The following is a 141,393-nucleotide window of genomic DNA, read 5'->3' on the forward strand; positions in this document are numbered from 1 at the left end:
TAGATGAAATTGCTGATTATTACAATATAACAAAGTTTCATCCACCAGATTGCCAACAGAAATTTGATAGCTATATGTCAGAAAAATACATTATTATAATACCAAGTCCAAACTGGACAACATTTTATACCTTTCAAAGCACTTGTTCACAAATAATCTCTTTGAAACTTTAAAGAAATCCTTTTGTCAGGTGATAAAAAATAAAAAACTCCATACAATAGAAGAAGAAACAGAGACTTCTGTCAAATGACTTACCCAAATTCATTCAATTAGGATCAGAGCCTGTAAGGCTCCCAGATTCCTCAAATCTAAGGACATGCCCAAGTTCTAAGGACCTTTGGCTTCTTAGATGACAAGAGACAGCTAAAACAAAACAAAACAAAACAAAATGATAACCAGCATAAACCTAACCATGATTCTGGAAAACACATGACCAAACAGGAAGACATGTGATGAAGAAAGAAAACGTGAGAAACTTCTATCCCGGACGGCCAAGGGGCCATGTCAGTTTTCAGACTGAGCCCTCAGCTACTTCTGGTGGCATAAATATCGGCAACCAATTCCCAGGCCCACAGGGAGGCAGCTGTCAAAGGCACAGAAGAATGAGGCCGCCTTACGGATGTGCAGCCCTGCACACAGTTACACAGAAGGGATGAGACATTTTCCCTGCCAGGTAAACGCTGGCTGAGGAGTACTGAGACACAGGAACACTTTGGGAAAGAACACGCGAAGTGCAGCTGAAAGGGCTCTTTGAACTTCAGCCATGACCATGCTTTCAACCGTCAGATGGAAAGTGCTAGACATACTCAAATTTGGTGAACAAATAACTTTGAAAACATGGTAAATGATGCATTGTTTTATTCCACCATATTTGGTTCAGCCTGCAAAGTTAAGTCATGGTAAAATGAGGAAGAATGTCTCTTAAATACCAAGATCTGAATGCCCTAAATGATTAAGCCCCTGGATCGTGAGTCTAAGATAAGAAGAAATTGACAGTGAAAACAGCAGCATCCTCTGTTTAAATGTGAAAATGAAATTAGATGTGGCATGAATCCCTCTTCCTCCATATCCCTTGCTGTTTAGGACATTTTATTAGAACTCTGCTATGAAATTGTTAGCAGATTGTAAATCTCTTACAGGTATGAACCACATAGTTTCATTTTATTTTACTCTCCAAATTTTATTAATTTTCACTGTTGATTTTTGGGATGGGGGAACATTCAAAAATGTTATGTATCCCTATAGTAATATTTCTTAATGGGATATATGTATCTATACACACACACCTGTTCTAGGAAAAGCCAGTTTAATTTTATTCATACATAGTCTAGCTTAAGAAAAAGCCAATGTAATAAAATTTAAAATAATAAAATGGACAATTAGGAGTGATTATTTGCCTTCATTAATTCAACAAATATTTACTAAGTTCCCATCTTGTAAGACACTATGTGAGATACAGGATACAAAGATAATACAGAGCTCTGCCCTCAGGAGGTTCACTAGAAAAGGAGAAGCAATTTAGTGCTATGAGGGGGAAAAAATGGTATTCAGGGTGTCATGGAAACACAAATCAATAATCAAAACTCAGACAAGAAATAGCCTTATATTCTGTGCTAAGGAGTCTAGACTTTTTATTACAGGGCAGGAGAGCCATGAAAAGTTTCAAACAGCCAGTAATTGTCAAAATTATATTTTATAAATAGTGACACTCCAGCAACAGGGAACAGAATAGTTTGGAAGGATCAAGACCAGAGATGGGGAAACCAAATAGAAAATTATTGCAAGAGTTTACATGAAAAATGATCAGGGCTTGAACTAGAATCAAAGCAGAGAAGATGGAATTTAAGTGGAGGTAGAGTGGAGAGCAAGAAATGAATGTTGTTAAAGAAGCTTATTGAGTGGATTCATATGTTGCTTTGGGAAAATCTCCCTCCACAATAAATCCTAAAGTGAGGAATTCATCACTTGTTTAGTCAATAGGAAGACAATGGTCTAAAACAAGTTATTTTGATTTGCAATATTCAGGCTTTACTTGTGAAGCTGAACTTTATTTCTCAAGAACCAGGTATAGAATAGTGGAGCATAGGATTTTACAAAAACCATGGAGTAGGGGAGATAAGACTATTAGCTATAGGAATTTCCTGACCCAAGAAAAGAAGTTTTCTTCTACAAAGTAGAAGGAGTTATCAGAAAAAAGAGAGAGAGAGAAGGAAAATGGGCACAGGACTTGGAGACTTTTCTCCAAAGAAGATATACAAATGGCCAACATGCATATGAAAAGATAAGCAACATCATTAATCATCAGAGAAATGCAAATCAAAACCACAATGAGATAGCACCTCATGCCCATGAGGATGGCTACTATCAAAAAAACAAAACCAAAAACAAAACCAAAAACAAAACATGAAGTAAAAATGTTGACAAGAATAGAGAGAAATTGGAATGCTTGTGCACTGTCGGTGGGACTGTAAAACAGTGCAGATGTCAATGGAAGACAGTATAGAGGTTGCTTACAAAATTAAAAATAGAACTACCACATGGTCCAGCAATTCCACTTCTAGATATATATTCAAAAGAATTGAAAGTAGGGTCTCAGAGAGACATTTGAACATCCATTTTCATGGCAGCACTACTCACAATAGCCAAGAAGTGAAAACAACCCAAATGTCCAACAACAGATGAATGGATAGACAAAATGTGGTCTATATATACAATGGAATATTATCCAGTCTTAAAAAGAACGGAAATCCTGTCACATTACAGCATGGATGAACCTCAAAGACATCATGCTAATTGAAATAAGCCAGTCACAGAAAGATGAATACTGTACACTTACACAAAGTGCCTATAGTAGTCAAATTCGTAGAGACAGAAAGTAGAATATTTGCTAGAGGCTTGGGGCACGGGGAAAGGGGAGTTGTTGTTTATGGGTATACAGTTTCAGATTTGCAAGATGAGAAAGTTCTGGATATCTGTTAACACTATGGAACTGTACACTTAAAAATGGCTAAGGTTGTTTAAAAAAAAAAAAAAAGAGGAGGAAGAGGAGACAAGAGATCAGATCAAATGCGCTCACCCCCGCATCAGGATACCTTCAGGGTAGACTTCAGATGGACTGAGTGACAGAAACACTCAGAGTGGTTGAGGAGAGCAGGTTCCCAGAGAAGGAGCATTTCTCCTGGACCAGCTACGAGCCTCTCAGAGGAGCCCCACCGTCACATGGACCCTGAGCAATAGAAGAGGAGTAACTAAACAAGGTGCCTGAGCAGAAGGGCCTAGAAAAGCACCTTGTCCCTGGAGGCCAGCATGTGGCTGGGGTGGTCACAGAAGACTGCTGAAAATGTTGGCCGTCAAGCTTATGGGCGGCTCACTAAGATTACAGGCGAACCATTGCTAAGCCCGGGATGGCAGCCAGACCCCAGGAGGTTTAACTCACTACAGCTGAAGGGAGGGTCAAGTCAGCACAGAATGGTGCTGCTGGGGCACTTCAGACCTCATGCAGCAAAAACCCAGAGTGCAGCAGGAGCAGACATCACTCACCCATTGCCAAAAGGATAATAGCATCTCCTCTCACCTAGATGCCACCTTGAGAAGAGAGAAGGGAAGACTCTGGTGAAGGGGGAGGGAAAAACAAATCCAGATTTTGCAGTGCCTGAAGCTTTTACAATGTAAAGACTCATCTTTCAGGAAAAAAAATAATACAAGATTATAAACAGAAAATTGCTAGGGTACCTCCCAGGGACTTGAAAGTTCCCAGGCAAGCGAGTCCCTGAAGCATAAGCTTCCCTTAAATTCACCTCTGGGAAGAGACCCTGAAAACCTGACTAGTTACAGAAAAGAGACTGTTTTGAGCCTACAGAGACGAAGGTATGTGCTCTTGGCATAGCCATGCGCTCTGCCACCAGTGGGAATAAGGTCTCCTGAGTACAGTGAAATCAGCGGTAGAAAATAAAGTGAAAATATGAGTCTTGGTGTGTAAATTTCTACCACCTGCTACATTTTCTATGTTCAGAAATTTAAAAGTCACTTTGTAAATCACTCAAAAAGGAATAAGCTACTAAAAGTCGGATTTTAGTTTTATTGCTGTCTGAGTTTAACCCAACACATGCCCATAACAAGGAGGGATGTAAAACACTTAAAAGTCATAAATGTGAGGATGATTGAGATCACCAGACATCTTCCTTCCCATGAATATTTTTCACTTTTCCTGAAGTTGAGCTAAAAGCTACTCTATGACGGTAGGTTCTCAGAGGATACATGAGGTCCCCCCTTTTCCAACTACAAAACTGTGTAAGACTGGATTTTTTAAAAATATACACTTCAACCAAAACAACATTTCACAACAGATTGAAGGCAGGAGCAGACATGCAAATCCAGCTGTCTTCTATTAAGCCAAAATAAGATGAAGATTTTCAAAAATGTAAAACAAAGTGAACCACTCTCCTACTTTTTTGTTTTAAAAATAATTCTATTTATAGATGGATGTATGAGATATAAATATATGTTACTTATGTTAACAATAATAAACCCATTGCATATTATTTTTAAATAATTTAATTAATATGTTTAAATTTCTCTAATTATTAAAATGGTAAATATTAATACAACCCACATAAACCCAAGATCTTTGGGGTCCTCAACTGTTGTTAAGGGTGTTAAGGGATGCTGAAAACCATGGGTCAGTGAGAACCAAGGTGAGTGTTGTGTAGCAAGCTTTACTGCAAAGGAATCAATAATGAAATATTGTTCTACTTTTACAGCACTAGGGATCCAGTAGGGAGGAAGGAACACATAAATAGCACAAATATCAGATTAATAATGGCTCTAAGCTTCAGCTTCAAAGTCACTTTCTTGGAAAATCTTCCCTGACCACCCTGTTCAAAGGGGCCTCCCCTGGTATATCTCCCCACCTGTCTCTTACTCTCTCGCTCTCTTTCTGAGTGTGTGTGTGTGTCTTAACCCTATTTCCTTCAGAGCACTTTAAAAAAAAAAATCTCTAATTAGCTTATTTCTCTGTTTTGTTTCCAATGGCTTTATTTTCTATAGTCCCCACTCTTTCCTTGCTTACTACCTCTCCCCTCAAATACCAGTTCCATGTAGACAGGGACCTTGGATTGTCTTGTTCAAGGCTCTGTCCCCAGCACCCACATAAAGGTCTGACACATAGCAGGAGCTTAGTTAATATTTTTGATTGACTGAATGCTGACTAAATCTATTAAATCCTTGCTTCCAGAGCTATAAAATAAGAACTGAGAAATCTAGATGCCATTTTAAAAAATGTGATGCTTGCCCTTCTTTTCTGAAATACTAAACGTTTCTTAAATATTAAAGGAGCTGCTGTTCCCCCTATGTATAGTTTTTTCTTGTGAAGCACTGTGGTCTTGCCCACAGCCAAGTAGACTTTGGCCTCCAACTAGGAATATTTTCCGATGGTGGAAGATGACTACATACGCCGAGGCAACCTGCTGGAGTGCATGTAAGACTGACAGAACTTTGTAACATTTTTATCTCTGACAGGACTTATTGCTGCTTTTTGTCTAAATGTGAACTAAATGTGAACTAATAACAGGAGTTCAGATTTGACTAGCATATCAAAAAGTTCCACACCTAAACACACACACACACACACAAGAACTGAACTCAGGCTGTGATAAACAAGTATTTCCATGAAAACAATAAATTTGTGCTGGAGAAAGGCCATTAAGAGAAAGTCCTTTAAGTGTTTTCACCCGGGCATTGGACATGTATTATGCATTTAATGAACACATATTATTATGTATGCAACCAGGATTCCCTTAAGCAGGGGAGCTGATCTTTGCCCACAATTAGTTTATGGACAGTCCTGTTCAGGTCATTACATTACATCTGGATCTGGGTCTGCATAGATCTAAACAACGTAGCTGCTGCAAAGGTGTACCATAGTCACAGCCCATGGCACACGTCCTCTACCTGCCCTGACGAATGGTATGACCCTGCTTAAACCACTAACCTCTGCCACAGTGGGTTTCAATTTGTAAGACATAGACAATAATTCCTGTCCCAGGTGCTTCTAGAAGGATATTGTAAAAGATGAGATTAGCGACAGCCAAGCTCTTTGAAAGGTGCTATTTCAATCACAAGTACTATTATTAGGGCTCTCTGCAATTTCTCGGCTAATGGCAACAGATGGAACCTAGAAGATGTTTGATATTATTGATATTTCCCTTGGATTTTTTTTTCTTCTTCCCACCTCTCTTATTTATTATTTATTAAAATTCTAGCTCTGATCTACATAACAAGAGAGAAACAGAAGGCTTGTGTGTTCGGGCTGAATTTGTGAAGATCGTCTTATCCAGACAGTTTAAAATATGTTAGTCCCGTGCACGTGTAACTGAATTGAGGTCTTACAAGCAGGAACAACTGACACAACTTATTAAGGAGTTACTGATGCAACAAGGTTTCTTTCTTTTCTTTTAGAAAATTCTTTTTAGGTGTTTGATGTTTATAAAATTAAAACTGAAAAAAATTAAAAACCCTACCTATACCAAAAATGCTGATCCGGGAGGTCTAACATCACCACTTTAGGCTAAACTAATAGAGTAGCATTAACTACTAACCAGAGATACACTGAGCATTTATAGTTCCATGAAGGAGGGGAATCAGGAGAACACAGTAATGAGGGCACTGGCCACCAGGAGACAGGAGGAGAGGGGTGGAGGGTTAGATCTGGCAGGTGGAGGTGTGATAGCCAAGATATGAAAGGTTAAAAAGAGCAGCTTGATCCATAGACCTAACATCCCAGTCTCATGCCGGGCAGCCTCCACCATCTGCTTGCTTCCTGCTTAAAGTCACCTCTGGCCAAACCAATTCCACTTTGAGTGTGACTTAATCTTTCTTTTCATACAAGTTATTTCAATGGTTAACTCACTACCAAGATGCACTTTAAACTGTAAAACACACCCAAGATTAGACAGAGAGAGAGATGCCTAGCAAGACACTTTATTTGGCCCCGATTTGGTTTAACCCAGTCACCCAAAGGATGCTGCTGCTGCTGCTGCTGAAGCGAGTCTCCAACGACAGGCTGCTGCTGGGCAGAATAGGGGAGAAAGGAACAGGTTGTGCCTGTTTATTGCTGCGTGGTGTTGATCCCAAATAAATGGATGCTAATTGAGAGGGAGTGTGGCTTCATATTTTATGACACCCTGAGTGTATGCTAGGAAGTCTCAGGAGGGCCGCTTTAAATTAAAGCTAACATTAAACTCTGCTTAGTTAGCACTGCTGTAGCGGATTCCACTTTTCCCTGTTAGGAGAAGAATGTGGTAGGTTACAGTTTTCCTGCTGCAAAATATTAAATTATGTGATGGAGGGTGAAGAAGTGATTCGGAAACTGAATGACTTGCTGGCAAGGGAGAGCCGGACAGGACGGCATTTTACTAATTAAGAGGAGTGGTGTACTAACCAGATGGGAGGGATACAGAGTGGAACAATGGGAAGAAATCCTCAGAATGACACCATTATTTAAGAAATGGTTATAAATCAGATGGGGGTTGGGGACCTATAAGCAATTCCCAATAAAAAATGAGTCAGTCACTCTTGAACATTCGGAGATAAAAAGCATTAAGGATACTGAGGACTAAAACTCCTGACTCCAAATAATTCATCTGTACCTGATGGGAGTATAATAGGAATAGCAGAGGTGGGAATAGCCCCTACTATTGCCAAATATCACCACCAGTCAGCACACTGATTGCTCTGCCTCTGACCTCCTTTAATCTTATCTCCGACACTCACTTTTGCTTTGTTCCCATTTACACATAAGCTGTGCAGGCTTTATGCGTTAGTTCGAGTTCCTTCCTTGAGAGTCAGCACAAGACAAGCCACTTTGGCTGCCAGTCACCTCACCTGTCGGCGACTTCATCTGCAGCGGACACGGAAGTACAGGATTGGTTGTTTCTGGACTGACCCCCAGACACGAAGCTCTGGGCATTGCAGAAAGTACAGCTGGGCCAGAGGGGCTTTCACAGGTGGATAGAGCAACAAGTTAACCAGAGGAAGAAATTCAAGCTTGTCACCATACCTAAAATAGTTTACTAAGTGAACTGTCCTCCTCAAAGTCTCCAGAGGAAAACTCTGAGGTCAGTCATCAGTCTGCTGCCTGCATCTGCCAAAGACGACTATTGTCATCTCAGAATAAAGAGATGATTATTAGGCTCTCTGATGCAAGTCAAAACACTCACATCTCCTGCTCACAAGGAGCCAGCATAAAATGGGTACTGAGCTGGGAGAACAGGTGTGTTTGTGCTTGGAGGAAGCAGCTAGGGATATGGAAATGACTTAGCAGCTGGTGAAAAAGAAGATTGAAGTCGTGCCAGGCAAAGGGTGTTTTTTTTTCCCCCTAATTATGCAAAAGCCTTAATTTCATTGATCATGTTGTTCTCTTCTTTCTCCATCTAAATAATATAAAATCTATGTAACAACTCTTTGGGGAAGTCAAAAACATTGCCAGGGATGCTTATTAAGGGAATGAGGGTCAAAAAAACACTCTTTAGTGGATAACCTTGCTATTTTCTCAGGGTTTGTGGACCATGGTAAGCTTAATTAGAAAAAAATTAAAGATGTAATAAAATGAGATGTAGTCATTAGAGCTGAAAAAATGGCCCAGAAAGAGTAACCTCTGAAAACAAGACCCAGGAAACCTGAAAAGCTCTTTTTTTTTTTTTTAATTTGCACTGTTATTTAATTGTTGGCATTCATTCCTTTACTCATTTGACAAAAATCTATCAAATATGTATTTCATGCCAAGCAGTTTTAGAGTACGAGGACGAAAAATGCATTTTCTGCCTTCCACAATGGCAGATAATCTAGGGGTGAAAAAACATTTCACCCTAATTCGGTTGAGATGGTGTCTGGGGCAGCTGCTCAGACAGGACTTCATTCTAATTGAGGTTAGTCTGACCTTTCATTCCAGATGCAAATTTCATTATTAAAGTTGAAGCTTAGTTGAATTCTTGGGATGATTTGTGAGAAACTTAGCAAATGATTTAAATTGAGGGCAAGGACCTTGCTCACCCACGTATGATCCTTATATGATCGTGCAACCCAGATATGCTCCTCTTTTCCAAACCAAATAAAGCAAAAGACCAAAATCAACAAATAAGTGTCCCCCACACACATTCACATAAAAAAGAACAACCGTTTGAAAATGTGTTAGCAGCGTCACTGCCCTTTGCCTCGGTTCTTTCCCCCTCAAGGAAGCCACGTGAGCCAAGCCACCGAGGAGTGGAAGCTGCCTTCTGATTCTACAGCTTGTGGTTGCAAACCAGCATGACACATCTCTCCACATTGGCAGAAACTGCATCAGCCGTGCTCAGAGCTGGAAACAGCAGTCAGAGGATGAGGTTCCATGTCTCTCTGTTTGACATAGAAAGTGTCAATCACTGTGTGGTCTCAGATACATTGACTTGCTCACTGTTTGGTAACACTGCAATGACAATGTGTTTTAAATATATGCTGGAAGGACAATTTAAACACTTGACAGCAGTGAGAGTCAAGACAGACCATATTTTCCTTTCTGAATGTAGTATGCAAGGGAATCTGCACATACTGCCAGTGTTTTATTGTCATTTACATAGTCTTCAAATGTAAAAGTGTTGTTTAAGCAGGCATTTTGCTGGTTGGTTTTACCTTGAGACCCGATAGAGAGAGGAAAGGTCACTAGTTAAAGAGAACAAAGGACTAGAGCCAAAGGCATCAACCTACAGGTTTCCAATTTGTTTTCTTTGCTCTCTGTATGTGTCTCCTTTTTCCTTAAACCCCACTTCTACCCCCAGGCTACTGTCCTGGAACTTACATCCTTAATATGGTCCATGCAACACTTTTAAAATGATCATTCCCTTTTATTAAAGGAAAGGATCCAAGAGAATGTAAAGGAAGAAAAGATATAAAACACAGTGTGGCAGGATAATTTACTGAGATATTAAATCATGCTTTATTCTTAAATTACACTTCCCTCTTCAGTCCCTTTCAAGAAAAAGAACCATGCACTTTGAATCCCTTTGCCCCAGGAGCCCAATGTTTCCTTTCTGATTTTGTTTTCCAAAAATTGCAATCTCCTTGAAGGTATTACAGTATTGTTACAAGGATGATAAGAAAGAAGTTGGCCTGAAAGAGAAACGAGATTTCCCCTCATCTGGAAGGAGAAGGAGGAGCCTGCAACTTGCACCTCCTTCCCGAGGTGGAGCCTCAGCAGAGATGATGTCCAAGGTCAGGTGTCACAGAAGCTGCAGGGTTGGCTGCTTCAAGGGGAACCTCACTGGCTTAGATAAAGTGCTTATCAGTGGTGACCATACTGAACCATACTGGCTCTGCCCCCATTTTCTGGGCAAAATTTAAACTTCTGGGAGGAAGGAAAAGGAGCACGATGATGACAAAGATTGGATTTTTTAATCTGTTCAGTAAGTAAAGTGCACAGAAGTAAAGTAATATGACATTTCTTGGTCACACACATTTATGATTCCAAATTCAATAGTTTCAAATACAAACAAAATAGATTGAGCACATTTGTTAGCAGCGCCTGCTGCCTGGGTGTCTTTTTCTCCCAGGGGATGTGTGGCTGCTGTTAGTCCTTCTTTGGCTATACTTTGTAGGGCACAGCTGACTTATCCAAGCACCATGAATTTATGGTCAGAAGACCCAGAGTCTATTACTTGGGTCATGATTCTATTCCACTGTCTTTAATTGAATGCCATTTTGTGGTTGTCAAGAACTGTGAAGGCTGGAGACTTTATCCTATTGATTAGATATCGAATTCGCCTGCCATGGATTCATGATTGTTGACTGATGACATGAGACTCTTGGGTCAAAGATGAAGAACTTTATTACTCACAGCACAGCAAGCAGCATGGATAGGATATTTTTGTCAGTTCTTCCTATCTTCAAATCCCACGGAGGCAACATAGATGGATCCAGATGCATGCCTGTGCATGCGGTGGGTTGCATTTCAGGAAAGGAACTTTGAACTTAGAGAGCTTAGATCTTTTATACTGGACAGCAAGCGTGCCTGCCTTTTGCTCTGGTGGGAAACACTATTTTGTCTTCAAAGGCTATTCGTTATACAAACCTTCTTGAAAGGACATTCCATAGCAATGGGCAATCTGTGTCTCTGCTCCTAAGACATGCAGAAATGGGAAGGATACATGAAAAACAGTGCTAAGCCTGCTAAAGCATTTCGAAAGGCTAAGAAAACAACATGACCTCAACCCTCAAATAATCCAGTAAATAAGATCTATTAGCTGGTAGGAAACTGCAAGCAAAAAAGTTCATTTTTCAGTGCTTCTCCTCCTGTGGTTATAAAACAGAAATCATATCAGCCCACTCACTGCTTATTTTGAGAAGTAAAGGAAAAAGAACAGTCTGACAAATGCTTTGAGTTTCATGATGGGCACACTAAATTAGAAGAACATAATATAAAAACACACTAGGTCCTAATCACACTTTTATACTCTGATGACTTTGAAGGAAGTATGATAAACATAAAGATACCTTATTCTGATAAGGTGAAAGTATTCATTTTTTAACGCTGAACATGAATTTAAGCCATTAGATTTATCAAACTATAAAGCTGACTAGATGTGTTTAAATACTGTGTTTTTATTGAAATCACTACTGAGGTCTCTTAAGAGATCCAATAGATTTGCTGTCTCTTTATCACATTGTTTTGTAGCTCAGGGATCCCTGAGTCCCCCTTACAACATCTTCCCGACACCGCACATCATGTCACACACACGGTGGGCAGGACTGCCTCCCTGTCTGTCTCCCAGCTCGGGCGTAGCTGATCTTCTCTTCATTCCTCCAGGCTCACCTCCTCTCTGCTGCTTAGTGAGTGATGGCATAAGTCAAAACTAGATTTTATGCTTACAGAGGGAAGAATCATTAGGTTTTACAGCCTATCTTTAAAAGTTTACTTAAACTAAAATATAGAAACTAAGCATTCTATGGTTAATTCTAGTAGCAATTGTGTTAAAAGATGTCCTAGATTCTCCTGAAGACAGCGTTCATCACATGTGCTCTAAGACCCCTACACAAGAAAGTCTAGGCCCACACTCCAGATCTAGTTAATCAAAACATCTAAGGATAGAGCCAGAAATATGTTTTTTAATAAGCCCCACAGGTGATTCTGATAGTCACTAAAGTTTGAGATCTTGTCTTTTAAAATAATCACCAATAGAATTTCAATAATTATGTTTATCTTCTAAATTAGAGAATATAAGACAAAGCATAGGCCATTCATTGAAGGCAAAAAAAAAAAAAGAGCAAGAGACAAGAAATGTTTTTTAAACAAATAAAATAATTTCTAAAGACCAAGTGCATCTAAATAATATACGTATAGTATATTATCTTTATATAATTATAAAGCCTGATTATCTTTATTAAAAAGCAGAGTCTATACTATATATAAAATAGATAAACAACAAGGACCTACTGTATAGCACAGGGAACTATATTCAATTTCTTGTAATGAGCCATAATGAAAAAGAAACTAAAAATATGTATATATATACATGCATATGTGTAACTGAATCGTTTTGCTGTACAGCTGAAACTAACATTGTAAATCCACTACACTTCAATAAAAAATTTTTTTAAAAAGCAGAGTCTAAATGTATTGAATACCCAACAATAGGAAAAGAGTTAACTATATAGTACATCCTCTCAATGGAATATTTTGCAGTTGTTACAAGTGATCATTATGAAAACTGTTAAGCAATATAAAAACACCTATGAGAAAATACACAAAAATGTAGGGCACAAACCTGCATGCACATAATTGCTACAACTAAATATATGTAAGTGTTTGGAAAAAAAAAGAGAAAAGTTATAAGATTATGGATGAATATCTCGCTCCATTTTTTTTTCAAAAATATATTTAGTGTATATTTTCTACGATTTAAGCTAAAGAAATAGATTGTGAGAGAGCTTGGGAATACAAATTGTAGCCTCAGACTATTCTATCAAGTAGATTAACAACACCATCTTGCAAGTATTATGAAACAAGAGAATAAGTGAAAGCGACTAATTCTGTTTACCTAGATTTCTGATGGGACTTAGATTTCACTTTACCATAGTAAGGTCTTTTCATTTCCATCATCTTCCCCCTAATATCCAAACACTTATCATTAAGACTTTAACTCACTCCTCAAACTAGAAATCAAATCCTCTCCTTCTTCTCCTCCCTCCCCTACTGGCCTCAAGTTCCTGCTTCTGTTTACGGTCTCCCTAAGGGTAGCACCAAGATCTACCCTCCAGAAAGTACCTACATTTCCCCTCTCTGGAAACCCACAGTAGAATCCACAATAAATTTTGCTCTGAAGTGCAAAAGCCACTGGTTGACCTATGAAAATTGGACATACTTGGTTTTTGTTGTAGTTTTTGTTCTTAGAGTTTCAATTTGGGAGGAGAGAATTTTTTTCCCTCTACTTATAAGTTGAAAACATAAGTTATTGAGAATCTGAAAATGAAATACTCTTCTTAAACTATCCCCTTATTTTACAAGCAATAAACTATCATAAATAAAATAAAATCTTATGTCAGGGATGCCATGAAAGGTTGTTCAGGAGGTGTACTACCCAAGAGCTCAGGCAAGAGGTTGAATGGCAGTCAACATCCAGTCAGAACTCTGTTCACCAGATCTGTTCATTTGCTGATATAACACCTAGAAGGGAGTGTACATTCTCCCTGGGGAGAAGAAATCTGCTATATAAATTTGTCTATTTTTAAAGCCCCTTGATTGCATGATTTTCACCCCATCAAAAATGCCTATCTAGGAAAGGCTTCCATATAACAGACAACCTGTGAATACAGAATTGTTCCCTTCCTTAGTACTTTTTTCCTCTGTCCTTTTAACTGTACTAGGAAACAAAGGAATTGGATCAGACCCTGCCAAGAGTACCCCCAGTGTTCAATTTCTTCAGGGCACAAAGACTCCTGAACAGAGTATGACTTGTGTTTCCCTGACTTAACTCTAGTATCTGTCCCACTCAAGCACAATTCCACGAGAACTCAATAATAATGATGCTGGTGTCCCTGAAAATACCATAGCTTCTTCAGGATAAGGAATAAAAGATACAAGCTGGCACAATGTATCTATAATAAGTCCTCTCAATCAAAAGGTACAAATTTCCAGTTATAAATCAGTACTAGGGATATAAGGTACCACATGGTAAATGTAATCAACACAGCTTTATGTTATATATGAAAGTTTGTTAAGAGCATAAATCCTAAGAGTTCTCATCACAAGAAAAAAAATTATTTTTTCTATTTCTTTAATTTTGTCCCTATATGAGATAATGGATGTTCACCAAACTTATTGTGGTCATCACTTCATGATGTATGTAAATTAAATCATTATGTATACCTTAACCTGTATACCTTAAACTCATACAGTGCTGCATGTGGATTATACCTCAGTAAAACTGGAAGAAAAAAATTTGAAATTAAAAAAATGCCTTCTCTATTTGTGAGATTTAACTTCAGGGCTAATGGATGCACACAAGTGCCTAACACAAAACCTGGAACAACTGTGTACCTAGTGAATCATAAATATTAATCTCATCATTGTTGTTTCTCTTATCTAAACTTTGAGTAAAGAGGAAATCAGTCAAACATTAAATTGGAGGTGGGGAGATCCCAAAGTAATGCACTGGGTAAGTTTCAGGCTAGTTACAAAACAGTATTTTCCGCTTAGCTAACCCTTACCCAGATTAAGGCATGTTCACACCACACTTAGTATCGAAACCGTAACTCGTGACAGTCATGTGCCCATACAGTTGTCCCACACCACTACCAGATTACTTCTATCGCCAAGCCCATCTCACAACTCTTAGCAATTCTTTAACCACCAGTATTTTTTAAAATAGATTTGCTTACTTTTAGCACTTCCTCTAATTCAAATCCAACAAGAATTACAGTTTTAATTTGAGTTACTTAATATTGAGTGTTCACTTTGTGGAATTGCTATCAAAAAAATTTTCCCATGAGCTCACCCTACTGATTCAAGCAGTCTTAAATACATCAAATTCTACAGAAAAGGCAGCCCCAAAATTAACCTTTGAAAACAGTTTTACTCCGTTCCATCAATAATTCGGAAATAGAAGAGTCTCAGAAACCCCTAATGTTAACTATTGAGGGTTAAGCCTGAACTAATCTCTGAAGTAGAGTGTTTGCTGTTACAATTCTATCCCAATTCCACCAGGATTTTTTTTTTTTGAAGTACAGTCAATTTACGATGTGTCAGTTTCTGGTGTACAGCACAGTGTCCCAGTCGTACATATACAGGCATATATTTGTGTTCATATTCTTTTTCATTACAGGTTACTACAAGATATTGAATATAGTTCCCTGTGCTATACAGAAGAAGTTGTTGTTTATCTAATTCCACCAGGATTTAACTCAAATCAAGGCTCTAGCACCATACAGCTCAGTGAATTCTCCCGGCTTGGTCCAATCTGACCCTTCCCCTAAAATGGCAAAGATTGTCAGGCCAGAATCAGCGGACATGGGATTTATGGAGACTCTGGGATTTAGGCCGGCATTTGGCTCTTCAGCTCCACTGGGAGAGAAGGAGCACATCATAGGATGGGGACAGCTGAAGGTTTAGCAGAAAGAGAATGATGGGGGTGATGGGGAGTGAGAGGAGTCAGACCACAGCCCACTGCCGCCATGTAACACACAGCCGGACACAGCTGCCTAATACCTGTTTCACATGCAGCTTCGTTGTGAATCCTTAAAGACATACTTGTCAGCCATCTATCATGTGTGGGAAATATCTTTGCAGACTTAGGGTAAAAAACGCCAACAGGCCCTTCTGCCCTCTGGGGAACACAGCATGTGTGTCACGCAAAGACCGCAGGCCTTGGAGACAGACATACCTGAATTCAGATCCTGATCTGCCCTTTACTCTCTGGGTCCGAGTTACTTGGTCTCCGGACCCTGCTTTATCCTCTGAAAAACATCTAAGTCCCCAAGTAGTTGTGAAAATGAAAAGAGAAAGCCCAGCCCAGCAGAGAACAGGCCTCCCAATAAAAGTTCGCTTCCTGCTTCTTTCCTTTATAGGAATTTGCAAACTAGGTGGTAAGGTGATAAGAAGCATCTCTGCATTTCCCAGATTAGCCTTTTGTGGAGCTGCTCGACTTCCAGGCAGTCTAATTAACACCCACTCCTCGCCTTCACCCGCGCCTCCGCCAGTCTCAACATGGTTAGTCACCAGCAGGAGGTCACAGAGCTGATCCAGGCCTCCCGGTTCTTAATACCAACTTAAATTTCTGAGTATCTGTTTGTGACAGGAAATCTAAAGAAAGGGCAGATACTTTATTTGTAGTTTTAGAAAAACATATAGATCTTCAAATTCATGCTCCCCTCATCCTCCTCGGTTCTAACACAATGAAAAGGATTATTTCTAATTAAATGTTTACTCTCATGTTTATATTGATTTATGTGGCATATGTGTAATGACTTTGCAATGCTCTTTGCACAGAACAATCAACTGGAGAAATTTTAAAAATACTGACACTTGGGACAGACCTCCAGCCAATTAAATCAGAATCTCTTGGGGTGGTACCCAGGCACTGGAGAGTTTCTAAGGTTACCCAGACTATGTTAATGAGCGGCCGGGGGGGGGGGGGGGGGGGGGAGTCGGGTGGAAGAGACATGACTACTTCTCTCCCCTTTTGTTGATTATACCTCAGAGCCCTGCTGCCCACTGATTAATCTCTGAGCCTCAACTCCAACCAGGGCATTGGTTGGGGTTTTAGAAGAGCCACATCACCTCTTCCCAGGAGGCCGCCCGGTGAGTTCGCACAGACTTTCCAGGCACAGCCCAGCAGCACTTCCCATGACACAGCTGTTCCTCTCAGGCATCCTGATGACCCGACCTGGTCCTGTGTCCTCGCTGCTCTGAGCTCCTCTTTTAAACTTATGCCCAGGATGCCCCCATCTTGTGGTCATAATAGACTTCGTTCTGTGTTCTAGTGCTCCAGGTCCTGGTTCCCTTGACAGCAAGAATCACCTGGGGTCTAGTCAAAACACTGATCTGGGTTGAGAAATGCAGAAGCAGGGCCCTAAGAGTCTGCATTTCTAGTAGTCTCACAGTGTTGATGCTGCGGATCTGTCCACCACCCAGACATAGCAAGGACATGGATGGTCTTTTTCATCTCTAAATTCTGGGGAAGGAAGCAATTCTGTTATTTCGAGCCCTTTTTTCTTTTGTAGGTCATTTTTTGCTTGTTATTTCTGGCATATTCGATGTTGAGTCTGTGGGTGGAAATGTATCCCACAATTAAAGCATTGCTCCCATGGAAAAGCGTCATCCATTTTATGAAAATCCACTTTTATACTCAGTTCACAGGAAGTACCATGGTGGAAAAAAGGAGTTTTCCTGTATGAATTCACCAATAGCTACAGTTTGCAGTAGTGTATGCTAAGTACCAAATGAGGGTGTCTTACTGAGTGGATAAGCACACAGCCAGCACACACGTGTCCCCTGCCTCCCCTCTGGAGTCCTTGGCAGAAATCAGTGGCTTTTCATAGCATCCTTCCTCTCTGAGCACACATTTAGCCTTAGAATCCTTCCCAACACAGCAACTTAACTCAATATCCAATATTTGCATCCCTGACATGAAGATGATACGAGTTTAGAAGAGGAAACAATCAACTCCATGAGGAGCATGTTCTGAAGGGAGGGGATTGTGATTCGGCCTGGCCGGACAAGTCAGCAACAGCATCTCTCTGTGACACCAACCTGACAGTGATAATAAGTAGTATGTTTGAAGTTCACACACCTAAGATAACATGAAATCTTCATTTTACCTGTACTCTGTAATTATAGTTTGTGCTTATCAACAGTTCTCATGAAATCCTTAATTTTCATCTTCCTTATTTACTATCAGTAACAACAAAACAACAACAATAATTTCAAATGGTATGCAAAAATAGCTTTGCTGGGACACCCATGGATGACATTTATGATGGTCGGCAGCCCCTACTGCTGACTTAGAGAACTGGGTCTGGAATTTGATGCCAGTTCTGCCCCACACCCTGTCCGCTACCATCCAGAGAACATGGTCTCTCCCTAATTAGGTTTCCTGTTTCTTTCTCAGTTGCCACATCACTGGACAGTGTGTGGCTTAAATCAGAACTTCCAAAATGTTTGGATTTTATGAACTAGTAATATTTTCAAAAAAACATTTTGGAGAACAGTATAAGGTTGTTAATCTTTAATTTGCTAAGCAAAGGTATAAAAACAAATAACTAACATCCACTAAGGCTGTTGTTTTACTTTTACAGAGCACCTATTAATACCAAAAAGTCAAGTAGGAGGGAACAACTCTCAGAATAAAAAGCAGTTTTTTGAAGTGAATGAATTTAGCTTTAGAGGAAAAAATCACTACATTATCCTTCTCATTTCACACAGTCTGATAAAAACTTTCTCGATGACAAAAGTTCATATACTGCCCTCTGGGTACCACAGGCTTAAGTAACTGGAACTTTTGGCAGCAGGTAATGTTTCCCTCATGAACAAGGACTAGGGTCTTTGCTCAGGGAACAAATTGGCTCTTTTAGAACCAGGCTTGAAAATCAGCGCCTGCCTAATCCAGGCCTGTGCCTGTCATGCTTGCTGTGGTCTGTGTGGAGGACCCCAGCTGTCCCTGGAAGGCCAGTTTCTGTCCATCTGTCCCATCTTAGCTCCTTTCCCTCACCTGCTCTTCCACACTGATAGGTTCTATCGCATCCAAGTATGGCAATCCTCTCTACTATCTATTGAGGAAATACCCGGTTATGGACAAAAGCGAGTTTTTCCTTTTCTCATTTATTCCGGAATGTGAATCTCTGATTTCAATCAGGTTGACACAGACTGTCCCACCCTGTGTGGGCTGAGTTTCTGAGCCTGTTCATGAGGCAGCCCACACAGTGTAAATATTTAGAAGAGGAACAAGTTTCTGAGTCTCTGTCAGGTTTTAATCTTGCCATCCCTTTTAAGAAGTTGTGTTGGCTTTGAAGAGAAGACAAAACAGCTCTGTTTTCTCCCGTGTTTTAAACTGACCTCAATGACAGCAAAGATGAAGTCAAAGAAAAGATTTTGGGGATTAGAGATATATTAACTTTTGAAATCCTTTCTCGTAGGCAAGCTGTGAAAGCATTGGCAGGAGCCTTCCTGGTGAGTCACAACAATGGAGTGAATCACAGGCAAGCACATTTAAGGCCGCAGACACCAGAATGCAAGCAAGGGAGAAGCAGGAATCAGGCCAAGATTGTAAAGTGAAGATTGGAACTATGATCATTGAAACCAGGAGTAAAGTAGAAACTGCACCAGCCACAGGCTATGTGAGCCCAGTGATTAAGCCAAAATTAGGAACACAATAGATCAGAATTAGATCATTATTTGAGGATCGGGAACAGAAAAGACCAGAGATAGATGGATGCTAGGTGACGCCCCTTGATTTGGGCTTTCTGGGAAAAAAGGTCTAAGAAACCTTAAATAGTCCTCTTGGAAACCTGTTCCTCTGCTGGCTCTAACCTAACAAAATCACTCTCATTTGCTCGGTCTGTTCATTGCCTGTCTGTGGGAGCCACCCTGAAAGAATGATGAAAGTCTCTGAGGCTAATTCTACACACCAAACTGGTTCAACCATATTGACTGAAGCAATTCTTTGAGAAAACAAGTCTGTAAGTTAAGCCACCGTGTTCTGTTGATAGATATAGCCTGAATCTACATTTTGTGCCTAAATTGTCTCAATAATAAAATTACTGATGTGGGTAGCAGAATGAGTCAACTTGTTCCTGTTGCCTCTGATTTTCTGAAGCCCCAGAGTAGAAAATCAGGTTAAGAGCCCACATTATCTATAAATTTGCTCAGGGATCACCCAAAAAGCTAATCCAGAAACTCAACCCCCAAAATAATTGGAGGCAAGGTGATGACTCTTGACAAGAGTATAGTTGGCATGGGGGTTGGGGGTGGAGCAGGAATTGTTCAGAGAGAGTAATCATTTGTCAAAAACTTTCAAAAGGGAATGATGACAAAAAGATAAAAGATAAATGCTGGTGTGGATGTAGAGAAAAGGGAACCCTTGTGCACTGCTGGTGGGATTGTAAAGCGGTACAGCCACCATGGAAAACCGTATGGAGGTTACTCAAAAAATTAAAAATTGAACTACCATGTGATCCAGCAACTCCACTTCTGGGAATATATCCAAAGGAAATGAAAACACTAACTTGAAAAAATATCTGCATCCCCATGTTCATTACAGCATTATTTACAACAGTCAAGACAGGGGAGCAACCTAAGTGTTCATCAATGGATGAGTGGATAAAAAGGTTGTTTATGTATATATAAATGTATATATACATACATATATATACAATGGAATATTATTCACTCATTCGAAAATGAGGAAATCCTATCATTTGTGACAGCACGGATGGACCTTGAAGGCATTATGCTAAGTGCAATAAGTAAAACAAAGAAGGAATAAGATCTCACTTATATATGGAATCTAACTGAAAAAAAAAAACCACACTAAACTCATAGAAAAAGAGATCAGATTTGTGGTTACCAGAGGCATAGGGCAGGGAGAGGGGAAACTGGAGGAAAGTGGTTAACAGATACAAACTTCTAGCTATAAACAAGTACCAGGGATGTAATGTACAACGTGATGACTATAGTTAACACTGCTGTATGATATATAGGAAAGTTGTTAACAGAGTGGATCCTCAGAGTTCTCATCACAAGGGTTTTTTTTGTTCCCTTTTATTTTTATTGTATCTATAAAACATGATGGATGTTAACTGAACCTGTTGTGGTAATTGTTTCACAATATTTGTAAATCAAACTATCATTACATACACCTTAAACTTACACAGTGACGTATGTCAATTATTTCTCAGTAAAACTGTGGGGGAATATGGAATAATGATGAAGATACAGAACTTCAGTTAAAGCCTGCTCAGACTCTTAGTAAGATTTACCACCTTAAGACTTTAATGGGTGAATTGAAACCCTTGCTATAAGATACTTGCACGCGGCAGCTAGAACCGCATCTGACACAGCAGTTACTCTCAGTCCGTGGGAGCACCAGCTTTCCAGTCATCCACTTAGAAACCCAGTAGCGTCATCAATAACTCCTTTTCCTTGATTTCCCACACTTAACCAGTCCCCATATTTCCGCCAATTTTACAATCAAATAATCATTCCTAACTGATCTCCCTGCCTCTAATCTCTCGCCTTTTCATTAGATTATAATGTTTTATATTTCTCCATACCCCACATACTAGTGCAAAGTAATTTCTTCTACTCAGAGTTTTCAGCAATTAAATAACCATTTCCTCTAAAGCCTCAGAAAAAGAGTGTGTATATGCAAAAAGGTGTCTCCTCTAGTTGACAGAAATTTTAAAAATGTAATGGGAAATCCCAGTGAATAAATATTTCAGGTACTTTTAGCTTCAGAAATTTACCAAGCTCCAAAGCTATCCCAGCTGTGGTACCACCTGTTTCCACAGCATGTCCCCTCACTTTGGCAAGGAGCACCCAACTGGAACAGAAACATTCCCCAGGACATCCCCTCCCTGCCGGGCCACCAGATGAATTAAAACTGTGGTTCTGGTCTAGGCAGTTTCTCTGACAAGCCCCCACTTCATTCTAGCCAATTTCATTCAAAGCTACCAATCCAATCCCTATAGAAGATGTTCTCTGCTCTTAGAGGAGGCCCAGGTCATCCACCTAAACTAAGACTTTCTTGTTTAGAGTGACTGTGTCACATGGTAGAAAGGGCCTGGGCTCCAGAGTTAGAAAGGCCTCAATTCAAAACCTGGTTCCACAGTAGTAACTGTGTGACTCTGCCATCCCTGTTTTCTCATCTGCAGGATGAGAACAAAATCAGCTTAATAGTGTCGTTGAGGTGAGTCATTAAGATAACGTATTTGTAGATGTAAAACAAGGTCCTACTGTATAGTCCAGGGACCTATATTCAATATCTTGTGGTAACGTATAATGAAAAAGGATATGAAAACCAACATACGTATGTGTATGTGTGACTGAAACATTTTGCTGTATACCAGAAATTGATGCATTGTAAAGTGACTATACTTTAATAAAAATTTTTTTTCAAGATAATGTATTTGAACATAGCAGCTAGTATGGCACCGGGCACAATGAAGTTACTTAATAAATACGTTTCTCTGTCTTCTTTATTAATATTTTTTTTTTTGGCTCTCTCTTCTTGCACTGTGAATTATTTTGAGGATCTCGGGGAAAAGCCTGGAGTCCTGCCAGTAATGACTTTAGCTCGTACTGGGTATTGTTGTAAAGTTTCTTTGTTTAATACCTTGAACCATAATTCTTATAAATGGATAGGACCAAGGTATTCAATTGGGTAGTTTCCTCAAGTTTTTGGGTGGGACTCAATACAAAAAAAAGAGTGAATGCCCAGATCCTTTAGACTCTTGTTTTCATGAATAAGAGTCTTGTCACTATAGGAAGTTTTTCTTAACATGCAATGCCAAGTAGGAAATTCTTCCCTCTGATGTGTTATTAAGTGCCTAGCACAGGCATAGCATTTCTAGGTGCTGTGAGAGTACAAATTATGTGCAAGCCATGGCCTCTACTCTCAAAATATGTGGAATAATTCCAGAGGATGAGGGAATATATGAGATATAGCTAATGTGTGTGTTTCAGAGTCTCCGTGCTAGAAAAGTTTAGAAGAGACAGGGAAGTTACCCTAATGGTAGGGGAAAGTTTCAGGTTGGGGCAACAAATGACTTCTAATTTAAGAACAGAATGTTCACAATGAATATGCCATCAAATACTAAATTCACTGTATTTGTTTCAAGTTGGGTAGTTTCATTTTTCTTCTCAAGAACCCCAACCTCAGCCTTGAACACTGGGCAAGAACCCATCTCTGCAGCCCACCATTCTTGTACACATTTTTGTTCTGCACTTTTACCCCCACTCCACCTTCTTTTCTTCTCAATTTTCTTCTTGGTCCTATCCCCTCATAAACAAGCTCTGTTTGAGAAATTCAATCATGCCAAAGAATAAAATGATAAGTTACTGGTATGTTAGAGCTGGATGGCATCTTAGATATCACAGATTACCCTTCTCTTCATCCACTGTAGGCAGTCGAAGACTTTCCATCTCCTACTATCCTTCAGTCATTCATTATTTCACTTCAAAAACATCTAAGCCACCCTATTATATACAGAGTTCCCAGTAACTGTATTTACTGCTAACTTTCCCTTGTCCTTAAGAATTTTATGCCCTGCTTCTTTTGTATGTAATCAGTTTAGACAAAACTGAGAAATAGACACACTGTTTTTTTGTGCTCTTAGCCTCTTCATTCTGAGCCCATGTTCCTCTTCAGTGACCACCTCCATCCCAGTTCCTCAAAAACTTCTCATTTCCCTTATCAAAAGTTATCATTAGAGTCTTCAGCCACCTAAAAGTTTAATGGCCCATAACAGTATAACAGCAGGTTCTCCTGCATGGGGTAGCTACATTTTATTTGGGGTCAAGGTCTTATATTACAAACAAAAGTCTAACTTATTTTGGACATCAGTCAAGGAGGATTTGAGGAGCCCCAAGACCTTGGTGGGGACCATACCTGAAGAGACATTTTAGAGTTAACACCTGTTTTACCTACATTCAAGTAATATAGACAATCTACTTAAACAAAAGCTACTGTTGAATATTGACATAGCAGGGTAAATTTAAGACAAATTCCTTACATTCAGAAGTGTGCCAGCCTCCCAGTCCAAAGCCACCCTTTGTTGTCTGCCCTGAAAAAAATGGAGCTGGAATGTTAGAATATTTCTTTGCAATGATCATGAGCTGCATCAGTATAGGGAACTGGAGAAACTCTACAAGAGGAACAGGGCTTCTCCTGCTGGTTCTGGTGTTTTCCATTTGTTTCTTCTTTTTCGTAACCCATGACTGCCAGCTTCACGCTTGGGGTTCATCCAGTGGCACTCACCCCATCAAGTTTCTGTGGCACATGTATGGACAGCTTCTCATCAAGTTTCAGCAGCATCCCTAATGACAGCTTCCCAGTGAGTCTCACAGGTATCCCAGAAGCGAATTCCCCAACCTTGGCCCACCTGTACCTTGGAGGAGTGTTTCCTGCTTGCCCAGTATCTGTGACTCAGTTCTGGCCTGGGCAACTGGATTGAAAAATTCTCTGCAATCCAGTGGTCCCCACCTTCTCCAACATGGCCTGAATCTCAGCCTTGGGGAAAGGGAATCTTTTCCACATTTGTTCCTTCCTTGGGTACCCTCCCTGAGCCCTAAGCTATTCTTTTAAGCTTTCTTTATGCTTTATAAGACCACTACCAGTTACAGTTAATAATTCTTTGTATTAAGCTTTCCCTGTTTAAATTACTCTATGGTGTCTGTTTCTTCATTGACCTCTCACTGATATGAGAGTTTATATCCTGAGGAATAAACCTTCAAAGCATTTGTTTAAAAACCCCAAAGAATGCAAAGCACCAGAGAGAGAGTTTGACCTTCTGTCAGAGTAATCTATTGCAAATGAGTCTAACATCTCGGTTACAATAAATGATATAGGAAAAAAAGGGCACTGAAAAATTTTAGAAAAAAGGATTCTCATATTAAACCTGCAGTAAAATAAAACAAAATAAACAAGCAAATTAAAAATTCAAACCTAAAGACACAAGGGTCTTAATCAGTTGTCAAGTTTCAGTATTGTTGCGCTCAAGTGAGTATCTTCTGTATTTAGTTTAAAATTTTTTCTGGGAGATCAAGGAAGAGAAAGCCTGACTAATTAGGCTTTTACATTTGTTTTCCCCCAAAAAATGTAAGCATGAACTAGGCCACAAATAGGCCTACTGGGAATATAAGGTCTGCAGTCATGAAACATTGCACATGGTGTTTAAAGTTTCACTCTTTGAATAGGAGAGAAAGAGAATCATACTACCCAGCCCATGGGGTTATTGTAAAGATCAGAACCTAGGACAGGGCTTGCCATGTAGCAACGTCTCTAAAAGGCTATTTTTTTGTAGTTTTTTCTGTTATTTATGACTATTTTTTTTTTTTACTATATTGAGTATTATAGCAAAAAGATTTCAGTCTCTAGTAACAGAAAATCTAAGTCCAACTAGATTAAACAATAAAAAGGGGCTTTGGGAACTACATAATAGGAAAGTCAAGAGGTAAAGGGGAAGTGAGCTCTGTATTCCAAACCAGAGTCCTTGGATTCATCCAGATTAGATTGGCTTGGGTCACAGGCTCACCCCAGTAGCAAAGCTCAGGGAAATGTAATGTGCTGGCTGGCTTAAGCCAGTCTTCGCTTTCTCATGGAATCGGGGGTGGACTTTTCCCATACGGCACATAGGCTATAAGGGGGAAGAGGGAGAGGCAACATGGATGTTGCCTAGACAAACAAAAGGATCTTGCTTAATTAATTTAATTACTCTCTGTCTAGTTTTCCTGTAATGCTTGTATAAACTCACATTATGATTTTATAGAGAAAATGAACATAAATACAACAAACAATAAACAAGAATCTCTTATATAGTCTCATCATGTGCTCAGTGGTTTAAATGCTTTAGATATACTCATTCATTTAATCCTCAAGACCACCGTAAGATTTAGGCAAGGAGCTACTAAGAATGGAGCCAGAATTTCGGAACCTAGACAATAAGGCTCCAGCAACTGAGTGCCTAACCCTTCTGCTAGACTGTCTCTCAACAAAGAGGCGATTTTTAATTCCTCTGATGTGCTACAGAAAGGTTGTGGAGTATGGTTCTATGATGCCCTTTCCCCAGAGGTGATCAGCATAGAGCAATTGATGAATGAAGGACAAATGAGTAAATGAATGACATGGGAAGGAGGTGTTCCTAGAGAGCTTTTTTCCATTCTAACAGTATTTTAAAACCTGAAACCCAATGACAAGAGACAAAGCACATAGACCTTTCACCAACAGAGTAATCTGAAGTTCTCCAGTCCCATTCCACTCAGCTTCCAAACCTTACCAGCATCCTCAAATTATAAAGTCAGAGGTGATAAGGTACTTTGGATCGGGGATCTCTGATTCCAGTGCAAAGCTGTCAACACCATCAATCAGCCACTTGGTACTGAGAAAATCAATCTGAGTCTCAATTTCTTCCTCTTTGAAGTAAAGGAGTATAACAAGGTTATCTGAAAAACAGCACATGCACACCTACACACACACACACACGCACAATTACTCGTACACTCCTAGCACTACCTCATTTTCCCCACTCCCCCAGATAATAGCTTGTGATTTTACTTGGAACCCATGTTTATTGGATCTTTCATCATGGCTCTGGCATCCCTCCAAATATGATCAAATTAAAAAGGAACTTAACTGGTAAACCAAAGAATAAATAACACACAAGGAACCTTGAAATCTCTCTGCAAGCTTCAGCCAGTTAATCCTCCCAACATCCCCCTGGAGTCAAGCTAAATAGTTTTCAAAGGTCAGATCTTTGAAAGCCTGACTTATTTTATTAAAGCTATAGAAAAACCCAGAGTTTATGGATTATCCTTTCTGTCTCTCCCTCTTTTCTGTAATTTCTCTCTCACTGCCATTGTGTCTTAGAGGTTATAGATAGGCTATAGATTTTTTTATCTCCTCATGTATATAGAATTGCAGGTATGAACTCTTAATCCTGATAATATTAGAAACTATATCAGGAATAAATTACTATACTGTATGCTCACATAGAAACTTATTGATGACCTTAAGCATCTTATAGCAATTTCATAAATTTATATATCCAAACTAAATATGTTTCAGGTAATGCAAAGTTTGTTTCCTACAATTTAGAAATTCTGGACCTCTGTGAAAGATCCAAGTAATTTCCATTTTCTTTATTCTGATATCTAAACCACTTTCTGAGTTTCTCAGTTTAGAAAGAAAGTGCCTGTAAGAATCATTCCTTTTGGTTCATGATTCTCATTAACTTTAGACAGTAGAAAGCCTAGTATATAGATCAAAATAAAAGGGCTGTTTGGCAATGAACTAAATGTATTCTACCTTGGCCACTAAAAGAGAAAGTGGAATGTGTAATACCTGAAACAAACTTTTCCATGGTGAGATCCCTTCATTTCCTGATGAAATTCTGTCAACTTACAGAGATTTTTTTATGGAGAGTTAGATAGTTTACCTTGTACCCTGTGGAAAGTATCATGGATTTTTTTTATGAGACTTACTAAGCTATCCATAACAGATTAGAAAGGAAAAAAAAAAGTGAAGGATAAGTAATTCTGCAGAAGCAAAATGTGCACTGTCATCTTCCTTAACTAATGTCACTGAATCTGCTCCAAGGCTGCCCTTTTTTCATAAATTGGCATTTGAGAAAAGGCAGCGAGTCTAGTACGCCCTCCACTTCTCTAACTGAGCCCCAGTCCTGCCCCACCCTCCTTTTCCTCGCCCATCCTCTTGCTGTCTCCCATTGTACAATTCTTATATTCCCCTCCTAAGACCAAACTGGTAGATGTTGAGCAGGGATTGGAGGTGACATATTCTCAGTTCATTAATTTCTTGCAGGCTGGAAGCTTTCAAAATTGGGCATAAGAAGGAATAAAAAATGATAGGGAAAACATCTGAATTTCTTTTCACCTCCTCCAAACTTCCACACTCTCAGTGAATGAGGGAATCTGTATTTGATGAAGTGTACTATAATGGACATCCTGGCTTCACTATAGTAAAGTTGTTAAAAGCATGGACTTTGGAGACAGATGCCTGAGTTTCTACTTACTAGCTACATGTACTTGGATAAATTAGTTAACTTCTTTATGCCTCAATTTTTGTGTCTATAGAAGAGTACCTTCTTCATAAGGTACGTATAAGGGTTAAATGAGATGATACACATAGAGCACTTAGAATTGTGCCAGCACTGCCCTAAATTCTATATAGGTACTCATCTCATCTGAGATTTTAATAAACTTTCAACATTCCCAAGCACTGGTCATTTATCTTATGCTTGATTTTCCTCTGGAGCATGGAACTCATTGTCTACCAAGATGCCTTACTGTTATTCTTACTACTGGAAAGTTGATCTTTCCACAGTGAACTAAAATTTGTTTTCCTCTTAGCTCCTCTTTACTGGTTTGAGATCTATCTTGGAGCTGTATAGAAAAACTTAGTTGATGTTTAAATATTGTTATTTCTGTCTCATTTTCTTTACACTAAACATCCTCCATTTCTGTAATTATACACATGTAATAGGGATAAGTATTTAATAACTAGTTTGTCTCTGGTCTTTTAAAGAGTGGTACCTGGAAAGATGGATCTGAAAGCAGAACTAGTGCTTCCCTCATTCTAGAGGGAATTCAAAGGTCCTGTTCATTTTAGAATTTTTTTAGCATCCCCATGTTAACACCTCAAGTAAAACTCTTAAGTCACTTTTGTATGGCTGCTACAAATTGCATCTCATCATCCTTCTCTGCAAATTTTTTTCTTGTTTTTTGTTTCTTTGTAGGGTAATGCAGGATGTAAGTGGGAGTAGGAACTAGACAGCTTTATGATAACTCCTGTTACATTTCATGTCGACATCAGCCTATAATATGTGTTTGTCAAGATATTTTTGGACTTTAATTCTATCAACCTTTATTTCATTATATGTCATGAAGTGTCCTCTTTCTTTTAAGAGCCAAGAAGATGTAGTTATACAATGAGGAAGACAGAGTGCTGGGGAAGCCAGAGTCCCACTTTTATTCCTAGTCTCAAAAATAATAGGCCTAACATGCTTCTTAACTGTTCAGGTTATCTGTGCACCTCACAGCTTTGTTTTTTCTTAAGGATAGATGCCAAAAACACTAAAAAAAAATAAAATCTAATTATCATCAAGACTATAAATAATCCTCTATAATGTTAAAAAGCAAATTCAGATTTTAGAAATTTTTTACTTTAAAAAGCTATGAAAATGAGCAGAAAGCCACAAGTTTAGCCTAAAACAAATCAGAATAAATTTACTGAGAATATCCAAAAAGGTATAAAATTGATTTTTAACCCTTGATCCTTTTCCTTGTTCAGTTCCTGGATGTCTAGGCATCTCTTCATGAGGCTCCAGCTCTGAGAACTTCTCTGCTCACAGAGCACTTTGTACATTTCTCTGCTCTCATCTTTGGCAATGGGAGGACGAAAGTGTTGTTTGCCTGTCTGTCTCTTCCTCAAGATCACGAGGTCCTCAAGGGCAAGGGAAAGCATTTTAATAACTCTTACACCCAGCACAGGACCTAATAGATAATATGAGTTTATTGAATAACTAATTAAGCAAGCATGTTAACCACATGTCTCTACTCATGCAAGGCCCACAATTAACTTAGGTTACGGCTTAAGTAGAAGAATTGTAAGGAGTAAGGACATTTCCCCTCCCCCACTTCCTCCGACTTCCATCAAACCCCCTTCCCCTGCTCACTATGGCCAGAAATTCAATTAGATAAAGACACTGTAATTCTACTACTCTGTACAACATAAAATGCATGTATCCTCACCAGAGTGATACTTTGGCATAAGTTTGTTAAGTTGCAAAGTAGTGATACCAACTACTGTCCCCCTACTCCCCGCTGTGAAGTCTATAGAGATAGGGGTGGTGGTGAAAAAGAGTATCCATCATCCCTGCAGGTCCCAGCCCCACTGTGGCCATTGGCCAATGAAGGCCTGGAGCATCAGCCCACCAGCAAGTAGAGGCTAGAAAACTCTGCTCCTCCCACAAATACCATGCCTGGAACATGGATTTATACTGCAGGTGTCCTTGTGATTGTCTGAACCAAGTTTCTCAATTAAACACCTACCCCACGCAGCCTGGCTGCCTAATTCACTCCCTGGCCAGAGTTATAAGCACCTGGGTCCCCTCCTGAAGGAGGAAGCCCATCTCTGCATCCCAGTCAGCAATGTAGAACACTGGCTTTTGTGCCCTCCATCGTCCCCAGGGAAGATTCTGCTTTCCAGGAATTCTTAGGGAGGGGCCTTTTACTCAGACCTGCCTTGAGAACCTTGTTCCTCATGTTGGTGATCTCTTCATTCTTTTCTTTGCTTACCAAACCCTTGGCCATTCACCTCTGCCTAAATGGGAATTTTGCCTGCCTTCTTCTCATTTGGGCTTGGAGCTCCCGCACCCCCTGAATCCCCTCCTGTCCTCATCATTGTACCCTAACCCTTGCCACTCCTGACTTGGTACCAATCTGCTCCTTCCTCCCCTGCAGAATCTCTGCATTTCTATCTGCCTGCCCAGGTCACATGGCTTATGGCTGAGAAGAAAAAAGGAGGAGGAGGGAATAGGAAAAGAAACCGCGAGAGACAACAAAGACAAAACTTCCATCTGCCTCACATGTTTTGCCTAGAGCCAGAACCAGTCCGTGGCGTAGGTTTTAAATTCCACAAACACAGCCAGAATTTCCTCAAAAAGCGTCTCTAACCATAGCTTCCCTGTCCTGGCCCCACGACCTTCTTACAAGCAGTGTCCCACCAGATTGAGACCAAATACCCAGGGTTAACCAGTTCTGCTGGAGCTTGGGCTCAGGCCAAGTTCACGTGCCAAAGTAAATAGAAAAGGGAAGGGGCACAGAATGGAGAGACCAAAGGGGCATTTCCCAGTTAAAACATCAGCACTGCTTTAAAGAAAAAAAAGAAAGTAGGAAGAAAAAAAAAGTGTGGGGGGGGAAGCTGTTTTTAAAATCGTGCTCCTCCCAAACTGTTAAGTCTTGAGAAGAAACTTTTCCTTCCACCAGTGAATATGTCACTTTTTTGCTTTGTTTTCCTATATTTATGGTATTAGATAGATTTTATTTTTCCATTACACACAAGGAAGTTTAATGTCTGATATCAGTAAGATAATTATAAAATACAGGGTGCTGAAGGAACTTAATACTTCATTATGTGTTAAATCAGTAAAGCGATGTGTTTAATCATAAGCTTATTGATCATTTTAGGTTAATTCAGAATTATTTCCTTTTTATAGGATAATTTCTTCATGAGTAGAAGTATCTCAGGTTTATTTAACATCTAATTTAAAAGAAGGTTGTGTTTTAAAGGGGAAAAGAAACTAGACTGAGCATCAGAAGTTCTAAATTCTAGCTCTTTTACTAACTCTGGACCTTTGGGTAAGGTCTCAGACTCCTCGTCTGCAAAATGCAGGAGCTGAACAAAGCGACGGTTCAACTGCTACCATCCTTTTCCTGCTCAATAACTCAAGACAATGAAACACACTCCAATTCAGAAGACAGATTTTACTCTGAGTGCTGCCTCTAACTTTCTTTGTGACTTTGAGCATTTACCCTCTCCTGTTTCCTCATCTGTAATAAAAAGGAAATGGAACAGATGGTGTGTAAGAACATTTCCAGCTCTAAAATTTTAAAACAAAGGAAAATGTCTGGGATGCATATGCCGCCTTCCATTTGCATGTAGAACTTGATGTTTTGCTCCAAGTAGCCTGAGAAGGGTACATGCATTTGGAAAGCGTTTCCCCGGTGTGCTGAAACATACACTCATCCACACGAACAGCGCATCTTAGTTCCCGGGGAGAAAATCTCTTAAGAGCCGTCTTTGCTTCCCCTCTCTTCTCCGTACCTGAGGTCAGGCTCTGGAATCCAGCATAAAGTCTATCATTACTAGGCTTCATCCATGACCTCTGTAGGCCGTGAAGCGAAGACGGCTATACTCAAATCTAGTCTTCACCTGCTGTTTATAAATACCCTCCTGAGGTCAAAAAGTGACTTCTTAAACCTAAAAAAGCCACTTATCCAATAAGCTAACTTTTCAATTTTCTTACATGACAATGTGCTTAATCCAAATATATTCTGGGGTTTACAGTTTCTGGATTTTTGTTAAAATGTCCTAACTATTCAAGTAGCATGTCTTTGCTTCAAAAGGAAGTCAAAGCTACAGTTACGGTGGTTTACAGAACATTTTCTGGTAGTCTTTGCTTCATTTCAATATCTTGCCATGATTGGCTGTTGATAGTTACAAAAAAGGAAGTCTTCAAGTCAGGGGATTTCTCAGTGGAAGTTCCCAGTTTAACACAAGGGAGATCTCAGGACGGTTTGGGCGGCACTGCTAGAGCCTGCAAATAAAGCTTCCAGACTCTGTAACTGCCGAATTCTCTAAAGAGCAAGAGTCTATGAAGGAAGACTTGTAACCTGGAGAAGAGGTAAGCAAAACTTCAGCAGCTCCTACTGATTCTCAGACTAGCAGTGTGGCCTGGATGTCTTAAACTGAAGTGTTGCAGATTTGTTCTACAATTGCTTCTATTAAGTGAGTAATTTATGACTTGATTCATTAATGCCTTTTATTCATTGCCATAGTGGGAAATTTGGCCTTTAAAAAATGGGGTACCTAGCCAAGACTAAGGGAAAATTTAAAATACAATGATCTCTTTGCGTTCTTCTCAACTTTTAAGATAGAATTTATGTCTCTGCTTGAAATGACTTTTCAAAGTTTCTATCTGGAATATAGCTTTCTCCAATGAGTGGTTATTATAACATAATGTGAGACTTTAAAGATATGTATTTGGCATAAGTAAGTTGTATATAGCTTACTAGGTTGAAAAGTAAGCTAATACTGTATATATTTATACTTTTTTGGTTAAATTTTTAAAGATCAATTCTGGCCTGATCCAGTGTGTTCATTCAAACATTAACTCACATTTAGTATTTTTCCATCCTCTAAGGAACACATTAATGAATATTTCTTTACAGTAAAGTATTAACCTTATAGAAAACTTTGCATTTCCTACCTTGGAACATTTATATTTACATAATAATAGTAATCTAGTCTTATTCTATTACCAATTGGCTTTTATTTTTACAAAAAGTGAATATTAAAGATGGTGTAGTTTTTTAAAGGATAATCCTAGGACAAGTTGATTGTTCAAAAGGATTAAACTTTAAGAATCATCACTATTGTTATATTAATAGCCTCCATTTATTGAATGTCTGCTGGAGGGAAATGGTCACAGGATCTTCCAGCTAGTACGTGGTAGAGACAAGGCTTAACCATAAATCCACATCACTTCTTTTTCTGTAGCTCTCTGTTACCACTGCCCTGCCTTCTTACAATATTGAAAAAGTATTTTGAGATCTCTTATCCAAACTGCAAAATTATGGGGTCGGGGAGGGGAGAAAGGACAACACTTGGTTAAAGTCACTGAGAAGCCGTCATTCATAGAAGCTTAAAACTCATTCCTGGGTCTCCCTTGTCCTCACGTGCTCACCCCACCCCCTCAGTCCCTCCAGGGCACACTTCCACCTGTGCACACGTGCACCATTTGTTTGCTTCCATGCAAGAGGGGAGACCTGGGGCTATATACACCAGGTCCAACCTGACTGAAGTTTCCTGCTAGCAGTCAACTAGGGCCCTAAAGCAATGTCCAATTCTTTCTCTTAAACACTTGTGACAGTGAAAGAGATGACCAAATGGAAGATTTAAAATAAATCTGTTCGTTTCCTCCAAAAATTTCATGAAATTTATGTACTAATTTGGTGAAAATAATCATCCTGACAGTAGAGAACCCTCCTGTCTAAGAAATATCTTTCTCCTCATGTATTAAGGCCTCAGGAAACATAGGTTCTTTACTATAAAATGTATTCCAATATATTTCATCTTCTTCATGTCTGTAATAGGATGCTACCTTGATAGGGACATTCTTTTCATTGTATTTTCTACCTAATTACGGCTGACATTTAGGACAGTTCTAGATATCATAATTTTGTCTTGTGTCCAGTCATTGTATTGATATTTTATTTATTCTGAATTATCTTAGGTAATTCACATGTGATGCCTAGATAGGAAAAATTTAATTTTTTCTTCTCTCTTTTTTCCTTCTCACCACATTGGCCAGAACGTCTAGAACAGTGTTTAATAACAGAGGAGATAGCAGCCAACCTCGTCTTGTTCTCATCTCAGTGGGAATTTCCCTAGTGGTTAACATTGAGAATGACGTTGGCTGTTGGTTTGAGACAAACACATTAATCATAAAAACCAAATAACTACCAAGTATATTTCTAACCATAGTTTGCTAAAAGTGTATCAAGACTTCATGTTAAACTGTATTCACTGTCTTTTTGGTACCATTAGAGACAACTGTATGGTTTTTCTTCTTTAAACTATACAATGCTCTGCTGTTACACAATACAGTAACTGCATTTTTAAAAACTTAAATGATGTTAAAAACCATGCCTCAGTAATAAAAGTAGGTGTATAGTTATAAAGTATATTCTGTTATTGCTCTAGTTAAGATAATAAATTGTTTGATCAAACAAAACAAACCAAGCCTACACATTTCCTCATTTTCTCTTCAATCCACATGCTTAAACGCCTCTCCTCTATTATTTTGGCTTCACAATTCGGTTCACAACTCAAATTAACAGAAAAGAATGAAAACAATGTGGCATAGCCAAGGAACCCTATCAAGGCAGAGCAACCAGATACTCAAACAAAGCAACTGTTCCTACACGTGTGCAAAAAGCTTTCTCCCAATTTTAACAGTGCAAACTGCAAACAATGATTCAGTTACAACCAACAGTGGTATGCAAAATGTGTGTCCAAACTGATTAATCTTACACCAATTCATATTAAGAAAATATATACTGAAAAAGAAATGTCTGTAATTTATTGAGAACTCTTGCATTCATATTCATAAGTGAAATTAATCTGAATTTTTATTTTCTGATAAAAATACCAAACTTTTCCATGATCTAAAGAAGTTTAATGGAAGCTATTGGCTCCTTGAAATGTTTAAAGAGCAAATCTTAACACTGTCCTGGGCACCTACTTTTATTTCCTTTTTTTCTTGGCACTCACTTTTAGAAGTAATTCTTTCAAAGCTTTTCAGTGTTTTCTATTGTTATTGATCTATTCAGGTTTTATGCTATTTTTTTCACACAAGTTAGGTTATTTGTGTTGCTTATAAATAATCCTTTTTATCAAATTTTTCAAATGTATTAGTATACACAGTATTGTGCTTTTTTGTCATCTCTATAACCATATGGATAACCCTTTCATTACTAATTTTGTCCATTTATGTTTTCTTTCTCTTTTTTCCCCGATTGAATGTGTCAAAGGGTTACTTTCTTGGATTTGTCACTTTTATGATTAGATCGTTTTAAAATAATTTGTTTTTTGCTTTTATCTTTACTACTATTTTCTTACTGCCTGTCCCTCTTTTTAGACTATTTTGCTTTTCCTTTTCTTGGTTTTAGCAATGAATGCTTAGTTCATTTATTTTTATTTTTTCTTATTTTGTAATGAAAGTATTTAAGGCTAGGAATTTTCCCTAAGTACCAGGTTAACTACTCATACTTTTGATATGTCACTTTCACATTATTTTATGTTTTTTAATTGCAATTTTATTTCCTTTTTGGTCCAAAAGTTATTTGGGAGAATAAATTTTTTTAGTTAATATATTTTATTTTTTTAGGAAAGTTTTCGATTTAGGGGAAAAAGGAGTAAATACTACAGAGAGTTCCTATCTACCACCCCACCTCCTCCCCATTGCCTGCCCCAACCCAAACATATGAAGTTTTCCCTACTACTAGCATCATAATGTATGGTACGCTTGTGACAGAGGAATGATATTAATACATTTTTATTAACTCAGTTTATAGTTTATTCAGATTTCCTTATTTTTCCTTCTTAAAAAATTGAGGTAAAATTCACATAAAACTAAGCATTATAAAGTGAATGATCCAGTGCAATCATGATGTTGTGCAACTACCACTTCTATCTAGTTTCAAAGCATTTTTATCACCCTAAAAGGAAACCCTGTACCCATTAAGTAGTTGCTCTGCATTTCCTGCTCTCCTCAATCCCTGGCAACCACCAATCTGTCCTGTCTATATAAATCTACCAATTCAGGATCTTTCATATAAATCATATAATATGCGACTTTTTCTGTCTGGCTTTTTCATTTAGCATAGTGTTTTTGAGATTCATCCATGTCATAGCATATATCAGTACTTCATTCCTTTTATGGCCAAACAATATTCTGTTGTATGTATGTGATGTATGTGTGTGTGTGTGTGTGTATATATATATATATATATATATAATTTGTTTATCCATTCCTCTATTGATGAACAGGCTAGTTGGGCTATTTTCACTTTCTGGCTTTGTAAATAGTGCTGCTATCACTGTGCATTTACATTGTTTGACTACCTGTTGTCAGTTCTTTTGAGTATATACCTAGCAGTGGGATTGTGGGGTCATATGGTAATTCTATGTTTAACTTTTTAAGAAACTACCCAATTGCTTTCCACAATGGCTGAACTATTTTATATTCCCACCAGCAATATAGGAGAGTCTCAGTTTCTCCACATTCTTGCCAATACGTGTAATTTTCTGGTTTATTATTGTTATGATTATAGCCATCCTAATGGATATGACATGGTACCTCACTATGGTTTTGATTTGCATTTCCCTAATAACTAATGATGTCAAGCATCTTTTCATGTGCTTGTTGGCCACTTGTACAGTCTCCTTGGAAAAATGTCTCCGAGTCTTTTACCCATTTTTTTAATTGGGTTGTCTTTCTGTTGTCATGCTACTATACAAAGAGTTCTTTGTATATTCTGGATATAAGACTCATGAAATACATGATTTGCAAACATTTTCTCTCATTCTGTAGATTGCCTTTTGATAATGTCTTTCAATGCACAAAAGTTTATTTCTTTAATTTTTAGGAAGTTCTATTTTTTTTTTTCTTTTCATGATTTTGGTATCGTACATAGGAATCCATTGCCAAATTCAAGGTTATGATGATTTACCTTTTATCTAAGACTTGCATAGTTTTAGCTCTTACATTTAGATTATTTTTCCATTTCAAGTTGATTTTTGTATATAGTGTGAGATAGGGGTCCAGTTTCATTATTTTGATTATGGATATCAGTTGTTCCAATATCATTTGTTGAAAAGACTATACTTTCTCCATTGAATGGTCTTTGTACCCTGGTCAGAATCAATTGGCCTAGATGTAAGTATTTATTTCTGAACTCTCAATTCTATTCCTGTGGTTTATATGTCTGTCTTTATGCTGGTATCACACTATTTTGATTACAGTAGCTTTGTAGTGAGTTTCAAAATTGGAAAGTGTGGGTCCTCCAACTCTGTTTTTGTTTTTCAATATTCTTTAGCCACTCAGGTCTCCTTGCAATTCCATATGAAATTGAGGATTGGCTTTTCCATTTCTGAAAAAAAACTCATTGGAATTTTGACACAGGTTGCATTAAATCTGTAGATCATTTCGGGGAGTATTGCCATCATAACACTAATAATTCTTCCAATCCATGAATACAGAATGTCTTTCCACTTACTTGAGTCTTCTTTAATTTCTTTCAGCAATGTTTTGTAGTTTTCAGTGTACAAGTCTTTTGCCTCTTTGGTTAAATTTATTCCTAGATATTTCATTCTTTTGGGTGCTATTATAAGTAAAATTGCTTTCTTAATTTTCTTTTTGAATTGTTCATTGGTGATGGATAGAAACACAACTGATTTTTGAGTGCTGATCTTGTATCCTGCAACTTTCCTAAATTCATTTATTAGCTCAAATAGTTTTCTTGTGGATTCTTTGGGACTTTCTACATGTAAGATATCATCAGCAAATAGAGATAGTTCTACTTCTTTCTTTTAAATTTGGATGCCTTTTATTTCTTTTTCTTGTTTAATTGCTCTGGCTAGATCTACTGTGACAATGTTGAATAGCAGTAGTGAAAGAAAGCACCCTTGTCTTATTTCTGATCTTAGGGGGATATCTTTCAGTCTTTCATCATTGACTATGATGTTAGCTGTGGGCTTTCCAAAAATTCTCTTTATCATATTAAGGAAGTTCCCTTATATTCCTAGTTTTCTATCTTTTTTTAAAAAATTATGACAGGGTGTTGGATTTTGTCAAATACCTTTTCTGCATTAATGGAGATGATCGTGTGGCCATGTTTTTCCTTTATTGTATAATGTGGTATATTGCACTGAATGATTTTCTTATGTCTAACCGCCCCTTTACATTCCAGGGATAAATCAAACTTGGTCATGCTACATAATCCACTTAATATGCTATTGGATTCACTTTGCAAGTATTTCATGGAAAATTGTTGCCTCTTCATCCATAAAGAATATTGGTTTTTAGTTTTCTTTTCTTGTGGTGTCTTTGTTTGGCTTTGGTATCATGGTAATTCTGGCCTCACAGAATGAGTTAGAGAGTGTTCTCTCCTCCTCTATTTTTTAAGAGTTTGAGAAGGATTGATGTTCATTCTTCTTTAAGTATTTGGTAGAATTCACCAATGAAGCCATCTGGTCCTGGGCTTTTCTTTGTTGGGAGGGTTTTGATTACTGATTTAATCTCTTTATTTGTTATAGGTCTGTTCAGATTTTTTATTTCCTCTAGATTCAATTTTGGTAGTTTGTGTTTCTAGGAACTTGTACATTTCATCTAGATTAACTAATTTGTTGGTGTACAATTGTTCACAATGTTCTCTTATAATCCTTGTTATTTCTATTTGGTGTGGTAATGTCCTTTTTTGTGGACTAACATTTGATCTATCCTGGAGAAGGTTCTACATCCACTTGAGAAGAATGTGTATTGTCCAAGATTCCCTTTAGCTCTCTGGGCATATGTTAGACAATTGATTTAGTAGAAGATTTTTGTAATAAGTACAATCTCTAGGTTTCCTTAGTGTGAACTTTTAAAGACGTTTTAAATAATAATTCTGACTATTTAAATTAAAAATCAACTGTATGTAGAACCACTTACTTAACTTACGGATGTTATCTATGCAGTTGATCCTTGAACAACATGGGTTTGAACTGTGCAGGTCTACATATACATGGATTTTTTTCAATAAATATGTACTATAGTACTACACAATCTGCAGTTGGTTAAATCTGCAAATAATGAACCATGGATATGGAGGGATCACTGTAAAGTTATATGTAGATTTTTCAACTGGGGGGGGGGGGGGGTTGGTGCCCCAACCCTCACATTGTTCAAATGTCAGCAATATTAGCTAATATCTATTCAGTTCCTCCTATAATCCAGTCGCTGTTCATATATTATCTCATTGTACACACACACATACACACACAACCTTTGAGGCAAGTATTATTACAATCTACATTTGATAGAAGAAGAAACTGAAGCTCATGGTTAGCAAAGTCATATGGTTAGTAAATGGCAATACCAACATTTGAATGAGGCAATATTATTGAGAACTCTCATTTAAGACCTACATACATTAACCTACCTCAGCTTGAGTTTGCCTTTCTGAAGGCAATGACCATCTAGGCCTCAGACTAATGGTTGCAAGTTTAATTAATGTCAGTTATAATAGCCATTCTAACTTCAAAAACATCCAAATGTATATATTGGGATTTCAAGTGTGTTGTATGTCATAAAAGGGAAAGGACAGGGTGAAATAGGAGGCCGTAATTCTCCAGCAGATATCTTGAGCTGGAGATACGTAGACATACATAGCTCACAGCTAACTTTTGGACCTAAAGCTAACATTTATCAACTTTGTCACTATTAGTATTGGCCTGAGGGGAGATCCCTCAGCCTTATTGCCTAGTTATTTTACTACGAAGAGAAGAATTCCTGGTTAATCAGAAAAAAAAAAATGTTGGTCTTTTCTTTGACAGGAGCCATGTATGAAAAATTAAACTCCCAGAGAGTCAGGCACACAGATCTGTCTGTCCAGGCCCTTCCATTATTTGCTTCACATACCCTTAGATACAGAATATCACATCTGTCCTCGCCCATGGGGATCATGTTGGTGTACTCCAAACCATGGCTCCAAAATGGATAATCAAAAGAAATTCTAATGGGGGACAATGGGGCAACAAGGTGTAAAATATTACTTGTAAGTAACACGTAGTAGTAGGGTTACCGTCCAGTTCACTGGTAGGTGCCACGAGGCAGACAGCTTTCTTACTATCCTTCAGGGCTGCAGATTTGCTCACCTTCCAACAGTAAAAGTTCATGTTCACTTCAGCCCTATAGTTCTTGCAAATGGTGGAAAATCCTGTCAAAGCCTGTCAGTGGGATGCTTTTCAGCAGGTTTACAGCTACTCTGGAAGACTCAAACCCAGGGTGGCAAGGCTTGGCAAGAGAGCACTTATGTCAGCTGGGTACCCTATACAGGGCACAGCCTCTCAGCCATACACGTGGCCCTGGTCATCAGTCCCGCCTTTTGATGCTATTATGAGTCCTGATACTTTTCTGATTTTTCATTAGGTGTGTAATTCAGAGAATCTGAGACACAAACAGCTAGTCCAGATGTCATCCTAAATCAGAAGACTACCAGATTCTATTAATAGTGATATTTCACATCAAAGATTTGACTGAGATCATTGATGTACACCTGACATTCCAAGTTGTAGTAAGTGTTTATACTGGCAGCTTTCCTTGTTTCTAGATTGATATTCAGGATTCTCAGTAAAATATTAATCAGTTTTGGAAATAGGTCCTGAAATAGTTTAATAAGCCTGCAGTTCTCATTTTCATTTCACTCTACCCCCAGCACTGCTTGCTAACCTGAGGTATACAATAATATGAGGAAAACTGGAGTGAAATTATGTCATTTTTAAAAAAGAATTATTCCTCAAATAAGTGTCTCTACTCAATTCCTAACCTTAATTAAACATACTGTATGTCAATTCTAAAAAATTCATCATCATTATAAAAAAGGAAAATGTTTGACATCACTTTAGCACAAAATTCATCCATCTACCCCAGCACTGATGCATGTTTCACACACTGAAGAAGTATGCAGTCACTTCTTTTCATGACGACAAATCACAGGAGTCGAAAGAGATAAAAATGTACATTTCATTTTTCTTTCCTTATTCAAAGTATTTAGCACTTCCATTTTTCAAAATGCTCATGAATTCAGTTTTAGATTCTGAGTGTATTATTAAATTCTACTATTTCAATTAGAAATAGTCAAAGCAGCTCCTTCAATTTGCTCAAAAGCAATGCTGGGTAAGTTAGACTTCATTAAAATTAAATTTTTCTGCTCTGCAAAAGGAATGAAAAGACAAACCACAGACAGGGAGAAACTACTTTCAAAAGATACATTGGATAAAGGACTGTTATCCAAATATACAAAGAACACTTAAAATTCAACAATAAGAAAACAAACAACCCAATTTTGGGCCAAAATCCTTAACAGATATTTCACAAAAGAAGATATACAAATTGCAAATAACCATGTGAAAAGATGCTCCACATCATATGTCATCAGGGAGATGAACATTAAAACACAACAAGATATCACTACACTTCTATTAAAATGGCCAAAATCCAGAACATTGAAAACACCAAATGCTGATGAGGATGTGGAGCAACAGGAACTCTCATTCACTGCTGGTAGGAATGCAAAATGGTACGGCCACTTTGGAAGACAGTGTGGTATCTTGTTACAAAACTAAACACACTTGTGCCATATAACCCAACAATCATGCTCTTTGGTATTTATTCAAGGTAGCTGAAAACTTATGTGCACACAAAAACCTGCACACTAATATTTATAGCAGCTTTATTCATAATTGCCAAAAGTTGGAAGCAGTCAAGATGTCCTTCAGTAGGTGAAGGGATAAACTGAGGTACATGAAGACAATGGAATATTATTCAGCACTGAAAGGAAATGAGCTATCAAGCCACAGAAAGACAAACTCAAATGCATATTACTAAACCAATCTAAAAGTTCTACATTCTGTATGACTCCAACTATATGACATTCTAGAAAAGGCAAAACTATGGAGATGGTAAAAAGATCAGTGGTTGTCAGAGATGGGGGGAGACAGGTGGAGCACAGAGGACTTTAAGGGCAATGAAACTGCTCTAGTATAGTATGATACTATAATGATGGAAGTGTGTCATTATGCCTCTGCTCACACCCAGAGAATGTACGACATCAAGAGTGAACCCTAATGTAAACTATGGACTTTGGGTGATAATGATGTGCCAGTGTAAGTTCAGTTGTGACAAATGTACCACTCTGGTGGGACGTGTTGATGACAAAAGAGTCTTATGCATGTTTCAGGGTAGGGAGCATATGGTAAATCTCTGTATCTTCCTCTCAAATTTACTGTGAACTTAAAATTACTCTTAAAAATTCTTTTTTAAAAAAAGTGCTATATTGTCATCTTTAACTCAATTACTTATTACAAGAAAATAGTTCAATTGGTCACAATGCTATATACAAGAAGTTTCTGTTTGTTAAAAAGAAAACATCTTTAAAATTATGTTTTGGTTTTGCCTTTTTAAAGTAAGCCCAATACTCAAAATAATCAAGTAGAACACACTGCAACTTGGCAAGTTTTTAAATCCTCAAACTTACTGGCCTAAGGAAAGAAGTATAAACGTCCATGATTCAGAAGTGTAGGGAGAAACTGAGGCAGTCAGAATCTGCTCCTCCTGATCTAACAGAGAAAAGATACTATCCCAGGAGGAGCAAACTCCTGGGCTCCTTTAGGGAGATAGCCGCTTCTAAGTTACATGGGACAATATGACTAGAAAAAAAGAAGCTCAAGACACCAGAGCTTGGCTTGAATCTTTCAAGATGAAGAAAGAATCATGGATGGACTGAAGACCTGTCCAAGCAAGTCTTGGCCAAAATCATTAGGGCAAAAGTGTTCCCAGCTTTGGAAATTTTGTCAAGTCTATGGATGTAGAGCTGTGTTCTAGAGAAGACTCTGCTTGACAACAATACACAGCACTCATGGTCATTTTAATCTTGGTTATCAAATTGCTATTTCAACATTGCTAGTATGCTTGTGTTTAGTGATAGAGTCTTTTTCAAACACCATTAACCTTTGTCAGATATATGCAAAAATAATGAGAGTTTTAAAAATATTGTTTAAATAAACAGTAGGCCAACACCATGGAAGTTTCTGGAAGTACTACATGTATTCAGCCAGATACAGTCATGCTCCAGTCAAGGTAGAGAGTCTCAGCCTTCAGTGCTCTCAAGAAGCTTCCACATGGGCTGTAGATTTGACTGCTCTCTTCTTAAAAGGAGTCCTAGGGATGACCCTGGTGGTGGAAAGGAGTTAGCATGACACCCATGACACCACGACACCAGACAACACCTTTCATTTGCAAAGCATTCTAAACTTTACCATGAGCTTTTGCTTACATTATTGATTGATCCTGTAACCATCTATCCAGTGGAGTAGGTTATTATTGTTCTCATTTGTAAGAGTTTAAAAACTCAAGGTTCATTATGTTAAGCAACTTGCCTGAAGTACTAGATATCAGAGCTAAAATTTTCTTGAAGTATCTGTCTAAATTATCTATCTTGGACAATATTCAAGCACGGCTAGGAAGTGGAATAACGGGGAAGTTGTTAAGTCATGGAAATTTTTCTAATAAAGGTCTACTCACTTGTAGCAACCAACTTTGGCAAGTACATCAATGAAACGTGTTACTAGTTGGGGGGAAAAACAAACTCTGTGTGTGTGTGTGTGTGTGTGTGTGTGTGTGTGTGTGTGTGTAGTTTTTCTCAGAGTGTAGACCTTAATCACCTTAATCACATTCACATAAGAATCTGTTGAAAATGTGGGTTCCTGGGCTTCATCCCAGTTGCTCTGAAATCTGGGAATCTCTAGGGATGAATCTACAACTTTAGGATCTACAACCGTCAGGTGATTCTCAGCTACACACTGGATAATGTTAGACTTTGTTATCTATTGTTTGGCAAAAAGCAAGCCAAGACCCTCAGGTGACCTTTAAACTTGACAGTGGATGCCTTTCCGCGGCTGTTATTTTCCCTGCGAGGCGGGGCGGGGTGAGAGAGGGGGAGGCAGGAATGGGCGGGGCGGGAAGAGCCCAGCCGGGCCCGGCGGGGTGGCGGGTGAAGGGTTAATGGCTCCGCGCGCAGGCGCTGCCCTCTGAACTGGAACGGAAAACAACTTCCGGTTGGAGTCTCCGCCGGGCGCCGGCGACCGGAGGCGTGAGAGACCGGCGCAGAATCCCGGAACTGTGAGTAAGAAACTTTGTGAGCGAGTTGATGTGTCCGAATCCGTTGGGCACGGTGACACAGAACTTGTGTGTGTGTGTGTGCGCGAGAGGGCTCTGCTGCCCCTGTGGGCGCCGCGGGGAGAGAAGCCGAGGAACTGCAGAGAGAACTAGTTCTCGGCGTGGGGAGGGACTTTGTGTGAGAGAAGCGACCTGGGTCGGCGTGCGGGAGCGGCCCGGGGAGGGGCTTTCCGGGCCCGCGACGTCAGCGCAGCAACGACGTCCCCCGCTGCGACGGCCCCCGGGGCGGGATCCTGCCTGACTGCGCGTCAGCCGCTGTCGGTGACGTGACTTCTTGGCCGGCCAGCCCGGGGAGGCAGGGCTTGCCGTGTCAGGGCGAGCTGTGGACCCCGCCGGGAGTGTCCCAGCTTCCCTTCCGGACAGAGGCTGCCTTCCAGAAGCTAGTACTACCGTTGTTACTCTTTCGAAAACTTCCTAGGATCTTTCTGTTGTTTTTCTCAAGGTTCTTGCACAATTCCGCTCTCAGCTTTCCTGTGGGGTGTCATCATAGCCTTGTCAATGAGAAGTTGGGTAACTTCCCCGAGGGTCATGGAGAGAATGGGTGGCTGAGGCGGAAGTAACGGAAGCAAACTCTGCCCCCAGTGGGAACCGGGCGTTCGGTGGTGGAATCCCCATTGCGGTGTAAACTGATGAGCGATGAGTTAAGGGTGTAACAAGCTGTGTTTGTCACGAAGTGAAGAAAGAAGCGGGAAGATACTCAAACCAAAGTCTTTGTGTCTCTTGTTGGTATACTGCAACAAGCAAAAAAGTAAAGCAGCCTTGCTACCTAGAGTGTCACTTATCTCACAGGTTCTTTTGACAGGTTATGTCATAAGGGAGAAATGGTAGTAAAGGAAGTGAAGTAAATGCAAGTGAAAGAAGATAAAATGATCTGCCTTCCTATCAAGATTGGAATACATATGTCAAACGAGAGGTTGCGGAGAAGCAAGCTCTGTATTCTGCTGAAAAATTATTTTGTCCCTCTCATAGGGGAGGGGAGGAAAATCCTAAAGTGATACAGTCGTGTATAAAGCAGAAAATGAAACTTGTTCTCAGCCCTCTCCCCAACCACAGGTACTCCAGCGCCTTCCAGGTTGCTCTTGTGTGTACATAAACGTGTCATTTTGCTTTCTTATGAAAATGAGACTTTACATGCATACAATTCTATTATCTGCTTTTTCAGATTAAAAAAAAAAAATGATGAAAATCTTACCATATGTAGCCCAGCTTTATCTTAATGTCAGCATGGTATTCCTTTGCCTGGATGTACCATAATGTAGTTAACCATCACATATATATTCACATATTTCGCCCTTTTTCTTCAAAATTAGTTGTCTGTATTTCATTAGGTTACAGATATATTAATCCTTTGTGAATTATATGGCAAATGTTTTCAAGAATTATCAGTCTTTCTTTTAAAATACTCAGGTTTTGTATTGCTTAAGAAGGTAGTCCCCACTCAAAAATTATTAAAGTGTTTTCCTATATTGTCTATTAGTTCTTTTTATAGTTTTCTATGCTTTACTTATTAAAATATATGAAAATTATTTTTGTACATTTTATAAGATAGGGACTTAGCCATTTTTCCTGAGATCATTTGTTGAAATCAGTTTCTTGACAACTAACTAGAAATACTACCTAATATAGTAAATTTCCATATGTACATGGGTCTTTTTTTAATTCTTCTGTTGCTTTGTTCTCTTTGTTTCTTTACAAATAACAGTCTTTTTGATTGAACACTTTTTAGTCATTTACAAAGCAAGTCCCTCTTTTCTTTGCCTTTTTCAAAATGCCCTTGATTATTGCATTCTCTCTCAAGTAAAATTTAAAGTAAACTGTTTATGTTTCATTAGCATAATCCTTTTGCGGTTTTAGTTATTCACTAATATTTTGTGCCTGGTATGTAGATGATTTATGTATCTGGCCAACTTTATAAACTTACTAATTTTAATAAATTGTTTCTCTTGAATTTTCTAGAAAAAATGATCATCTAAATATAATCTTACCTATTTCTTTATACTTCTTTGTTTCTTTGATTTAATGATTTCAAGCTTCTCCAGAACAGTGATATATAATAATAGTGATTCTGGCCATCTCTTTCTTATTTCCTAGTCTTAGATGTTTTTACTGTGTCATCATTGAATATGAATTTTATAATTAATTTCAAGTAAATTTTGTTTATCAAGGAAGTGACCAATATTTCTAGCTTACTGAGATTTTTGCAGAGAATGGATTTTGGATTGTGTCTAAAGTTTTTGTTTTGTTGTTTTTTTTTCATTTGTTTGATTGTCTAGCATGTTGAGAGCAATTTTAAATAATAGATGTTGAATGTTCATTTGGTCTGTATATTTTTTGTTGTTAAAATAATGTCTTTTCATTACTACTTAACTAAATTTTTATCAGGAATGGAGGTTGAGTTTTGTCATACGGCAGTTTGGCATCTGTCATGTCCTATCATGTGCTTCTCTTCTTTGACCTAATGGCAAGTTATTTTAGTAGATTTCCAGTTTTTGAACCAGCCTTACCCTTGGTCATTGTGTCATATTTAAGCAGATAGTTTCCTCTTTGGTAACATTTTTATTTAAAATCAATAGTTGAGTTTCATCTGTAGTCATCTTTTTTCTGTGTTTTCTTTGCCGGAGTTTGTTACCAAGGTTATACTGGTTTCCTGAAAAAACTGAGAAGAGTTCCTTCTTTCTCTGCTTTGAGGTAGTTTAATTAGCTTAAGGGCTATCTGTTCTTTGAACATCTGAAAGAATTCATGAAATCGTCTAAACGTACGATGGACCCTTGAACAACAGTTGGGTGTTAGGGGTGCTGAGCCTCCAAGCAGTGAAATTCTACTTGTAATTTATGGTCAGCCCTCGATACCTGAGGTTCTGCATCCTCAGATTTAACCAACTGCAAATAGTGTAGTACTAAAGTATGTATTTAGTGGGAAAAAAAAAATTTTGCCTGTAAGTGTATCCATGCAGTTAAGACCCATGTTGTTCAAGGGTCAACTGTATGTTGTTTTTAAAAGGTAGAGAACTTTAAAAAGCAAACAAATAAAAACTCCTTAGAGTTTTCCTTATAAATGAAAGGGTGTGAAACACCAATAATATCAAGAACAAAGAACTGCTGTACTGATGCTGGTCATTTTTATCCCGCGCCCTTTTTTTTTTTTTCTCACGTTCAGGGAAAATGCTGTAGGTAGGCTGAGGCTGATAATGAAGTGTTTTACTGTTTTTTTTTTCTCTCCTCTACTCCAGTTTATAAAAGAGGGTATTGCTTCTACATGGGCAAGCTCTTCTATGCCCTGAAAGAAACCAAGAGTGAAACTCAGCTGAGAAAGCATCAGTTTCACTTTGTTGTCATCAGCTTCCCAATTTTGCCGGGAAATTTCTTGCTTTAGAGGTATAGTCAAGCTGACATTCTACTCTAGACAAATCCTATAGGGGTATTTCAGAATGAGTGGGTAAGAAAATATGCAAGCTCAGCAGCATGTTTTTACTTAACATGAAGTGAAAATCATTAGTAGGCTGGCTTCTAAGAAATGCAAACCATCTAACCACCGTTTTACTCAACTCTTTACTGTTAATGTGTGTACAGTAGTGTATTATGTAATCTTTGGTAGAGTTATTAACTTTTATAAATGGCTATTTGAAATACTTTTTGATTACTTTCAAGACTATGACTTTAGATAATGCAATTTAACAATGTACATCTGTGAACTGTGGAGGATTCTTCAAGACGCTCATAAATGTTGTATCAACGCTTGGATATTTGAATATTTTAGTTTAGAACAATTTAATAATCTAGAACAAATAATTATTGACATAATTTGGGGATGTGCCCTGTAACAGACAAAGACATTGCATGTTTTTTAAAAACATAGCTGTTATCCATAAGGAAATGGTAAATAAAAATAGATAGCCTATTAACGTAAAACTTCACTACTCAAACTGTAGTTGGCCCTTCAACAGCACAGGGGTTAGGGATGCTTACCCTCTGCACAGTTGAAAATCTGCATATAATTTACAGTCAGCCTACTGTATCCAAGATTCCTCTGCATCTGTGGTTTCACCATTTCTGCAGGTCCACATCCAGGGATTCAGCCAACCACAAATCATACAGTACCATAATATTTACTCTTGAAAAAAAATCCCACGGATAGATGGACCTGTACAGTTCAAACCTGTGTTGTTCAAGAGCCAACTGTATTCTCGTGCTTTAGCTGATATAGCTGTTCCTACTGTTTATCCTTTTGTTTTATAACACCTTTCTAAGCATGTGTATTACTGGTCAATTTCAACTCATTTGTGTTTAATTATGTCAAGCCAAGTTTTAGGTTCTATTTTCTGTAGGATTTATGTTGTGACTGCCATTCCTCCCATGCTGTCTTCTATGCTTGCTGCTGTGGTTTGCAGTCATGGATGGAGGGAAAGAGGAGGCTGTTATCTAGAATAGGTAACAAAATCTCTTTATAGTCCAGGACCAAGATTCTGAGTTATCTTCAAAAAAGGATAACAGAGAATATGAAATGAACTGCCGTGCTGGTGGGTAGCTAATTAATGTACAGAGTCTTTTGAACTATGTGCAGTGTTTGACAACTGTTCCCAAAAGTTGAAGAGACTTAGAACAGGCAGTGGTACCAGTTCCTTTGCAACTGAAAACAAGCCTTTGGGACCTGTGTAATGCATATGTCATAGTTTTTCAATCCATAGTGTATAAAAACATTTTTTAAATTGTGGTAAAACACACATAATGTGAAATTTACCACCTTAGCCATTTTTAATTACATAGTTCAGTAGTGTTGAATGTATTCACATTGTTGTACAAGCAAGAAAAAATTTCCTAAGAGATTTACTTTTTTTAAGAAAAATGTTTGGAAAGTAAATAATAATTCTTTGTCTCACGGAGGAAATACCCTGGATAGCAACCTGAGCTTTCTTCCTTTTATCTTCAGAGATATACTCTCATGATGGTAATTATTATTACTAAATTATGAGAGTAAACAATTTGAGCACCTGTAATCTGTAATACCTTTCACTTACCACCAGTACTTTTTCTTTGCAAAAAAGAAGGATCTGTTGAAAATAGGTTGTTAGCAGTGAAAACAATGTCTGTCTTTCACGTCATTGCAGTAAGGAATTATTGGAAATTAAGTGCACTGAGAAAAATAACATGAGTTCCATTTTGATGGTTACTTAGTAAGTTGAAATTGTAATAATCTTTGAGATATTTGCAGTAGAATGAGATATAGAGAATTGTTCTCTTGAGCAGCAGAATAAACATAATCAGGTAATTTTGCTGTGGAGAATAATTTTCTATTAAGGACAGAAATCAGGGACACAGGTCCCTTCAAGATAATATATTATTTTCAAGATAATATATTATTTTAAATTGCTTGAAGAAAATCAGCTGATCTTATGGGATATTTAAATTGTTTTACTTTTACAGCCATTTATTATGTGATTTTTACTATAATGTAATTTTATGACTTTATATATTTGCTGTCCCTAAATTAGAAATGCCTTTCTTTCCCTTAATAATGATGCTTTCAACCTTTTAAAATCCATATTTCCTTTTTGATAAACACAAAATATCACAAATTCTTCCTCAAAGTCCTCTCTTACACCTCCTCATACTGAATATAAACTTTCTCTTGTAGTTCTCCCATCCAAGAATATTCTGTACAGCTCTACTTTATATAACTTATGAAAACAGATTTTTTAACATTAAATAGCCATTTTAAACTGATAATCCCCCCCATCCTGTCTTCAGATTCTAACATGCTCTCCTGCTCAACGGAGAGGATACCCCTTACGTGGCTGAGCAAGCTGAGCAGTGCAGTGTTTGTGTTTACCTTGATGGGTACATCACATGCCTAATTTCTGTTTTGGTGTTTACTTCTGCACTTCAACCCATAGAATTTGATAAATAGTCTGAGGGAAAGAAGTACTACTGGAGGAAAAAAAAAAAGAAGGAAGTGAGGCAAAGCTGAGACTTATGGATATGGTCTTTGGCTATAAAATCTTCTTTTAATTCTTAGAAGATAGCACAAAAACTCTCATCTGAATTCTGACATCCAGCAAAATCGAAAACCTGGTCTGGGGAGTTTTGGGTTTGATCAGTGCAGTTGACTTACCTTGTTTATCCTGATGCATCCTGCCAACCAGCCTATGGGAAAAAATACAAAATCCAAATTCTGACCCTGCTGGATCTATGATATTTAAGTTTCTATTATTTTCAGCTACTGATTGGAATGTAGTAACAGGGTAGTGCAGTGTGCTATGGGTATATCCATAACCAAAGTTTACAATCTGGAAAGTGAGAATAGAAATGCAAGCTGTCATTTTGGGGAATTGGCTGCTTGTGTTATGGAACTCACTTGGGCTCGCTCTCTCAATCTCTCTCCCTCTCTCTCTCTCTCTTTCTCTCTCTCCCTCTCTCTCTCTCTCTCTCTCTCTCTCTCTCTCTCTTTCTCTTTTTTAATTAAAGTATAGTCAGTTTACAATATTGTATCACTTTCTGGTGTCAATTTCTGCATAATGTTTCAGTCATACATATATATACATATATTCCTTTTCATACTCTTTCATTATATGTTACTATGAGATATTAGATGTAGTTACCTGTGCTATACAGTAGAAACTTGTTGTTTATCTATTTTATATATAGCAGTTAGTATCTGCAAATCTCGAACTCTCTTAAAAGTGGGAAATGATCATAAGTAAATGTTAGGAGTGACAGTTCTCTTCCATTTCCTTTCTTCAAATAAGAAAAACACATACTTTTGAGTGTCTTTTAGAGGTTTACCTTAACCATCTAAGACAGAGGATGTTCTTTTTATGAGTATGTACTTCATTATTGACTTATTTTCTGCTTTTTGCTTCTGTTGCTTTTTGTTGGTGAGCAGGCAGACATAGAGCTAAGATACAGAAAAGACAGGATGTATCTCTCACTCACTTATTCACCTCTTCATTTGCTAAGATGGCAACTTTTCTGAAATAGAATGTGAACTCTTATTATTATTCATACCCCAAGGGGTTAGGAAAAGCAGCTGATTTTCTTTTCTAGGGCAGAGTAGAAGAGGTAACAGTTACTCTACGTGATTTCCTTCCCCCCATCCTGAAATTGCTTTAACTGGCCTCTTACCACAAGTATGAACCTGGCAGAACACTTACCCCAGAAGCAGAATAGTTTCAATAGTGGTGGAAACCCAGCAGAGGACCCTTTCCCACCTCCCAAATCACCCATACTTGTCTCTACCACCCCACAAAAAAGTAGACCTTGTTAAAAATTTATAAATCATTGTGGCAGTAGAAGTGGTGGTAATATATCTTGCGTAAGCCTGTGATTCTTTTCAAACTTGAAATCCCAATATATATAACTAATCAAAGTGGAGCTGCTCTGGTTGAACTGGGCAATTGATGGTCAAACATTGTTTTCCTCACACACCCACAGCCTCAGTGAAGTTTTAGAAGCACCATTACTTTCCTTGATTATTACTTTATTTATTCAGGAATGGTTAACTATCATTTGGCAGCATAATACTGGTTGCAAAAGACAACAGACTTAAGGTATTTTTAATATAAAATAAGAAAAATGTTTTAAAAAGAGAAAGAGGGTAGGAGGAGTTAGAGTACCGCTTCAGAAAATTTAACATCCAGAGAGTAGGTGTCCCAGAAAGGGACACAGAAGGAATGAAATTGCCCGAAAGTAATTCAAGAAAATTTGCAAGAACTGAAGAACAAACTCACAGTTTGGTTAAGTACAAGATCAGGGATCAGAATGGCTCTGGACTTAACAAAAACAAGATGGAAGCTAGAAGGGAGCAGAGCAAAACTTACAAAATTCTGAGGAAAAATTATTTCCAGTCTAAAAATCTTAACCTGGCAAACTGTCAGTTAAATTTGAGAGTTAAGATATTTTCAGTTATGCAAGGTCTCAAAAAATTTACTTTGAGGACATTTTATCAGGAAGCTACTGGAGGGTTTACTCCACTAAATTGGAGAATAAAACAAGAAGGATGAAGATTTGGGATACTGAAAATGAGGGATTCGGCTAGAGAGAGAAATGAACAAAAGAAATTACCAAATTCGAATTGAAAGAAGGTCTCAAGATGAAAGTGTTTCTCTAGACATAGAGATCAACAAGTCTAGACTAGAGCAAGTCAGAAAACTCAAGGAGAGATTCTTACTCTTCTAAGAAGATGAAATTGATAGGATGATTGAAGCATCTGAGTGGATTGAGGAGTTGTATTAGTGTAAGAAATAAAGCAAACAAGTTTTTTCAAAGAAAATGTTTTTCAGGAAAGGAAAAGGAGCCATAGTATTTTATACGGCTCAACAGTGAATAGCATTACATAGTCATAAGAAAGTAAAAATGGAATGCAAATCTAACTAAAAATAGGATGTAAATTATATTGGGAGAATGGGGAAGATAAAAAGAGAGGGGAGGTTTTAAAGAGAGCTGAATCCTTACTTTGCTTAGCGGGAGACAAGTAAAACTAAAAAATCAGTAGTAGCGGTATTAGCATGTTATTTTAGAGATACAGAGTTAAATACCAAAAGGAATCAACCAAAATGCTGAAGATTATTGCAAAGGTGAAGCAGGAGATGGGGAGTAGGAAGAGGAGAGCAAGACTACTGTTTTTCTTAAGCTTTGTAAAGCTATTTGACTCATTAAAATAGAGATATGTTACGCTTTGATTAAAAATAAAAACTAAATTAGGGTGAAAAGATCTAGATACTGTACTCTCACATCAGAGAAACCTGTATTTATCTGGGTCTTCCATTTTCTAATTCTGTGACTGTAGAATTTATTAACCATTTGAAACTCAGTTTCCTTATCTGAAAAAGGAAGATAATATATGCTCCTACAAAGGGAAGATTAAAGTAAGGTAGTTTAGGTGAAGCAGCTGGCAAGTGATTTTACTTCAGTAGGTGTCAGTCCCTACCACTGTCCCTAATGTTTCCCATGGGAAAATAGGGAACCAGCACCCTTGTTGGGATGCTTGCTATTCAAATACAGACTAAGATTGCCCTTCTGGTCCATAGCTCTGTGCCTGTTCAGATGGAAGGCATGTCATTGGGATCTATGTCCATTCTCAGCTATCTATACAGATAGTTAAAGAATTTAAATAGAGTTGAAATGATTTAGAGTATTGATAGGGGGAACATTAAGTTAAAAGGACCATTGCTGCTTGGTAGGAGAAGAGCTGTGGTCATACTCAGATTTCTTTCTCAACATGAACTTCAGTGAAAATGCCATTAATGGTGTCTCTTCGTTAATACAGATAACGCTTGTCATATAGACTGAGTTATGGAAATTTCATGGAACCAAGATCAACAGAGTGCTGTTGCTCCAGGCCTTCTGCCAAAGTATCAGAATACCTTTTTTTTTCCTTAAGAACATCTACCTTAGCAACTGCTATTTTTGTTTCCAAATTCTATGCACTTCTGGAACAATTCAAAAATCAGATGATCACTGTGGAACAGAAGGACACTTTATGAAAGCCTGTTTCTCTGCCTTGGTGCATATTTGTGTAATGTTTTACAGAGTACAGTGCTTTCCCAGTTATGTCTTTACCCCCATGTCAGTGATTCTAAATCTCTCACATTTGCTTCTTCCTCGTCCTCCCCTCACCTGAGGTCCACAGAAAGGTTACAGCTTGTTCACTCTTACCCATCAACAAACATATCTAGACTGGACATGTATTCTGCACTCCAAATCTGATTTTATCTTTGGTTGAGTAGGCTTTTTCATTTTGATTCTCTGATTTGAATTTAGAAATTAATACATTTTACACAAGATGTGGTCTTGTTGAAAATTAGGTTTGAAATCTTTATGTTATAATGTCTTTTAATTTTTTCCAGATACAAAAGGACGTGAAACAGCAAACCAAAATTTTTAATAAACTCTTGCTTTTCCACGGTAGGATAGCATAGCAAGTTTTAGGATTCACTAGATCTGAATATTCACATTTGAGAAAAACTGGTGTGACCCTGAAAGAGTGGAAACTTGGGTAATTTTGGCACAGAGGCAGGTTTGAGAAGTTGATTTGCCAGACTACCCAAGAATTTTTGGTCCTGCCTTCAGGAGTATTCAAGAATTGGAGTAAAAGAGTATGTTGCATGGTATAAAAATACTGTATCTGGTTTTAAATTTTTATCATATTATACATTTAAAGTCACACCCTAAACATCTTGGGATCACACCCTAAACATCTTGGGAATGACTGGAAATAGAGACCTGAAAATCTCTGAAACCTTATTTATTTTCTCACTGGAGTTCTCTCAGTTACTTCTGATAAAACAAGTTGTGACTTGCAAACATTTGCCCAACAGCCTCTAAGTGTCCTCAGGGAAATTAAAAGCAGGGGTATGAAGAGCTGTAGAGTTCTGTGCCAGTGGTTAAGAGCACAGAGTACAACTTACAATTATGTGGGCTTTTGCCTGTTCCCATTTATCATTGGTCATATTCTCAAGGCTAAATGACTGCTCAGCAATTTAAACTGCTATTTAAGAGGAAACAGGTCTTTTTGTGAGAAAGTCTTCTGTCTACTGAAGTTTCTTTCTCTTTTCATAAAAGAGCTCTCTCCTTTCATAGTAGTTCTGATACAGTAAATGACTCAGAGATGCTGGAGGGGCCCCTAATCTGTTAACTCATGAGATTTTAACTACTCCTTTTTCAAAAACAAATTTGCCCTTTATGAATCTGGCATAGCCTGTGACATTTCTTACATTATTGTCTTCTGTTCGGGGAGACCTTTTTTAAGATTACCGAAAACATTTTTTTCAAACTCCTCTGTTTAAAACCAGAAGATAGGTACAACCTGTTCTACTCTTGTGAAAGATCATTAATAATACTATTTTCATTGTCATAAATCCAGTAGAGTAGAAGAGACTTAAGAAAAATCACGGATTCAAACTTTCAAAACTTTCTCTACTAGAAATTTATTTTTCCTGTTATTTAACAGTGTATAAGGTTAACAGAACAGCATTAGATAACATTCCTACTTATTTGGCTAATAGTCTCTTCACATAAGATAATAAACTTATGCCAAAATGCCTGAATATTTTAAGCATTTCCTAATTTTCCTTCTGACATCATCCAGATAATAAGTGGGCCTGTCCTGGTTTTGATCTATATTTGGGAGGGAAAAAAAGTGTACATCTTGTGACACAAAGTGGTACAATAATGCATATTGCTTCTTTCTCTCTCCACTGTCTTTTCAAAAATGTAGGGGTTCTTTTGTTGGTTTTGGTTTTTGTTTTTTGGTAAAAAGATTTTGGCCTGGTTGACTGTCAAGTAGTGTTAGAGGACATTCAGATAGAACTTTAAGACTATAAGCAGGAGGGAAGGCTTACTTAGCCATCAATTCTTCCTCTAGATTTCATTATCACTCAATTGGTACATTTTTCTTGCCTATTGTTAATTATGTCTCTGTTAGCACTTAAAATTGAATTCAGTATCCTCTCCCCACCCCCTCAGTTTTTCTTCCTGTTTCTCTGTGGCAGGCTGTCATCACTGTTTGCCTAGTATTTTGAAAACTGTGGCTGATGAATCATCTTTAACAAAATAACCTCGTTACTTTGCTTATTAAAATGCAGATTCCATGGCTGCATCCCAGGCCAACTGATTTTAGAATTGCTGGGACCTGAATGTTTCCTTCTTGTCTCTTGTGCAGATCCAGTTGGCCAATGAATCCTGTTGATTCTGCCTTTTAAATATCTCTTGAATCCATTCATGTTGCATTTCCCCTACTCTAGTACAAGTCTTCATCTTTCACCCAGAATACAGCAGTAGTTTCCTATGAATATCCTCACTTTGTCTCCCTCACTGGTTTATATTCCATGCTTATATCCAGCTTATCTTTCTAAAACATAGCCATCTCCTGCTTGAAAATCCTCCGTTATTCCTTAATGTCAGCAAGTTAAAGTCTAAATTTCTTAGAGTGACATTCAAGGTCTGCTCCAGTCTGACCATAGCTAAGTCTGCTGCATATAGTTTATGTATGTAGTTACACACTCTGTAATTCTAGGGGGCTTCATTTCAATTATGGTCTACATGAATGGTGCCCCTAGGGTTTTTCGAGTACAACACAGTCATACATGGTGGCCCTGACCATACTGTCTTAGCACCCTGACCCCTCATCCTCTCTGCACACACACTAGGCTTGCATAAATAGAATACTCACCACCAGTCCCTAAATGCACTATACTAGTGACTTCCCAGGGCATTTGCTCTTTCAGAGCCAATGTTCTTTCCCCTCTCATTCTCTATTTGTTGAAATCCTTCTCATATTTCAGGTCCCAGTTCATGTGTCACATCTTTGAAGCCTTCCATATTTCCTCTTATTTTAATTGTTCCTTCCTTTGAGCCTTTTTCCTGCTTATACTTCTTATTTAAGTTCTTTCTTCTTCTTTCTATGTAAAACTTAAATACAAAGAAACAAATCTTTTTTTTTTTTTAATTGAAGTGTAGTTGATTCATGATGTTGTATTAGTTTCTGGGGTACAACATAGTGATTCAGTTATACATAAATATATTCTTTTCTCAAATTCTTTTTCATTTTAGTTTATTGCAAGATATTGAATATAGGTCTCTATGCTGTACAGTAGGACCTTGTTGTTTATCTATTTTATATGTAGTAATTAGTATCTGCAAATCCCAAGCTCCTAATTTATCCCTCCCCCTTTCCGCTTTGCTAACCAGGAGTTTATTTTCTATGTCTGTGAGTTTATGTCTGTTTTGTAAATAAGTTCATTTGTGTCGTTGTTTAATAGATTCGACATACAAGTGATATTGTATGATAATTTGTTTTCTCTGTCTGACTTACTTCACTTAGTATGATCTCTCGATCCATCCATGTTGCTGCAAATGGCATTATTTCATTCTTTTTATGGCTGAGTAGTGTTCCATTGTGTGTGAGTGTGTGTGTGTGTGAATATACACATACACATACCACACCTTCTTTATCCAGTCATCTATTGATGGACATTTAGGTTGCTTCCATGTTTTGGCTATTGTCAGTGGTGCTGCTATGAACTTTGGAGTGCATGTATCTTTTCAAATTAAGAGTTTGCTCCTGATATAGAAAAAGCATAAATCTTGAGTGAACCACTGAGTGAGTTCCTACAATGCTTTTACTTGTGTTTCCCAGACTCCTATCAAGGTATGCTCATACCTTTTCACACATTTATAATTGACCTAATATCATTAATCATTTTCATGTGTTTCCTCCTTACTAAATTATAAGTTCTAATTAGAGGAAAAGGCAAGGACTGTGACTTTGTCTCTTTCCCATGGATAAAAGGAGTGCCTACTATGTGTTCAGCACTGAGTCAGTCTAGAATATTTTATCAGTTAGGATACAGCTCAGCTCTTCTCTTAAAGGACCCACAAAGACAGTGGCTTAAATGAGGCAGATATTTTATTTCTCTCACATATTACAGTTCAAACTATAAGATGTCCAGGGCTGATCTGGCAGCTCCACGGTATCAAGGACCAAGGCATCTTCATTCTTGTTGTTCCACATCCATCAGTTTAAAACAAACAGATGTAGTAATGGGTTAATATACGTACTAAACAGGGTAACCACAAGCCAAAAGCTTACAATAGAATCACAAAAACTAAAAAGAAGCCAAGATAATACAAAGGAAAATTATCAAACCACATCCACTTGTTGTTCCAGCATCCTGGAAGTCTTACCCTCACCACAGTGTTTTGGTTGACTCACCACAGCATTCCATCCAGCTGGGAAAGGGAAAAAGGTGAAGAGAAGAGCTGTCTTGGAAGTTACACTTACTTGCCGATGACCAGAACATAGTCACATGACTACATCAGCTAAAAATCAGGAATACTAGAGGAGGAGAAAATGGATATTGAGGAACAGTTAACATATATGCTTCGTGTATGATCTCATTTAATCTTCACAATAACCCTACAAACTGCTTATAGAAAAACTAATAATCAGAGAAGCTAAGTAAATGGCTAGAAAATTGAAGACCTGAGATCTGAATTCAAAGCCTGTATCTTTCATTCTACCTAGTAAAATGTTAGGAGGGAATATATGACTGTTATTAAATAAAGTCATTTTCACAGTGTTATAACACATATTTTCATGTTATGTATTTTCACAGTATCATATCATCACTTTACTGCTAGGACACCCTGTATAACTTTACTCCGTACTTCTCACTGCCTTTAAATGAAGTGCTATATCAACTGGTTTGTAACTTTTAAATCTATGATGTCAGTAAATCACATATTTGCCCAGCAAAAGCTTCTGTATTCTGTAATTGTTTAGAAGTGCTATCTAATCATAAAGTTGGAGATTATACCATGTAATGCCTTCATTTTAAAAGCAAGGAAGATCGAGGTCCAGAAGTGATAACAGAACTTGTCCTTTATTTCATTACCACCCCTGCTTCTTCTCAAGCATCATGGGAAAAGCACTAGCTAGTTAATCATTTCTGTAAGTAACCGTCATTGTTGTATTTAAGAATTGTCTCAGGTTTGCGGAGTTGTCCTGATCTGGAAATTCAAGCTGAACAATGCGTAAGAAATGTATATAATCCTGGCCTATTTTAGTGAATAATGGATATTATTTAGCATTAAAAACATCTTTATAGCTATCAGGAACCTGTTTTAGAAAGGGTAACTGCTATTTGACAGTTAAATAAAAGGAATGCGTGAGGTCATTCCTACCCATAATTCAAAACCCAAGTCAAATGCCACCTACCTCTCAAAGCCTCTCCTAAACCTCGTAAATAGATGTGACCACTTTCTTTTCCAAACTCTAGTCTTTGGATATCTCCAGGTACTCAAATACAGTAAGTTATAGAGAATGATGCCTTCTTGAGAGTAGGTTTCATGTCTGTCTTGTTCTCACTGCATCAGTGGTGCCCATCCCAGGCTTTGTTTTTAGTTAACACTCAGTAAATGTTTATTGAATGAAATATCCACATGCACCATAGGAGAATACTTTGTAGCTGGCTTTAATAAACAGTCCTTGAACTAAGAATTTCAGAGATTTAGTCCCAGTCACTTGCTTATAGCTTTGTAGCTGTGTGCAGGTCATTCGACTCCTCTGAGCCTTATCAGTCAAATGGGAACATGAATAATAGGAAATGAAGACCTGATTGGGAAAAAAAAAAAAAAAAAAAACCTTTGTGGAAAGAACACAAGTCTAAGGTGGTACTATCCCTCAGGCCCCTTGCTGCTTCCCACACAGTACTCTACATGTATTAGGCAAACAAATACTTCATTTTTTCTAATTTAATTGAATAGTAATGGTATGTATTTTATTCAAGTCAAAGTTTGGCCCTAGCAGTTGACAGATCATTGTTGAAGCCTGGAAATTTTACCAAGGGAAAATAAAATGATCTCCCTTGTGGAGGCTGACTCTACTACCCTAGGACAGTTTCATTATTGAACCAAGGATCAATGGAAGAGGAAGCAGCCTGATGCCCAGGGATTTTCTTGGTGCTTCCTCCTGGGCAGGCACATGCTGGACCTGGGAGGCAGAACAGGAACTTGCTACCCTCCATCTTCCCTCTCACAGGAACCACTCAAAGGAAAAAAGGAACTACTGCCAGAGGAACAGAGGTGGCTGAGTCAGGACCATCCTGGCTGCTGGAGGATTGCCCCGGGACTGGGATGCTTTGTATTCTCACCCAGCTACCTTCTGTGGCGTCAGTGACTTAATCTTTTCCTTGTGTGGTATGAGGAAACCAGCAAATGAAACCCAGAATTAAGACATTACCGTGAAGGCTTTCCTTAAAATACATTTGAAAGAGTGAAACTGTAACTAGAAGAGTATTTCCAAGGCAAAGGTTATTCTAGCTTAGACCTCCTGGGTTTAGGGGATAAGAGTGGCCCTTAGATAAGAGTTTGAGCATGTTTGTTATAAATAAAGCCATTTCCCTAGAGCCTGGCAAGTTTTGCAGAAGGCATACCAAAATGTAATTGAAATGTGACTGCCTCTTAAATTGTGAGATTAATTTTACACTTAACAAATGCTTTAAAAAAAAATAAATGAACAAGTGGTCTTAAAGTTCAGGGTGTTAATATTTGAAATCTGCCCAATTTAATTAGCAGGGTCTTAGAGACTGTTTCCTTTTTCTCTGGTCAGTGTCACTGATCTAACACCCAATTTTCTTCTTGGTTGTGAGATAGAAATTAAATGTATTATTTATTTAGCTGTATTGTCCTGAATCATATCTTCCCAGCATACATTTTTATTTCAGGAAATAGGATGCATCCATGTGGAATTTACTCAGTAACTCTTCCTAGTGACATTTGTGTGATCTAATTAAAGGACCTGACGTGGTCTCCACATGATTTACTTGCATATGATGCAGTTATTTTTAGTACTGTATTTACATTTTTAAAAACAAGAATGCACCTTCTTGATGGAACAGACATGCATTTTTAGATTCACAGACTCAAAACCTATGGAACGAAACAGTTTCTTACAAATTGAGTCCAAATATCTTTTTTTGTATCAAAGAGATAGAAACTTGAGTCCAAAAAGAGTTAGTGGCCCTGAACTAAGGTCACAGGGTCAGTCAGTAATAGAACAAAATAAGAAACTAGATGGGCTCCCAATTCAAGGTTCTTCTTTGTCCCAGATTTTAAAATATGGGTGTGGTTTACATTAACAGTTTGTTATGACATCTGCAGCTTGTTAAAACAGTGATAGACTACCTAGCCACATAGCTACTTAGATTATCTAATTTCTGCATGAACATATTACAGTATATCATAGTCCCTGTAGCTACCTGCCCTGGTTTTTCTTTCCCTGCTTATATACTTATTTTTAACCTCGTGTGTTTTTTTAAGCCACCCTGAATCCTTCTTTGAATGATACAGTGTCTAAATAAATACTCAAAGTGATGCTTTGTATTAATGCTAATTACCTGTGTTTCCATAGTGTCTTTGACATATCAGAGATCTTAGCAATGTTAATTATCCTAACAGTATTTTGTCTTTTCCACCTATCAGAGGTAGCAGTAAAAGCAAACTTCCTAAATGGAATGCCTAAAAAAATTATCATTCTTTCATTGCTTCAGAAGGTAAAGACACTGTGCTCCCCATAATAAAAACCTTGAAATTGTTTCTGTTCAGCCTAAAAAATGACTTAGGAGTGTATTTAGTATCTTAAAATGGAAGACTGGCCGATAGGATTGAAATATTACCTAGGTATTTAAAAGAGCATTGTGATTTATGGTCAACTGGTTTTCAACAAGGGTACCAAGGGCATTCAGTGGAAAAAGAATAGCCTTTTCAACAAATGATGCCAGGACAGCTGGATAGTCACATGCAGAATGAATCTGGAACCCTACCTCATACCATATACATGTTAACTCAGTATCAATCAAAGATCTAAATGTAAAAGCTAAAATTATAAAATTTCTAAAAGGAAATATAGATGAAAATTTGTGTGATCTTAGATTAGGTATTGGTTTCTTAGATATGACATGAAAAGCATAACCAACAAAGAAAAAACAAATAAATTAGACTATCAAAATTAAAAACTTTGTGTGTCAAAGGACACTGTCAAAGAAATGAAAAGATAATCTACAAAAAAAAAAGATAAGATAATTTACAGAATGGGAGAAAATATTTATAAATTTTGTGAATATATCTGGTAAGGGTCTAGTTTCCAGACTGTATAAAGAGCCCTTACAACTCAACAATAGGCACAAATAACCCAATTAAAAAATGGCTAAAGGATTTGGTCAGACATTGCTCTAAAGAAGATAAACAGATGACCAATACGCATTGTAAAGATGCTCAGCATCGAAAGTATGATGAGGTATTACTTCACACCCACAAGGATCCTAGCATATAATTTTAAAATGGACAATAATTGTTGGTAAAGACATGGACATTGCTGGTTGAAATGTAAAATGATACAGCTTCTGTGGAAACTTCTGGTACTTCTGTGGCAGTTCCTCAAGAAGTTAAACATAATTATCATCTGTCCCAGCAATTCTACTCCTAGATATATATCTAAGATTATTGAAAGCATATGTTCACACAAATATCTATGCACAAATAATAGCTTTATTCAAAATAACCAAAAAGTCGAAACAACCCACATGTCCATTGACTAGGGAGTGGACAAACAAAATGTGGTATAGCCATAAAATGGAATATTGTTCACACATAAAAAGCAATGAAGTAGTATTACATGTTGCTAAATGGATAAAATATGGAAATTTTATGCTACGTGAAAAAAGCCAGACATGAAAGCCATGTATTATAATGACTCCAAATATCCAAAGTAGGCAAATCCATAGAGTTAGAAAGCAGATTAGTGATTGTCTGGGGATAGAGGGAAGAGAGGAATTGGGACTAATTGCTAATGGGTGCAGAGTGTCTTTCTGTGATGATAATGTTTTGGAATTAGATAATGGTGATGGTTGCACAACATAGCGACTATACTAAAAACAACAGAAGTGTATACTTTAAAGTGGTGAATTTTATGTTATATGAATTAAATCTTAATGTAAAATACTAAAAAATTTTAAAGCATGTGTACCCAAAGATAAAGATGTTATGAAAGATTAGAGACAGATTATGAAGGATTTCCAGTGCTAAAGAAGTGAAATAATTTGGTACCCTCCCAAAACCCCTATGACTGAAAGAGAACTTTGTCTATTCTGTGGCTTTCAGAGGATTAAGAAAAAGGCTCTGGTTTGGTTTTTACAGCTTGACAGGAAGAATCATAGTCATTAGATGGCCTTCTGCTCAGAGCCGAGGGATGTCATTAGAGATGTTACGCAAATTGAGATGATGAAACTAAATTACGTCCACTGAGTAGATCACCTGTAGTTCAGAAATAGCATAGGAGTTGGAAAACTAACAGAGGGTTGGGGTAGACTAATGGGATGTGATTTTTCTTTTTTAATGTAGTACAATCCAACAGCAGCTTTCCCTAGATTTTGTGCTAAAATAAGAGCATTTTCACACATTTTAATTGCTCTGTGATAACAACAGTGTGAGCTCCATCCACAAACATTTATTATCTACTTAATTTTGCTTTAATTTCAGTGTAGCAAGCATTCACCTTGTAAGTGGGAGTAACTGTCCATTTAGTAAAAAGAAATCCCTTCTCACATTGCTAATCCTGTTGTGCATTTCAAGATTAATAACAAATGACCTTTTATATTTTTCCATTTTTAGGTTGCATTTATAGAGTACTATTTCCAAAGTAGCATCTTTATGAACTGGAACCCCAATTGCTCCTTAAACAATAGTAAAGAGTATTTTTTTTTAATTGTAGAAGTTAAGGTTTCACAACATTTATAATCAGGATTTTAGATGAGACTTTTTTGCATTTATAAATCTTTAAGTACTTGGTGCTATAATGTTCATGATAAACCATATAGAACTGTCCTTGAGGTACATTTTAAAAATGAGATTTATATAACTTAATAGCTATCTGAATTGTTCATTTATTTTCCAGACCTGTCATTTACTCCATCCTTTATAGTGATGCTACAGGACAGAGAGGAATGGATAAAAACATTGGTGAGCAACTCAATAAAGCTTACGAAGCCTATCGACAGGCATGCATGGATAGAGATTCTGCAATAAAAGAACTACAGCAGAAGGTATATAGTTTTGGTTTTGAAAGTTGTTATTTATCTTAGTAAATGGAATTTGAAAGTCTTATGCAATGGAAGAATATTATATTGTTAGTAAGTACCTTGAAGAACTAAAACACAGGGATATATTAATGAATGAAAGTTGAGATTTTTATTTGCTATTTTTTTTAAAAACATTGTGAACTGTGGGAAGAATTCATTTAAGATGATTACGCTGAGGAAATGTGAAGAAAGTTATCTTGCATAAATGTTTTTTAAATAAAATGACAAACTGAAAATCAGAAATATCAGCTAGTTTTATTTTTTGTTTTTTTACATTGTTACTTGGCTGGCAGGAATGCTGTACAAATCTTAAAATATCCTGGAACTAAATTTGTTATTAACTTATAGTGGTCTTCCACTCTTTAACTGTAACAGTTTAAAGTAAACTGTTTCAGTGAAATCTTTAATGACTTATCAGAAGTTTCAGCTTTCTAAAACTACTCTTGGACACACAAAATTTCTGTTTAGTACTTTCAGTTTCAAAAGAAAGTAAATTGGAGGAAAGATATATCCAGACAAAAATTACTTGGTCTGTAGTTCCCAGGTACATGTCTGTTGTTGGTCAATGATAAGGTTTTCACCAATCTACAGCAAGATGAGAAAAATGAGAACAATGTAATGAACTTTCTATAAATACTAAATTTATTCAGTTTAAAATTTTGTCCTTTATTCTGATGCTGTTTCCATGTTTCCATACTATCAGAATAAAGGGCAAAATTTTATTAGCATACACATTTGTCAAACAATGATCATAGTTTTTTGTTTGTTTTTCATTACTTAGTGCTTTAGAGGTTCACAGTACTACCCACACATTCTGTTATTCTCCACAAGGATTCACAGGAGTGAGTACCCAGTCATATTCAGAGCTAACATTTATTATTACAGTGACATGGTAAAGATAAGCAGCCAGGCATTAATGGGAAAAGACATCAGGTGGAATCTAGAGGAGTTCATATACAGGCTTCTCCTGCTCTTTCATTCATTTGAAGGGTCACACAGAACGCATCCTCTCTCCAGCTTAAAAAATTCACTCAACACATGTGCAGTGCTTCTGTACAGGGAATTCCATTTGAGACTCAAGAGTTTGGGGCTTTACTAAGGAATGGTTACACAGGCACCCTCTGTCAACCAAAGTTTTAGATTCTTGAAGGGAAAGTACTTATTCACCTTAAATTTCATTGTACAGTCTAATTAGGAGGCTGGCATAGCACTTAGAACCTTATCACTTAGGAAGTGTTTTCAAATGTCAAGTTTCTAGATGCCAATCAAGGTCTAGCCTCGCAAATAGGCCTTTCTGAAGATAAACAGCCTAAGGCCTGCTATGTTATATTATTCCTGTATAGTCAGTTTAAAGTGGAGGATCTTTCGTTGGTTCCCTCAACTGAAAAAAATTTTACTAGCCTATGAAATTCTGAAGTCTAAGAAATACCCTAGCCACACAGTTCTTAGTTTCTTCCATAAATATAGGAACTACACAATTCCCTTCCTCCTTTCTATTTAATATACCTACTGTAAAACTAGCTATAGTACTTAATTTCCTGCATTCCATAGAAATTATCATTATTCTTTGTGATTCTCCTGTTGGTTTACAAAAGAATTCTTCCAGTTATATAGGTAAATTTATGGACTAGAGGTCTTCATTAGGGGTGCATAAGAAAAATAGAGAATGATAATGACAGGGCACTTTCTCAGTTATTGAAATGAAGTTTAGAATTTAGATTTCTTTTCCTATCCAGTTTAGATATAAGGCATAATCACTTTTTAAAAAAACAAAATAAAACCTTCCAACTTTTATTATTCTTACTTTACTATTAGGTTCACTAAGAAACTTCAACAATGCTATACTTGTTCTCAGAAAGTTAGGAAACACAGAATTAAGGAAAAGGAGTATTGAGATATTTTGGGTAAAGGCAGAAGGAGGAATTTCTCTATCTCCTCCTCTTCCTACACTGGTCAGTGGTAAGCAACTGAAAATTTTTGTAATTTAATCTCTTATCTGCCGTGGAAGAAGACTTCACTCACAGCAGCAATTATCCTAAAGAGGGTAAAGAGAAATGTTTTTTGTATTTCTCAAGAATAGGAGAAGAAAAAATATATACTGTATGTTCATATATGTTAAACTCTAAATATCCTGATTTTAGAAACATAAAATGTCTGCTCTATATTGGGCCATTAATGAGGTTCTGAGAATACTGAAATAAAACATGGTTTGTGCCCTTAAGGAACTTTTCAATAAGTAAAAAAGAAAATCAGTAATTATTACCACAGCATACAAAGTGCTACAGTAGAGCTCTGTGCAGGATAATATGAGCCCAGAGAAGAGGCACTTAACTCATTCTGGGAGGATCAGGTCATAAGCCCACTACCAAGCCCAACACGAGGTAAGATAAGGAAGAGTTGGGTAAATTAGACAAGAAGGGTCCTGCAAGCAGGAGGAGCATTATATATAAAATAAAAACTCAGAAGTGAAGGAAGGTTTGGTATATTCTGTGTACTGTAAGGTGATCCTGTGGCTCCAGGGAGAACAATAGGACAATATAAGAAAAGAAGCTGTGAAGGTAGATTAGGGCCTTAACATGATGACTATGACTAAGTAGTCTGTACTATATTCTTATTCATTCAGAATTTACTGAAGGGTTTAATATATGCTTTAGAAAAGTCTTCCTGACAGTGGGATAGATGATACATAGGATAGAGAATAATGTGGATTTCACTCAACAAACATATATTGAGGCTAGGCAATGTTCTGAGACCCAGGAGTATAAAAATAAGTGGCAACCATCAAGTTGCACTAAATATATATATAGTGCAATATATATACACACACATACATATAATTATATATAGTATCTATTAATATACATATATTAAATATATATGTATGGTATATTATACTTCAACTTTCAAAAGAAATGAATGGAAGTCATTTCAAGCAATCAAAATAAGGACTTAAATTAAGCATTGGGGATGAATTGGGAGATTTAAGATTTATTTAGGCAATAGAATGGAAAGCAGGTGGCACCTGAATATAAGTCAATTCTGAGGGTTATGGCATAGATTCTAGGATAATACTCAGGTATCTGGAAGAGAAGATGGATTATTGGTGGTGCTGATGACTGAAACCAAGAATGGAGAAGGTTCAGATTCAATAAATGGGGAAATAAGATGTATAATTAGTTTTTAGTTATTAGATTTGGTTACCTATGGGACATGCAGGTGAAAATGTCCAGTGAATGATTGCAAATACAGAGCTAGGAGCCTAGGTAGAGTTCTGAATTGGAGATTAGAGATACAGATTATAGAACAGCAGATTTCATTATAGTCTTGAATGTGTGTAACATTTTCAAGTTAGAGTATTTAGGGGGAAGTACTATTTGAAGGACAGGAGGGCAAGAGGAAGGAAATAAGGCCCCAACCAGTTGGTCGCTGGAATTTCAGAAGTATGTTAAGGAATTGATTATGAACAAGAGGAGAAATACAGGTTTCTCTGAGAACTGGAGGGAACAAGAGAGGAAAAGTAGCTGCAGATGAAAATAAATTTGCAGATAGGAGGTGGAGGTGGCAAGATGTTAACAGGATTATCATGTATGACTTGCAGCTGGAATCCAAAAAAGTCAAACCTATTTTAAAAAAATGCAAAACCAGAGAGTAAAATGGTGGTTACCCGGGAATTGGAGGGAGCAGATAAAATTGACGGTGTTGAAATTTGTAACAAGTGGTAAATAAACCATAGAGATCTAATTACAGTATAATGAATATAGACAATAATATGTACTATAATAATTTAATGTGATAAATATACAACAGCAATCATATTAGAATATATAAATGTATCAGTAACACACTGTACACCTTAAACTTGCACAATGTGACATGTCAAATTTATTCAATTAAAAAAAATCAACAAAAAAATAGAAGGTTTATCATATAAGAGTCTTTTTTCCTGTGAAATACAAGATGAGGTCATCTACTGAGTGAAGTAATTTTAGGATATTCTGTAAGTGGTAGTAAATAACTTCAGTTAAAAAATGAAAGAAGACAACAAGTTTCTACTGTATAGCACAGGTAACTATATTCAATATCTTGTAGTAACCTATAATGAAAAAGAATATGAAAATGAATGTATGTGTTTATGTATGATTGAAATATTATGCTGCACACCAGAAATTGACAGAACATTGTAAACTAATTGTACTTCAATTTAAAAAGAAAAAAGAAAGGAAATGAAAGAAGAAAAATGTTACATCCAGCCTTTACGATGAATTTTTGTCAGTCCATGTTTGTTGGTTATTTTTTCAGCAATGTTCTTAATATACAAGTGGAACAGCTAGGTGGCCAAATCCAGGATTAAGAGATTGTAGAGTTTAGAGTAGAAGAATTTCTGATTAGGTGACCAGAAAGTGCATACAAAAGCAATTGAAATTATATGCTTTGCAATATAAGCTAAAATCAGAAAGAAGCTACTCTAGAAGGAGTCCAATAGACTAAGAACAAAAAGGGGGTTTATGGCTGAAGTATTCATGAAGTAAGAGAACAGATACAGAAAGAGTAGAAGAATGTGAGTGTTCAAAGGATGGGTTATTGTCAATGAGTAAATATTGATGTTTAGGATTTTCTGTCTTCATAATGAGTATGCTTAAAGAGCTAAAGAAAAACAGAATCAAAGAACTAAAAGAAATCAGGAAAGCATAATATGAAGAAAATGAGAAAATCAACAGGATTAAAAATATTAAAAAAAGAATGAACAGAAAATCTAGCTGAAATATGTAATAAGTGAATTGAAAATTTCACTAGAGGGGTTCAAGGATACACTTGAACTGGCAGAAGGAAGAGTCAGCAAACTTAAAGACAGGTCATTTGAAAGAATGGAGTCTGAGGAACAAAAAGAAAAGAGAAAGAAAAAAGTTAGCAGAGCCTAAGGGACTGAGAGGACACTATCAAGTGGAGGAATATATTCATTGTGGGAGGAGAAGAGAGAGATTATTTTGAAAAAATTGATTATTTGAATAATAATAAAAAATTCTCAAATTTGAGGAAGGACATGGATATACAAATCCAAGAAACTCAACAAACTTCATGTAGGATAAATCCAGAAAGTCTTACATTAAGATATATCATAATCAAACCATTAAAAGACAAAGATAGAACCTAGAAAAAAGCAAGAGAATAGTGACTCATTATGTACAAGGGAGCCCCAATAAGACAGTCAGTGGATTTCTCAGCAGAACCCTGGCAGGCCAGAAAGCAATGGGATGATATTTAAAGTACTGAAGAAAAATACCTGTTAACCAAGAATTTCATATCTGGCAAAACTGTTCTTCAAAAATGAGGAGAAATTAAAATATTAACAGATAAACAAGTAGAAGGAGTTCATTATCACTAGACCTGAGCTACAAGAAATGCTGAGGAATGTCCTTTAAGTTGAAATGAAAGGATACTAGAGAGTAACTTGAAGCCAAGTGAAAATATAAAATTCTCTGGGAAAGGCAAATATATACACAAATATAAAAACCAGTATTATTGTAATTTTGGTTTGTAACTCTGCTTTTTATTTTCTATAGGACTTAAATGAAAATGTATAAAAATAATTGTATGTCTTTATTAATGGGTACACAATATATAAAGATGTAATTTGTGACATCAATAGCAAAGTGGGGGTGGAGCTATAAAGGCATAAGATTTTTGTATACAACTGAAGTTGGTGTCGATTTAAGATAGATTGTCATAAATTTAGGATGTTATATGTAATCTCAATGATAACCACAAAGAAAATACAGATTATGCACAAGGAAATCAAAATGTATCTCTACAAAAAAATCAACTATATATAGAGAAAGACAGTAGTGGAAGAAATGAGAAACAAAAAGCTATAAGGCATACATACAATAAGGAATAAAATGATAAACGTTATTACTTTTCTACCAGTAATTATTTTAAGTGTAGATGGGTCACGCCCTAATCAAAAGACATGGGTTAGCAGAATGGATAAAAACAACAGGATCCCACTATATACTGTCATTAAGACTCACTTTAGATTTAAGAACATGCATACATTGAAAATGAAAGGATGGGAAAAGATGTCATGCAAAAAGTAACCAAAATAGAACAAGTATGACTATACAAATATCAGATGAAACTGATACTGTGTCAAAAACTGTCACAAAAATAAGGAAGGACATTATAGATGATAAAAGGATCAAGTCATCAAGAAGATATAGCAGTTATAAACATATATGCACTGAACATCAAAACTCCAAAATATATGATGCAAACATTTATAGTATTAAAGGAAGAAATAGATAGTTCTACAATAGTAGTAGACTTCAGTTTCTTACTTTCAACACTTCCAGTAATAGACAGAACAACCAGACAGAAGATCAATAAGGAAATAGAAGACTTGAACAACATTATGGACCAATTGGAACTAATAAACATATATAGACTATTCCACCCAGCAATAGCAGAATTCACATGTTTTTCAAATTAACATGGAGCATTCTCTAGGATAGACCATATTTTAGACCATTAAAAATGACTTAATAAATTTAAAAAGATTAAAATCATACAAAGTGGAATGAAACTAGAAATCAGTAGCAGAAAGAAAACTGGGAAATTCACAAATATGCAGAAATTAGATAATACACTCTTACATAACCAGTAGATCAAAGAAAAACTCAGTAGGGAAATTAGAAAATGTCTTGGAGACAAATGAAAATGAAAGCACAACATATCAAAACTTATGGGATGCAATGAAAGCAGTGCTGAAAGGGAGAAGAAATATCTAAAATCAGTAACCTAACTTTACACCTTAAGAAACAAAAAAGAACAAAGTAAACCCAAAGCTAGCAGAAAGGAGATAGTAAAGATTAGAGCAATGATAAACAAAATAGAGAATAGGAAACTAATAAAGCCAATGAAACAAGAATTGGTTCTTCTGAAAGATCAACAAAATTGACAAATATTTAGCCAGATTGATTAAGAAAAAGAATACTCAGATAACTAAAATCAGAGATGAAAGGGGACAATACTACCAATTTTATAGAAATAAAAAATTATAAAAGCACTATTAACAATTATATATCAACAAATTGGGTAACCTAGTAAAATCGAAAATTCCTAGAAACACACAACCTACCAAGACTGAAACATGAAGAAATAGAAAATCTGAATAGACCTAGAATGGGACACTTCCTAACTCATTCAGTGAGGCCATTATTACCCTAATTCCAAAGCCAGACAAAGGTGCCATGAGAAAACTATAGACTGATAACCCCTAAGAATATATGCAGAAAATCCTCAACAAAATACTAGCAAGCCAAATTCAGCAGCGTGTTAAAAGGCTTATACACCTTGACCAAGTGGGATTTATTCCTGCAATGCAAGGATGGTCAAATCAGTCAGTGTAATATACCACTTAAACAGAATAGTGGAGGATAAAGACCACATGATCATCTCAATTGATGTAGAAGATTGATAAAATTCAATACCTTTTTATGATAAAAATGCTCAACAAACTAGAAATAAAAAGAAACTTTCAATATAATAAAGGCCATATATGAGAAGCCCATAGCTAACATAATACTTCATGATGAAAGACTGAAAGCTTTTTCTCTTGAGATCAGGAACAAGACAAGGATGTCCACTTTCACTACTTCTGTTCAACATAATAGGACTTCAGTGAGTCCTACCCAAAGCATTTAGGCAAGAAAAACATTATTTAAATTGGAAAGGGAGAAGAAAAACTCTCTGTTTGCAGATTACTTGATCTTCTGTATAGAAAACCCTAAAGATTCCATCAAATAGAATGTTAGAAGTAATAAACAAATTAAGCAAAGTTCTAAGATACTAAAGCAACTTTACATTATATACATTATTGTATACATTAGCATTAAACAAACTGAAAAGGAAATTAAGAAAATTCAATTTACAGTAGTATCAAAATGAATAATATACTTAAGAATAAACTTAAGTAGGTGACAGACTTACACACTGAAAACTACAAAGTGTTTCTGAAAGAAATTAAAAGAGGAAACCAACATATGGGGGAAATCTGTGTTCATGGGTTGGACCCTTAATCTTTCACCATATACAGATTAACTTAAACCAGATCAAAGACCTAAATGCAAGAGCTAATACTATAAAATTCTTAGAAGAAATCATAGGACTTGATATATACAACACCAAAAACATAGACAACAAAAGAAAAATTAGATAAGTTGGGCTTCATCAAAATTAAACTTTTGTGCATCAAAGGACACTATCAACAAAGTGAAAAGGCAACCCAAGGAATGAGGGAGATCCTTGCAAATCATAAATCTGATAAAGGATTGATATCTAGAATATATAAAGAACTCCTATGCTTAACAACAACAAAAGAACAACCTGATGAAAAAGTAGTCAAAAGACTTGAAATAGACACTCCCCAAAGGAGTTATACAAATGATGAATATGTAAATGAAAAGATGCTTGACATCATTAGGGAAATGCAAGCCAAAACCACAATGAGATACTGCTTTGTACCCATTGGGATGGCTATTATAAAAAAGAATTTTTTTTAGGTAAGTATTGGTGAGGATATGGAGAAATTAGAACTCTTGTACATTGCTTATGGGAATGTAAAACGGTATAGCCACTGTGGAAAATAAATGATGTTTCCTCAAAACAAAACATAGAATTTCCATGTAACCCAGCAATTCCACTTCTGGGTATATACCCAAATGAATTGAAAGCAGGGATTCAAAGAGATATCCTGTACACCCACGTTTGTAGCAATATTATTTACAGTAGCCAAAAGGTAGAAGCAAACCAAGTGCCCCTCAGTGGATGAATGGATAAACAAAATGCTGTGTATACATACAATGGGTAGAACAGTTGGTTCATAGAGACGGAAAGTAGTAGAGTGGTTCCTAGAGGCTGAGGGAAGGGAGTGGGGAGTTAGTGTTTAATAAGTACAGAGTTTCAGTTGGGGAAGATGAAAAAGTTCTGGAGATTGATGGTAGTAATGGTTGTACAGCAACATGAGTGCACTTAATGCCACAGAACTGTACATTTAAAAATGGTTAAAATGGTAAATTTTATCTTGTATATATTTCACAAAAACTTTTTTAAAATATTACCAAAAACCAAAAGTTAATATAGCCTAGATTCTCCTAGCTATGTTTTATTACCATTCATCTGTCATTCATCAGTTTGTATAGACTCACCAGCCTTTTACCACTTAGCTGTCCATACTCCAAGCCAGTTCTTCTCACAGTGTTTCTTCTAGTTCACTGCAGTTTAAGGCTCAGAAGCTCCTCTTTGAGAAATCAGTGTGCTACATCCATTTAAGAACATTTTGTCAAGCAAAGGCATCTGAGTATTCTAAATCAATAAAGGAGACAAAGACAAATAAGGCTGGTAAGTGATTTTTTAAAATATTATTGACCAAAATTACAAAAGCAGCACATACTTAATGAAAAAAATGGAAGTAATTCAAGACATACAGAATTTTAAGTAATGGTCCTGTCCCTCATTCCCCAGAGGTAACCATTGTTAGTAATTTGATATATATACTAACATATATATATATATACTTCCAGAATGTGTGAATTATATTTTTTCAAAAATGGAATTGTGCTAATTTGAACAAGGTTTTAAATGTTTTTAAAATGTCTTTATCTTCACTACCATCATCACTAAGATTTATTGAGGCTTATGTTAGTCAAAGTGCTTTACAGTCATCTGATTTAATCATTATACAGATCTTATGAAGAAGTCTTATTTAATTTTTCAGTTGAGGAAATTAAGTGCAGAGAGATGAAATGACTTGCCCACAACCACACCACTAACAAGTAGTTAAGCGAGTAGAACTATGATTTGAAAAAAATTGCTTGATCATAAATTTCATGTCTATAACTTCTTTGCCTAAAATCATTGATAGATAGTCTTTCAAGTTCACACATATAGAACTACCTCATTCCATTTAATAACTGATCATACCACTACGTCTTCCTTAAAACATTATTTTTCTTTAACATTCCAGACACCATGTTTGATTTTTCTCATTCCCTCTTGGGCTGCAGTTCCTCAAATCTTTTTTTTTTTTTAAGCTGAATTGTTTAATGAATGTATTCATATAAGTGCATTTTTTTTTACAATTTTTTTGATGGGGAGGTAATTAGGTTTTTATTTATAACCTCCTCCCTCCTCATTCTTTTTTGTAGATTTATTCTCTACTACCAGGCTACTGCTTATTAGAGGTTTTCAAAGCCTTCATTGCTCTTACTTTATATTCTTGCATGAGCTGTTTCATCTTCTCCTGTGGCTTCAGATACTACCTATGACAGTGACTCCTAAATTTATCTCCCACTCCAGACTTAACTCTCTGAGCTCTAGACCCATATATCTCAGTGCCACTTGGACAGCACATTAAACTGAATGTCAGACCTGAACTTATATATCCACTATTTTTTCTTACCTGCACCGTATCAAAGGAGTAATGAGTTTATAAGCTGCTGTGTGAAATAATACTGCCTTTTATGTATCCTAAATTACCTCATTTAAATTTCAAAGGATGATCCCTCATACTTGATCATCAAGTATATTTACTTTCCCTGGTCCCTAATAGTGTTTCTCTCTACCAAATTTTCCATTATACCTGCCACCAGCATGACATTAAATTGTCTTAGAACCTTTAGTCTTTAGGAAAACATGACTATTTTTAGCTTTTCCTTGCAGTAGAATCTTTTCTAGACCATAGTAAAATGTCAGGTAATCTGTGTATTAAATGCTAGGGATTCAAAGATAGATAAAACATAGAATGCGCACTTAAAGTATTCATGGTCTAATATTGGTTATTTTGTTTCTTGCTTTGTATAAGCATTCATGTATACTCAGACTAAAAGGTCTTCTGACTGTTCCAAAGTAGAGAAAATTTTCAATCATAGTAGCCCCTGGCACAGACAACTTTTAATGTGCATATAGTATAAGGGAAGAGATTATTATATAGGGCAATGGTAGAGTTGGCTTGGCCCCAGAATTTGGTATAGGTAGGATAAGCTGTTGTTACAAAGAGACCAAGAAATATCATACTTAAATAAGATAGAAGTTTATTTCTCATGTAACAGCAGTCCAGAAGTGAGTACCAGGGCTAGTAAGGCAGCTTGTATCATCCTTAAAATGTGGTTTGCCTCTCTGGAATCATAGTGGCTGCTCTACTTGTTATCATCTCCCTGCTAGTGAGAAGAGAGAAAGAAGTGGGGCAGAGCAGACAACTTCCCTTTAATGATGTGGTCCAGGATTTGTGCAGGTCACTTCTGTTCATGCCCCATTAGGCGGAACTTAGTTACATGGTCACATCTCATAGTGAGGAAGGCCAATAAATACATTCTCTAGCTGGATGATGTGTCCCCAGTTAAAAATCTGTATTACTAAAAGAAAGAATGAGAATGTATGTGGTAATAATTAGCGGTCTTTGCCATATCTTGTGACTGACTAGTAAAAGTTGCCTGGAGAGTTTCAAATATCACAAGACTCCATAATGTGGAATTAAATGTTTAATCAGTTTTATCAGTTATACGAAGTTGCTTGTCATTCATTTCTGCCATTGTTCTGTGGGAGATACCAAATATATTTAATAAAGATTTAATTAAGTACCCTCTATTGCTTCTTTGAACATCTTTCCAAGAGAAGAATCAGTAATAAAATTATCAAACATCTGAAAATTTTAAAACTAATTGCCAATTTAAAGTCAGATTATCATAGTCATAAATGATTAAGTTACAGAAAACTTCCTACAACTGATCTGCTTGTCCCAAGATCCTTTGTATTATGTAATCAGAAAATATCTCCTTGTTGAGAAGAGAAATATGGAATAAAATGTATTTGTCTCTTCTTGCCCAGTTCTTGATTAAAAGAAAAAAATCAACAATAACTTGTATAGAAAGGAAGAAATAATTCTAAAATAGTTCAGATGTTGTGCTATAAATTGCTTTTCTTTAATACTGATAAGAAAGGTGAAGGACATAGAATGTTTAAAATCATCTCACTTGCTAAGCAAAGAGGCTTATTGACTGACCAATGAGTCTAAGGTGAAGACCTCAAATAAAACTATTTATGCTGCCTTTTTATCATAAATTACAGATCTAAACATTTTTCCGGCAATAAATGTAAAGCCATAGGACTGTGTTGTCAGATTGCTTTATTCTTGACCTAGTCTTGACCCATCTGAAATGCAAACTCTCAAGGCTTATGGTTACCTCTAAAAGCTTGTAAAACATGTTTTAGAGGATTGCATGAAGGCATAAAATTTATTTTAGGTACTACTTTATTTGGAAATGCCTTTAGCTTCACACTATTGTTTGCTACCCTTCCTTTTTTCCTTTCTTTGTTCCTCAAAACTTTTATCTCAGTGTGAAGTGTGAGTCTGGGTGGTAGGGGAATAAAGTAGTTCACTCTGGTTTTTCTCTACTGAAGCTTCTAGTATTAGAATAAAGGTGCTTCTGGTTGTTTCTGATCAAAGCCTTATTTCTTCTATTATACATTGTCAGTACTTTGCCATAAACTAATTTTCCACCTATCAGAATTTAAAATGTTTGTATCCTTTGTTCCAAGTCTTTATTTCCAGAAATATGTTCTGTCAAAATATTTAGATAGGTATGCTAGAATATATGTTCAAGTAAGGGAAGAGAGTGTCACTTTTTACTTTGTACATATATGGGTTTTTGTTATGGTGATGATGGTGGACATTTTGTTGTTTTTTGTTGTCTTTAACAAATGTGCTACTTTTGGGATTTTTAACAACCATTTTGTTTCTTAATCATCTTTGAGCCTATTTTGTCTCTTTGTAAACTTAGAACAACCAGAGTTTTTGTTTTGTTTTGTTCTTTTTTTTGCTTGACAGAATGTTTTTGATTCAATGGAGATACCACACTGATTTCTCAAAAAGAAACTTCTGAGTCCTAGATTACAATGAGCTAGAAGAAAGACTGAGAAAACTGGCTTAGAGCCCGGCGTGGTTGTGTGGTAAGTCTGGTGACAAAATTGGCTATATTTGATGGTAATCAGAGCCTTAGTTAATGGACATATGCATTACATGGTAAGAGATATTATGCAGAAACTTTGTTCATTCTTAAAGGAAAGGAACTAGAATTTGCAGATAGCTTATTATGTGCCATATATTTTATACATGCCATCTCCTTCAATCTTTCAAGTAAATAATTATTTTCATTTCAAAGAGAAAGAAACCAAGGCTCAAAGAAGCTGAGTAAATTAATCAAGACCAAAACACAAGATCGTAAAATAAAAACTTAAAATAGTTTGTCGTAGTTTACTATTTGGCATGCAGAGAAATTGCTGACAGCACTGTCACCTAATAGTAGATAATCAGATGGATAATCTGATCTGCCAAATTGCTGATCTCCTAGTTTAGTCTTGGTATCAGGAGGGTAGGGGAGAGCAGGGTTTATAACCTAGTTATAGGAGACTCAACAGAGGATGGCTGAGGAATGAACTGTGTAAACCAGGATCTCTGAATTGTTAATCCTATACAGTCTCATTTTTTTTAACCTGAAATTGAAGTTGATGTTTTTATTTTATCAAAGTTTTACATTAAACAGTTAGTTTGTGTCTGAAGTGTTATGTATTAGGATAATATTTAATTATCATCCTTCATAAACTGTGGAGCTCCCTTGTTGAGAGCTTTTGTGGTAGCCAGGCAATCCTTCAATAAAGCTTTTGTTCTCTTTGTTAATCTTGAAACAGTTGGAAAGGTTTTTAAACCAAGGTTATTTCTTTTAATCCATGCAACATTTACTCCATTTCTGTTCTTTTTAATAGAATTGGAGGAAAAGAATGGTATTTTTTCAGAATATTGGGATTCATTCTTGAGGAAGAGAAGAGAGAGTGTTTGACCTATTCAGAGTATTATGGATGACTTAAGGACACTGGAACTTTTTTTTCCCCTGTCTAGGAAATAAGTGCTTTGGAAAATATGAAAAATGAGAATTTTTAATGTCAGCAATAGGGAAAAAATTCAATTTATAGAACTCTTATTTTAATATTTATGAAACCCATGAAAACTTGAGCAGCTGTATGTCCAAAATTACAGAGAATGTGCTGCCTTAGTTTTGAAGATGAATTGAAATTTTGCCTAGATAAAGGGACGTTTCTTAAGCTTTTTGCTTTATTTATGATAGTCAAGAGTGTGTATGGACAACCATTTTTAGTAAATTCAAGATGTGTACTATATTTGATCACCATTGTTTTAAGTTTTGCTCTTGAACACTGAGAAAGAATACAAAGAATATTATGGCACAAGTACCTAAGTACCTGTTTACCTCTTTAGATGCTGGTAGACCACTTGTTCTGATAGTCTTTAGAATTGGAAAGAGTGTCAAATACACAGAAGCCAGAGTCATCTTGGCCAGATGGTGTTTGATACAGATGGATGGTTAGTTGTCATGCAGATCTCCTAGTTGGTAACTTGTTGCTGCCATCTGACTCAAAGAATCATTCACACACACTGGCTGTCAAAAGCATCTTCTCTTCTGTCTGTTTTAGCTGTCATGTCTGTGCTCTGTACAGAAGTGTTGACAAGACATTGCTGTTGTACATTTTCAATGTGGTTGTTAGTGATTTTTCTGTTTTGTGGGTTCTTTGATAGTGCTGGAATGTACTTTGTAATTGTATTATTTTTAAAAAACTACTGTAATAGTGCAACAATTATCTGACCTTTTAAAAGGACTTTTCAAATTTTAAGTTTATTAACATCTTGCTCAATGAACAAAAGCATTTAATAAAAAGGAAAAAAGCTTCTTATTTCTGTTAGTTTCCAAACATAGCAAATGAACTGAATTCTGCTGGTTATTTCCCAATTTGATAGACTATCCTCTTCTGGACTTTCCCTCTCATAACCTGGTGGCCAAAATCTTTAAACTATTTTCTGAATATGTATTTTCTCTTCTTGGTTTAGTACCTTTGTTTCTGATGGTATAAGCTTCCCTTTTTTTCCGATGATATAAGCTCCCCCAAAAAAGGAGGAAAAAATCTTCACACATTGCCTTTTTATTTATTTTTTTTTTTTGCATCTGTTTTCTGAAACTTAATTTCCTTTTGTCTTATTTACCTACTGACCTACTCTCTCTGTTTTGTTTTCCTTATAGAAATATGAACAAAACCTTTTCTCCATTCTTCAGGTCACTTCTGAAGGCATACCTATTTGTCTGATATTTCCTTAACAACTTAATTCATTTATTTATTTGACTAGTATTTATTGAGCATCTCATTATGTGCCAGGTAGTGTCCTATACTCTGGAGATATCAGGAGAAAATAGTCTCTGCCTTTGAGTTTAAGGAGGTCATATTCTAAAGGGAAATCACACATGTAAACAACTAGACTAGAATACTGTAATTGGTATAATGTAAGTATAGGGAAAGAGCAGTAAAAGAACATGGATCATTGTTACTCTGTTTCCCCTGATATCTTCCAGAGTATTCGTTTTCAAATTATTACAGAATTTGCTTGAGTTTATAAAGTACTTTATTAAGTGGTTTAAGAAATAGTTTAAAACTTCAACTTGAAATTGTTGATCTATTGATTTTTTCCAGCTAATGAATATATTTTCAGTATTACTCACTTATTATATGTTATATGCAGATGTGCTTAAGTATGTTTTTTAAGCCAGAAACTAGAAGATGAAAATTACCTGGCAGAGGTTTTCTGAGTTGGTTCCAAAAGAAAATACATGTCGTTTGGTTTCCCATTAAGGGGACGGAAAATATGTAGTAGATGGGCAATGGGCTGAGGCTTGAACAACTTAACATATTTATTTTGAGCCTGTTTGTAACTTACTCCTTTTTTGTACTGGTTACTTACAAAAAAGGTATATAGTAGAATATATACCTATCAAAAAGTAGTGAAAGAATAGGTAACTATTGTTTGATGTTTATGAAAAGCTTTGCCTTCTTTAGAGAAAATTCTAAATACACAGAAGTAGATAGAAGACTATAACATCAACATTTTTGCTGATTCCTCAGTCCTGGTGGCTCTGTGTAGCCAGGTAAATTAAGTTATTACAGAATTTGCACTTGGGGTTTAAATCCTCCTCATAGTCAATCTACCCACTCTTTCTCGGGGCTTGGATATAAATTTATGTAGGAATAAGAAGTCTTATTCTGGGAAGCCTAGCCCTAGACTGGAATTTGGTATTTAAGGTTCTGTTTTGAGACTCCTAGTCATAGGACATATGGTTCAGACAGATTCACAAGATTTATTGTTATATTCATAATAATAAAATTTACTTGGATTTTCTTTTAATTGGATTCCTTTTCTTTTCTTTTTTTTTTTTTTTTCCAGTAAGCATGTACTGAATACCTCCTGTGTATAAGTTACTTTGCAGAGTTTAATGGGAGTATCAAGTTATATAAGATTACCTCTAAGCAACATGCAAAGACAACACACAGCTTGGGTTACTGATCAGCTTTGTCAGTTACTCATGTTTGAAGTGTATTACTTACAAAATTTCACCTTTTATTTGGGAAAATGTGGTATTTTGCTTTCATTTCTTAAGCTAATTTATTTTGGTAATATAGGAATAGCTGTGTAATTTATAAAGAATTTTAGGCTTATTGGTCTTTGAAAATAATATTGCTTCACTAATTTTGAACTTTAAGAATTAATTCCAGATCAACTATTTAGTGTCTACTAAAGAACATTTGAGATTATTAGGACCTCATTTCATATTTCAAGGAATTTACAATTTAGTCATTTATTTATTTCTTCTTCCAATGATAGAAATTAGTAAAGAAGTTTTTAATAGAGTAATATATTTTTAAGGTTCTGTATTAATTTGGTAATTGTAATGAAACATTTTCAAATTTCAGGTCTGCAACATTTGTATTCTCTAAAGCAAACTCATACTGTCTTTCACTGCTTAATTCTCACGATCATTGCATTAAGTAGCAAGATGAATGAATTAAAAATGTTAAGGGAAATTGTGGTATTAAAGATAACCACTAAAGATTAACCATATGTGCTCAAGACACCTTAAAACTTAATCTAGGAAAGAAGTTTCTGATCAATATAATTTTTAAATTTATACTTGTCCCTTTGATTTTCATAGTGTTTTAGTTAGAGCTACTTCCTTTGTGTGTTTTTATACTCTAAAAATAAAATCAAAAGTGTATGTATTTAAAAGACATGAAACCCTAACTTTTTAAAGTTAGTTGATATTTATAGAATAACTTTAATATAGCATCTATTTTATCATTCATGCTTTTTTTTATCATTAAGGATTAAATTCTAAATTACTGTTTTTATCCAAGAAATCATACATTGAAACTCTTAATGGAAATTTCTTTAATTAAGATGACTTTTTAAATTTTACAGTGTTTTAAATGACTTAGTTTGTAATGATTATAAATACATTGCTGGAGCCTATTTTTAGCTCATAAATAAATGCTCAGTACTTGGGAAATGGCAATATGGGTAATTCGTATCTATGCAATTATTAATGGACAGTAAATGTATATACATGTCTGTCAGTAAATATCAGGTTAACTGGTTTTTATGTCAGCAGACTGAGAACTATGAGCAGAGAATACGTGAGCAACAGGAACAGCTGTCACTTCAACAAACTATTATTGACAAGCTAAAATCACAGTTACTCCTTGTGAATTCCAGTCGAGGTATGCTTATGTTAATTTTTTATGTATTTCTGAAACTTCTTGGAGAAAAGAAAGGTGGTGGTGAAATTTTTGTATTTTATTTCTCCATTGTTTCTCAATAGTTCTGATATTTTAATAACTGTAGTGCAGTTACTTACTATATTTATTTAAGAAATGAACACTTGCAGGAAATGGGAAAATGGATATGGACAGATACTATATGGTGGAACTCTAAGTTGACAGAACTTCCTAGAAGTCAATTTGGCAATAAATAGCAAAAGCTTTTAAAATGTCTGTGCCTTTTAAACCAAAAATTCAAGTTCTTAGAATGTATCATAAGAAAGTATTTCTTTAAGTACTCAAAGATATATATGCAAGAATGCTCATCACAGTATAATTTTCTAATAATGGAAGACTAGAAATAGAGAAATGTTCAGTAGTTAAATATTACAGTCATTCATGTAGTGAACAGCTATATAGCCAAGAAAAGTGGTAATAGGTATTCGCTTACTAACATGAGACATATTCATGATATATAGCAAAATGAGCAAAGCAAGATAAATAATAAGTGTAATTTTATTTTATCTGTGCAAAAACAAAGATTCTTGTGTGAATTTATATGTACTGAAAGAGAAAAATTCTGATAAAATATAAATCAAAATGTTAGCAAGAATAATTCACAGATAAAAATTGTGGGTAGCTTTTATTTTTTATTCTTTTTGGCATGACTGTATTTTTCTAATATTTTTATAATAAGCATGAAGTAGTTATGCAAATAATTATCTTAAATAAATGCATACCTGAAAATATGACATATAAAAGTTTAATTCCTGTTACTGATGGTAAGCTAAAGAGAGCATACTTCTAGTTTTCTAAATTCTACATATTTTATATACTACTGATATTGGAAGAGTAAGGGTTTTTTGAATTTAGTGGGAATGAAAAAAATTTTGAAGCAAATATGCTAAAATCTAAAGGGGCAAATCTAAATTGTCAAAATAACTTACTTAAAGAATTTTTTAAACTCATAGGTTAAAATCTCTACTCTTTAAAATTAGGGCTTTGGATTTGTATTCTTTTTACTTTTCCAGGTGGTACCAAAAACAAAGATTTCCCACTTATATCCAAGAGGCTTTTATCTTACAGATAATAGTTATGGCTGTGTTCCCCTGCGTGAAGACAGTGAAGCAAAGAAGAATAATTTGACTCTTGATGAGCCACATGAGAAAGGAAAATCAGGAATACCAAGAGAAAATGAATCAAAGGTAGGCTGTGCTGCCAGTTTATTCCCTGAGGGAAATAAGTGAGAAATCAGGTCCCATAGACTTCCTGAATTACTTTCTCAGTATTCTGTCACAATTAGGAGTGAGCAGGAACCAGGAAGAAAGTAGACAAAATTCTTTTCAACCTTAACATTGCTTCTGCAAAAACCAAAGTTCAAATGGTGATACATAACACGTCTTCTTCATTTTATTTTCCTGGAGTGGATCCACGACTGGAATTCTAAACAGAAGTTCTGTATATACAAACAAATGACTTACATGTTCCTAAATAGAAGCACTACTTCCAAGTAAAATAGAGGCTTAAATTTCATATTTCCTACTTTTCTCTTTTCTATTATCATAGGCATTTAACAAAGAAATAAAAGATTTAACAAACAAAGGTTAAACTAAGAAAGTAAGACACAGATGATTCTGGGCTAGAAAATAGCACTCCAGCTTTCCAATTGCCTTTGCTTAATTAAAACACAAAATCCATGTAAAAAGCTTAAGCAAAAATCTTCACTAAAGCAATGTAGAGAGGAATATTGCATATCTGCAGACATGTACAAGGATGTTCATGCTACATGGGTTAGAAACAACCTAAACATCCATCAAGAGCAGAATGGCCCATCTTTACAATTAAACATTTTAGAAGAATTAAACTAAATACTTATATGTTAATATGCCTAGATTTCAAAAACAAGGTTGAATAAAAAATGGAAATTACAAAATGATAAATTGGGAATAATTAATGTAGGTTTTTCAATCATATAAAACATTCTGACATCATTTATAAAAACACAAATATGTAGTAAAACTATGAAAACATAGACAGGGAGGGTGTACACATCTCCCAGTTCATAGTTCTTTATTCAGAATCATTATTGGGTTTTTAACTTTCTTGTTTGTTTGTTTTGGGGGGGTAGTTAGGTTTATTTATTTTTTAATTTATTTTAATGGAAGTACCAGGGATTGAACCCAGGACCTTGTGCATGCTAGGCATGCACTCTACCACTGACCTATACCCTCCTCACCAAGAATCATTATTGGTTTTTTTATTTGAATCATTTAGCTCTCTTCTCCCCCACTCCAATTTCCATTTATCTAAAAATGCTAATAAAGACAAGAAACCATGACACTGGAATATGTTTAGGTTTATTTTGCAAAAGACAAAATTCAGGAATGCTGCTTATAAATTTAGTGCTTAAGTAAATAATGTTTACAGTCCATTTTCCTATTTCTAGGACTTCTATATGTCATTGTTTACCATTAATTTTTAGTCAAAATTCTTATATTTATTACAATTTTAACATTTCTTTGAAGATAATAAAATATCTCCAGTTCAAAATACATACAAGGTATTTCTGAAAATAGCAATCTAGATTAGAACAAAAGGGATGATGTGAAAAGCTCTAACGTATATTAATAGTATAATTTATTTTAAACTTGGATAATTTGTCATTATTTATAAAAGTTTTCAGTTTGTCAATTAGTGTTCAAAGGGAATCTTCAATAGAATTCTTTTTTTTTCTTCTTTTGAGTAAAGGTGGATTTATTTAGAAATACATACTGCATAGAATGTAGGCTGTTTCAAAAGGCAAAAGAAAGGCCATGAGGTGTGGGGGTTGGGTGCTCAAATTAAAGTAAAAGTAGTTACATACTCCATAGACAAGAGTGCAGGCCATCTCCGAAGATGAGGGAGTGAGAGGTGGCCACGAGGCACTGTGTTGCCAGTTGTTTATGGGAACAGAATTCTTTTTTAAATGACATTGGTTTTAATTTGTAAGATATTTTTATCTATAAAATATGTATCTGGACACCTGGGCTGAAATTAAGTGTAAGAAACAGAAATCATGTCAAAGATAGCTTATTTCCAAAAAATTAATAATGTTGCATCAATTGTAACTTATATTTGTGGACAGACAATAAGAGGGAAAAAATCTAAATCTCCAACTAAGAAATAAATCTAAATTCAGTGAGTTCTCTTAATTATCTTTACTAATAGGAAAAAGATTTATTTGCCACTTATTTAATACTTTGAATAGCTCATCAACTCAGTCTTCTTATACTATGATAAAAGTTAATGGTCTTATATTTCAACTTTCTCATCTTTCTTTATACATATAGAGCCAAAGTGCTAATGAGGCCTAAATATGTAAAGGATTAAAGAGAAAAGAAAATACATTTTAAAAGAATGGATAAATTGGATTTGTTGAATATTTAAGAGCTGGCTGTATATTCATTGTAAACAATTAAGCTGAATTTAGAAAAATACTGGCCAATTGAAATTAAAATGTTTTCCATTGGCATATATGTTGATCTATGCTTATTAAGTTATAATTAAATTGACTTTTAGCTAATACAAGTGAAATCCTTTCCTGAAGAACTTTGAATGATGTGGATATATTAGGGTTTTTCCAAAATGAAAACATTCCATATTGGTTGGTTGCAATTTTGCAAAAGTATGCACGTACACACAAGACAAGAACTAGAAGGCAGTATGCAGAAATGCTAAGGGAATGGTACAGTTTTTTTGTTTTTAACATGCTTTTATATTATTAGTCTTTTCAAAAACTAACTGATTTTAGAAATCACATTCCCAGTCAGTTGGCCTACCCTCTGTAATGGATCAGCAAGTTAATAGAAATCCTTTGAACTAGTAACAGAAGGAAGCTACTACTACCCACCTACAGCGCTTTCCTCCTCCTGTTGGTGGGTAGTTTGAAGATTTGTTTTCTTTAGACTGTTTATCTTGCTTATCTTGGTTAGGATATTTGAGAAGGGAAAGACCCTTAGACATTTTGGCAAATGACCACTCAGGCTGCCTTGGAAAATGAGACACAGAGTAGAGGGAAAAGGAAGGAGTATATTGAGGGGAAAGAGGCCCTTTTAGAAAATTATATTTGAGAAACGTGAAATTTATAGTTGAGTTTTTGTTCTTGGTAATCCTACACAAAGAGCATGCAAGAGCGGTTGATTTCTAAAAGGACATATAGAAGTCAAGATAGCAGAACCTGTATCATTGGATGACCCTTAGTATTCTCCTTATAGTTCAGAAGCATTACAGAAGTATTCAGTTTAATGGAAAACCTGAGTTTCACTTCTTGTACACAACAGTAGTTTGCTCAGTATTTCTTGATGAGCTAGGATTCATTGTATTATCAGTCATATAACAAAGTACCCCAAATTTACCCCAATACTTAGCAACAGCTATTTATTGTCTCACTTTCTGTGGGTCAGAAATTCAGGAGTGACTTAGCTGCGTGGTTCTGATTCAGGATCTCATGTGATTGAAGTCAGATGACTGAAGCCCTTGCCCATAGTGGGAGGATCCACTTTCAGGATGGCTCACTCACATGACTGTTGGCAGGAGACCTCACCATATGATCCTCTCCTCACAGAGTGCCAGCTATCTTCTAAGAAATCTAAGAGAGCATGGAGGAAGCCACTGTACTTTCTACAGTCTAGTCTCTAAAATCACATACCTTCACTTCCACTTCATTCTGTTCATTAGAAATAAGTCACTAAGTGCTCCAGAGACAAGGAAATAAGCTCTTCATCTTGAAAGAAAGAATCAAAGATTTTGTAGACTTATTTTAAAAGCATCCCAGGGATTGCAGATTGTGGTGTGTAGAAGAGGGTATCAGAGATCAAGGGTGTGGTGGGGAGTGGTACTTCATTTGCCATATGATAAATATTAATGAAAGGTAAAGGAACCTGGCAGAACTTAATAATCAATTCAGCTTCCTGAATCCTATCATTATTAATCTCAGAGGAAAGAAATATCATAATTTATCTTGAGAATAATTTCAGAAATTCTGTTATGAATATAGACGTTCCAGGGATTAGCTGAGCAGTGCTTTAGAGAATCAAGAAACTGTTGCATGTTATTACTTACTCTCTTTTATAACTGATTTTTAAAATTAAAAATATTTATATGTAAGAAATCAAATAACACAAAAATATACACACTTATTCTTGACAAAGACTACTATCTCGTTTGCAGGACACCATTGTCAGACATAGTAACATATGTCATGACAGTTATTATTTAACAAATTATAGTTTAATGTAAATACATATTGGCATTGTTTAATTCACTTTTTTTTAAACTACGATTGTAATATACTGGGTCATTTTTATGATCTTAGAAATGAGATATTTTAATAATACTGTTTCTGGGAAGCACTTCAGTTGCCAAACTGAATGCTATCCTTGATGTCTAGGGTTTGACAAAAAATTTTGCCCTCATCTTTCTATCCTATTTTTTGTTTTTGTAGAAGTTATACAAAAGTCTAGAATGTTTTGATGCAAGAAAAAATGTAGAGTGCAGTAATATAGAATACATAAAAGAATTTGGGGATATTGGTAATTTTTCTTTACTCATTCATTCAGTAACTCTGAACTGCCCTCCGACTTAGAGTCTTAGTTTAATAACCAAAATAGACATTATTGAATGTTGTAAAGTTATTTCAGATTCTAGGATCCAAGATATGAAGTAGATTATAGTATGAGTTTATTTGAAGTTTTAACTATTTAGAGATCATGTGTTCATGTGTACAAAGAGCTTTTATTTAATTTTTTTAGAGGAGGTACTGGTGATTGAACCCAGGACTTCATGCATGCTCAGCATGTGCTCTAGCACTTTGAGCTATACCCTCCCCACAAAGAGCTTTTTTATGCTTTATTTGTTTTTCTATATACATGATTTATTCTTTTTATATATCTTTTTTCGTCTGAGTTACAAGCTTTAGTCAAAAATTTAAAAACACAAAGAATGCAGTTGTTACTGAAAGATGCCAGACAGTTGGCAGAATTCTAATGTAGCTACTATCATTGTGATTAGATCAGCAGATACATGGTAGCTTTGAGCAGGAAAGATTTTGTAGGTTTAGAATAGTAAAACAGTGATGAAGCTGGGGAGCTGCCATCAGTGCTAACATTAAGGAAATAAGATTGCTGTACCTGGCAACTGCAAGTAAATATAGAAGCTCTGACATGTTTGAAGAAAGCTGATGTCTGAAAATTCACTTGTCAGTCACTTAGACAAAAAGTATTTCTTGAACTCCGTTTATTTGCCCAGTCTTGCTAGTCCTGGATAGGAATACAAAAAAAGAGTAAGACAAGATCTGTCCCCTTTAAGGAGCTACAGTCTGGTTGGGGAAACAAAGATTTGGAGACCCAAAAGCAATTAGCAAGCATTATGACAATGTAAAGTCCTAATTACATGACAAAATGAAATCCTAATTATCAATTTATGGTACAGAGAAAACATATAGGACCTTAATTTAAAAATAAAAACTCCCACTGAGCTGAAAGTAGGCTTGAGCAGGTGCTCAACATTTAGTTTAAGTAGGGAAAAGAAAACAAATTCTTAACTTGCTTATATCTTGGTAGTTAGTATGTGCATAGATATGTAGACTTAAATTTTCTGCAGTATTTTAATGGAAGAAGAATAATTTCTAGGCAAGAATCAGTATTATTCCAGGCCACTTTGGAGAACATTAAATAAACTGAAAGCTAAAACGGAGGGTTTTGGAAGAACAATTTCATTTACTATAACCTTTTTTAAATTATTGACATAATTATGACTTGAGAGGAGAGAGTGCTTCTTAACCTTTTTGTTAACTTTAATCTATGGACAGTTTTAGTGAGAGACATTTACCCATGATGTGTTTCTCGAGTTACTATGTATGACATTTTCTACAGGAAGTGTATGAACTTTAACCTGATTTGCTTTCTGGGCTTCTGTAGCTTATAAAATCCTAGTCTCACAAGTTTAGGTCTTGGATGGCATCCCCATCCTTGAACTGTTCATATCTCATATACTCTGGACTTGAGGTGCACCTCCCACTCAGGGATCTCCATCTGAGTTTCAGGCCCCCATAGCTTCTCTCAGCGCTCTGGATACTTTCTGTATCGCAAATCTCTTTGGTTAAATAGCTATATATTGTCAGGTACCTGATTTTATATACATTGTAAAGGCTTTAGAGTATCATATACAGGTATATGATAAAAATGTTTTTATTATTTGAAAAAAAGTTAAAAACTAGACCATTAGTCAAGATATGTAACTATCAAGTGGTTTCCGTGGCGAAGCAAATGTGGTTTGTATTATCTTTATCATAGTACCTTTCTTCAGAGAAGAACTTGAAAAAAATATGACTACTTATGTTCATTACTCAAGTTTAAAAAAAAAATTATCCCTATATTCCTTTAATGCTTGATTCCTCCTTTTTGTAATCTTTTATTAAATAGAAATGCCCACAATGCAGTGGCATATGCCAGTCTAGCCTGGGGATTCCAGAGCATTGGAGAAGATGTGCATGTGTATAGCAACGTGGCTTCTTGGTCAGAGCAAATGTCCCATTCCTCCTGGTTTTATTTCTGGAGATTGGATCAAATATGCCTTCTTTTTATATATAACACTTCTATATTACTTTTCTTTTGAGATTAGTCTTGCTTATAGACTCTCTGGTAGAGTAATAATTAGAAGGAAAAAAGTTACTTTCAGCAAGTTCATTTATTAAAGTTCAGAGTTTTTCCCAAAGTGTTATAATAAATATATCATGAACTCTAAGGGAAAAAAATGTTGATTTCCAAAGCATTTTAATATTTACATTGAAACTTCTGTTGTAGAAATTGTTTGCAAAGCTGAATTAGTAATCCATCATAACCCTTTCCTGTTCTGGGTCTCTTAATATATAATTTTAGGGTTTTTGCTTTGTTATTAATACTGGAAATAATTTTTGAGAGGAGAAGAAAATGAGAAGCAGCATATCACTGTTTAAATTCTTTTCCTTGGCTTCTAAACAAATTTGAATATCTCTAATGTGGCTTTTCTCCCCTTATTTCCCCTTATTGTACCCTTTCTCATATTTCCCATTTTTCTTTTTTCTACTCTTCTCCAGAGCCTACAAACAGAGTTGGTATATTCTATTCAGCCTTAATTTCTTTTGACTAAGGCATGAAAGGCTGTTTTTTCAACCTCAGCAGGTTAGGGCTGTTCCCCTAAAACAATCTAGTTTCTCTTATTAATGTAATCTGTTATCCCAAAAGTTCTCAAAGTCTATTTTGAAGGTGTTTGTTTTTCAGAGTTAGAAATCCTTCTGCATTTGATCTGTTGTGATATGTTGTGGTGGGTGGTTTTGGGGTTTGGGGGCTTTGGGGGGTTTTTTGGTTGAATTACATGGAGAACATCCAGCCTTACATAGATATGTTGTTGGGAAAGGGAAGAGTATTTTAATAATCTTTTTAGAAATTGTGGATATTCTTCTTTGATACTATACCCAAACTTGATAGTGGTAGTTTCTTAAATGTTAGCTGCAGTATAAAAGCTGAAACCAACAGACTTTTCCGCTACTTTAAAAGCCATTGGTCTGTCTTATACTTTGTATGTATCATTTACTTCATTATGATTTTGTAGCATCATAAATTGGTCATTAGGAAAATATTGGTTCACTGAGCTCTGCAGATCTTCCAAATATTGACTTATTTCATGCTGTAATATTTTAAATCGCATTTAACATCATCAATTATCAGAAGAGTCTTTTTACTGGGCAGCTGTCAAGGTTACTGTAACAGGTGTGAGTTTTTCAAAATTTTCACTTGAATACTTAAATTTTTTCATAGACAACAAATCTTGCCAGTTGTTTTCCTTAAAGTAAGAAACTAGCTTCATTTGCTTTTGAGAAAGTGTCTGAATAACCATAGCTTGCATGATAGTCATTCTTTCAAATGAAAAATGGCATTCCATTAAAAAAGTGACTGGCTCAGCTTGCAGCTCAAACAAACACTAGCACAAGTGCTTTTCCCCAAGACGGCTCTGTACTTCAGTATGAAACATAAGTCCTTTGTGTATATTTCCCATTTTGTCACATGTAATATTAAAAAATGTTAACTTGGGATCAAAATTCAATAAAATTAATAATTTTTACTGTGTCATCAAGGACATTCTGAGGTGAAACGCTTCTTTTTTTTACTGGATGTATGGCATTGAAGAGTAAATAACTACAGTTTGGTACCATGGTGTTGGTCATACTCAGGCATCAGCAGTTTTACTCATCATTGCTTCTGCATCATTAGTATAAATGTCAACACAGTAAAAAAAAAAAATTTTTTTTAAAGGCAAATGATACCTAATACTGTTGTGACAGTTGTTGACCCCATGTATTTCAGTGTCTGGGATTTGATTTTACCCTACCTACAAGCTAATAAGTTAAACGGTTACTACTTCATGGATGCTGGAAGAAGACACAAGACTCTTGAATCAGAGAAAAGAGGTCTTTGTTATTCATAGAACAGTGAGCAATAAGAGCATTATATTTACATTGGTCCCATGGTAGAGGACACAAGGAAGACCCAGATGGTTGCCTACATATGCAATGGATTGCATTAAAGGAGAGAAACTGGGACGAGGGTATAGATTAGTAGTAAAGTGCATGCCTAGCATGCACAAGATCCTGGGTTCAATTCCCAGTACCTCTGTTTAAAAAAAAATTTTCAATAAAATAAATAAATGAACAAATAGATAAACCTAAAGTTACCTCCCCCCATTTAAATAAGTAAGTAAGTAAGTAAGTAAGTAAGCAAGTAAGTAAGTAAGTAAGTAAGTAAGTAAGTAAATAAATAAATAAATAAATAAATAAATAAATAAATAAATAAAGGACAGAAACAGTTGAGCTTGGGAAACCTACCATTTTATAGCAAGCAGTAAGCAGCCTGCTTGTTGGCCAAGAGGGAGACATCCTTCAAGTTTGTGCTTTGCAAACACAACCCTGAGAAATGTCCCAGGTAAAGGGACAATCAGAGCCTTATATTCTTGGCACACATAGCAGAAATGTGCAGGAACACTCAGGGCCCATGCAGATTTCCTGTCCCAACAGTGCATCCCTTGAAGGGATCTCAAGACCCACAGTGAACCTAGATCGTATTTTGAGAACCACTGGTTTTACCAGATTATAATTTCCTGTTAGAAAAATCACGTTAACTTTTTTCCTCAGTAAGTTATTTACTTTTCATCCTACTGAAAAAATGTCAGGTTCTTAAGAGTTCTTTAGCATCTCAGGTACCCTTATTTGTGCATAGAGGTCATGGAGCTTGCTTATCAGTTCCTTTCACATTTATTGAGTACTTACTTGTTTTACATCTTTATACTGTAAATCATAATACCTGTAAATTAATCCTGGTTACTTATCTACACATACTGTATTAAGTCTAAAGTAAACTAAACTGCCTCTAATCTGTTAAAAGATAGTGTGGTGAGTGATGTATTTCTTGAAGTGTTCTACAGAACCCTAGACCTGTGAAATGCTGCGTACTATGTATTCTCTGTGGTAATTTTTAAAGGCACAAGAATATACTATAGGATCTGAAATCAACAGTAAGAAAATAACTTAGCTTCATTTTACCACAAAGTCTCTAGCTAGCACTTTTCCCAATACTGTATTTTAACAACTCCTACTGAACTTGTAGTCCCCTTGAAGATATTGCTAGAATTTGGTGGAAGAGAGATGGGGAAGGCTCACCTGGTTTTTCATTTGCAACTAATAGGTTATATTCTCTCAACTTATTTGTTGCTTTGCTTAAGGCACTCTTGCCATGTTATAAAAGCTGATTTTTTCCCTGAAAGACTTTTTTCTTTGCCAATTAGAAATCTTTTCGTACACTTGATACTTTGCTCTAAGATAGATCGATCGATCGATCAATCCTAGAATCCTAATGAATCTATTATAAGTGGTTCCCAGGCATTCTGTAAGTCATTAACCTGTGGTTTTTGTTTTTTCTTTTTCTTTCCTGGTTAAGTTCTTCTGGAAAACCAAATAATTTCAAGATGGATATCTTTTGTTTTCTCTCTCTGGTTGTGTTTATCAATGGTGGTGTGATTTTTGTATTCCATATTGGATGGGTTCACCCACTGTTATTTCTACCCCTAATTGCTCTTTACTATTTAACAGTATTTCCCTCTGTGTTCCATCCAAATAATGCCACAGGGGTCACAGGCTTGTCCAAATTCCCTGACAGTGTCATCTAGCACGTACTCCTGCTGGACGTAGTAGTAGTCCTGTTGCTTTCCCTTCTTGCTGCTGCTGATTGAACATTCTCTCCTCCCCTTTCCCCAAGCTGCAGCCTCAGAATCCCTCTTTTTGTCCCCAGCTCTTGTGACTCATCTTGTTCTGAGGACAAAGTGAAAACTTTATAAAGCTGAGTCTAAAACTCCACCCTACATTTTGGTAAATATCCATTTCTTTTTTACATGAAGAAAATAGTAGATTTTAATAGTTAGTTGTTTTCACTAAGTTCTTTCTTGGCAAAATAAAAAGTTGGTAGCCTTTTATAAGACCTGCAGTTTTGTTTTGAATTTCACTATTTCAGGAAAGCCTAAACTCCGTTTCTTTAAGGTTTTATATTGCCCTAAGATTTTTTGATGCTAAGCAGTATGGCCTTCATTAATAAAGGAAAATGAAGATTAGAAGTGTGAACCAGATTTGAGGAAGAGGTGATTATGTTATGTTTTAAATCTTGGTGCTCTACAGTAGACAGTAGAACAAGTGAAAATATATTGGACTGAAAGAGAATTTGGGAGTGGCTATCAGAGAGGGTGAGCCTGAAGATACAGACTTTAGGAAATGAATATTCAATAGATTTAACATGAGAATGAGTAATAAGGTGTATAATGGGGAGAACAGCGTACCCATGCCTGAACCTTAGAGAATGCCCGCATTTTTGGCCTACAAAGAACAGGGACTAATGAAAACACTAAAACTTAAGAAGGAAACCTAAATATTATACTGGTAGTCAAAGTCTCAAGAAGGAGCTGTTCCTAAGTGTGAAGTACTGTCAAATGAGCAGTAAGCAGAAGTAGAGCTTTAGGAAGTCATTGGATTGGTGATTAAGACATCTCAGGAAAATCGTGGGGAATCCTTAGAAGAATGGAGGGATTAAAACAGATCTGAGTTTGGGAGTTCATCTGTTACAAAGGAATGAGTGCCCAACAAACCAGTCCTCTATAGATAACATTAATAACTCTGTAGAGCACACACATAAAAAACAACTACCTGAGGACTTTGGATATAAACTTTGCATAGTTTGGAGAAGAGTGAAAATGTGGAGCATGTAATCAGCTCAGAGTAAATTCCCAGTTTTCTGTGGTTTTATCCTTTGTGGCCACAGATGCAGTGACTGAAATTCCAACTGAAAGCCCACCACCATTCTGGCTGGAAGAATCAGAAAGGAAAATGAGCCCAGAATAACCATGGTCACCAGAGTGAGAGGAGCCCCAGAGAGAAGAAAGCTAGGAAAAGAAAACCCACGTTCTGTGTTTAAACTCAGCCCAATTCTCTAGCTCTCCCTGAGCCCAAGGATGTGCAGGCAAACTGAAAGCAGTTTGCAGCTAAGACGTAAAGGAATGAACTGCGATCCGAGTTTTTGCTCTTCAGTGGAGTGACAATTTGGAGTCTGAGTGTAACCAACTTAATTGCCTGCAAAACCAAAAATACCAACCCCCTTTGGCACCATATAACATAATTTCTCTCCAACATAATATTTACCATGTTCAGAGTACAGTCCAAAATTAATTCAACATATGAAGAGTCAAGAAAATGTGACCTAATTTTAAGGAACAGATACCAACCCTAAGATGATGCAGATTTTGAGACTATCAGACAAGGATTTTAAATCAGCTACTGTAACTATGCCCAGTCTTCTATTAAGAAGCAGGAAGTTATTTAGGAGTCTTCTATTACGGAGGCAGGACAGGAAGAGAATTAAGGTTTTGAGAGGATAGAATTAACAGTAAGGTACACCATTGTCATGCTTTGTCAAATGGTTAACTTTTAATAACAAGTTTGAGAAATATTTAAACTATGAAATTTTGGTTAAGAAACTATTGCCGAATTGCCCATGTCAACAAATGATCTGGCTTGGCAGAACTTGAGTAAATCTGTCTAGTAAACCTATTTGAGGGTGTAAATTTTTACTTGGACATTCTTGAGCACAAAAAAGTCCATATCAAAGGTTTTTCCCTCTGTAGTATTTAAACGTCAAAACTTGGCATAATACTGTGCCTTATTTACTATAGAAAACTTTAAAATCAAAATACTTAATTCACAGGATTTTGTGGATTAAGTTAAGTAAGTAATATATGCAAATTGCTTAAATAACAGCTATTTTCATGAAGATATTTTATGTTCACCATGAAATGGTGTAACAAAATTTGTGACTAATGAAAAGGGTTTTCCCAGATAATTTCATTTTAAATGCAGTGTTTGAAGAAGGGAAGAGGGAAGCATGGAAAACCTTACTTTTTAAAGTTGGTCATTTATGTTATTTTTCTATTTTGCATTCATAAAAAGAGATTTTCACAATTCAGTATTTCTTCCTGTGAAGAAAATAAAGATTTTTTAAACTACTAAGAAAGACTCAAAAGACAGGGAGTAGGAAAGTGTTAATCTCACTCTGCTTCAAATTAACTTCGTGGAATTAAAATTATAGTAATTGTGCAGTACTGGTAAAGGAATTTATTTTTTTTTAATGTTTTATTGTTAACATTGAACTAATAGAGGCTTTGGGGGATTTACATTAAAACCAAAACTTTGAAAGACTTTGGAAGTGATTGGGATATTTAATTTTATTTCTATATTGTTTATTTTCTTGCCACTTTCTTTAGAACTCTGGGATGGATCCCATTTTGTCCTGGAATTGTTCCCGCCCTGGCAGTGGGTTTGCCTAGCACACTGACATGCGGAACAGACAAGGCTTTTAGGATTTTTGTTCCTTTTGCTTTTCTAGGTTTTTAGTAAAATTATTGAGGGTGAGAGAACCATAGATTTCACATGGCTGTAAGTTCTTATAAATACAATTTCCTTGTATTTTTTAAAATTATCTTTTGTCTTCAAACTTTTCTTTTACTGTGTCTTATATTCCTATCAAATCTCTTGTAATTTTTTTCTGTTCCTATTTTCTTTTCTCTTCCGTCTTAGCCTTTTTCTCACTTTCTCTCTAATTCAGCCATATTCAGTGCTTCCCTTCACCATAACATCTTTGTCTCAATATATCTAAAACTGGTAAATATTCAACTTCAGTTTCTCCTTTAACCTTTTATTCTTGATTTCAGAAATCTAAGTGATAAGTGAATCCTTATTTTCAGTTTCTTTTTCCACTGCTCATTTTTGCTTTTTCTGTAGTAAATTTTATCGAGTTAGTATTTATAACTATTCCACAATTTATATTCCCTTTACTAATCCATCTCATCTCACCGTGGCTTCTTTCTTGGTTTACATTGTTCCAAGTAAGAACATAACTCTCTTTTTTGTTTTTAAAATATAATCTCAGAAACGAAATCAAATATGGCTACACTCAGTTGCCTGAGCCACCTGAAAATAAATACTCTTATTGTGTGAAAGGATCTCAACCAGAGTGTGGAGGGAATTTTTCTTATGAACCCTGGAATAAAGCAATAGTCATTGCTATAGTTCAAACATACATCATTGAAAACTTACCACCTTAATTCAGTATTAGCCTTTTAAAGTTTAGATTTCTTCCATATGAGAGAATATACCAATAGGTATTAAGGAGTTTGAACTGAATTATCTTTAAAAGTTCCATAGCTCAATTTAATTTTGCTGACTTTAGTTGCGTAAAGTTTTTAAGAAGAAACATGATGCTGATTAAAATTTTTCATTGCGTTTCTATTTTCCCCCTGGCCTTGTGGCGGTATAAATTGACGAATAAAAATTGTATATATTTACGGTGTACAACATGATGCTTTGATATATGTATACATTATTAAATGATTATCACAGTCATCTTAGTAACATATCCATCACTTCACATAATTATCTTTCTTTTTTATTGTAGTGAAAACATTTAAGATTTACACTTGTAGCAAATTTCAAGTATACAATGTAGTAGTATTAACTGTAGTTGCTGTGCTATACATTAGATCTCCAGAACTTATTCATCCTGCATAACTGAAATTTTGTATTGTTTGACCAACATCTCCTGGTTGCCCCCACCTCCCAAACCCTAGCAACCACCATTCTACTCTGCTTCTATGAGTTCAGCTTTTTTAGCTTTCACATGTAAGTGAGATCATGCTGTAGTTTTCTGTGCCAGCCTTACTGCATGTAGCATGATGTCCTCCAGGTTTACCCATATTGTCTCAAGTGACAGGATTTCCTTCTTTTTTTTTTAAGGCTGCTGTATTCATTCTTAGAATACTCCTGTATACATATATGTAAACATATATTTGCACACAACATTCTACTGCATATCTACCACATTTTCTTTATCCATTCATCTATCGATGGACACTTAGATTGAATCCGTATCTTGGCTATTGTGACTCATCTCCTTATTTTTCATATTGGTTTATGAAAGGAACAAAATGTTTCTGCTTTTAGTACCAAATATTAAAAGGGCAGGCATTGGGGAAAATATACATTTCTTTCTTTGAAATGTTGATGTCTAACAGATCCTATATTCCAACACAAAAACATTTCCCAAGATCTTTCCATTAAGAATAAATGTGGTTTTGGACTAATGAAATATTAGCCACTTTTTGTTTTTTCTCCTTCTTAAATATCATTGCATATTCAACTAGGCCTTGAACAGAACATTTTTTTATATATATAATACACATCTATGAGAAGCTTAAACTGATTTACACTAAAACAAATTCTCCCAATTTACATAAGAGGAAATTTAAGGAATCATTTCACAACGTCTTCCAACTGTTTCAAATGGGTTTATCTTAATGATTTAGTTGAATGACTTATCCCCGTGCCATACTGGAAGTGTAAATGAAAAGTACGACGTGTAAAACTCTTATTTCAGTATTCATTCCACAAGTTCGCCATTTCCAAACTAGTACTTGGAACAGTTTATAATGTTAAGTATTTTAAGTTTTAGTACCTCAAAATAAATTCATTTGTTGAATGATTTAACGTTTAAAACCTCCAAAAATATAGTGTTCTGAGTTCTCTTGCTTTCTTATTTGAAGTTGTAATAACTTCAACTTCCTGCAGTACAGGGTCCACCTGGATAATATTTGAGAATAGAAAGAAAAATACTGGGGGAGTTGGGGAAGGGACAGTGGTAGAGTACATGCTTAGCATGCATGAGGTCCTGGGTTCAATCCCTAGTACCTCCATTTAAATAAATAACTAAATATAAATAAATAAATCTAATTATCTCTCCCCCTCCAAAAAAAAACAAAAAACATTTTTTAAAGAAAAATACAAGTTATCTCTTCAGATGTTTACTCTCTGGGATGCTCAGCAAACTGAGTAATCTTCATTAGGTAAGATAATTTAGCATTTAAAAGAAAGTCTTGAGTTTCTGGGGAAAGTGTTGGAGTTGCTATTGACTATACTAATTCTAAATCCTTTGAAGGAAAGAAATGATAATTTTCAGAAAGTTGTATCAGATTGCTATAATAGAAAATACTAACATTCTACACCCATCCTAGATAAACCTACTTCAAAAATGTCTGTCAGAGAACTGCTTTTGCCTTTTGAGTGGGAGTGGAGGCAGCTAACATGTTAAGGTCCCTTTTAAAATTTTTTCTTGGGATGTGCGGACATAAAACTTTCATTTGAAATATATCAACAGATTTATTTGGTGTGAATGAGAGAATTTATTTGGTGTGATTTATTTGGTGTGATTATACTTAGTATAATCAGCAATACTTTTCTTCAATAATTATAACAGAAATAATAGTAAACAGAGGTGTTCCTAACCCTAAAGAAGCTTGAAGACCTTAGTTTAGATACTTCATAGAAATTCCGCAATAAAGCAGCCCTCCCTTTACCCCCTGCCAAAACACCCAAGGAATCTTTACCAAATACATTCACCCACACCAGCTATCAAATCTAGACACCACAGAAGTCAACACCAGTTATTTGGCAAGCCAAACAAAAATTTACCATTCTTTTCCTACACCTCATTCTCCCCCCGCCTCCCCCACTTTAGCTTTCAAGGTTTAACTTCAGAAGCAGTCATTCCTACTTTATGTCAAAGTCAGTACTGTGAAAACTAGAATAGTATTCATTACTGTTTCTATGTTAACTATCTTCATTTTCAGGCTAAAATTACAGAGCACTTCTTTTTGGTTCTTTTTGGCTCCTAATAAAATGGGATTTTTCATATTGAGAGTTTCTAATAGTAAATTTTAAAAGAAGATTAATCATTCCATTTAATTTAGTCACGTTTTATTTATTTAATATATCAAATTGTCAAATGTTTCTGTTCTCTTAATATTACCTCTTCTCTGATTTTGTTGCTACAGATTTAATATAAAACAACTTTTTAAGGGTTTGTTTTCATACTTGTAGCATTCCGAATGATTGGTTAGCTTTAAAATGTTGCCTTTCTTCCTAGTCCACACTAAAATCCATTGAGTGTTCTAATTACACGTAACACTAAAGAAAAACCTTGTCTACCACTTTTAAAAACAAACTGTGAATGTGAAAATGTCTTCTGATAAGACTGCTTTATAAAGCTCAACAAAGCAGTTTTAATCTAGAAGAAAAGGCCTAAGTATTTGTCAGACAAAAAGTATGCAGCAGCAAATGATCTTTATTTTACCTCAATCTGACGACATAATATATAAAATCACAAATTGTTTGGGTTGCCAAGATTATATCTTACTAATTTACTAAACTGTAAAATAATACTCTATTTTAGAAATGTTATGCAAACACTAGTATTTAGAAAAAGCTGAGAAAGTAGAATAATAAACTGAAAAAATTGGCAAAGATACTAATTTTAAGAGAAACAAACTGGAATCAAGTTTTTTCCCTAAAGAACAAATAAGACTCCTAAGAAATTGGAAGAACCTTTTGAAAAGCAAGATTAAGGGAGATGTACTCAGATGATAAGAAACAATGAAGTAAAATTATCCATTTTAGTAATAGCTACAATGACCTTAATTGAATAAAATATAAAAAGTCACTAAATATAAAAGACTGGCTTGAATTTGAACTTAAATAAGACCTATACAGTTTTGGCTGAATTATAATTTATGATTGAATAATATTAGGACTCCTTCAAAGATTTGAATTTATCAGTTTGTAGCTTTAAAAGGTACACAAAATTTTCTAGGTATGACTGAAGAATTTTTTACAGCTCTGAACTATACAGTCAATTATTACTTGTTCTTTAATGTTGATTTTTAAATGTCATAATAAGTGTAATACCAGTGGAAGCCACAGGGTGGGAGTGGAAGGCAAGAACTTGTGTTAAAGCAGCTTAAATACATAATTGCACTATCTTTAAAATGCTTGTTAAATGCTAAGGACTGTAGCTTAGTTTTCTTTATTCCTGTAATACAGCTGCATTCCTCAGCAAAGACTCTATAACAAAATACAAAGACATTGATTTAAATGTATAGGCCAGTAATGGAAAAGAAGTAAACACACACAAACACAGGGATTTTTTTTTCCTTAAGTTTCTAGTCATGTCAGTTGCTTGTTGGTCAGAGTAGCAATTTGATCAATATATGAATTTGAGGAAATTTCTTGAATTATCAATACTGGAAATAGTAATTGAAGAAGTTACCAGAAATACATCATGTCTTCATCTTATTTTTCTGCCTTCACTTTCCTTTTTCCCTGCTCTCATTTTAAAAATTCTGTTGTACATTATATATGTATATATCTGTAAGCTAACTAAACTTTCTTTTTGATGAAGATGTGTTTTCTGTCAACCCATTCTCATTTGAGTATAGAAGCAATTTAAAGTGGTAATTATTTTATATCTTTAAGGTAAGAAGACAAGAGATTTCTTCTCCAAGAAAAGAAGCATCACCAAGGAGTCTTGGCATTCATTCATTCCATGAAAGGTAGTTCTATATTCTTTTTTGCCAACTCTACAAATTATAAAATTGAAATATGTTTTTATTTACATATTTTAAAATTTTAGCAATCGTGAGAAAATATAGCAGCCTTTTACAACTAGAAGAGACCATCTCAAGCCTCCTCCATGTTAAAGTGACCTAAATAAGCTACACAGTTAATAGCAGAGATGGGTCTTAAACCTGAATTTTCTGGAGCTCTCATACTTCAGTAGAACAAATATTATGGCCACATTGTTTGATATGGATGGATTTTAATGTTAACCTTATCAAAGTGAGGAATATTTTCCTTCTGTTTACAGAGAACGAAAAGTCAATACAGCATAGTGTGATATATGAATAAGTAGATATGCTAGTGTGCACTACATTCATGTATTAGAACTTTGTCACTTTGTGTCTGGCTCTCCAAATATTAGAGCTATTTTAGGAGACATTTTAGGAATTTAAAGTGATTTTTTTTAACTTTAACCTTTCTTTAATACTTTTGTTTTTTATAGAAGCACAAGATTACAGCTTTCCAGAGACTATTTCTTTAAAACAGTAAAATTAATTAAATAAAAATAGCAGTTATCTTTAGTATCTGTTGCATTTCCTGATTCTAAAAAGAATACATGTTTATTGACAAACTAAAATGGAAAATATGCAAAGTACAAAATGGAAGTTTCCCCAAGTCTAGCCACTTCACCAGCACTTCTAAACAAACATTTTGTTATATGCTTTAAAATAGAGAGGAAGAGAAAATCCCTGCTCCCTTCCCACCCTCCTCCTTGACCCTCCCCAAGAGGTGGGGATGCTTATCCAGTCAGATTCCAAGACACTTTGCATTACAAGACGGCACCCCTTAGTGAAGCTGTTCTCTTATGCTTCCTCCTTCCTTGTGATTGGTGCTGAATAAAAGGTCAAGGGAATATCTGGTCTTTTTTCCTCTCAAATGTCTGCTGAAACTCCCTTCCCCCGAATCTCCTGTTATTCCGTGTGGCTTACTGGAATATCAGTAAGATCCCAAGACGCTGTATGTATTTAGACAAATAAAGAAGCTAGAGTACATGTTCCATATGCGCTTACTAGATTCCTAATAATAAAATGATTCTTTATGTTTTAAACTTCAAATTTCGGTGATTATTTTGTGGTACATTAAAAGGTGCTGTGCCAATTAAATCATAACAAAAAAATTTGAAGATATAGCCTTACATTTCAGAATACTGATTTACTTTTAGGGGTTCTATAGAGAAGACTTTCCGGGATCTGAAAGAAGAATTTCATAGAATATGCATGCTGGCAAAAGCACAAAAAGACCACTTAAGCAAACTTAATGTACCAACCACTGCAACTGGTAAGGTTTGATTTAATGTACAGTAATACTAACTTTATTGGTTGAATTTGATTTCTTTTTGATTGTGAAAATATTTCTAAATGCTTATTAAGTGCTGAGGATCTGCATCTTGTGCCTCTCACCACCTATAATGGGTAAGTTCTGTTTTAAGTTCTGTAATGTATGACCTTATATAATTACTGGCCCTTTCCCCCTCCCTCTATTTTGTGTGGCACTGTATAGACTGAATTGAATGACACAATTACTAATCATCTTAATGAGGAGTCCCACCTTGGAAAAGTAATACAGGATATATCACTCAAAGTCTTCAGTTGCTATTTGGGAGTCTTATTGAATATTAATTGATATGTGAGGAAGCAGCCTTGGAGCTGCACTACCATGTATAAGCAAAGTAAAATTATAACATTAGGTTTGTTTTTAACTTCTGCCTGAAAGTTAAACACCATGGATAGATTCTTATAATTTGGTTCAAGAAATAAACATTTCACATTTCATGAGGCCAATTCTGTTGGAGGCACAATGTACAAATGTAGTATAAAATATAACTTAAAAGGAGTATCTGTTTTACAGATACGTTGCAGCGTGTTTTTTAAAAGCTCCACCCTTCCCTAAAACCCCAGACTGGCTTCCTGGTGTTTGCTCCAGTAGGTCGGTATGAATAGCAAAATACTAGGGATTGAATCTGGCTACCAAGCACTCTGTAAACAAAAGGAAGGTAAACCGATCATTTATAATGATAAATTCTCCTTTACCCTTGTGATTTGAGATATGCTGCATATAATTCCCAAGAGATGTGATTTACAGTTTTCACTCTGAAAGACGTTGCAGCAGTGCTAACACTCCTTTAATTAAAGATCACTTTGCATTTCTTACAGCTCTTATAGCTAGGTTATTTAAAAATCATTTCATAGTGCAAATTCACTTTTTGCTTACTACTACCATCTTATTTTCAGAAAAGGTACACGTGTGCTGTTGGAGAAGCAAAACAATCTTTGTAGACAGACTTAATTTATCTCTTCCCCTCCCTTCCCTCTACTTCCCCAAAAAGAACTCCAATTTTTCCACCTTAATTTTTGTAATTTTCATGAGAAATTGATTTTTGTGCAGACTAAAGACACTAGGTACTTCTGAAGTAAAAGAAATATTTTTATTTATTTAAACTCTACTAGCTACAGAGATGTACCCAGAATTCATAAACATGCTTTTTTTGAACATCAGCATCTTTTCAAAACATTGTAATGGTGACATATTCGTAGTTACACAGAGAACCTACCCCATTATCAATGGCTTAATACTTTGACCATTTTTAAATTGCACAGATCTAAATCTGAGTATGTATCTGTCAACTAGAATACAGTGTTTAACTTCAATTTCTTCCCCACTAAAATGCTTTCTAACATTATTCTTGTGCTTTATATTAACTGCATCACAAATAATAAATACAACATTATTCTTGAAATGTTTTAGATCCTCTGTGCTACCGACTCCAGTGAAGTTTTGCTGGGTCTAAACAAACCAAAATATCAAATACTGTGTTTCTGACAGTAGTAGATCAAAGAGGGAAAGAAACAAAAAGAAATGTCAGAAAAAAATGCCTATTCAGGTTTTTTTTTAAGCATAAACAGTACATTTAATACAAATATAAAGGAACTATTTTTAATATGATTTGCATAATACAACTTATTGTCCTGTTATTTTTTATTAAAATTTGATTTTTACTTTAAATAAACAGATATAATTCATGAATTGCTGAGTTAGTAGACTTGTACATTTCCTTTTTATTACTTTTTTCTTCTCCTCATTCATATATTGACAATAGCCTTGAGAAAGGATAAAGGTAAAATGCATGTTTAAGCAAATGTGGTTTCACAAAAAGCACTATTTAGTCCATAAAGCAGGGTCATATTTCAGTGGAGATCAGGAGAGAAGGATACAGGATTAGAGGTGACAAACAACCATCAGACCTTTTTTTTTGGTCAATATACAAGGTAGTCAAAGTAAGAAGCAGTCTAAATGGACAGCCTGTACTTAAAATTTAGAAATTTAAAAAAATTTCTTATTTTACTTTTTTTCCTTGCAGAAATGTGTCCTTGAAGTTTAAAAAAAAGGCAGTTTGCTCATCTGATCATATTTCTTAGTGTGGTGTCAGAATAGCAAGTGCTTTCATGTACCTCGTTTGGGTTTTATGCTTTCTAAGCTTGGATTTCTAGTAGCCTTAGAAATCTTAGGTTTAAATTTTTTTATTTTTATATGTTAATAGATAGTAACTCTCACTGCTTGAGCAGATTAATCAGATTATTTTAATGTGCTGAGTTATGCTAGCTAGCTATACTGAAGGAAAATACATGCTTTATTGCACCTGTTTGGGTTTTCCATGTTTTGTTCACAAGGGGATTAGGGCTACAACTGGAAAAGAAATTCAGAGCACATTTCTGCCATTTTGGAGACTCTTCTCTATAATGAAGAAACTAACATGTTCAATTTAGCATAATGGTTCAGAGCATAGGCTGCTGGGATCCAGTTCCAGATCTACTACTCATTCATTAGCTGTGTGGCCTTGGGATCAATCTCTCCATGTCTCCGTTCCTTTACACGTAAAGTGGGGATAATATAGTGCCTATCACACACTGGTTCTGAATGTGAAATGAATTAATGCACATAGAATGGTTATAACCGTGTGTGGCACATAGAAGTGCTATTAATGTTAATACTGGTCATTAGCAGCTGCAGCACATTCTTCAGCATTCACTTGTTCTCCTATTGAAGAACATTTTGATAAGTGTTTCCTCCTTCTCAGGTTTACATAACTTGGTTGCCTCAACAGCTGGTTTTCCTGATTTGTTATTTGCAATTAGTAAATGTAATCTACAAAGAAAGTACTGTTTCTTAAAATTTCCTGCTACTTTTAAGTTTACTACAAGGAAAAATGACTACTTGAGAGTTAATAGACTTGAAGAACCTCAGAGGACAAAGAAATCCTGTTAAACAGTTGAGCTTGGTCTCAGTTACTATACCTCTCCTAGTCAGACAGATTATCTAGTAAAAGTAGATTATTATACTAGGATATGTGGGAAAGAATGTATTTATTGAGGGGTACTGGGATAAGTGGGAAACAATACATAGTTTAGGACCTCAAGAGACCTACTTTAATGAGAGAAAGAGGTATATTTGAAAATACGATACAGAGTGTTTAGTCCTCAGGGCACCAGGAGTCATGCCTAGACCGATCTTGGGAAGCCAGCGAGCCATCCAGAGAAAATAGTATCTAAGCCAAGAAGTGAAGGACAAATAAGAGTCAGGCTAAGAGTAATAATGGAAGGAGACAGTTCTGGCAGTCCCAGAGACGAGAGCATGGCTGTTCGGAGAACTGTACCAAAGTTCATTACAGCCAGGAGTGAAACAGATATGGTGAAAGATTAGAGCATGGAGAGGTAACTAAGGGCCAATCATGAGTAGTTTTATATGAGTTTTAAGGCTGAAGGCCTTGGAGAGCCATGAAAAAGTTTTATTAAAAGGATAACATGATCAGATCTGTACTTTAGAAAAACTAAGGGAGGGTAGGGGGAAAGCAGTGTGCACAACAGAGTGTATATGAGAGAAATTTAGAAGCAAGGAAACAGGCCAAAGGCTGCTGTAATAATTCAGTAAGAGAAGAAGGTATGTACTAAAGAGAGGCAGTAGGTATATGAAAGGGTGAACCAAAGAAGTTGTTTGCATTGTACTGCAATCGTGTCCAAACAGAAAACATCTCATGTTGGAATGTGCTGTGCCCAAGACAGAAGGGTGTCATGAGATTGCAAAGACCAGAGGAAGGGAAAGGAACTGACATTTGCTGAGTGCCTACTAACCTGGACGGACACTGTGTGCAGGGCTCTGTATACTGTGTCTGCTTAAATCGGCATCATTGGTTAATGTACAGCTTCACTGATGACTACCTTTTAAAGTGCTAATTAAAAAAATTATTTTTACCATTTGTTCATTTGATGAAAATACACACATTACCAACCTCCAACCTCACTGCTTTCTTGAAGTAACATTGTGGAACATAACTTAGCTTTTTATAATGTCTTAGTACCATCAACATGGAGAATGCTTTGATCATTGCTTTTTTTTGCATTGAAAAATGTAGCCCTTATTGGCTCTTTGCTAAACTGTAGTGTTTTCTGAGTTCTTATATCTGCTTTTTTGTTTGTTGTGTCCTCTAGTGCTTTTAGCTCTTATTGATTTGTATATCTGCTTTCAACAACTCATATCCATACTTTGTAACCTGCTGCTTCTAACCAGGTATGAACTAGAGAAACATCGTCAAGCTTGTTAGGACAAGTCTCAAATTAGAATAAGAGCAAAATTCATCTTTCTCTGGGCCTTGTGGCTGTAAGCTGGTCTCCTCAAAAGCAGTTTTACTTACTTTCTAGCTTTTGCCTATGTCCTAGAGGTGAGTTAGTTAGATAAGTGGCTTCTACATAAATGAGCTACGGAGACCCTGGTGTCTACCTGATACTTATCTGTTATCTGCAGAGGCTTTTTTTTTTTTTAATAAGATGAGAGAATCATATATTCACATAAATTTTCTGAACATGCATCATAAAATGTCATCCTTCTTTTGTCTCCACAGTCTACTCTCTCTCCAACCCCTCCACCAGCACCACTCACTCACATAGATTGTTGAGGGTAGACAATGGCTAAGTTGATTGGTGACACACTTCGTCACTCAGGGATGTTAGGGAATGTAAATGACCTAATTCATATACATTCTTAACCTGTATAATATATTCCTGGTAAGGATTTTCCCTTTTAATAACTTATTTGTCTAAGTAAGCTCACAGTTGCAGCTTCCATTACTGACAAAATGTTTAAGTGTATACACTACAAGCAAATTTTTCTTAAGTGTAGAGCAGTATAACTGTGAACAAGATGCAAAGCTTACCGTGCAAGACCCAGGAAAAGACAAAGTTAAACTGTGACTAATAATCTACATTCCACTTCACCCGCTGGAGACTGCTAATATTTCTGTGTTAGGTGGTAGCAAATGTAAAAATTCCCAGTTGTCTTCAGTTGCTATAAAAATCAATAGAAAAAATAATACTCATCTATCCAAGGCGAATTGAACATTCAGATTTTTAAGAATGATTGAAATGCAACTGTTTTCCCTTTCTGTTTTTTTCCCTGCAGAGACACAGTGTTCTGTGCCTATACAGTGTACGGATAAAACAGATAAGCAAGAAGTGCTGTTTAAGCCTCAGGCTAAAGATGATATAAATAGAGGTGCACCGTGCATCACATCTGTCACACCAAGAGGATTGGCCCGAGATGAGGAAGACAACTCTGTCGAATCACTTTCTAAATTCAATGTCAAGTTTCCACCTACAGACAGTGACTCTACTTTCTTACATAGCACTCCGGAAAGACCCAATGTCCTTGGTCCCACCGCATTTGAGGCTGTGTGCCAGGATACATTTAATATGGAGCCCAGAGACAACCCGGGAAACTTTGTTAAAACAGAAGAAACTTTATTTGACATTCAGGGCATTGAACTGATAGCTTCAGCTACACAAAACCTTAAAACAACTGACAAAACAAAACCCTCAAGTCTTGTGAACACTTGTATCAGGACAACTCTGGATAGAGCTCCGTGTTTGCCACCTGCAGACCATAACAAATTATGTATAAATACATTCCCACTTCAGGACCCGTCTGATGCACCTTTTACTTCACTTGATTCCCCAGGAAAAGCTATCCGAGGACCACAGCAGGTAACTGTTTTGCATTAACAAACATTATGTGTGAACACACGTTTTGCTATGCGTGCACAGATACGCGTCTCTTTCAGGTTATCAGACATCCTTTTTTAAACTAATGACTTGCCAAAGTTAAGCTTTCAATAAAAATTCCAAGTCCTATAATAAATGACATGAAATTATAAAAGATGAATATGGTGAGGCTCTATTATAAAGTGCCTTAAAATTTATGGCACATTTAAAAATACATGTAAACCTTATCCATATCTAGTGGGTTATCACTTTCTGAGCCCCTTATTCAAAGCTTTTACTCAGCATCAGTATTATAATAGGATTCTTTATTACATTTCATTCTGTGAAGCAAATGGCATTTTTTATCAAAAAGTTGTGTACATCATATCTTTACAAGAATGCATGATTTTATAAGTAATCACATTGTATATTTCTCTTTATCAAAGTAAGTGAACCGTCTTTTAACTAACACTTCTATTATATTCTTAGTTATACAGAAGTAGATCCGTAGGGCTTGGGTTTGGGTTTGGTTTTGGTTTTGGTTTCTAATCTGCCACTGAATAAGCAGCCTAATATATTTTTTAAATAATCTCTACATATGTGTGATTTTAATCAAACACTTTAATGTTACTAAAGCTTGCAAACTACTTACAGTCCCTCCACCCCTACCCCAATCCACTCCTGTGCTCCCTTTTACTCAGGTCTATTACAGAATGATTCTTTTACTTCAATAAAAAATTTTTAAGGCAAGTGAAAAGCATATAATTGTTACATTAAATAGAAATCTGTAAAAATACAGATCAGTGTAAATGCTTATATAATTTGCAAACATTTGTCTGATTTCTCTTTGCCTTGAGGTATTTAATTTACAAAAAACAAACAAATACCATCAACTTGTTTAATATCCTTTGGCTTTATAAGTACTTTTGTAGGTTATAGACTTCTTTAGATTTTTTTTTTAATTTATTTTTTCTAATTGAGTTATAGTCAGTTTACAATGTGTCAATTTCTGGTATACTAGACTTTTAAATCAGCATACAAAGAAAGCAGTAGTCAAGCTGTGGTATATTTTAGTAGTGCAGAAAACTAAGCATCTCTGCCATAAGCTTTAATTATAAACTCACTTATGTTCTACATTGTACCTTATTTCACATCATAGCCACAGTTACAGTTACTACTTAGTGAAACAAATTAAACAATTTCATTTACTGCAAGTAGAATTCCTGGGGAGCTGTGAAGTGCATCAGTTCTAATGCTTGTTACTTTTTTCTCCTCTCTGTCTTGCTTGTTCTTTTACTAGTCTGTGCATTCATGTTTCAGTAGATGGCACCCTGCATTGTGCATTTGCTTTCTATGCTACAGCAAGGGAAACAGCTGGTATGTGATTACTTGATGGAAAAGTATTCAGCTAAAAAATGCAGGAGAATTGGTGTTGAGCTGTCACAAGACATGGGGCATAAGGTTAGATAATTGATATTTTGGCAGAAAAGGCATAGAAATTCATTTACTTTGAAGGCCATGTTACAGTTTAGGATTGAAAGAATATTTCTTAAAATGGGGTTTTAAAAAACATTTTGTTTTATTTGTATTAATAAAGCTATTATGATAAATATAAAATTCTTGAGTTGTTGATAACAAAGGGAAGTGAAATTTTGGTTGCATAGTTCAGATTTTTATTTTATGTCAATTGTTATTACCTAACACCTTTCTTATACATTCAGCTATCATAATAAATTCTAAAATATATTTGCTTATTTTTGTTCTATGCGATTTTCTTTTCTTCCTGTATTTGCTGAGTCAGTGATTGGGGTCCCAACTAAATTCTATGAAAAGACCAAATCTGAACTAATAGCCCCTAATAGAGAAGGATAAGTATCTTTGCAGATAAATTGGGCAAGGCTTACCAAATTTAGAAGCTAAATTGCGTCTGAGTCTATTTTTTAACTATTTTATAGATCTCAATTAAAATTATCTTCAACACAATAACCTTTTACTTATATCCATGTCAATTTCCCATTAGAGTAGTACATATTAATCAATTGCACTTTTTGCTTAAACTGACAACAGTAAAATTTAGTTAGCTCTGTTATATACTGACAGTACTGTTTGTCCTTTATCATGGAAGAAAGATGTTTCCAAAAAAAATAACTTTACCCCAAATTTCAAAATATGTATTTTAAACATTACTGTTTTTTTGTAATAAAATTGCCGCTTCTCACAAAAAGATTGAGTCAGTGTTATTATAAGCCCTCTGTACTAATATTTAAATATATCTCAGAGCTTAGACAGACTTTGTATATTGACACCAACTGTACACAGCTGTCCAGTAAAATGTTTATAAGAAGACAGTGATATCGTGAAACCCAAATGCTTCAATTAATAATATACTGTTTATGTAATGATTGGTTAACTAGAATGAAAGAGATTGGTTAAGGGAATGAAAACTAACACTGTGTCAGGTATTGGACTAGGCAGTTATTTTAAAAATATATTAGTAGTAGGAGCACAAAGCAATCTCTTTAAGTTGAATTTTTAATGTGACTTTCCTCAAAGTGTAAGAATTTAGTTATGCCAAGGTAAGAAAGCAAATTTTTAAAATACTGTGGTTTACCACATTTATGGAAAATTAGATAGTCCAGTCAACATTTATTGCACACCTGCTGCTGAACTAAATGCTTTTTCTTGCCCTTCTAGATGTTTTTTTAAAAAATTAAGTTATTTAAGGTATCTATGTGCTGCTTATAATGGAGGTGTAGTTCAGTTGAATTAGACTTTTCCATAATTCTTTAATTGGGCAACTGTTAACAAGTTTCCCTTTAGTTAGCCACAAGGAAGGGTAAGAAGGCCAAACTATGGGCTATATAACAGGAGCAAAATAAGAAGTCAAAAGAATGCATCTGATTTTAGATTTTATTGAATGATTAAATATTTGAGGTTTCAAAAAACAACTAATAATGCAATTTGTTTAGTACTTTAAAAGAAAAAAATTACTTTCAAAAATCAGAACACTTACTCCTGTATGATTCATTGTATATTTGCTTACAAATAGTAGTGAAATTTAAATTGCTCTTGATCAAAATGCATGTACACACACACACACATCATGTCTGGTGTGCTGTGTATTAATAAAGGCCCTACAACTTAAGGCTTCCAATATAAAATAGAAAGATAGAATTTAATTTTTTGAAAGTCTTAATTATTAACTGTTGCTCCAAAACTTATGCCATTGTGATAACAGGTATTAAAACATGCTGGTGCTGGTGTTACAGCTGGAAGTTTTTAATACGTGAAGAAAGTGCATGAATGTGTATTTTAAGTGATTCTTAAAGTTATGTCCTTTATGAAAAAGAGAATTGAGTCATGTCCTCATGCTAATACTATGGAAAGTTAATTTGCTTTCATATTAGGGAATTTCTTATATGTGCACATAACCCATTCAGAAAAGTTGAATTTGAAATTAAGTGCAAGTGGATCTTAAATACAAATAACAGAAGATGTTTTTGTTTGTTTTCTGCAGCCCATTTGGAAGCCCTTTCCTAATCAAGACAGCGACTTATCGGTACTAAGTGGCACAGGCTCAGAACTGCGTATACCTCGAGTATGTGAATTCTGTCAAGCAGTTTTCCCACCATCCATTACATCCAGGGGGGATTTCCTCCGGCATCTTAATTCACACTTTAATGGGGAGACTTAAGACACATTTGAAAACAGACATACCAAGTTCTATGTGATGATTTGGGGTTTGTAATACTAGGTACTTGGTTGCAAATGTAGTTCAAGATCATTTGTTGAAAAATCAGTGTCACAGATGTTTGAGTTTTTCCTAAACTTACACTGTAACTTTCTTGTATTACCTTTTAAAAGATCATTCTGTAGAAAACTAATTCATTATATTCATGTTTACAGTGTTTATTACCATAATTCAAAGTTGTGTATGTGACTTATGGAATTGTGTAACAATAACTTATGTTTGCTTCAATTGTCTAAGCTTATTGCTTGGATTTCTAGTTAGATCTGTTGAATTTGGTGATGTCATGTTTATAGGGTTTTTTTCATTTGTTTTCATTTTAAGTTTTTGATTATTTATGCTATAGGTGATGTTCTTTTTGAATAAACCTATAATAGAGAATAGCATCTAAGTAAATACAAAACATAAGACATTTGTTGCTCAGTGATAAAAATCATGATAGGATTATTTAAAACACTTTAGATTGTTGGGGGTTTTTTATTAATAGATATGGCTTTAATTTTTACTGTGTGTCTAGCTACATGATGAAACATTATGTTGTGATCATTAATGTGTTCTTTGTTCCCGAATTGAAGAAATAAATCACATTTGGGGGAAGTTTATAAAATCCTTGTTTTTTTATCCAGTAACCTGATAGAAGGGTGATACCAGTTCTGGTGACATTTTATTACAACCAGTAGGTCACTGGATTTTAAAATTATTTTTCAAACTAAACTTTCTAAAGAAACACAGTTGTATTTAATGGGAGCAAATCTAAAATCCTGTAAGGACAATCCATATTTATTAATTTATATTAGAAATGTTCACATTCTTGTTGAGAAATTTGTTACTCATTGCTAGCAGCCTGACTGATGACCACTGAAAACATTTAAGAGACAGGATACCAAAATCAGAAGGCTGGAGAGTTTTGTTTAAAAGAGACTTCCCTTTCATTTTTCTTCCCTATGATTCTCATCTTTTAGGTTTCTGTCCACCCCCACCCCACCCTACCCCCCCACACACACACACAGGATTTTTTTAAATGTTTGAGGCATGGCTTCCATTTTATGAAATAAACGTTGATTTGCAACTCTCAAGGCAGAAATTTAAGCCTTCTTTGGAGCAAGTGTTTTTAGAAAACTGGAGGGTTTCAGATAGGGGAGTTGGAGCAGGCAGGCCCCTGTGCCACAGTGAAGAGCCTTAACTTGTGGAAGAATGAGAGTGGTGCCTCGACTTCTCAGGGTGCCAAGCACATCACACTGACATCTTCCTCCCCAAGGTGACATAGTGATTATTAAGCATTCACTGTGAAGGGTTCTGAGGCATGTGCATCTTTCTTTCATTGCCACTGGGGCTGCATGGAAATGCCTAGACAATTATCCAAATCTTCCCTTCCCCACAACCTCCCGCCCACCCAGCCACCCCTCTCACTCACTCCTCCCACACACACACACCAAATTAAAAATAAAAATTTCCCAGCGTGTACCAGCCAGGATACACCACCCTACCTATCTCGTGAAAGGGGATTCTTTTTCTTTCTCTTTTTCTAGGTGAGGAAGTGTCCCCCGCACACGGTTGACATCTACTAGCCCGCTGACAACCAAAGGAAATTATGGTCCTGAAAGCGACTCAAATTAAAGTGTATCACTGACCCTTCTCCAGTCCACCCTTTTCCCAACTCCAGCACTTTCAGTAAGAGCGGGGAACTCTTGTTTTCTTTGGGGTTCCAGTGCACCCCACGCTCCCACTTCCGAGGGACAGAGGCCCACCCGAGCCACAGGACAGGCATCCTGGAGAACAGGCTTCGGCCGGCACAGCAGTGGTGGCGCTGAAAGGTGGGGTGGACCCCCGCCAGGTCTCCGCTCTAATCCTGAGTCGTACTAGGGTTGCATTTGGCATCTGCTACGCGTGGCCGGGTAAGAACAGCTCCCAGGTAAAAAAGCTTCACACGCGAAACGCTGAGTCTGAAAAAACCACCCCCGCCGAGTCGAGGCAGTTGTGAGCGGGATGCCTGAGAAGTGGGAGGTGAATGTCCTCGGGAGGGCCCCCCCGGTGCAGCTTTCCCCGGAGGCTGAGGCTGCTGCCAGCGGGGACATCTGCTTTCTTACACTCCAGCCTGGCTCACCCCGCCCCCTCAGCCCCGGGTTGCGTGGTTATTTTACCAACACGGCGGGGAGGGAGAGCTCGAGGAGGTAGAAGAGGGGTGGATGGAAGCTCGGGAGATGTTCTTCCCACTCCCCCACGTCCCCTCCTTTTTTCTTCACATCTTTTAACCTTCAAGGTAAAGACTTTATAAACATGAAACGATAAAGCGTGTCCGCTGGCTCTCAGGCCCACCTTCTGCTCGCGGGACTCTCGGGTGAGGGGCCTTGCCCTCCTCTCCAGCCTTCCCGGAGGCGGCCCGGGTTTTGGCGGTTCCGCCAGGCGCAGGGGCCGGCCGGGTGCGCTCAGCCTGTGGCGCCTTCTCTCCCGGGCTGCTGCCTCGACAGCTGCTTGTAGCTACAGTAATTAGACTGTCAGTGCTTGTTAAAGGAGAGAGGGGAAAACACGCTTCTGACAGCAGATTCCGAGACTCCCCAGTTTGTTAATTTCTAAGAGATCTTTAAAGCATTAATTGAGGTCTCCCCAACTCTCCCCTCCCGTCCCTCTCCGCAACTCCTCCCTTCCCAAAAGTATCTTCGGGGAAGAGAATTTTCTCCGCGTGGAAGCAGTGTTTCCCGCAAAACTGCAAGTCCGCCCCACTCACGTACGCACACTATTTTACTTATACATCTATATGCACACATGTATACGCGGAAGGTTAACTGAGCTGAGGCCTCGTCCAAATAGGAACCAGGACTGCATTTAAAATAATAATAAATAAATAAATAAATAAATAAATAAATAAATAAATAAATAAATAAATAAATAAATAAATAAATAAATAAATAAATAAATAAATAAAACTAGGAAGGAAAGGGGGGAGGGAAGCAGAAGTCGGAAAGAAAAGAGAAAAGCAGCAGGCTGATTACGAGGTGTCAAAACTGCCAGGAGCAAGAAGGTGATAGCAATCAGGGGTGAGAAGAGTGCGGCATTCGTGCGGGGCAACTAATTATCCGTCTCATTTGAGAAGAGCAGCATTTGAGGCAGCAGCGTTCGCCTGCTGAACGGTGACAGATTGGCGCGGAGGAGAGGGGAGGTGTTAAAACAATGGAGCCGGGCGCGCGAGCGCTGCTGCATGCTAATCAGCCCTCCCTCCGCCTGCCTGCCGCGCTCCCTCCTTCCTCCTGGCCTCCCTCCTCCGCGCTCCCCCTCCCGCCTGCGGCGCTCCCTCCTTTCCAGCGGGCCCGCCGCCGCCGTCACCCGCATCCTGCTCCCTCGCTCTCCCGCGCGTCCTTCCCGCCGCTGGCAAGTGGAGCCCGGGCCCGGCCACCGCGTACCCCGCGGCCCAGGAGCCCCGCGCAGTCCCCCGCGGGCGCCCTCCGGGCCCAGGCCGCCCGCGAGTCGCCGGTGGGCACTGCCCCGGGCGGCTCTCCGAGGGCCGGCCCGCACCCAGCGCCCGCTCTCCTGGCGCGTTCTCGGGTCCCCGTCTTGGAGGAGACGCCGGGGAGCCTGCATTCCCCAGCCCACTCGCTTTCTGCTGGTGAACTGAACGCGGTGGGCAGCGAGTGGGAAGCCAAAAGAAGTCTGTAAGAGCGAGGGGCAGCCAGGGGTGGAAGAGAGTCGGGGCCAGGAAGGCGGAGAAGGCCCCCGGACCGACGGCAGATCTCTGGACGCGGCCCCAGCGTCGCCGCCGCCCCTCCTGACCCCCCAGCCCCGCCACGAGCAGTCGCGCGGACCACGGGCGAGGTCACCCCCCAGCAGTCTTCCTGGTCGCGCCCCGCAGGCCGCAGCGGCTCCCCTCGCCGGCCAGGCCAGAACTAGACGTGTACGATTTAAAAAGCACCAAGAGAAAGACAGATGAAGGGCCTTAGTGTTAGTTGTGCTTCCAAGGCTTGACCTCCTGACCCCAAGACTAGACTAAGGGGCTTCCGGACCCCCAGAGACACACTATTCAACTGTCGCGGGGGAGAGAAAGCCTTAAAGAAACCGGCCACCACCACCCGCTCCGCCGCAGCGACCCGAGGCCGGAAGGGGCCGGGACATCTCCGGCAGCACCGCTCCCCGCCTGGCTGCTGCGCTCCGCTCTCTGGCCTCTGAGAAGCTGGTCAAAACCGCAGGCCCGTGGCCGCCCCTGGACAGACAATCCACCAGAACCTGAGTCTCTGCTGGAAAAGGTCTTACACCTGTTGAGGCGGGCCCAGGACCCGAATTTCTTCCTCCTTTTTGAATTTAAAACCTGGTTATTGAGTTTACAGCTTTTGCTTAAAATACACTTTTGTTCGTATGTTTCTACTAGTACAGATTTACATTATCTACCCTTAGAGATTAAAAACATTGAAAGACACCTTCTTATGGCTTAAGTAGGTTAACAGAAACAGCTACAGAGAACTGGTAGGAATTTGGATTGAATGAGAATGCAATTCCTTATGTTCCCTGCTATTTAGCTACCCAGGTGTCTAAACAACAAAATTTTCTTTCCCCAAGCCATAGGTGGAAAAGGAAAGCAGCTGAAAGATAATCCATGCAGTTTAATTTTTGTTGTGCTGACCTTTGCCACTGCATAACTTTACACATACAACTGTTCGTTTAAAAATCAATAAAAAATGGTAAAGTTTGATAAAGCTGTTCATATATACAGGAAGATTTCATTGATATTATTCTCTCTACCCTGCTCTGTAATGTTTCATAGTAAACGTACAAGACAACAAATAAAATAAAAACGACAAGTAAATTCTGGTATTTTCTATCTTCATCACTGACTAGTCATACGAAAAACTACACAAAGCCACAGAGTGAATAATTTTTCCTTTTAGAATATGGACAGGCATATCAATACCAACAGTTGAATTCAAAGTTGTTAGGCTCTACTGACATAATACAGGATGTTTAAAAGTTTTTAAATTGAGAATTCTTAAGAGAGTTGTATGAAGACTTGTGTGTGAATAAATATTAATGCTTTTTCATTTCCACTCTTCAGAAAACCACTAAGCAGGCCTCTCTGCCCTTAGTGCATCACAGACTTTTTAGTGCTGGAGTATTATCTGGCATTTGGAAAATCCCTGGCATCTGAATCTGTTAAAATAGCAACCTAACAGAAGAAAAAAAAATTAACTTTACATTTATTAATGTAAACTTGGAGATGCAGATGCTCCATCAGCATCAAAATTAAGCAATTTATTAACTATTCATCAGCCTTTTCTTCATTAACCATTTCTTCAGAAGCAAAATGTCTCTGATACAGTAAACTTAGAGAGTTCAAATAAATTTAGTTCAATTCCATGCTGTCATGTGTTTCTAATATATAATCAAATTCCTTACCTTCCAACAACTTGGTTGTTATGGATTGAATGTAATTTCTTCTCAGTCTATAGACTTCACAAATCTGCATGATTGTTTTAATGGTGTATTTACAGATAAGTTTTTATTTGCACATAAGGACAAAAAGGTGAAGTGAAATTTGGTCCCAATGGAAACCTGTTAGTTTCCCTGAACATATGGCTCATTGGGCTGTTACTTCCTTTTTGAGATCATTTTCCAAGATTTTTTAATATATACATCAACTTGACACCAGTTATAAAGAAAATATATTGGCTTTGAAGATGCCTCCACCTGGGGCATATCTCTCAATAACAAACCATCTAGTCAGGTGTACCTCTGAATGTACAGGTGTCCAGTCTCCAAGAACAGGGCATAATTTGAAACTAGTCAGAAGTGACAGTTGATTTTACACTATCTATGAAATTAGGTAGTTCTGTGGATTCTTAGCATGCCAAAATGATTTGATTAATACAGTTTAGGGGTGACTGCTTTAAACTCTTTTTTCAGAAGGCTGTACATTTGGAATCCACAGTATTACGATGACTTTTCTCAGTAAATACAAGTGATGTAAGTCTCATTTATTGAAAGTGTGTGGTGCCAGCTTAAGACTTAAGGGGAAAATCACAGCACTTTGAAAAAGATGTAAATGTTCAATTGGTTAAAAAAGGGAAGAAAATCGTGCTAAAACATGTGCCTATTTCCATTATGCTTAATTTACTATTCAAAACAAGTTTTTCCTAATAAGCTCTATTGTTTCTTTCTGTTTTGTAAAATTTAATATGTGTGAGACAAAAACCAGATTCAGAATGTGAATGAAGTCTGTTTAGCGAAAGCTTGTTGGAGCTTACAGTTCAAGGAGAGCCTTAAATTAAAAGACACATCACCTTTCGACACTGACAGGATGAGGAAGCAAGTCTCTTAGGTCATTTCTAGAACCGGTTACAACTAGATTGCTAACTTCCTCCAGCCTCAGAGTGAATTCACACACTTAAAGTGCAGCAAACATGAGAATATTTGGAATGACGATGTCGTGTATATTTACTAAAGAACTTTAGCTTTCACTTTATTGTAGTTCTCTTCTTTCTGAGGTCTCAATTCCCAAACTGGACTGAAGTGTAAGTTCTCCAACATGTTATCCCCTGTCCTGTTAGGGTTGTTTGTCTTTAAGTCACTCACACATCTCCAGAGTTTTTGCACCTGATTATGGAAGCCCTTGATGTTGAACTGGTCTCCATCATTTGAATATCCCCTAGGGACCTGGAATGCCTGGACAGCCTGGAGCGTGCTTATGCTTTCTTTGTTGTGTAGGGCTATATCATGAATAGATTTTTGGAAGTATCTTGCTTATATCCTTTGGAAGCAGTGTACAAAAGATGAGTTATCACTTATTAATTCAGGGAATAATTGTTTCAGAAATAACATCTTAAAGATTGCCTAATCCAACTTTCTTTTTGTGTGGACAAAAAAAAAAAAAAAAAAAACCCTCAAACCAAAAACTGTCGCTAAAGAGAATGAATGAGTCCTTCAAACCCACTCTTATAGCTATAACCCAACTCAAGCTCTCCTGCCTTTTAATCCACTATTTTTTCTGTAATAATCCTCCATCTCAAAAAAGATATCCTTTTGCACTGGCTTTGTACTTGGCTTCATAGGAAGCTTATATCCAGAATCTTTTGTTCACAAAGGGACTAACCATTATGCTAAACCACTGAGACAGTAGGGAGCCTGACTTACTTGATATGGGATGAGGTGTACTATTGAGGGATTATCAATTTATCACCACCCTGAGACAGGGCCAGAACTTGTCTGCTGGGAAGAAGAAGCATCTCAGCGCACTGTGTTGAGATTTCTCATGCCTGCTCCAGTCAGCAAACAGCAAGTGTTGGAATGTATTCTGTAGCGTGAGACACCAACTAAGGTAGGAGAGAAGGTAAAAGGATTTGTACCTCTAAAGCATGGAGTTAAACCTCACTATAACACCAAAAGTACAATGATAACAATTTAACAGTCCAAACTCAAGACCAAAGGTTATAGTTTGTATGGGAAAGGAAAAAAAGTAAACCAGAATGAGCTGGAAGTGAGCCTATGCAATTTCCAAAACTATTAATCTGGAGCTAAAACATTCTCTAAACCAAACACTCTACTTGGTTCAAGAGCTGGCCTTCACTTGTCTTGATGGACTGAGGCTCCTAAAGGTGTCTCAGCTTTATGCTATCTTCCCCAGAGTATTAAGTGAATCAACTCTGAAAACAGCTCTCATTAGACAAATAGTTTCTCCATTTGCAGTTGTTAGATAGCACTAATCGCCAGTAAGAAAGGGGCGTCCTGTGTGGGTGTATCCATACAACTTCAAGCAATTGGCTTAAAAAGAAGGCAAGCTCACTAGGAATCCAAAGTATCAGTAAGGGTGATAAAGCTTCCTTGGAAAAGCTCTCTAACGAGGGCTGAGGAAGAAATGCAAGCAGCAGGCTTCCTCCGTTAAGCAGCTCTGTGACTCTCTCTCTCTCTCTCTCTCTCACTCTCTCACTCTCTCACTCTCTCTCTCTCTCTCTCTCTCTCTCTCTCACACACACACACACACACACACACCCAATATCCTGAGGTTTTACCACTGGCACTCTGAAAGTCTTTTTCATAAGCATCTACGAGGCAAGGCCTAGATGAGATCAATTTCTAGGTTAGAGCACTTGATAAATTTCAAATCAGATTTTGCTCTACCCTTCCACATTTCAAGTTGTCATGTCCCAACTTAATTTCTTTTGAAATAAAATTAGTACCATGCTCTGGTACCCTCCACTGGCCTGGAAAGGAGCCAGCCTCAGGGAAGGAGGCTGGTCCACTGTTCAGTCAAGAGTCAAACAACTCTGCCACTTCCCCCAAAATATAAGGACATTTCCAAGTGTTTCATTTCCTCCTCCTCCACTCTACAATGTCCTTGGGAAAATGTCCGGCAGGGAGTGGGGTGGGGTGGTAACTCGTTTCCTTTCTATGATAAAGTCAGTTTTAAAATGTCCTGATTAATATACTTCAGAGAATGAGCCTTGCTTCTCTTACAGTTTTCTTCAATAAAGTATTTTTTAGTTAGGATTGCCAGGTTTAGCAAACAATAATACAGGATGCCCAATTAAATGTGAATTTTAAATTTAAAAAAAAATTTTTTTACGGTATGCCCTATGCAATATTTGGCATCCCTGTTTTTAATACCTTGTTAACTAAAAAGATGTGAGGTCAAGTCTTTCTTAGCAGATTTTCCCCTAGTTTTTTGCTTTCTGTGGATTTGGGGGCGGTGGGGGTGGATTAGGTGAGAGCAAGTATCTCTTTGTAGCTGGAATTTTGTTTCTTCCTTTCTCATTCCGCAGGGAGAGTCTCAGTGCCTCATAAATCTCTCTCAGCCTCTGCTGTACACAGTGCTCTTCTCGCTTTTTCATATACAACGTTTTGTGTTGTGTTGAAACGTGGGTTTATCGTCTAAACTCCCCCAGGATGATGTGAGCTGCTCAGAGAGAGCGCGCTGCTCACCTAGCTTCCTCCCTTCCACTGGGTTCCCGGGCGTCCTGCAGCCTCTCCTTCCGGGCCGCCCCAGGTGGGCGAGGAGGCACAGCGGGAATCCTTCAGTCCCACCTCTGACCCAGGTGCCAAGGGAAACTGAGACTCGGAAAGTGGGCCCTGGGGGCGTCGGGAAGGGAAGGGGGACCGTCAGCGGGGCGTTTCGGTCCTTCCGGCCCCGCACAGGGAGGGGGAGGGCCTAGCAGGCCTTGCCCGAGGCCGGGCCTGGAGGCCTCCTCCGGCCGCCCGAGGCCTGCGGATCCGCCCTGCCGGGGCCCGCGAGGCCGGGAGCCGGGGCGCCTGGGCCCGGGGGTCCCCCTGCCCGGCCGACGGCTCCGGGCGCCCGGAGTCTGGGAGGCCGGAAAGCTCGGCCCCGGGGCCGGAGGCGCCCAGGCCCTTCCCCGCCGGCCGACCGCTCCGCGCCTCGCTTCCGCCAGGCGAGTCTTCCCCTCATTTGTTGCATTGTTTGCATTAATATGAATATCTTGTTCTGTTTGTTTTGTCTCCTGGGAGCCAATAAAGCTGTGATTTTTTTCTTTACACCAAATGCAGCTCTACGGGCGATCAATCAATGGGTAGTCTTCGGATAATCTGTGAGAGTGAGAAATCTAATAAAGCTAGCGACTAAAAAAGGAAAACAAAATCTATTTTTCTCTTAGGTTAACTACGTCAGGATGTGTTCCACTTCTGCTGCTTGAGGTGGGTTTAACTTTTTTTTTTTTTTTTGGCTTGTTTTGCTTGTTTGTTTTAAACAAATGGATTCAAATGTCAGGATGGGAGGGGAAGAGATTTGAGGGGAAAGAGATAAAAAGAGGGATGTTTGGGTGCTTTTTACGTTTTCTGATAATGGGGCGGTTCTCGCAAGAAGTGGAAGGAAGGTACTTTATAACATCCCAGGAAATGAGAGAGATGTAGGATTCTAATAAGATGCATTTCGTCAAAGAGGCCTTCCCCCAGTTTTCCAAGCAGGCAGGGAACGTAAATTCATAGAGAAGTTAACTAAGGAATGGTAATAAATGAAGTTATTTTAGTGTCCCCTGCCCCCATCCCTTGTTTCCTCCTCGAGACGCTCAACTCCCCAGACGAGTTTTTGGGCGCCCCCTCCGCCACCCTGGGCCAGGCGAGGAGGATGAGAAGGACCTGCCTCAGCTGCTGCTCTTCTCCTCACAGCACAATGCAACTGAAATCACTTATAAACAGATCAAAATAACAATCTGAATTATCTAACATTAACAGCTGAGCTGAAAAGTCCAAGATTATGTGATGAATTGTTAAATTGCAGCAGCATTGTTTTGGATTGCTAATTTAAAAAAATAAGCAAACCCCATTGACTCCAGATATGACAACTGAAAATACCCACAAATTATTTAATAAATGAAGCGTCTAACAACTTTAACACTTCCTGGTCGCCTTGTTAATAAATGTAATTTGAGGTAGATTTTTAAAATCTTCAATCTAAACAGTGAATTCATTACGCGCCATTCAGATCTCTGGATGCCTATGGACTTCTTGGAATTAGGTGTTAAATAGACAAAAGTGAACCAAACTGCCTTTAAAAGCACAGCATGACCATGTAATTCTTTTTCCAGTTTGTGGTAAAAAATGATGAAACTTCTTTCCAAGTAGCTATCACCCAGATTTAGTGTGAAAAGTAGTGTAATTGTAATTCACGCCATCAGGGTCTATCGCTGATAGACGATCAGCTGTTCTGTAGTGGGGAGAGGCTTTCTTTTCAAATAGGAAAGCTGCCAAGTGCTCTGCGATACCTCCAGCAAGCTTATCGGATTGAGTTCAGAGCCAAAACAGCAGCTGCACACATATGCAAATTGGCAATTAATAGTATAACATTCTGCAAAAAAAAAAAAATGTTTAAAAAAATTTTTAAGAAAATAGAAAGAAGCTACCTGAACATTAACCTTAACTGTAACTGGGACTTCTAGGATGAATGACTAAGGATTAATTACCTCTGGAGAGGGCTTGCTCTTTATTATCTTCTCTCCTGCAGATCGTCTTTGTTGTCTTGCTGAGTTTTGTCTGTTTTATGGAACACAACAATGGACTCTAAAGGAAGAAGTTTAAAAATAACTTAAAAAAAAAACTTAGATTTTGATTCCAGAAAAGGGTGGAAATTTAGCCCTTTCCACTGATCATTCTTTCTCTGCACAGAGATCACAAAGCAAGAGCTTTAGTATCCTCGTGAAAAAGACATTTTGTTCTGGATGTCATCATCTCCTTGCACTACAGCTTGCAGTAGGAACAAGCTTCACGTCCGGGGGGTGCTGCCTGTCTCTGTCTTGATTTCTGTCTGTCTCTTCTTCCCATTGACAGGAATGCCGTTTGTATGCTTTCCGCAGCAGTTTGCAGAAATCCAGCAAGATTTATGGTTTATGTTGCCCAGCATGTATAAACACAACACTCTCAAATGTTTAAAGGGAAAAAAATCATGAATTTGTTAAATTTCTTAACATCTCGGTCCCCCCACCCCACCCCAATTCTCACACACAAGTGCACTGTTTCCCCTGATACAGTCATACAGTAGTTGTGGTTGGAATTCGATTGACAACCTAAACCCCAAGAAAGGCCTGGCATTTTTCACAGCAGGCTTTGCCCACTGATTGGAGTCTTCCCCTCTCTCCAGAACAGGGGTGGGGTGGTTAGCAAATGTATTAGATAATTTGTGAATTCTTAATAATCATATTTCCATGGTCTGCCTATTTCTGGGATGTGGCAGGTTTCAGAAACATCGGTGTTTGGGGTTTTGCAGGTCTTTCCAAGTTCCAGGAGTTTGAAATTTGAGTCAGGATCCTGATTCCCTTCAATGTGTAAGGGTGAAGTAGGTTTTATTTTGCTTTATTTTTCTGGATGTTTTGGGATGAGATTGTATCAGTCCTGGCTGTAGCATGTATCATAAATGCAGAATCGCGACCATTATTTCTCCCTTTTTCTCCTTTTATCACCTACGCTTCTGGCATTAGTGCTTCCAGTTTTATTGCGAATCAAGTGTGCCTTTAGTTTAAAAACATTCTTTTTCTTACACCCTAGGAACACTTCTTTTATAATCTGAGACAAGTTTTGGATTATTAACATTCCAGTTGAAAGGATACTGTACATTTTCCTTGCCAATATGGACTCTGAAGTTTGAATACTAAATTTTTAATAAGAACTTCACTCATGTAGAATTTAAATATGTTTGTATTTCTTGGGAAAAAGGTTTTGGATAACTGTCAATTAAACACCAATCCCATTTGGGGTATGGAACATTTTTAGCCCTTAGTAAGAAGCACACACACACACACACACAAAATCCTTTCCTCTAAATAACCAGCTCTGGGTCGGTTATGCACTCTTCTAAACATTTGTCATTAACAGAACATTTTTTATCTGATTCCAATAAAAGTATCCTATGTTCTGAAGATTTTAAGGTATAGGAGAAAAACTGTCAAGCCTAAATTTTATTCATAAGTAAAGTATTATTTTTCTTGACTTCTGATCCAATTTGAATGAATTGTTAGGCTCTTCTGTTTTCTTATGACTAAATAAAAACTGGTTTAAAATGATATATAGTAAGTCAGTTGAAAAGTTGCTTTTGAATAAAACAGAACAATGGGAATGCCAACTTTCTTTCCTCCTCTATAACTTCATTAACATGGTTGTATAGACATTTGCATGCAAAATGTAGTTAACAAAAATTACACAGAAGTAAATTTAGTCCTTTAGTGCCTACCTCTATGGTAAAATCAGACCATTTGGCATAGTTTGAAGTCTTCCAAGAAGCCTGGTTTCCACCTGGAAAATAAATTACTAAATTTGAATGTGTTACTTATACTATGATGAGTTGTCTATCTGTTACATTTTATTTTAGTGCATATACTAGAAGTTGTACTTAGAGTTTTCTAAAATTGTCATCTGTCAAGGTAGAGAATTATAATATAATTATACCCAGAAAAAGTGTTCTGACTTTAGATTATTTTGGTACTGTTACAAATATGATGCATTTTTAAAAATTCAGAATGTTTGTCACAATTTCATATGTTCCATTGTCAAATTTTGGGATTAATTTAGATTAGCTATAACTATTTTAACCAAAGTTTATTTTATTTGCATTTATTGATCCATAGATCAAGCATCCATCCAGGCTTCGATGTCACACATATACATTGTTACAATCTGTAGCTATACTTTGCTTCATCCTTAAATGGAACATCATCTCAAAATTTTCTAAGCATCGGATAGATATAAAATATTTATCAAATCATTGTTGTATTCTCAATTTGACATATCGAAATGGTCTTGTTTTAAATCATAAACAGTTTGCATTATAGGAACTATTTTGATTAATCGAAGAGTCTGTGTTGTATGACACAAAGTATCATGAGATGATTGGTGAGATGTCATGGACAGTGAGGAGAACACTCAATTAACTTCTCCAGAGAGGAATGATGTTTTCTAGTGCTGCAGGTGTGCACAGTGGGAGGAGATGAGATGTGGGACCGTGGTTCAGTAAAAACCCTTTACAGCAGCTAGTGACAAGGAGAAATCATGTGTCTCATTAAAATGTGTTTGTAGGTTTTTCTTCATCTTAAAGGAAAGTGCATTAATCTCCTAAAGAGAGCAATATTTCTTTCTGAAGTGTGCACCTTCTAAGTTGAGTTAAATAACCAGAACAGGTGTGGTTGTGGACCTCTATATTCTCAAGCCCAGAAACTTTATAATTCACTAAAATATACCCAAGTGTGTCTAATCCCTATACCACTTTCATAATAATTATAAGTTCTATTTTTGACTTTTTAAAATTATAAAGCACTTTGTGAATCCAGGTGAATATATAATAGATACCACCTTCCGTGGGAGCGAAAAGAAGAAAAAATTGATTCATATTTAAAGGTGCTCTATTGGCGCAATATGATGTTAAAATATTTTATCACAGCACAGGGTATTTGTTTTGAAGAATTTATCTGGAGGATTCCATATAGTCTTTACTTAACATGATAAAAGAGTCATATTTTTAGAAAATCATGCCTCTAAGAAATCTACTTGGCCATCAGATTTAGTCTAAGAAGTGATGACGAAAGAATAATACTAATTTATTGGTTAAGTCCTTTCTCTATGCAAGATACACAGTCCCTCATTCAATCATACTAGCCACCTTTTGAGATCAGCATTATCATTTTACTGATGAGGAAAATGAGGCTAAGTTTAAGTCACATAGCTAGTAATGGACAAGCCCCTATGGCCTTGGATCTCTGAGGTCTGCACTCTTATCATGTGAGGCACTTCCATTCTGATGTCTGAAGGATGTAGGCATGGAGGAGGTTAGAAAACCATCTCTCCCCTCTTAAAATTCCACTTTTCCTTTACTAAATCAAAGAGAGTCAATGAAGTGGTCCAAGAATTTAGCAGTGTAGTCAAGGTCCATTTGATTGGAAAGTCTTTATATGACTAGAAGCAGGATTGCTTTGGCACATGCATAAAGACTCAGGCGATCTACACATCCATCCTCAAATTTAGCAATTCGAAGCAGTTAGCTTCACGGACAGTTTTGTATGCATTGCTAAATGCAGACACAAAAACTGCATTTGCAAAAAGAGGAAACCCAGTTAAACTAGGTTGCAAATTTGGCCCTAATTTAGCGTAGCATTTGTGATACATATAGGTTAGAGTGACATTTATATAATGGTGTGAAATATGAGAAAGTTCCAATGCTAGACACAAAGACTTTTTAAAATTGCTTTTGCCTACTTTGGTTAGTTTAAGAAACAGGAGGAAGAATTTGGTTTTTCAAGTGATGGGAAGCTTTTAAGGATGTTGGAACACTGTTCGGTCCCCTGGGGTTCTGCCTGCTGTACAATTTTAAATGTCTTTTAGCTAAAAAATTGGCCAACAAGGGAAACACAGAGATGAAATCTCTTCTTCCTTATCTGAGAAGTGAGAAGTTCTAGGTGGCTAACACAATCCAATTGTGATAGTCAAATAAACGGTCAGCTTTGGTGGTCAGATGCCATAATCATTCCTCGTAGTTAATATTGCTATTTAACTAGAGTAACTACCTATATATTTGAATTTACTTTGCAAGTTTTGTCCTTATGCTCTGTTAGAGACATAAGTTTCAGCTTAAGCAAGATAGCCGGAAATGAAACTAGATAAAATATTCACGATGTTTTACATGAATGCTGCAGTCATGGTACCTGAAACTACTTCCATTTCTCCAGTGAAGACCACTGGAGGGCAGTGTTTTCTCCTTTGGGAACAGCACCAGGTTTCTGATGGAGAATGCATTAATGGCTTAAAAAGGCATCTGGGTTATGGAAAATGAGTTGCACTTCTAATTCAGACTGTGTTTGGAATTTACCCCTCCTAGTTACCTGTCATTCAGGTTGTTGCTTATCATACTGAGTCAAATTAGTCATACCTAAAATTGGAACCTAAAAGAAGATCGTGCACAATATTTGCTATTTGGGAGTCTTTTGATATTTTATTTTAATTGACCATTTGAGGATTTTGCAAAGTTTGCTTTATTAATATAAATAGAAAATGAAAGATGGATATATGAGTCAGAATGGGGCATTTTAAGTAGCTGCTTTGCACTTCACAATTTCAATATTTCCTTAAGTTTACATTAAATTTATTTTCAATATATCTATGTATGCTTGTCACAAAATCATTGCCAGCATTTTCTAGAAAGAACAAATGAAGACGTTTCTACAAGTTATTTGCCATATTTTATGGTATGACTTGTTCCTTAGGGATAGTATGTAGAAAAATATTTAGAAAATTTGAATTTACAAACTGATTTGTTACTGAGTATTAAATTATAAAATTACACTTATTTGTGTTCCCATTATTAAAAAAATGAAGCTCAATTACACAATATAATTTGAGGGAGGGCCATTTATTTAATCTTTACTTAGAGGCATATAATGCTAACTGAATTCTTTTAATTATACTAATTTGTTTCATTTTTAAAAATGAAAATATATTTTCACTCTGCTTTTTTTTAAAATCAATATATAATTTTATTATGATGATTTATTTCATTTATTTTTTTCAATGAAATGCCTACGAGCTGGCCTCAGATCATTCCTAATCCACACCAAACATTCCAAAGCCACCCATCACTTGAGGAAAACCATATGTTTCAATGTCCACATCTTAAATATTTGCTTAAAGCATTTTATTTTTGTAACATTATTTCTGGTTATAAGACTAGTAAGTATTTATTGTGGAAATTATAGAAATAATATAATGAAATAAAATCACCCATAACCTAGCCAGTTAGAGAGAACCACTCTTAATTTTTTAGAGTATATCCTTATAGCATATTTTCCTATGCACTAATATGTTAAATTAAATGACATCGCTCATTTGTGAACTATATTTTTCACTTAAAATGTATCACAGATATTTCCCCATGTCATTAAATACTTGTCAACAGAATTATTTTGAATGCCTATATACTGCACCATAGTTTATCTAACAATTTCTCTAACAAGGTGTATTTGGTGGTTTCTAATTTTCCCACATTATAAACAATGCTATGATGAACATCTCTGTAGACAATATTTGAATACATCTATAATTATTTCCTCCAGATAAATTTCTGAAAGAAGAATGTCAGGGTCAAAAAGTTTGTGTGTTTTTTTTTTTTTTTTTTAACAAGTTCTGATACTTAAAGCCAAAGTGTCTTCCAAAATGAAAGTGTGTAATAGGAGTCTCTAGTTATCCATACCTTCACCAGCACTGAATGTTAGGTTTTTAACCTTCTCTAATTTGATGTTTGAAAAAAAAAAAAAAAAAAGTGTTCTTTTAGTTTCAGTTACTTTGGCCACTTGAAAAATTTAATGTTTCACATGTTTATTAGCCATTTATATTATTTCATTATGGCTTGCTTTTTCCTATACATCATCCTTTTATTTTCTATTGGGATGTTTGTATTTATAAATTAATTACGATAGTTCTTCATATAATAAGGATACTGACCATATGTCATACATTTTACAAGTATTTTTCCAACTTAATATCATATTTTGTTATTGACAATTTTTAAATTATCAATTTCTCAAATGTTTTAAATGAAAATTTCTATCCTTGCTTATACATTTAGAAAATATTCTTCACAAAGATTATTCACTTATATTTTCTCCTACACATTTGATAACTTGTTTCCTTTTTGTTTTTTGTTTTTATTTCATGCTTTTAATGCTTTAATCTGCAATTTATTGTAGTTTATCATGTGAAGTGAAGATTTGATCATTTTTTCCAATTGTTAAGCAGTTGTCTCTGGATATTTGTTGAATAGTATACTTCTTTCCTACTGATTTAAAAAGAATTTTTGAATCAAACCGAAAGCTTTTATATTCCAGGGCCCACTCCTTAGATTAATTTCTGTTCCACTGATTACTCTTCTACTTTTATCACAATATTTTAAGTATACATTTTTACATCTAGTATTGCAGGTCCCTCTTAAGTAGTTTTTTTTTTTTTCTGAAAGTTTTCTTTGTTGTTCTTGCCTATTTATTCTTTATATCCTTCAGATTTACTTTATTAAGTTAAAAAAATTCACTTGAGAACTTATGTTTTGCTATGGAAAAATGCCCAGTATATATTAAGTGAAAAGCAAGTTATAGAACAATAAGTATAATATTATCCGTCCTAGAATTAAAAAAAAAAAGTCAGAAAGAGCATAGAAGTGTGTGTGTGGTTATGTGTGTGTGAGTACACACCTTGTAGATACCTATGGAATTTCTGGAAGAATAGACAAAAAAATTGTTAACAGTGATTACCTTTGGGGATTGGGAATGGACACTGTGGGAAAGAGGAACTTCTGCTTTTTACTATAATGTAGTCCTTTTTAGGTAGTTTGGATTTAAAATTTTACCTTAACTTCTAAACAGAATTACATTTAATTTACAAACAAAGTGGGATATCCTTATAATATTATCATTTTCCATATAAGAGCACTTTTATAAAAGTTTTATGTTCCTCAGTAAAAGTTTTGTAATTTTCTTCAGGTGAGTACTACACAAGCCCTATAGTTTACTAGTTTATCCCTAGATTTTATATATCTATAAATATATGTAAATTATATATCTATATCTATAGATTGATATACAGAAATATAAAGATATATTTCATACATATGTATGTTGAATAATTGTTATTTGTATATTTGTCTCATTGAAGACTATTATCTGTTTTTCTTTAAATTATTGAAAGAAATGGTTGATTTTTAAATTTTCTTGACTTTAAAAATAATCCTAAAGTAATTTGTCAGTTCAAGTTCAGGTTAAAGTTGTTGGTTTAGGTAGAAGTATTCTAGTTTACTCAATATAATTGTTTTTATTTATATGATTTTTAATAGCAATTATGAAGAATTCTCTAAAATATAAATGACTGCAGAATATATTACCTGTCATTTTCTGAAAAGAAATGCAAAAGAATAATGAACAAAATAATTATTAGTATAGATAGGATTTCTATGAATAATTTATGAGAACCTAGACAAGGAAGAAACAATAAATATGACCTATTTTGAGTCCTGTAGACTTTTTTCCGTATTTGTAGTAGAAGATACCTATGCTATTTTTCATATTTTTTCTTTTCAAAAGGAAAGTATTTTACTGCTATTATTTCTGACTATAAATATATAACATTCTCATTGTAAAAAGCATTCAAATATTATAGGAAAAAAGTATTCTCTTTTTTGAAGATCGACCATAATGCTATCATTCAGACAAAAAGCTACTGTTAGTATTTTGCCTATTCTTCAAGAATTAATTCTAATCATGTATATTTCATATATTTATAAATGAGACCACACTATACATACTGTTTTATAGCCTCCTTTTTTCAGTTAATGTATAAACACTGCTGTCTTTTAATGTTCATAAATGCAGAACTTCATAATTCTTAGTGGGTACCATAGAAGTGTTTATTTTATTTAACAATGTTCCATAATTTATTTGATCAATACTCCATTGATCAACATTTAGTTTTCAATATTTTGCAATGAATGTTCTAAAATATCTTTTTATATTTGATACATTATTTCCTTAAGAAATAGAAATGCTAGATCTATGAGTCTGCATAATTTTAAGACTTGATACATACTGCCTAACATTTCACCAAAAAGTCATAGTAATATTTCTCTCAGGCCTTTCCAATACTAAGTGTTAATATTGTTTTTAAAATCTTTTATTATCTGACAGGTGGGAAATGGTATTTCATTGTTCTTTTAATTTCCATAATTTGATTAGTAATGAGGTTTATCATGTTTTCATATGTTCATGGTCTGTTGTTATTTCCATATTTGTGAATTAACTATTCTATTTTATTCCTCTTTTTCTTCTGGAGTATATATCTTGTTTTTGACTTGTAAGTGGCTCTTTAAAGATTGAAAGTATGAACTTTTTTTGTGATATATATTTCTTTCAGTGTGTCTTTAGTCTTTTTACCTTATTTGTGTCATTTTTGTCTTATAAAGTTTTTATGTAATCAAATTTACAAGTTATCACTGAATTCAGTGTCTTTGGTATCATTATTAGAAAGAAATCCTCTATGACAACATTAGTAAGAAAAATTTCTTCTATGTTTTATTCTAACTATATTTATGTTTTCATATTTTGCACTTATATCTTTAACCTATCTAGACTTTCTTTTTTAAGATGTAAGTAGAAATCTAACCAGATTTTTTTTCCAAGTGTTTATGTCCCCATACCATTTTTGAGCAATGTATATTTTCTCCACTAAGTTCTTGGATATAATGTAATCTAGGTCCAGATTTTATCTTCCATTTCACTGATCTGTATTAATGTGATCTGTATTAGTGAGATTCTGAGAATATTGTTCAGGTTTTTTCTGCAATAGTGCTGTGTAACAACCACTCCCCTTCATCTCAGTGTCTCACAACACCAAACATTTATTCCTCTTTCATGGGTATCTGGGTCAACTGTGACACTGCAGTGTCCACTGGACACAAATGGACTTTACTCCAGGCTCCTGGTCAGGTATTATGACTGTTTCACATGCATCTCTTTTCAGACTGAAGTAACAGTAGCTCCCTAGAACATATTCTTCTCATGGTAAGTGGCAGGAGTTCAAGAAAACTTGGCCACATTTTAAAAATCTCAACATTCTCTTTTCCATTCACATTCTATTATTCCACATGGCCAAGCCCTAAGTGAATAGGAAAGGAAAGTATGTTGCCTTCACAGGTTAAGGACTTAAAGAAACTGAAGAATTATAAACAAATGATACAATCTACCATGTTGTGCTAGTTATATTTTTTAAGTCTCAGATTCCTCACTGTTACAGTATGATTATTGTGAAGAGTCAACGATATGTATGATAAATGTCAAACATATTGCACCTGGCATCTAGTAATTCAAAAAATATACATACACTTCCTCACAGTATACTACAGCTTTGTAAGATACTTTAATATGTGGAAAACATAATAGCTCCTACTTTATCACTATTTCTTTTATAGGATTTTTCTGACTATTCTTTACTATTTTTTCCCAAATGAATAGACTTTTGAGTCCATCACATATGTTCATCTCATTGATAATTAAGGAAAATATCTTCTCAATCATACTACTTTTAGAATGTTGAGCAAGTTGTTTCAAAGCCTTACCAAGAGATGATTTAGGGATTATTCTTGGGACCCTCTAATAATCAACGTATTTTCTGCTTATTCAAAAAAGCCAAAACTATACTGCACAAATTGTCAAATGATATTCAATTAATTGGGGTGATCAGTATCTTGAAAAAATAAAATTCAATTTAGGATAATGATTGTATAAAAATGAGGCTCAGAAGTAGCAAATGCTCATAAATATTCAGTGCAATATAGGATTATATAGTAGCATCTAGGCAAAAAGGACAGGAGAAAATACTTTAAGGTTTATCAGCAAAGTACAAATAGTCAACGGTGTGGGAGAAAGCAAGCACGATCTTCGTGATTTCCCTAAATAACCTCAAATAGTCAAGGGACAGTTTCTCTTCTGTATCAGGTATTAATTATACTTTCATTTGAAAATTACTCCCTGTTTTGGATCACATTTTTACAGGATATGGAGAAATTGATGAGAGTTGAAAGAACAACAACAACAACAAAAAAAATAGCTAAAGAGATCTAATTTCGGTCCCTGAGGAAAGCTAAGGATTGCCATTATTTAGTCTTAAAAGGCTAGGGTGTGACTTGCTTGATATTCAATTGTAAGATTTATTTTCAGAGAAAAGATGCCGAGCAGGGGTTCCTCATGTCTAAATAAGAAAAAGTTGTTTATTAAAACAGACAGTTTTATGTGACTTTGTTTTTAAATTGAAGTATAGTGGGTTTAAATTTTGTGCTAATTTCTGGTATATGGCACAGAGATTCAGTTTTATATATATATATATATATATGTATATATATATATATATATATTCCTTTTCATGATCTTTTTCATTATAGGCTATTACAAGGTATTGAATATAGTTCCCTATGTATGTGGCTTTTATAAGGAAGCAATGTTTGTTAGGTCAAGAAAACACTAGAGATAAATACCAAGAAAGATACTTAAATTTCATTTCTAGAAAGACAAATATTCTATTTTATAAGTAAGAGAACAGGCAATTATCAATCTGCTTAAAACTGTCATTTGAAGGTCAGTGACAGATCAAGTGACCCCTTCTAACACTGTGAGCCTGTGCATTTATCTCAAGTTGTCTAACACTTTAATCTGTATTATTCGTTAATGAATTAACTCAAATGTTTATTATGTGATTTCATCATAGCAATACACTGACACATTTATGTACATTTTGAATATAAAGCAAATAGCACAGTTGTCTAATTTACTCTTATTTTCTCTTAATAAATAGCAATAAATATATTAGAAACACATCAGTTATTCTGTGTGGGTCATTTGGGGCTATTATTCACAAGCTTTTAATAAAATGTTGCCCAAACTCTACCCGTTCATTCTTAATTATAACATAGAAATTTGGGGTTTTAAATGTACTTTCAAGTATTACTTTGAGGCTTAAATTTAGAGCCATATATTCAAAGTTGTCCTTCAAAGACCCAAGTTTTGGAAATAAAATGCTCTCTTAAATGTTATTTGTTCTGAAAAAATGAATTTTGAAAGGGGGCATCTTCAAAGCATTTAAAAAGGGGTCTGTAATACAAAATCCAAGAAATTATCAATAAAAGGGCAATTGGGAGGAGCTGAGACATACTCTGCTTTTAGTCTTATCGGCACTGACTGTTCCGTGTGTGTGTGTATCATATATATATATGAAGAGAATTTTTAAGAAAGAATAAATGTCACTTTTCAAAAATGTAACACAAACCTGTCAATTAATTTAGATCCAATCATAAGAAGTATGTTTTGGTAGAAAGCAAGAATGAGGTAAATTGGTTTTATTTTTATTTAATCATCTGCCAGTGATTCTGAGAAATGTGTAAATGTATGTGGAAAGCACATTAGTGTATTCCTAAGTCTTAACTCAGTGGTGTAACAATGTATTTGCATATTATAAATGGGTCAATTAATCTTTCTCAACTTTTTAAAGAATAGTCTTTCCAAATTAATGATATTATTTGCCATGATTTTATTTTGGCCCAAGTGAAGCCCTGTTCTCACTCTTCACTGCTTTACTCATTTCTACCCGATTAAACAGCCTTCACTTCTTGAAAGCCTTCCAGTGGGTTCCATGGGTTTTTTCACTGCATTTTCCAGCTATTGATAACTTCATATTTGCATAACTAATAGGCTGTCAAAGTGTGTTGATGTCTGTGTTAGTTTTGAATATCCCTTAACATTTTCTTTGCACTGGAGCTAGAGAGATCAACTTATTTGGAAGATAGTTTGTTCAAAAGTGATAGCCTTGCTGTCTTGGTCACAGAATTGCCAATGCATGCACACACATGCACAAGTTGAAATTGATGTAGGATGCCTACTTCAAGTTGAAAGATCAAGTTAGTTTTATATTATTTTGTATTTTATTCAAACATCCATTCCTTTTTTGTAAAACAAAGGGGAAAACAGTACCATAGGACTCTGCTTTCAGAACTGATTATGATCTTAAGGGTGAAGATAATGTTTATTCTGCCCTGTAACTTACTGTCCCACCACTAACCTGCACCTGAGTTATGGCAGCACTCAATACGTATTTGTTGCTTAGATGAACTAACAATGTAATATAATGGTCAAAACTGGTCCTTTGGTTCTTCGAATTTCTACATAACTTTGTTGTTTTTAAAGCTACCGTTTAAAAGTATTTAGCTGGCACTTTCGTTCATTATAATCAGCGGTTTGGCAGTGTTCACCAAAATATAACACATATGCATTTGATCCAGCTTTCCAGTCCTTTGAACCTATCCTGTAAATTACTCAAACTTACCCACAAAGACAGGTATGCAAGGCTACTCACTGCATCATTATTTTCAATACAAAATACTTGAAAGAACCTGGAAGTTCATCACTGGCAGAATAAATAAATTGGGGTACATCTATCTGTACTTTGGAATACTATACAGCAGTTTTAAAAGAAGGATATAGATCAACATATGAGTACATGGAAAAAATCTACAAGATTTATGGTTGAGAGTTAAAAAACCGAACAAGCAAAACTCTCCAAATAATTTATGTCATGTAAATGCAGAAGAATATGTTCTGAAGTGATAGACACCACACATTTAATCTTATTTACCTCTGGGATAGGGAGATACAAAATGATGTGCTTTAAAGGTACAAATAAGAGCTTTCTTTTTTTTTTTTTTAACATTTTTTATTGATTTATAATCATTTTACAATGTTGTGTCAAATTCCAGTGTAGAGCACAATTTTTCAGTTATACAGAGCTTCCACTTTTTACTCTAATACATTGGTGTATTGTTTTAATTTTTAACAATGAGCATGCATTTGTGTAGTCAATAATTAAATAAACCTGTGACTTTTTAAAAACAATACTTTTTTATATAGAGAAACTCTTCCTTGGTAAACAATGGTTAAAGTATAGTGTAAACTATTTATAATTATTCTCTCCATCTCTGTCTTTTTTGCCTCTCCTCTCTTCACAAATCCCACCCATTACAAGGTACGAAGAGCAAAGAAAGAAAAATCTCTTAAAAAATAAAAAATGGAAATAAATAAAGATATGCCTTAAAAATGCCTTGTTCAGATTATGTCCCTCTCTTTCTTTAGTGGCAAAATAACTATTTATACACATGATATTGAGACCACTGGAGGACCTGGAGTGTTGGTCCCCCTTGGTAAACTTCTAGGGAGATGCAGTTAGTTGATCATTTCTACCAAGACTTAAAGATAGAATAGTTCTGAAATCATTTTTTGTGTGAGAAAAAATGGTTTTTTGAACATCCAATGTTAGGATTTTATCTCTTCGTCTTATACTGATTAACATCTGACTAGATTATTTTTCTTCAAGTACTTCTTCACATTGCTTTAATTTCACTACTAGGTATTAATGTTTATTAACGTATATTCCATTGTGGTGTAGTATTTCCTATTTATTTGCCTACCTCATGCATGACATTATTTATTGCTGAGACTGTCTCGTCCATGCCCTTGCAATCCAGGTATAAAAACAACAAAAGCATTACTCATCTCTTGTCATTTCTTACTGTCTAGTTTTATATATACTTGTATACAATTTAACATTTTGTTATAAAATTATTTTCCTGTTTCTATCTGTATTATCATATGGGAAATATTTTAAATAATGAATAAGGAAGAGCAAAGCTGACATACAATGAGAAATTGCCTTTCAAAGAGGGTAAATTTTAAAATGTTATAAATGCTTAAACTTGTGCTTGCTCTATGCAAACTCTCATTTAAGTTTTGAAGTTTTGAGTTCCACTTTTCAAAACTTCTAGTATCTAAGCCAAGTCTGTCATTATTTTCTCTGATGCCTAACTAAATCTGAACAGATTTCTGTCTTGAAAAGAAGAAACACTTTTTATGATTGAGGCCCAAGGTTGTCTCATTCAACGATATTCTGAGCTGACTTCTAACGTAAGACTATTAAGAATAAATTTGGGCATCACCTGTCCTGTTAGCCGCCACAGAATCTGATCTGGTCAGTAGAAGAACTACTAACCAAATAATCATTTCATAAAACATCACTATTTTCCAAATTAAAAAGCATTACGCTAATAAGATGAAATAAAATCTCATGGTAGTTACCCCTTTTTGCTGTAACTACTCAAATTCAGAAATAGCCACTCCCTTTTCCAAGAAGAGAAGAATTTTAACTAAACAAGGAGAAAATAAGTCCACTTTAACACATTTTTCTATTAAAACGTTCCAAGGAAAAAAAAAGCCAGGTAAAACCCTTAAAGCAGGAAAATACAACAAGAAATAGTGTGGCTTTTTGTTTGTTTTTAATCATTCATATTATTTTCTCTATTCTTTAAATCTACTTTTCCCTTCCTTCTAAAAGAGTTGTATATCTACAGTCAATGGAAAGTGAAGACATTGTTGCAGGCCAAGTAATAAAAGATATGTTAATGATGTTTAAAAATATGGAAAATCCTCCCGAGGCCTTTCCAGTCCTTTAGAACATTGGCCTCTCCTTACATTCTATTTTCTCACCCTCCACCACCTCCATCTTTAATCAGTAGTGCCATCATTACAGCCAGCAGAACAAACGGTGCTGTGGGAACTACAACTTTCATTTAAATATAATTCAAATTCTAAAATAGTTGGTGTAATAAGATAGACAAGTCCAAAATGAATTCACTTAAAATAAGCTGTTATGGATTAATTAGTTATTCTAGTTATTTTTTTTATAAGATTGCTTATTGTATAGATATTTATATGCATCTGTTACATATATTATTACATGTGAAAAAAAAAAAAGAAATATGCACATGAAAGGGAGGAAGTGGTCAATTGTTCCGTGTTAATCAGAAATGGCTTCTAAGAGAAAGGGACTCCACATATCTCGACATACGGATGGCTGATAATTTCACGTCTGTAGAAAGCTTTAAGATTATAATGGACCAAAGGACTACCTGAACTTTGTACTTCTAGAAATTGCAGTGTTGTCACAGGAATGGAACAACTAAAAAATATACAGAGAGAGAAAATTATTATTATATACAATTCTTATTATTGGTCTGTTCGTGTTAAGGTGAAAAACTTCCCTTCTTTGAGCTTTGTTTTAAAGCTTTATTTCTGATAAACTGGAAATAACTTCATATATGACAAAGAAATCTTTCTTTCTGTTTTCCATTTCCATTTCCACAGAACAACATGCACAACAAAAAAACACAGTTTGATAACTGAATTCTACTTTAGGACCATTTTCACACAAATCTAAATATTACACTGGGGAGTGAATAGCTCAGTGGTAGAGTGTGTGCTTAGCATGCATGATGTCCTGGGTTCAAATCCCAGTACCTCCATTAAATAATTAATTAATTAATTAATTTAAAAAAAAAAAAACACATTGAAAGAAATGTCTGTGTTGTCAGCAGGAATGAAAATTTTAAATTACTTTCCTAGAACTACAACCAGTCCTCATGTAACCTCCACTCGAAAGAGCCAAGAGCAAGATGAATGTATTCCATTTACTAAAACCACCATTTATCTTTCTAACATTGATGATTTTAGTAAGATTATACTTTTAAAAAAGTAACAGACTAAAAGGATTATATGTACCTGTACCTGATGAAGAAATTAATGAGACTATAAAACTAATTTTACCTATTTATTTGCTAGCCTATGTTTCTATAGAAATTGAGCTCTAAGAAATCTGCTCCTAATGATCTTTTTCATGTCCTTGTTGGGGTGAACTAGGATACCATTTCTGATATTTTTTATACTGAGAATACTTCATAGCACTTCAAAATTCAAATAATCTTGAAGATCCCATCTAGCATAACTTTGGCTAAGGGTTTATTATCTACCTGTAACTAGATGTCAAAAGTAAATTTTTGTTCAATAGCAGGGTGGGGAAAGTATTCTGTTACTCTCAAACTTGGTCCACTTCTCTTAAGGGTACATTGAATAATTAACTTTATTTATTTTATTTTTTCTATTTTCTTGGCTAAACGGACTTCAAATAGTACAACAAGCCACCTAAATGGCTTTCTTTTGAGATAAGACGTCCTGTAGAGACTTCGGATAATTTTACCCAACACTTTCTGCCTTGACCAACATGGTTATGTTCTGAACTAGAAGTTACAGGTCTTTCATGGTCTCATTTTATAGGTTCTGAGGAATGGAGCTTCCACTACTTTCCTGGGAAGACAGTTCTCCAGTGTAGTCCCTCTAATTATTTAAGGTAGGTCTTCATTTATTTAAAATAGCTGAGTTATTCAAGTTTGAAAAGCAGCTACTGCGTAAGCAGCCTGACTTAAAACTGACAAAAGCAAGGAAATTCTGGATCCATAATTCACCTTCCACCCCTTGACCCCACAAGCCGCCATATTAGCGTGATCACACCAAAATACCAGCTTGTGTTTACAGTTTCAGTCCTCCTGATGGCGGACGGGCGCGTGTACACGAGCACTCGCTCTGTGTGCACTGAATAGGATCACGATCCGGAGAGCTGAAAATGTAAACACAAGCTGGTATTATGGTGTGACTGGCGGTTTGTGGTTCTTTGTTTGAATACTTTAAAAATGGGCACCCTGGCAAGAACAAAAGAGGCAGAAAGCAGAACTGCTCTTAAATGGCTTCTCTCATCTTTGTTCCTCCTCAGGTAGACCCAAAATAACTTATCCACTTGACGGGGGTCCCCCGCAACCATTTGTTTTTGCCTAGTTGGCTACACTTCAACACAACAGTTTTGTTTTCAAATGCAGGCCGTTAATACTTTGCGTTTGGTAATTCTAAATTATTTTCTGAGTATTTGCAAGCAGTACACTTCTCTAGTCATCGTTTGTAGCAAACGATGTGGCAAATTCATTGATGTGTTTGATGTGTTCAGGCAGGAACCTAAATGCCTTATGTGGCCTTGTTTTAGTATTTGTAAATCAGCAATCGTTCTTTTACCTCAAATGAGGATTGGCATCGTGGTAGCCCTATTAGACAACACATCTACCTAGTCTTCTTGCTTATGCTATTTTAGTCATTGATTATGAAGTGCAGAAGTTAACTTCAAGAGAAATGTAAAGGGTAAAAAATCCAAAATTTTAAACTTTATTTTAGCATAACATCTACTTGCATTGGTGGTCCTTTAGTTTTCTCTGCATCTTTGTCATTTCTCCATCTTAACACTGAGTTCATTCATTAGCTCCTCACTGTGAACTTTGATTCTGAAATAGATTTACTTGTAAGATAAAGAATGATCATATCATTTCAGGGAGAAAATTAAGACCCAGAAAGAAGGAAGGTTGAAAACAAACTCATTTCCTGAAAAATGTCAAGGTGACTCATGATATGCTTGACTTTGCAGTAAAGTACATTGTCCTATTTTTTAAAAAACTAAAATTTCTCTCTGGAATTAGGTATACCATCACTACCCCAAATTGGAAAGCAAAGGAACAGTGGGTAGCTTGGCAGATCCCTCTTCTTAAATAAAAATTACAAATTGATTTTACACCTATTGAGGTAGCTGTTCATCACTGTAAACTTATTTCTGACATCTGTTTCTTTTAGAATCTTACAAGTAATTGAAAAACAAAAGTGATTTTTGTCAATACAATCGAGAGGCACTTAATGTAAAGATATAAACACAAACAACTCATGGTTGTAGACAGTTTTGATGTAGACTGCAGTACTTAATAAAGGAATAAGAGGAGTCTTAGCTTGGGATTTTTAATGAAATGCCACTCAAATGGAAGCAAGTGATTTCAGAAGTGTTGTCAGTCACTTTAGACTGAAAAGAAATAACAAGAAACAGCTTTTAAGATATCAAATTATCTGCACTCAAATGCTGTACTATAGCACCTTACCTTTGAATAGGCCAACAATTTACCTTGTTTGTTTAAAACCTATTGTCCTTGATCACTTCACAAAACTGCACAGCTTGATTGATCTTTGCCATCTTGTATCTTGCTTCTTTCTCTCAGTCTGAGATCCCTCACCAAGAGAGCATGCAAGCATTTCACAAATTATAATAAAGGAACCACCTACATGTACATCAATACTGACAGATCTGGATCATCTTATTTTCACCTGATATATGTTCAGGCTCAACTGAAAACTAAATTATGGAATGAATAGATATACGGGAAGAGTGAGTTTATCCTTATCTTACACATATGTTTTGAGAACAGCTGTATGAAGCTATTTTGGAGATTCAATATCTATGGCAACATGTTCAGATATACAAATAATTAATGTATAAAAAATTGACATTTCCACAGATTTTATCCCCAAAATCATATAATTTAATATCTTGTGTTTTCTATTTCATATTCGGGAGAAAAAAGTCAATGCCACAGCATTTCATAGCTTTAAACTTTAGCTTTTGGTTTTAGAAATCTTTAAAAAATTATTTATTTCAAATATATGATTGTAATTTTACAGAAAGTTCAAAACATCTTTGAGCCTGTAAACATTCTTATTACTCCTCATAATTTGCATTGACCCATCTACTTTCCAGTGTCATCACTTTCCTTAGCTACCTCATGCCACTAAATCTGTTGGTAGCAAATACAGATAAACAAAAGTGCCCTTGGGTTAGAAGACCTTTGGCAAGTTTATCTTGTGGAAACCAGCTAAGAAAGGTAAAGTAGGGGTCAGAAAAGCTGCAGCAATGGCCCAATTCTACATTTGTAGTAAAAATAAATGGACGGATGGAGATGGATGGTGGTGATAATTGTACAACAATGTGAATGTACTTAATGCCACAGACTGTACACTTTAAATGGTAAATTTTATGTATGCTTTACCACAGTAAAAAAAAAAAAAAAAAAAAAAAGAGAGAGAGAGAGGCTAAAATTGACTTGATTGAGAAATTATGGACTGACTCTAAGAACTTAACTTGCCCAGCAAAAAAGCAACTAAACTACAAAAAAGATGTAAACATACCTGACAGCAGGAAAAACCAAACTTTCTTTCCAGTTCATTGGAGCAAACACTTAAGAATTCTTTGCCCCTGGAATTTTTTCAAACACAAACTATCATGTAAAATAGCCAAAGGATAATATTAAATTAAGACCAAGTTTATTAAATATTCTTTAGTCCCTCCTCTGTATTTTTTGCAACAGGTTCCAGGTTCCCATTTTTTTAAAGCCCATGCACATGAGCATAT

The 141,393-nt window shown here is 36.0% G+C and overlaps 1 protein-coding gene across 7 annotated transcripts; it reads left to right on the forward strand.

Moving 5' to 3' along the window:
* Window positions 1–32,020: 32,020 nt before the first annotated feature.
* TANK (TRAF family member associated NFKB activator) lies at window positions 32,021–111,845 on the forward strand. Of its 7 annotated transcripts, none has more exons than XM_031451532.2 (8): window positions 32,021–32,157; window positions 63,482–63,629; window positions 81,218–81,329; window positions 82,455–82,573; window positions 100,336–100,412; window positions 101,642–101,757; window positions 106,930–107,510; window positions 111,025–111,845. In XM_031451532.2, the coding sequence occupies exons 2-8, from the start codon at window positions 63,531–63,533 to the stop codon at window positions 111,199–111,201; spliced, it is 1,281 nt and encodes a 426-aa protein (XP_031307392.1). In that variant the 5' UTR covers window positions 32,021–32,157; window positions 63,482–63,530; the 3' UTR covers window positions 111,202–111,845. The 7 variants fall into 7 exon arrangements, with proteins under 7 accessions (XP_031307392.1, XP_031307394.1, XP_031307396.1 ...); XM_031451534.2 differs by having other exon boundaries at window positions 32,030–32,261; XM_031451536.2 differs by having other exon boundaries at window positions 32,032–32,261; window positions 81,221–81,329.
* Window positions 111,846–141,393: the final 29,548 nt, after the last annotated feature.

The sequence above is a fragment of the Camelus dromedarius genome, chromosome 4 (assembly GCF_036321535.1).
Source record: "Camelus dromedarius isolate mCamDro1 chromosome 4, mCamDro1.pat, whole genome shotgun sequence".
NCBI classification, from domain to species: domain Eukaryota; kingdom Metazoa; phylum Chordata; class Mammalia; order Artiodactyla; family Camelidae; genus Camelus; species Camelus dromedarius.

Excerpts from the sequence above, each read along its gene's own strand:
- TANK (XM_031451529.2), top strand. The coding sequence starts at position 45,053 with ATGAAACTTGTTCTCAGCCCTCTCCCCAACCACAG. Across the intron at positions 82,574-100,335 it reads CAAGAGAAAATGAATCAAAG|GTAAGAAGACAAGAGATTTC; the intron begins GTAGGCTGTGCT and ends TATATCTTTAAG. Across the intron at positions 101,758-106,929 it reads TGTACCAACCACTGCAACTG|AGACACAGTGTTCTGTGCCT; the intron begins GTAAGGTTTGAT and ends TTTTCCCTGCAG.